Source organism: Carettochelys insculpta, chromosome 12 (assembly GCF_033958435.1).
Source record: "Carettochelys insculpta isolate YL-2023 chromosome 12, ASM3395843v1, whole genome shotgun sequence".
In the NCBI taxonomy this organism is placed as follows: Eukaryota; Metazoa; Chordata; order Testudines; family Carettochelyidae; genus Carettochelys; species Carettochelys insculpta.
In genome coordinates, this window is record NC_134148.1 from 30,422,364 (window position 1) to 30,537,704 (window position 115,341).

Genomic DNA, 115,341 nt, shown 5'->3' on the forward strand with positions numbered 1-115,341 from the left:
CAGGGGTTTTCCCAATGAAGCCACGCGCACAGTGTGGTGGCTGTAAATAGAGATTAACATGCACGTATTTCCCAGCTGGGAATTTGGGTTTTCTTCACCCCGAGACTAGAATTAGGACGAGCTCGATTCCCAGCCGGACAGGGGACAGAGAGATTTCAATTTGTTAAACGCACATTAAACGTTTTTCTTAGAAGACGTTTTAATGCAACGATGTTATATTTCGAAGGGATGCAAGCTGGCAAGAGGCACGTATTTCTCCTTAGCAGAGTCCTACCTTTTATCTGCCTAATTCGTTCAGTTTTAAAGCAAGAAACTGGATCTTTTGGAAATAAATTTGTTCAACCTGCCTCCCACAACTTTTCCAAGCTCTTCAGTAATCGAAACCTTGGCGCCGAGCAGGTTGAAAGCAGCACATGCAAGACACAATCATGAGAGAACCTCCAGTTCCCACGTAACAGATACAGAGTAGAAGGTACTGGCAGGTGTGTTTATTACGCTGGACTTCACTGGGGCTGGCAGACACTGGGGGGTTAAGGGGGGCCGGTATTCGCTGTAAGATGGCAGCTGCTTGCTGTGAAAATGTACCTGGAGATCAAATGCTGCCCACAGAACTCGCCGCTGTCAGGCGGCTGGTAACAACCCCGCGTGTGAAATTAACGAGCCCCCCAAGAAATAGGACTGGAAGTCCGAGCTCCCGCTTCCTGCGGTTTCTCTCCAGCCCTCCGGGGGCGACTCAGGCAGCCCCCCCGCGAGCCTGAAGAAAACACCATCCCAGGGCAGGGCCAGCCCGGGGGCGGCAGAGAATCTGGGGTGTCTCGGAGCCAACGAGGAGTCCCGGGGAGACGGGCGGATCTTCCGGAGCAGAAGCTTCCCCGGGCAAAGCGCCGCTTCCTCAGATGCTTCTGCTCCAAAAGATCCGTCCGGGGCCCCGGGACTCCTCGTTGGCTCCTCCCTGGTGCCCGATTCCCTTCGCTGCGGGGAGGTAACCCAGAGAAAAGCCGAGGCAGACCGGCCCCGAGGGGTGGCCCTGTTCGTCTGTCCTCCGCCAACCCACAGCAGCAGGAACTTTGCGGACTAACCCGCTGACGTATCGGGTGGGGCGGACCCCCCTCGTCAGATCAATGCCAAGGAGAAGCCACACCCCGGGGTGCCCCGCCCCAGCCTCTGCTGCAGTGCCCGGGGGCAGCGCGCTTACCGGCAGAGGTGCCTCGGGCTGACAGACGCCACCCGAGGCTCCAGGGCCTGTGGGAGGCCAGGAGGACCCAGGGTTCCAGCTGCACCCCGGGGCGGAACAGAGGCTACGCGGCTGCCGAGCTGGCAAAGTTCCCGGCTGGTTAGATCCGCCCCGAGAGAGCTGCATGAATCCCACCTACTCCCCTGTGCTGTGGCGATCCGCTCCCCGCAGCTGGCTCGCCGCTGGGCGTTGGGGTCAGTAACTCCCCAGGAGCAGCCTCCGAGGCAGGCTCCCGCCAATTGTTTCCATTTCCGGGTAGAATAAATTTTGTCATATGCACCAGCCGTGCGCCCGTGTGCACCACCAATAGACACACACGCTGCCCGCTGGGGGCGCTCTGCGAATCAGCTGGGCAGCAAATGAATCTCTCCTGGGCAGCCTCCCAAATGCTCAGCTTCCGGGGACGCCGCTCCTGGCCCTGGCAGGGAGCTGCCTCTGCTGGGTGCCTAGCAAAGCCTGCCCTTGAGGCTGGGTTTCTCTCCCGTCCCCTCTTATCTGGGAGCAGCAGCCCCTTGAACCACCCTGGGTCGGGGAAGGAGGCAGGTGCCTCCCCTAGGGATTCAGCATGGCCAGGCTCCTGTTTGTTGCTGATCTCCAGCCCTTGCCCGGATCCCCCACCGGTTTGCTGAGCTGGGTGTTTCAATAGCTGCTATACAGGAATGGGGGAGGACTCCCCTTGGAGCAAGTGCCCAGGGCAAAGAGAAGTGGAGGACCCAGGCCCGGGGCTGAGCTGTGGGGCTGAACTGGCTGTGGGCTCACAGGCACCCAAAGCAGGAAGCCAGGCAGCACCAGTGTAGTCCTGGATGAGGCTGCGAGTAACCCCAGTGCTCCTCGTCACTGTAGGGCAACGAGCCCCGGGGCAGAGGAAGTGATGGGGAAGAAGAAGACGTCCCACCCCAAGCTCAGTAAGGGCATGGTCCCAGGCTGCAGCAACTGCTAGGTAGGGGCCAGCCAGGGCTAGTCCAATACTGATGCTGAATGCCACTTCTGCTGTGCAGGGTGTCCCCTGCCATGCATACTTGTTCCGGCTTCCCCCTCTCCCATGCTTCACTGATGTGTGCCTTCCAATCCCTCGGGAAGCTGCTCCCAGGTAAGAGGGGACAGGAGAGAAACCCAGCGTTAAGTGCAGACTTTGCCAGGCATCCAGCAGAGACAGCTCCCTGCCAGGGCCAGGAGCAGCGCCCCTGGAAGCTGAACATTTGGGAGGCTGGACCTGTAGGGGTGCAGGGCCCCGCTCTGGCCTCCAGGGTGAGAGTTCTGCCCTTGCCTGGGTGTTGATCTCATCCACAGATGAGCCGAATAAGGAAGGGCTCAAGCAACACTAGCCAAGATGTGCCTGGGGAGGGAAGCTGGCCGCAGAGGCAGCACAGAGAAGAGACTGACTCCCATCTGTCCCACAAGGGGCAGGCACCACAGACCAGGCGCAAGCCCCAGAGAGAACAGGGCCCTACCCCCACTGCTGCCAGGTGCCCTTGCCAGGCACTCATCAGCCCTGAACTCTCCAGCAGAGACCCTGGCATGAGCAACCTCAGGGCAGCCAAGGGGTTTAGATACTGGCATAGAAAGTACACTTATTAAGTATGCAGATGATACCAAGTTGGGAGGGGTTGCAACTGCTTTGGAGGATAGGGTCATAATTCAAAATGATCTGGATAGATTGGAGAAATGGTCTAAGCTAAATAGGATGAAGTTTAATAAGGACAAATGCAAAGTGCTCCACTTGGGAAGGAACAATCAGTTTCACACATACAGAATGGGGACAGACTTGTCTAGGAATGACTAGAGCAGAAAGGGATCTAGGGGTCATAGTGGACCACAAGCTAAATTTGAGTCAACAGTGTGATGCTGTCGCAAACAAAGCAAACATGATTCTGGGAGGCATTAACAGGTGTGTTGTGAACAAGACACGAGAAGTCGTTCTCCCGCTCTACTCTGCGCTGGTTAGGCCTCAGCTGGAGTATTGGGTCCAGTTCTGGGCACCGCAGTTCAAGAAATATGTGGAGAAACTAGAGAGGGTCCAGAAAAGAGCAACAAGAATGATGAAAGATCTAGAGAAAGTGACCTGTGAAGAAAGGCTGAAAGAATTGGGCTTGTTTAGTTTGGAAAAGAGAAGATTGAGGGGAGACATGGTAGCGGTTTTCAGGTATCTAAAAGGGTGTCATCAGGAGGAGGGAGAAAACTAGTTCTTTTTGGCCTCTGAGGACAGAACAAGAGGCAACGGACTTAAACTGCAGCAAGGGAGGTTTAGGTTGGATGTTAGGAAAAAGTTCCGAACTGTCAGGGAGGTCAACCAGTGGAATAAATTGCCAAGGTAGGTTGTGGAATCTCCATCTCTGGAGATATTTAAGAACAGGTTAGATAGATGTCTATCAGGGATGGTCTATACAGTACTTGGTCCTGCCATTGGGGCAGGGGGCTGGACTCGATGGCCTCTCTAGGTCCCTTCCAGTCCTAGTATTCTATGATTCTAGGATTGTGCTTTGTTCCCAGTTAGCACTGCCTGCCGAGGCCTCTGAGTAGCCCTTCCCAGTGCATTGGCCAATCAGCCTGCTGCTTGTGTCCCTAGGAGCCAGAGCAGTGGGGCAGGACTGGGCATCCCAGGGGACTCATTGGAGATGCCAGGGCAGAGCCTGGACCTGCCTATTTACCCAGCGCCCAAGAACTGATGTGTGAGGTCACAGAAGCTCCGTCTGGGGGTTTCTAGCCAGCAGTTTAGCCTGAATGGAGACTGGCTCACCCTTCCCTGTTCCCTGCGACACCTCATGCCCCCCCCACAGCCAACCCAGCCCTTCCACAGCTTGAGTCCCCGACAATTCACACAGGGGCCCAGGACAGGGCCTTGCGCGTGTGAAGGCTGGTGGAGAGGCCTGGGCCCCTGTAAGGAAGGCAGCTAAGGTGCCCCCACCTTCAAAGACTCGGAGAACCTGCCCTTCCCCAAATGCAGCCACTTAGACTAATCTGTGTGTGGAAATACACCTCGGCCTGTGCTTCCTGAGCTCGCCAGCCCACAGCCAAGGCTGGGGCAGCTAGTTCCAGGCTCTGAGTCATTCCTGGAGTCCACCTCTCAAGCTGTGTTTGCTGGGCTTTCCCTTTTCCTCTGCAGGGGAGTGCCACCAGCAGGGATGTGGAAATGAGAGACCTACCAGCCTTGTAGTCAGGATCGTCCACAGCTCGAGTCAGGGGTCTTCTAACTGGTGCTTCTGTTAGGACACCCCAAGAAGAGCGTGTTCGTCACCCAACGTGCACTGCCCATCGCATGCGAACCATCCCTATGCTGCAGGAGCGACAGTGCCCTGCTCCCCAGCTGACATCCTCCCTGGGAGAGTGTAGGAGGAGCTGGGGGAAAGGATGATGGAGGGATCATCAACGAATCCATTTTGAAGCACCTGGAGGAGACGAAAGTGGTCAGGAATAGTCAACAGGGATTCACCAAGGGCAAGTCAGGCCTGACCAACCCCATTGCCTATGACTAGGTAACTGGCTTGTCAGAGTAAGCAAGTCTGTGGATTTGGGAAGACAGTAGACATAACATACCTTGACTTTAGCAAAGCTTTTGATACAATCTCCTGTGGTGTCCTTGGCAGCAAGTTAGAGACATGTGGATTGGATAAATGGACCATAAGGTGGATAGAAATCTGGCTTGAACATCGGGTTCAACAGGTAGTGATCAACAGCTGTATGTCTGGTTGGCAGTCGCAATTAAGCGGAGTACCCCGAGGATCAGTTGTAGGGCCAGTATTGTTCCGCACCTGTATTAATGATCTGGATGAGGGGAAGGATTGCACCCTCAGTAAGTTTGCAGATGACACTAAACTTGGGGGAAGAGGTTGATATGCTGGAAGGGTAGGTATAAGGTCCAGGGATACCTAGATAAATTGGAGGATTGGGCCAAAAGAAATCTGATGAGATTCAACAAGGACGTGTGCAGAGTCCCACACCTAGGATGGAGGAATCCCAAGCACTGGGAACTGACTGGCCAAGTAGCAGTTCTGCAGAAAAGGACCTGGGGATTACAGTGGATGAGAAGCTGCATATGAGCCAACAGTGTGTCCTTGTAGCCAAGGAGGCTAACAGCATACTGGGGTTCATTACAAGGAGAATTACCAGCAGATCTAGGGAAATGATTATTCCCCATTTTTTGGCACTGCTGAGGCTGCTTCTGGAGTGGTGTGTCTGATTCTGGGGCCTCCATTACAGAAAGGATGTGGACACACTGGAGAGAGTCCAGTGAAGGGTAATAAAAATGATTAAGAGGCTGGAGTACATGAGTTATGAGAAGAAGCTGAGGGATTTGGGCTTATTTAGTCTACAGAAGAGAAGACTGACGAGGGATTTAATAGCAGTCTTCAACTAGCTGAAGTGGGGCTCTAAAGAGGATGGAGAGAGGCTCTTCTCAGTGATGCCAGAATGAGAAGCAGTGATCTCAACTTGGGGTGTGAGTGGTCTAGGCAGGATGTTAGGAAAACCTATTTCAGTAGGAGAGTGCTGAAGCTCTAGACCAGTTTACCTAGGGAGGTGGTAGAATCTCCTTCCATAGAGGTCTTACAATCCCAGCTTGACAAAGCCCTGGCTGGGATGATTTAGTGGGAGTGGGTCCCTCTTTCAGCAGGGAGTTGGACTCAATGACCTCCTGAGGTCTCTTCCAACCCTATGATTCTAGTGCCATGGAAAGGGAGAACTTGTACCAGAAAGTTAAGAAACAGCAGCTATAGGCACAGGCCAGCTTTCCCACCCCAAGTTCTCCTCCCTACAGGTATCCTCACCTAGTTACACAAACAATCAGATGAGACTTGTGTGTTTTATCTGTAACACAAGTTTGCATTGCTCAACACAACTGCCAAAGCAGCTTTGAAATCAGACCTCGAGAGGAGCTCAGTGTAAGCTGGACAGCTCGTCTCGCACTCCCACAGAAGTTGATGCAATACAAGATATTATCACATCCTCCTTGGCTATCTAATAGCCTTGGACCAACTGAGCTACAACAACTCTGCATTAAAAGCAGCTTTGCCATCAGATTCCTTGCACACAAGACCCAGCTTCCCGAGGTATTCCTCCTCAGAGCTTAGGTCTCTTTAGCTGTTTCTACCCAGCTGGTGAATACTTTCTTCCCCCTTCAAAATCTAAGCCAAGTCTTCAGTTGTGTTTGAGTTAGGAGCGTAATCTACCTTCCAGCTCCAGCAAGGAGGTTGCTGTGGCAAACCCCGGCCTGCCTGCAAGAAGGGTGTCAGGAGTATTTCATATTTACCAGTAACTTCTCATTTACCATTGGAGTTATGTTCCTGAAAATGATACTTTAAGTGAAACCATGTGAAGTGAATTCAATTTCCCCATAAGAATTAATGAGCATGGTGTGATGGGGTTCAGGGGTCCCCCTGCACTGCACCCCGCCCGCTGGCAGGAGAGACTCTCACTCAGCAGGCACAACAGCAGGTTTATTAGGCAACAGATGTCCAGTTTCTCACAGAAGCAACAGCATAGCCGCCAGAGACAGTCCTTCCAACCTGTCCTGGGGGGAAGACCCCGAGGGGTGCCCCTCTGGGGTGTAGCTTTCCCCCTCCTCAGGCTGGCTGCCTTCCAGCTCTCCCTTTTCCTCGCCTCTAACTGCCGCCCCCCATTCAAAACCCAGCTCAGCTCCTCCCTGCTCTTTGTTTAGGCAGAGGTGTTATCTGCCAGTTGTAGCCCCAGGGTCATCCTTAGCCACTGGGAGCTGCTGCTTGCCTCGGACATCCAGCCTGACTCACACATGCACTCCCCCCACTCCATCACATCTCTCCCCCCTTCCAGACCGCACTGAGCGGGGTCACTTAGCCAGTGACCTGGGGAAGTTCGGGGCCCTCCCTGCGTGACAGGGCATCGGCTATGGTGTTGTTGTTCCCCTTGACATGGACCACCTCCATGTCGTAGTCCTGCAGGAGCAGACTCCACCGCAGGAGCTTGGCGTTGGCCCCTTTCATGTGATGCAGCCAGGTCAGGGGTGAGTGATCGGTGTACATGGTGAAACGCCGTCCAAACAGGTACGGCTGCAGCTTCCCCAGCGCCCACACCATGGCCAGACATTCCTTCTCTATGGCTGCGTAGTTCTGCTCCCGGGGCAGCAGCTTCTTACTCAGGTACACGATGGGGTGTTTCTCCCCTTTGTCAGTCACCTGCATTAGCACCGCCCCCAGCCCCACGTCCGAGGCATCGGTGAACACCAGGAAGGGCTTGTTGAAGTCTGGATTTGCCAGCACTGGGGCCCTGACCAGAGCCTCCTTCAGCGCGCAGAGGGCCTCTTGGCACTGCTCGGTCCAGACCACCTTGTCAGGCTTTCCCTTTTTACACAGCTCCGTGAGGGGGGCTGCGATGGAGCTAAAGTGGGGCACAAACCTCCGGTAGTACCCCGCCATCCCAATGAAGGCCTGGACCTGCTTCTTAGTCTGGGGTGTTGGCCAATCTCTGACAGCCTCCACTTTAGCTGGCTCTGGCTTTAAGCAGCCGCTGCCCACCTTGTGGCCCAGGTAGGTCACCTCAGCCATTCCCACCTTGCACTTCCCTGCCTTGATAGTCAGACCGGCCTTCTGGAGTCGGTCCAGCACCTGCTTGAGTTGGGACACATGGTCCTCCCACGTCTGGCTGAAGATGCAAATGTCGTCCATGTAAGCCAGGGCAAAGCTCTCCATCCCTTTCAGTAGCTGGTCCACCAGACGCTGGAAGGTAGCGGGTGCCCCCTTGAGGCCAAAGGGAAGGACCAAGAACTCGTAGAGCCCCACAGGAGTGATGAAAGCCGACTTCAGCCGGGCATCTTGGTCTAATGGCACTTGCCAGTACCCCTTGGTGAGGTCTATGGTGGTGAGGTAACGGGCTCCCCCCAGCTTGTCTAAAAGGTCATCAGGCCTGGGCATGGGGTAGGCGTCCGAGACAGTGATGGCGTTAAGCTTGCGATAGTCCACACAAAACCGAACAGACCCATCTTTTTTAGGGACTAACACCACGGGAGAGGCCCAGGGGCTGGACGAGGGTTGGATCACCCCCAGAGCCAGCATGTCTTCAACCTCCCGCTCTATGTCCTGAGCCGTCCTCCCTGTGGCTCTGAATGGCACACACTTGATAGGGGCGTGGGTGCCTGTCTCTATTCGGTGGACAGCCAGGTCAGTGCGTCCGGGTCTGTCCGAGAACAGCTGTTGATGCAAATGCAGCACCTCCTTGATCTCCGTCTGCTGGGCAGGGGTCAGCTGGTCTGAGAGGGGAATAGACTCCAGCAAGGAGCCGGCTCCAGTCCTTGTGAGTAAATCCACCAAGGGATCATCCCCCTGCCCCTCCCAGTGTCTGCACACGGCCAGCACCAAGTTCTGCCTGTCCCAGTAAGGTTTCATCATGTTCACATGATAGACCCGGTGGCTGTGGGCCCGGTTCGACAGTTCCACCACATAATTCACGTCATTTAGCTGTTTGACGACCTTGAAGGGCCCATCCCAGGCCGCTTGCAGCTTGTTCCGCCGCACAGGTATAAGGACCATCACTTGATCCCCGGTGGCATATGCTCGGGCCCTGGCGTTACGGTCATACCAGACCTTTTGCTTCCTTTGGGCCATGGAGAGGTTCTCCCTGGCCAGGCCCATGAGCTCGGTGAGTTTTTCCCGGAAGGTCAGTACATACTGTACCACTGACTCCCCTTCAGGAGAGGCCGTCCCCTCCCACTCTTCTCTGAGCAAGTCCAAGGGTCCCCGTACCCTCCTTCCATACAGCAGCTCAAACGGGGAGAACCCCGTGGATTCCTGGGGCACCTCCCTGTATGCAAACAGCAGGTGGGGTAAGTACTTGTCCCAGTCATGGGGGTATTGATTCATGAAGGTTCTCAGCATCTGCTTCAGAGTCCCATTGAACCTCTCCACCAGCCCATTCGTCTGCGGGTGGTAGGCTGTGGCCCAGGTGTGCCGGACCCCACACTTGTCCCACAAGCTTTGCAGTAGGGCCGACATGAAGTTGGACCCCTGATCTGTGAGGACCTCCTTGGGGAACCCCACTCTGCTGAAAATGGACAGCAGTGCATCAGCCACGGTGTCAGCGTCGATAGAGGTCAAGGCCACTGCTTCTGGGTATCGCGTGGCAAAATCTACCACTACCAAAATATATTTCTTCCCCGAACGCGTTGCCTTGCTGAAGGGGCCCACTATGTCTATAGCCACTTTCTGGAAAGGCTCCTCTATGATGGGCAGTGGCCTCAAGGCAGCTTTCCCCTTGTCCCGGCTCTTCCCCACCCTCTGGCAGGGATCGCAGGACAGGCAATACAGACGGACAGCTGCAAAGATCCCTGGCCAGAAAAAGTTCTGTAACAACCTTCTCCTGGTGCGGTGGATCCCCTGGTGTCCTGCGAGCGGGACATCATGGGCTAGGTACAGCAGCCTGCGCCGGTACTTTTGGGGAACCACCAGTTGCCTCTGGACCTTCCATGGCTCCGCTTTGCGTCTGGGAGCCCATTCCCGGTACAGGAATCCCTTTTCCCACAGGAATCTCTCCCTGCAGCCCTCCCCCAGCTGTGGAGCTGGGCTGAGACTGGCCAGTTCCCTCAGCTTCTGCAAGGAGGGGTCTCTCTGCTGCTCTGCCTGGAATTCTTCCGCTCGGGCAGGAGCGGATGCTACTTCCCCATCCCTGCCTGGCTCCAGCATCCCTGGCCTGTGAGATCTGGTTTTTGGGGGCCCCCTTTCTCTCAGGGTTGGCCCCTGTGGCTTTGGCTGGGCCTGTACCCCTGAATCTGGGGAGCGCACCCCTCGTTTTCTTTGGCTACGGGTCAGGACCAGGGCACGAGGGCGTTCACCTTGCCAGTTCTCCAGGTCAGCCCCCATCAGTACATCTGCCGGCAAATGGCTGTGCACGCCCACTTCCTTGGGGCCTTCCTTCTTCCCCCATTTCAGGTGCACCCTCGCCATGGGCACCTTGAAAGGGGTCCCATCAATTCCTGTTATCGTCAGGTGGGAATCGGGTATCATGCAGCCCGGTGCCACCACCCCGGGTCGGGCCAGCGTCACGTCAGCGCCTGTGTCCCAGAACCCCATGACCTTTTTCCCGTCTACCTCGAGGTGTTTGAGACGCTTGCTCCACAGAGGTAGTGCCGCCCCCACTCTGTAAACTGGCCTCTGAGCATTTGGTCCCCCTGAGGAGCTGGTCTGTGGGGCGGATTCGGCCCAAGCCGAGTGCCCGTTGTCAGCACCACCCGCCTTGGCCGCCAGCCCCTCTGACTTCTGGGACCCCACCCAGTTGACTCCATGACCCCCCGGCCTGCTCAACCTGTCTGGGAGCCTGGGGCACTGGGCTGCTCTATGCCCCTTTCGCCCACAGCGGTAACAGCCTGGGTCTTGTTGTGTCCCTCGGGCCGGCTGCTCTGTCCGGGTTCTGTTTGGCTCTCTGGGGGGTGGGTGGCTGGCCCCTCTTTCCTGGGCTTGCCCAAGAGGTGGTCCCCTCTGTCGTACAGTTAGGGACCGGTCTCTCTGAGATTCTCGGTTTCTCCAGGACTCCCTCTCCCTCCGGGACTCCCTCTCTCTCCGAGACTCCCTCTCTTTGTGGGGCTCACTTTCAAACCTGGCCCGGCTGTTTGTGAAGTCATCTGCCAGTTTCCCTGCATCATGTGAGTCCCCTGGCTTCCGGTCCACGAGCCACACCCTCAGGTCAGGTGCGCACATCTCGTAGAATCGCTCCACGACCGCCAGCTCGATCAGGTCCTCTACGGACTGGACTCCCATTCCGAATGCCCACTTCTGGTAGTATTGCTTCAGGCGGGCAGTTGTATCTACGTGGGTTTCCTCTGGCCTCTTCTGCGCCTCCTGGAACTTCTTCTTGTACACCTCCGGAGTCAGCCCGAACTTATGCAGCAGGGCCTGTTTGAACCGTTCATAGTCCCCAGGCTGCAGCCCCACCAGCTGGCTGAGCACCGCTGCGCCCTTCCGGCCCAGCAAGGGGGTGAGGTGCCGGAGCCACTCATCTGGGGGAACCTCATGCAACTCACAGGCTCGCTCGAAGGCGGTAAGGAACTCGTCCATGTCCCCTGGGTCCTGACACTGGGCCAGCACACGCGTCTCCAAGTGACTGGCCACCCCGAGCCGTCTGGCCCTCTCCCCGCTTACCGCAGCTGGGGCCTCTTGGCGTCTCGCCTCTGCCATGGTTCGCTCATGCTCCCGCTCTCGCTCTCTCTCCTTCCGTTCTCGTTCTTTCTCCTCCCGCTGTGTCTCTTGTAGCTGGCGCTCGTGCTCACGCTCTCTTTCTCGTTCCTGGCGCTCGTGCTCACGCTCTCTTTCCCGTTCCTGGCGCTCACGCTCTCTTTCCCGTTCCTGGTGCTCCAGTTCCTTTAATTTCACCTCGAGCTCCAGCCGTCGCAGCTCTGCGGTGGGGGACTCTGCCCGCGATGGACCACCGCTAGCTGAGCGCGACCTGGCGGGCACCGCGTCTGTCTGACGGCGTCGAGCCCCCGCTCCTGTCGGAGAATCCGAAATGCTTCCCGAGGCTGACCGGCCACTTTCTGCCGGGACAGGCTCTGCCCCCCCGGATCGGTCATTCTCTTCCAGCTGTGCAATCAGCTGGGCCTTGGTCGCCTTCCCCACGGTCAGGCCCCTCTCTCTGCACAGCCCCGCTAGCTCTGCCTTCAGGAGTCGGGTATAATCCATCTCCCCGCTATCTCCCAGGGTATCCACTCACCAGCAGCAGCTGCAGGAATGGCTCTGTTCCCCCTCTGGCTCTTGTGAGACTCCTTCCTTCTCTTGTGCTCAGTCAGCCACTGCTGGGAGCTCATCCGTGGGTGCAGTGCATCCCACTTCTGACACCAGTGTGATGGGGTTCAGGGGTCCCCCTGCACTGCACCCCGCCCGCTGGCAGGAGAGACTCTCACTCAGCAGGCACAACAGCAGGTTTATTAGGCAACAGATGTCCAGTTTCTCACAGAAGCAACAGCATAGCCGCCAGAGACAGTCCTTCCAACCTGTCCTGGGGGGAAGACCCCGAGGGGTGCCCCTCTGGGGTGTAGCTTTCCCCCTCCTCAGGCTGGCTGCCTTCCAGCTCTCCCTTTTCCTCGCCTCTAACTGCCGCCCCCGATTCAAAACCCAGCTCAGCTCCTCCCTGCTCTTTGTTTAGGCAGAGGTGTTATCTGCCAGTTGTAGCCCCAGGGTCATCCTTAGCCACTGGGAGCTGCTGCTTGCCTCGGACATCCAGCCTGACTCACACATGCACTCCCCCCACTCCATCACACATGGGGTGCCAGGAGATCAGTCCCAGGGATTTTTTTTCCAGCAGACACTATACACATAGGCAGTACATGCTTCACGCAAACAATTTAGTACTAAACATGGCACTGATGATTGTGGTACTGTACACTGCAATGACGACAGTGAAGCTTGGTTGAGGTGGTGGAGTCAGAAGAACGCCTTGCTACTAAGTGGTGAACTAGCACTGGGCTGAACCCTCAAAGGTTAAGAAGTTGTTAATTTAGCCTCACGCTAGTCGAGGGGCAGCATGGACCGACGCACGAAGCGGGAAACGCAACAGATGGGGGGCTGTGGCTGCAAACGCTTCCCTGCAGAGACTGAACACACTGATGAACCCACACTGTCTTGCTGTCCCATTCTCTCTTCCAGCTGCTGCATACATGGCTGCAAGGTACTAAGGTGAGTGTGAGAGTGAGAGACAGAGACATGCATTACCCCTTTAAGTACGCTGCCCCTGTAAGTAGACCAGGAAGTCTAGGCACAGGATTCTGTAGTTGTGGCATCTTGCTTTGCGGAGATGGGTATGAAGTGGGGGGCTAAATTGGACAGTAGGATGGGGGCAGCCTGACATAAGCACCCTTTCCCTTTCCCCTCACCCTTCCTCTTCTCCTCAGCAAACAGAAGGTTCCCCAGAGCAGTACCAAGACAGACAAGAGCAGCAGGAGGAGCTGACCTTCAGCTGCTAAGGTATGCAGCTCACAGGGAACTTAGGGGAGCTGATGGGGGGCCTATACCAGCCCATCCTGGTTCCAAACCCCCAGAGGGACAGGCTGCTTTTCCCTAAAATACCTTAAGTAGTGGGCAAAGCAGGCAGCCAAATGACATTGCAATGTAAGGGATCACTGCACAACTTTCAATGAGCACGTGCTGTAGCAGATAAGCAATGGAACAACGTTAAGGGAGAAGTACCGGTACTATGCACGGTGTCTTTCTAGAGAGCAGGACTGAACTCTTTTCTTTTTGCTCTGTTTCCACTCCTCCCATCCATTGCTTCTAGGCTTTTTCTGCCCCTCCTGATGATTCTCAGTTGTTTGAGCCTCTTCCCTCAATGGCCGATGGTTCTTCTCTTTTTACTTTCCTGTCCCCCTGGGCAGGCCACTCTGCCTTATTCACTTCTCCACTTTCACATCCCACATCACTGTCACTTCCCTGGGCCTTCCTCTCTTGTTCACAGCTGGCAGCTCCTGGGGCATTGAGGGGGGGCCTCCCTCCTCCTTCCCACAGAGAGACTCAGCCCGCGCCCTTACTCTCAAACACCTAGCATATCCTGAGGGCCAAAACTGCAGGCCCTTTCAGTCCAGTCTTACTCTATTGTTCTTTTAAAAAGACAGCTAGCGATTGCTCTTTCGTGTGGGCTGTAGCCACTGATTTAAGCTCAATAGTCATTTGCTCTGTGACATCATGATTAATTAATGTTATCATACATATCTTTGTTAACATACAAAGAATTTTGGATGTTAATTGGAGTTGATTTGTAGGATTATAAAAAATATGAATCCGATCAGTATTTAGAGGAATTATATAGCAGACGTGAGTAAGATATGTAGAAACACCATGATGTGTAGATTGATGCCTGCAAAACTTTACCTTAGCTATTTTAGGCCTTAGAGACAAGGGGTGATGGCACAAATTGATGACTGAGAAATAAGGTGAAAGATTCCAGGAAAGAGGTATTGTGTGGTAATATTGTGACAGGGTAGCTGGGAATACCAAATTTAAAATCATAAAATGCTGCAACAACAAATATTACCCCTAGCGTGCCTTAACTGCAGGATGATGGGGCTGGCAAGAAGCTACCAAGCCTATAGAATTTGGGGATCCTGATGTTTCCAGAGGACACGGACCCATAAAAGCGTGACGGAATGTTACTTTAACAAACATGCACAGAAGGTAGAAATAGACAGACTCACAATATTAAAAACTCTGTGTGTGTGTGTGTGTGTGTGTGCGTGTGTGTGTGTGTGTGTGTGTGTGTACACACACATGGGCACCAGAACAGGAAAACTGAGCTTCCTATGACAAACTCCAGCAGGAAGCATGCCTGTATTAATGATCCTTTGATGAGAGGGCCAAGAGTTTCTAACACCATGTAGGACAGTGTGAGTTATGCCTGTAGGAATAATGCACAAATTATATTCCCCAGAGACTTTAACAATCTGCACCCCACCATCAACGTATGCCTCGATTACTCCACACGAGAGGTACATTTCCTGGACACTACAGTACAAATCAAGGATTGCCTGATTGGTACCACACTCTACTGGAAACCCAGTGATCGCTACACTTACCTACATGCTTCTAGCTTCCACCCTGCACACATACCTAGATCCATTGTTTATACAGTCAAGCCCTTAGGTACAATCGCATTTGCTCTGATCCAACTGACAGAGACCAAAAACCACAAGATCTTTACCAAATATTCATAAACCTGAATTACCCAGCAGGAGAATAAAAAAACAAATTGACAGGGCCAGATGAATACCCAGATACCAGCTACCCCAAGATAGGCCCAAAAAAGCCAAGAACAGAACACCACTGGTCATTACCTACAGCCCCCAACTCAAACCACTGCAACGAATTATTAAATACCTACAACCTACCCTTAATCAGGATGCCACACTCCAGAAGGCCCTAGGTGACAGGCCTGTTCTCTCCTACAGACAACCAACCTCCCAACCTTATGAGGAATCTCACCAACAGTCACAGTCTATACCCCAGGAACACCAGTCCTGGAACTTTTCCTTGCAACAAAGCCCGCTGCCAGCTTTGTCCACATATCTATTCTGGAGATACCATCACTGGACCCAAACAGGTTATTCACAGAATCATGGGCACATTCTCATGTTCCTCAACTAACATCATATTGTGCCAACAAAGCCCAGATGCTTTGTATATTGGACAGACTTCTAACTCCCTTAGACAAAGAGTTAATGGCACAAAACAGACATAAAAACACTCCTGATCCACAAACTGGTCAGCCGACATTTTAATGGGGTGCGCCATTCTGTTAATGACTTAAAAGTCTGCTTTTTACTGAAGAGGAATTTTCACAACAGTCTTGAAAGAGAGGCTGCTGAACTCTCTTTTATATTCAAATTCAACACATTAACACGTGGTTTGAACCAGGATACAAATTTTCTGGGTCATTTTAGGGTCTCTTTTGCATACTTGGCTGAATCTAATTCTTGACCTCCTTCCCACACCCCCGCCCCTCTACTCTCTGATTTGCTCACCTTGATAATTTTTTTTCTGATTTGTCAACCTTGATTACTGTTTTTGGTTCTCTGTGCCTTAAATATTGAGTCTGTTCTGGTGTGGCTATGATTTGAAGAAGTGGGTCTGTCCCACAAAAGCTCACCTAATAAATTATTTTGTTAGTCTTTAAAGTGCTACTTTACTGCTTTTTTGTTTTCACACATTATAATTCATCTTTAGGAATAGTATATGCTGTGACTTTTATAACCTGAGTAAAATTCTTAAAAGCTAGACACTCTTGTAATTGTATGGGCTATTTGACTATGGTTTCATGTTTTCTGATGGACTGTAGATTTAGAGCCAACACATATAACTGCTGAACCTGAGACTAGTGGCTGGAGCTGAACTCATGGACGTATGATTAGCATTACTTAGAAAAATGATTCCCATGAGTTTTTTTTCCCCCCAACGATTGCACACATCAAGCTCAGCAGGCAGTCGGGAGAGAGGAGAAGGGCAAAAAATCTACCTGGACAAGCAAAATGACTCCATTGATCTGGGGCAAACTAGTCTCTGCTTCCAACTTGGTTTGAGAGGTCCATTTCAGGTGGAAAGAGAAAGAGCAAATTAAGCTTGAAAATTATGCATTGAGTTCAGTACCATACAGGTGAGCTACAGTTCTCCAGTCTCAGAAGGCTTGTGGCAGGACGGAACTGAGATATTTCTTAGTTTTTCTGGGTGAGGGTGTGTGTGTTACCTATTACTCTCCTCTCCAAACGTAGGTCAAAGAATCCCCTCACATCAGATAGCCAGTGGCTCCTCCCAACAAATATTGCATTCACCTTTAAGGCCAGGATCTCTGACAGCAAGGGCAACCCATCACGTCTAAAGAAAGATGTTTTCCACGGTCAAGGGACAAGACCATGTTGGGAACAAGGAGAAGGTAGCGTGTACCACGCAGATGGCTGCCAAATCATCCAGTTAATGTTTCTTTGGAGAAATTGTGCCTGGGACAGCCTGTAGCTGCACTGGAATGCTAGATCACCAAGCTGTGCCTTTGATGCTTCGAGGTATTAGCTGTCTCCAAGGGGCCACTGCTGTTATTTATGCTTCTCAGTACAAAACACTGAAGTGGTCCTTTCAGGACGCCAAGCACTGAAAGAGAACGGCAAGAGTCACCATTCATTGGCTGACAGCTCAGGAGCCTGAGACTTCCCCCTGTTAGCTTTGCTGAGGATGGCTTTGGCTAGGGTGCTGTTTTGGGAGGAGGGGGCAACAGCTGTGCATGGTGGGATGCTGCTCGCTCTTCTTCCCGCTCCCCTGACTATCAGGGAGTGGGGCGAAAGTGTGCAGCTTGTTTCATGCATCCCCTGGCTGGGGAGGGCAGGGGGCAGAGGAGTACTTACATATATATCGTTACACATCTCATAGAGCTAGAAGGGACCTTGGGAGGGCATTGAGTCCAGACCCCTGTCCTCACAGCAGGGCTCACCACCATCCCTGACGGATTTTATTTTTAAATCTAACCTGCCCCAGAACCTTGAAAGGCCCCATCAAGGGCTGGCCCTGTAAAGCCAGGGTTGTGAGTTCAGTGCTGTAACCACTGAGACATCCACCCCCATGTAATCTGTGCACTCTCCCCAGTAGTCAGGGGACTAGGGTGAAGGGCAAGCAGCATCCCCATATGCACAGGCGCTGTCCCTTCTTCTCTCCCCAGATGGCGCTTATGGGCTTCAGCATTAGAGCCAGCTGGTTTGTAAGCTTCCTAGAGCACAGAGCTTACAGTATGTCTACACTAAGAAATAAAGTTGAACTGATCAAAGACAGATTTGTAGCACTGGATTTTATAAAGCCGAAGTTGAGGGTCCGCACTGGCCCACAAAGTCGACTCAGTGCATGCCAACTAATCACCAAATTCAACTCTTGCAGCAGTGCATTGTGGGAACCTTTCCATCCATTCCCTGAGCCTGTTACATTCTGGGTTTTTTCACTGCTGCATTATAGGAAAAAAATCCCACAAGTGGTTGTGGGAGTGTGATGTCATCTTCCCACACCTCTTTGCCCTCAAAACAAATGGTCATTTTTCAGAAGTCTCTTTCCCCAGTGAGCTATTGTTTGAGTCACCTGCATCACAGCCCTGCTAACCAAATGTGCCATGAGAGCACCCACCGTCATCTTCCCAGACTGTACTGCCCTCATTCCCCTCCCTTTGAAACCAAATGGCCAATTCTCAGAAGGAAGTTAGGAAAAGTGGGGAATCCCGGAGGGCAGTGGTGTCCAGTGGTTAGCATCACTCAGGAGAAGAGAGGGAAAGAGAGTGCCACGCCTGCTAGTAGTTAGGCTCTCTCCCCCCATTGAAAATCACTGGTCCGCTGGGGAAAGAGCACCTTTCGCTGTGCAGGGCAGCAGGCCAGGGTGCTGTCAATCTCATACATTACGGTGTCTTTTCTGTAGGGGTGTGTCTACACTTGCATTCCTCTTTCGAAAGAGGTATGCAAATGAGGTAAGTCGAAAAAGAAATGACCTATACATTTGGTATTTGACACCTCATTTGCATATTTGAATTTCAAAAGCACTTCTTTCGAAAGAAGAAAGCCAGTGCAGACGCTGCTCTTTTAAAAGTAAACCCCATCTTCGAAAGAATCCTTCTGCCCATTAAATAAAGGGAAGAAGGATTCTTTCATAGATGGGTTTACTTTCAAAAGAGCAGCATCTACGCTGGCTTTCTTCTTTCAAAATTAGAATATGCACATGAGGTGTCATACATGAAAAGTTATAGTTCATTTGCATTTTTGATTTACCTCATTTGCATACCCCTTTCGAAAGAGGAATGTAAGTGTAGATGCACCCTGGGTGTCTTTTTCCACACCCATGAAATGCAGCAAACAGGAGGCCACAGAGACTGTGCCACTCTCCTGAGCCACATGCTTTGTGCTGCAGGCGTGTGTTTTTATTGGGTCATGGGCTGGCCAAGTGGTGTGGCTGGGTGCTGGATAGGCCGCTGACTGCATGGTGCCTGTGGGGGGAGGGGGGCTGCCCCTGTACAAATGTGACCTGCAGAAAAGAAAATTTCTCAGCCTCTCATACAAGCATGACCCCCCACAGCCTAGTCACGCATGGTGCTGGGGTGCGGGGTAGCCATATGGTGAGGGGAGGGCTAGACCCCTGACTGCAGGACACCTGTCGGGGAGAAGGGCCTCCATGTACAAATGTACAGTGCTGAAAAAAAATCTCAGTCTCTCCTGCTATATCCTGTGCAGGGAAGAAGCCGTCACCCCATGCAGGACATGACCTCCTGCTGCCTCATGTGCCGCTGTCTGGTCCTCACAGACAAGCCACCACATGCTATGTTGGGGTGGGGCCTAGCCAGCAAGACGATTTGAGACCCTGTCTCTCCTGATGGTTCCATGCTGGTGCTCTATTAAGTCACTAGATGTGATCACCACACTGATCATAAAAAAAATGAATTCAAAATGCCCGACTTCCTGATTCCTACTTCCTGCTCACCTGCAAGGACACCTTGAAGGGCATTGTGGGATAGCTTCCAGGACTAACAAAAGTCAATTTTAACCATGATTAATCTACACCGTTTTAGCTTGACATTGCAAATCCAATTTTTCGAGTAACTTCATTGGGAAGTCAGCAGTACAGAAGTCAGCATTACAGCCGCTTAGAATAGACTTACTGAGTGCTGGGGTGTAGATGGAGAGTTTTTAAAACCAACCATAGAGTCTTAAATTCAAATTTTTCTCAGAGTGTAGACCAGGGCTTAGAGTCAGCATCCAAAGAGCAGCTTCCAATGCAATGATATTTCACTGGCAGGTTGGACACCAAGGTAGGATATCAAGTGTCAATGTGGTGGGGTTACCTCCCCTGCAATCATCTCATAGGCTGGTGTAAGGATGGTTAGTGTAGAAGTATATCCTAGGTGTTCAGAATTACACACCTCTCACCATGGACCTTTGGGATTAAGGGGGTGGCTTTCATGCTACATAATGCTATGTACTTAAGGTTACAGCTTCACTTTGATGAATCTTCAGTTTTTGTTTTGAGAGTTTGGGGAAGTCCAGTCAGCACTCTGAGTAGTGGAAGTGAAGGGTTACATTTTCAGGAGTACCATGGAACGTTCATAGGACAGATGCTCTCTGATAGCTTATTTATATTATACTTAAGATTTGCAATTGGTCTTGCAGCATGGATGAAAGCCTGCTCAGTAAGGAGCTTCTGGAGATTTTAGTATTCTAGGTAGTCTGTTTCATAAGCACTGGGGCAACGTCCTTCACTCTGCACAGGGCTGCTGGGAAGAACCGTTTGTAACCCTGCAGTTTGGTGTCAGAGGGGCTCAATTCCTGCTTCCCCTCTGCAGCAAGCTGGTGCTCCTTCCCTGCAGTGGAAGGGCCCTTTCTCCTGCTGGTGTCATTTCCAGACACCCCACCCATGTGTTGCTTATTGAGATGTGGAATCCCAGCCTCTCCTGCTCAGAGATGGTTTGTACAGACTGTCTCCGGCCAGATAAGCTAAAGGAAAACATTTTGCAATTGTGAGGAGTCTCAATGGATGCTGCATATCTGGAGAGCTAAGATTACATGTTAATATAGGGTTTTACACCACTAATTTTACCTACCCTGGCAATAACAACGGAGCTGTCTCATCACATGTGGTGTGTGTTTCAGTATATAGTTTCCCAGGTTTAACCCCCGCAACCCACTAAGACCCACCCTAACATTCTCAGATGTCAGAGAGGCCACAGTTCCGCAGCCTCGACTGCCACCTGGTGGGTATCAGGCAAAGCAGTTCAATTCCGGGCCGCAGAAGAGTTCACACAGGAATTCCCTGGGGGTAGTGCACCGCTTTGTGGCACTCATGTATCTGCTCTGCTTTTGCCACAAACCCAAACCCCAGTTGCCTGTGGGAAAGCAGCATGCAGGCAGTCTTGCCCAAAGCCAATGGGCACTGCAACCAAGGGCCCCGCTGTGCACCTATGAGACAAGCTGGAAAGCACAGCGGTTGTGTCCTAATTCTCCAGACCACAAATTAGAAGGCTAAATTATGTAAAGCATTTAGGATCCCACAGCCTGTGCGCCTTTCGAAAGCTACACTGAGACAGAGCTCGAGGGTCAAGAGCTTGGAGGGGCTCGCCCATCACTTTAAGGAGCGTTGGAAATGGTTCCTAGCATTTCGGCACCAAGAGAAGATTAAGTGACTTTCGGCTCAGTGGAAAATCACCCTGCTGGGAATCCAGGTCCTGAATAGTTCCAGAGCCAGGAGGTGGAACCAGAAGAAGCAGTGGTGAAGTGACAGGGAGATGCCAAAGATACTAGTCTTTTCCTCATTCTGGAGCCTGGCCACACCACCTAGCTCTGCACTAGGCGCAGTTGAGCCTGGCGGCAACGGCGAGTTTCTGTTCAGTATGCAGATTGGGCTAAAATACGGGGACTGACTACAACGAGGTCCCCACGGTCTGTGTCCAGCACCAGCCTTCCCCCAAAATAAGAAAAATATTATGATTCCTGTCCCAAGGGGGTTATACCTGGGAGACAAAGGGTTACGAGCATTAGAAATATTATGTATAAATGCAGAGAGTTTCTCAGAGTTCATTGCAAATCTCTGACAGCAAAAAAATACAACCCGACCCCGGCCAGTCTAATCAGTTTCTGACTCTAATGCAATAGCCCAGGATGTTCTGTTTACATCAAAGAGGATTCTTAATACCAATTTAAAGCAAAACTGGGCAAGTCTGGAGAGACATTAGCAAAACCAGACCATTTAAACCCAAGTTACTCCATCCAGCTCTTTTGAGAGTTTATGTAAGGCAGAGGTGACAATCACATGCTGGAGCCTGAATGGTGAATTGTCAATAATTAACTATACACCCTTCAGGAGCTATGAACTGCTTGTTTTTGCAAGTAACAGTGAGGCAGCTTAAGTTAGTCTATGTCAGGGGCCAGCAACCCCCAGCACCGGTGCCAAGGGTGGCACGCCAGCTGATTTTCATTGACACGAGAGGCAGGAGGCTCAGCCCCACCCCTTCTCCCCATGCAGCCAGGAACTTGCTCAAAGCCAGGCCTCCTGTGGATTAACAAAAAACCAGCTAATGCTACCAACCACCACCAGCTCTGCAGCTTCATTTATTTATTAATGAAGATGTTGTAAGTAGGACTATAAGTGACGTTAAAAGCATCACCAGACTGTACATAGAGGTCAAAAGCTCAAATTTCAGCACGCCGCCTTGGAGAGGTTGCTGACCCCTAGTCTATGCCATTGAGGGGCAAGCTAAGCTAGTGAGTGGGCCACATGCATGGCCCTCCTTAATCTTGGTGAGCTGCAAGGTTGTCGTAATACAGACAGTCTCACAGGATAGGGTATTTTGCTAACTGTGCTTGCAGATTTAGAATTTGCAGAGTGCAGACTGATCCCTAGCAGCTCTTTGGCTGCAGAGGAAGCACACGGCTCTCACAATCAAGCTGCGTCTACACGTGCACACTACTTCGAAGTAGCGGCACCAACTTCGAAATAGCGCCCGTCGCGTCTACACGCGTCGGGCGCTATTTCGAAGTTAACTTCGACGTTAGGCGGCGAGACGTCGAAGTCGCTAACCTCATGAGGAGATAGGAATAGCGCCCTACTTCGACGTTCAACGTCGAAGTAGGGACTGTGTAGACGATCCGCAACGTCGAAATTGCTGGGTCCTCCATGGCGGCCATCAGCTGGGGGGTTGAGAGATGCTCTCCCTCCAGCCCCTGCGGGGCTCTATGGTCACTGTGGGCAGCAGCCCTTAGCCCAGGGCTTCTGGCTGCTTCTGCGGCAGCTGGGGATCTATGCTGCAGGCACAGGGTCTGCAACCAGTTGTCAGCTCTGTGGATCTTGTGTTGTTTAGTGCAACTGTGTCTGGGAGGGGCCCTTTAAGGGAGCGGCTGGCTGTTGAGTCCGCCCTGTGACCCTGTCTGCAGCTGTGCCTGGCATCCCTATTTCGATGTGTGCTACTTTGACGTGTAGACGTTCCCTCGCTGCGCCTATTTCGATGTTGGGCTGAGCAACGTCGAAGTTGAACATCGACGTTGCCGGCCCTGGAGGACGTGTAGACGTTATTCATCGAAATAGACTATTTCGATGTCGCAACATCGAAATAAGCTATTTCGATGTTGGCTGCACGTGTAGACGTAGCCTCAATGTTGCATGCAATCAGCACACACCTCACTTCACTTGCCCTTGGTCTATGTGCCTGTCATTTTAGTAACACCCTTGAGAAAAAAAAATGTCTCATAGGCCACACAAAGAAACACAATGGGCCACATGCGGCCCTCGGGCTGCAGGTTGCCCACCACAGGTCTATGCCAAACTAAGATGGGGAGCTTTAAGAAGTGTTTCATGAGGTTTTTCCATTGTAGCCAGAAAGCAACAGAAACCTTGTTCAGACAGCTGCAGAGTTCAAACCTCCTTCAGAATACAGCCCAGGTGGTGTCTACTTCCAGCTTCCAAGTTAGTTGCTGGCCAAGTGAGTGGAGAAACCAATCAACAATCTCTGCCGGTCTGTGTCTATAACACACTAATTTTGGATCACTGCCACCAGTCTAGAGGGGCAGGGGATGAACTGGGTAGTGGAAGAATGCCCAGGAGTCCCTGGAAGAGGGGTGCAGCGTGCCTCTCCTACAGAAGCCACTAAACATATGGGCCAATAGTGTAAGTTGCACTTTGTTTGACTGTGCTTTTACCTCAGCGAAGTGATAGGTGACAGTTCCCATTGGCAGGCCTGTTAGGTCATCACATGTACCAGCTAGCAAAACAATTATCTACTCCCCTACTCTTCAGTTTCCTCCCAAGAGCTAGACTGTAGGGACTAGCATCCTTGGTGTCCAACCAGGTCTGAAGCAGTAGCCATTAAGGTGGCTACCGCTATTGGTTATTCTGAAAATAAATTGATTGTTCAAGCCAGCTAGCTACACTCAGCCAGCCAAAGAACCACATGTGGCTAGTATGCTGGGTCCCACAGGGCTATATAATCAAGATAGGTCCAGGCTCTTATTTCTGGGTGTTCAGTACTGGGTACAACCCTCACCCTACACTTTGCCCTAGTTGTGCATTTAGGTAACTAACTAAAGGTCAGGTTGCCAAGAGCATTCAGCGCTCCCAATGTAACACTTATGGCCACATTTTAAATCTAAAAAAGAGCCAGGCTCTTTTGATATTCATGGCCAACCTGTGGAGTTCTACTACTTTGAGGTATCTCACCCTGCCCCCAGACTCTTCTGGAGTGTTGATTGTGTTTATACAAGCCATATAGCTTCACAAGCATGAAGAGAGAGTCCTAACACAGGACTTCTCATCTGATTTTTTATTGCCTGCCATCTCCCTTTAACACTCAAGATACAGCCAGCCTGCCCTGGTGGTCTCTACTTCCTGCTTTAGCAGAGGTTTGTAGCATAAGCACTAACTCTTGTGTGCACAAGCAGCAGATCCTATGCTAATATTCAGGAGGCCTCTTAATTGGCTCATTTAAGCTGAGCTGCCCCATAAAGACTCAGAGCCCCACATACTATTGTATCTAACCCAGCAGGATCAGGCCTCTCTTGTGAAGAGGTCTCTTTGGCATTTTAACAGTATCTGTTACCTTAGTAGAGAAACATTAATAATGTCTTATGACAACTTTATATACACATCTGCTCTCCCAGCCAGCACAGGTGAAATCAGCATTAAAGTGACTTACCAGCTACCACTTATCCAAAACACAGCTTTTCACAGACTACCCCATCCTACTGACATTTCCCTCACCAGGCTTCCCAAGGACAGCAAGCACCCTGCCGCATAGACTTCATAAGGGAACAAACTGACCTAAGAGGCAGAAAAGAGCTGCCAGACGAAGAACAGTATTCCTCTGATGCTTGTAATTATCTCAGACAGGACAATTAACATCCCCCAACCTCTCACCCTCTTCCTTCCATCCTATTCGATTTGTCAGTTTTTATTGCATTTTTTTTTCTTTTTGGTCCTCTGTACTTATAAATGTCAGTCTGTGCTGGAAATGAAATTGATCTGAAGAAGTGGGTCTGTCCCAGGAAAGCTCATCACCAAATAAATTAGTTTGTTACTTTTTAAAGTGCTATATTTCTGCTGCTTTGTTTTGTAGTATTACTCTGTTAACCAATTAGTTGTTGTTTCTCCCCCTTTTCTACGGCTGGGGTGATTACTAGATGGGTGATTAAGCCAGGTGTACATTCAGGTGTGGAGTTCTTACTTTAAGAGCTAGCCCTTACATGATGCTCAATTCAGGCTATAATCTGAGATAATGTAAACTCCAGTCCTGAAAGCTACTCAACACAGGCCCTGTGCCTGTTTAGTGTTTCATCAGTGTCAGTGGAGCTCTGAGTCAGGATAAGTGCCTGTCTTTGCAAAGCAAATTGCAGAATCAGGGCCTCGGGCCCAAATCCTCAAACACATGCAGGTGCCTAGCTGATAGATGTTAAGTGCCGAGATACTTCTAAGGGTCTGAGCCTTAGTGTGTGAGATTTCTAGGGGCAAGAATGGTGATCAATGTTTAACACGTTGACCACGCTCTAAATCCTTGTATGCACACATTGTACATGTAATAAAGAATAACAATACATAACGAAAGCCTAAGATTACAATTTTAAGTTTCCAGAGCAGAGCTGATGTCTGAGAACCTGAAAAGAGCGGGTTAAAGTGAGGTGCCTAATATAAGGGATTTATTTATTTATCGTATCAGAGGTGGGAATTAGTTTAGATTTTCCCAACTATAACTTTGCAACTGCTTGTTAATAAATTATATATTTCACAAGTCTGCTTCCTGGAGTCAAGTAATTTACATTTGACTTCCTACTGTGTCTACTACAAGGCTATCTGTTCCATTTGGACTTTAGCAGGTTGAGATGTATGTGCGAAAATGTTCTCCCATGATGTGATGGATCAGGAACAGCTAGATTAATTTAGAATTTTTTTTCTTGGTATAGGGTCATTCAGCATCCAAGCTGGAGCCAAGTAACTGTCTGTAATCTTTAGATAATCACATATGATTATCCCGAAATATCTCCTTTTCAAAAGATTACTAAGAAGAAATAATGCATACACTGGCAAATACCAAGACATGCCTGAGGTTGCAGGACACAAGACAGAGAATGAAAACCCAAGAGTGTTGCATTCAGCATGTGTACATGTGGGAATACTGTACAGGTTGAACACTGCTAAACCAGCACCTGTCAGACCTGACTGGTGCAGAACTAGAGAATTTGCTGAACCACGAGAGGTCAATATTGACTAGCAGCATTACCAACACTTCCACTGCTTACTGGGTTTTTACAAGACCTTGAGGGGTAAATTAGAACTAAATAACAGCACAGAACACTAAGACCCAGGACTGGTTGTAAACAAACTTTATGGGACGGTGAGGGAAACTGGGCCACACTCATAGTAGGTGGCCATCCCGCCTGGCTGTTGCCAGATGGGAGAGTGCAGGACTAGGGAGGTTTAACCTATTCTCTGATAAAAAAAAAAAAAAGGGTGAAGAATGAGTTGCAAAAAGGGTGAACAAGAATGGAGCACATGATGATCGTGCTTCTCCCGAATATTCACACATGTATTTAACAGTAAGATAGAGTATTTTATAGGTAGACATGCACTGCAATTTGGCGGAATCTGGGGTACACAGTATGATGATACTGACTTTAAAAGACACAAACACATTCCGACAAGGCATGGTGTGGACTGTCTAGCCAACAACCCAGATCCTGCAAACACTTGCAAGCATGGTTAACTTTATTACTGTGCATAATCTCATTGAAATCAATGGGGTTTCTCTAGGAAATAAAATTATGTGCATAAGTTTTTGAAGGATCAAGGCCCTATATATGCATTGCAATAGGTCTTTTTCTGGGCTATTCTGACACTCCTTCATCCAGTCAGGATATGTTGTGGCATCATTATAGGATTTGTTACAAGATAGTCTGTGCTTTGGGGTACACTCCCATTAGCTACCATTATTATTTGATTTTTGATATTATTGCAATTTCACCCAGATGGTTCAAAAATAACGTGGATCTTTTTGAAAACAAATGCATATTCAATTATAGCTCTTAAATACGAACTATAAATACATATAAACATTAATTAAATTCTTCCAGCTGCCTTTGACTGCAGCCTTCACTTGCAATATTGGCTTCCTGATTTTTGCAGCAGCACACCCCACAGGTCCTGCTCACTCCTTCGTGCTCGGATTTGCTCTACAGACGTTGTATTGGGATCGTTTCCTTTTCCTTTAAAACAATAATTTATATAAATGTATGTTTAAAATTTTAGCCCCCCTCACAGCTTGGCCAGCTGCGACCGCGGCAGGACTCGAACCTGCAATCTTCTGATCCGAAGTCAGACGCCTTATCCATTAGGCCACGCGGCCGCTCTGAGTAGGTGCGCTACCAATGATCCTAGGAAGCGGGGCAGACGGCTTTGCTGCTGTGGATGATTCCATCTCCGCCGGGGACGGGGGGGGAGAGCCCACCGGACACCCGGAAATACATCCCCGCCGTGTGTGCGATGGTCCCTTCAGGCACCGCCTCCTGCTCGCCCAGGCCTGGAGGCGCCTCGAGACCGCGCGTGCAACTGTTCTGCCGCCGTGACCGGCTCCCCTGCGGGTAAGGCCGGGCGGCCCCGTTCGGCGGAGCCAGCGCTTGAGGCGTTGAGCCCGGAATTGTGGGGGAAGGGAGCGGAACGCGGAGTCCGACAGCTTTCGGGGAGGGAGGGAGGGAGGGAGGGGGGGGGCAGAGGGAAGGAGTGAGGGATCCCTCGGGGATGGGAGGCGGGAGGCTGAGGTCGGGAGAGGGGTGGAGAGATCCACAGAGGATGGGTGGGGGGACTGAAGCAGGTTGAGAGCGGGAGGGGAGGCCGGTACCCCGAGGGAGGCCGGGCTGCAGGGAGAGAGCTGGAGGAGGAGGGGAGGGCCCCTTGCAGAAGAGGAGGCTCAGGCACTTGGGGGGGAGTGTGGGTTTGAGGGGAAGCAGTGCCCTGTGGCGGCACTGGATGAGGAGACTGGCAAGGAGCTCCCCCGAGGGCAGGGATGCTTCTGCTGAGCTCCTTGGATGGTAGAGGGAATTTCTTGAGAAAAGCTGCAGCTGAGGCTCTGTGTGATGGTACGTGTGGGGTGTGGTTGGACCATGGTAGGGTGGAGCAAGCTAGGGGAAGGTGGGATAGCCAGGTAGTTGCAGCATCACATTGTTACAGACTTGTCTGTAGTAGAAGGTTTGTTCTTGAACTGGCCCATTATTTTTCTGCTCTAGGGATGCTAGTAGTGGTTACAAGTGCTCTAGTTCCTGTTGGGGAGGGGGGGCCCAAAGTCAGTTATGCTAAATGTCACTCCTCCTGTTGCTCTTCTCTTCGCAGACCTGTCCTACGCAAAAGGATAGGCCTCTGCACAGTCTCCATGTTAGTAAAATTGGCTGAAGATGACACGTTTGTTATGGAGAAAGTCTATAGCTCGTCTGCATCCATTACCAAGAGCCAAGCATCGGCGATGCATGTCAGACTCTTCTGCCAGTCACCCAGAGCAACACGAGGTTGTGCATGATTCTGGCACCAGTCAACGGCGCATGAACCCACTAAATATCCAGATGCTATCGAAGGTCCTTCATGAGCAGATTTTCCGGGGTGCTCAGGTGCAGTATTCAGATGCTGACATCAAGAGAAGTGTGGAACATCTTCAGAAACATGACCTATGGGGCAAAGAAACATCCACGCTCCCTGATGTGGAGCTGCAGCTGCCCCGCATGTATGGAAGCAACCTTGATGAGCACTTCCAGATTCTGGCACAGAAGCAGAGTCTCCCTTATTTGGAAGCTGCTCATCAGCTGCTGCACTGCGAGGTGCCCCCAATGCCCTCACAATGGGCTTGGGAAGTTGGTTGGACACAATATGGACCCAATGGTGAGAGGATGTCTGTAGCATTCCCTGAAGAGCAAGCTTTGGTTTTTGACGTTGAAGTGTGCATGGCAGGTGGCCATTGCCCAACACTGGCAGTGGCTGTTTCTCCAAGTGCCTGGTAAGATGTAATGATTGCAATATACAAAAGAAACCACATCACTAACTGTTACCACAGTGGAGATGAATGGAGGAAGAGCAGAGCTGAGCTTCTCCATTGTGCTGATTTCTGGAAATTGCTTTGATAGGGACTAAAGGGTCCCGTGGAGCTGTATCTACTGGACATAGGCCAGTTCTAAAGCCTGCATGTGAAACTTTGATTTAATTAGTGAATTCAGTTCTGGTTTCACAACCTCGGAGTATGAACAGGTAAAGCTTGGGAGCAGCTGTGCAAACTTTACTTCACTGCTTCTCCAGCCCTGCTTGGAAAAGTCAAATCTGAGGAGGGGAGGAGGAGGGGAATTTGGTCTCCAGCTCAACTCTCCTTAGTCCTTCTACTAAGGCATCCATTTTCACAATCTTAAGTAATGCAAAATATAATGTGGCTTTTCCAGGTACTCCTGGTGCAGTAAACGGCTGCTAGAGGAACGCTACACCTGGTCCAGCCATCTGACTCTGGCTGACTTTATCCCACTAGAAACTGCTCTGAACTCAAGTTGTCTTGCCAAACAGGATTGGACAGAGCGATTGGTGGTGGGTCACAACATTGCCTTTGATCGAGCACACATTAAAGAGCAGTACTTGATCCGAGTAAGTCTCTTCCTGTTTTATGTCCATTTCGCCCACCGGCTTTCTCCTTGGCTTTGAGGAAAGATACTTAAGACTGGATTGTCAAAATGTAGTATATACAGTAAAAGCCTGGTTATCCGGCATTCAGATAACTGGCACATTCAGTTATCTTGGCATCCCTGGTTCCCAGGGATGCTGGATAATAAAGCTGGTACTGTACAATACATTAGTTAGATGCATAATTTATTTTTCAAAGTTAATCTGCTAGGGTAGGTACTGCTATATATGCCACTTCCATATATACTTACCTTATCTGCACCTTCAGTTGTAATTATGCACAAATTATACATATAATTGCACTCACCTAACTTTGAAGCTCAGGTCTTGTCTCTTAATCTAGAGCTCTGTAAAGTGGAAATAACATCATTCCACACCTCATGGTGAGGGATTGTGAGCTTTGTTTCCTTAAAGCAGCGTTTCCCAAAGTGTGGCCCATGGCCCAGTACTGGTCCTTGGGGGTGGGGGGGGCGGGAATCAGTCCTTAGAAAATACACAGATTATCGCTGTGTACTATTATTATTGTGAATAAATGATAAAGACTGAAACTTATTAATTTTTCATTTTTTATATATGTTTATAGTTTTGGGCTGCAAAAAAGAGGTTCTGAAATAAACAGGGTCCCAACTATATAAAGTGTGAGGAACCCTGCCTTAAAGGGCTGTGAACTGCTTTGAGATTCTCAGCTGTAAAATGCTACTGAGGCCAGCCATCTGCTTCTTGATGCTTTTCAGTTTCCTTGCCCTGTGATCAAAAAGTATGTCAGTGTTGTGCATAGCATCAGGAAAGTCATGAAGGCTAGAGCTGGAAGATGACAGACTTCAGTAGTCTAGGATAGGTGACAAAAATAGCCTGTAGTGGAAAGTAGCAAGTCATCTTGGAAGCATTTTGGTTTACTGCCATAACACAGACCTGGGTTCTTTCATTTCTAATTCCAGGAGCCTTTAGAACACACAAGAAACAAGCACTCCCGCGGCTGCCAGAGTTCTAGAAGGGGTTGAATCTGTGTTGTTAATTGCAGAGTAAGCTGTACACAGTGGATGTCAAATTCTGTCCACCTAGCAGCAAAGCAATCAAAATGTTGAGTCTTAAAGTCAAGTCCCAGTTGATTACTTGTCTGCATAGAACACTAGCAGCTTAGATGCTGGACCATCTCCTCACCAGCCCCTTAGCTCCATTCTTAAAAAGCCTGATTCTGTGAATTGTGAAAAAAGGTAATGGCTCCTTGACTGCCTGTTGTCAAACTGTGAATCAGCTATTGTTGAAGCCAAAGCCTGAGCCCCACTAGCTCATGCCTGATCCCAAGCTCTAGCACCCAGGGATGAAGCTAGAGCCTTGAGCCTCGCTGCATTGCACCAGTGCTGATGCCCAAAGGCTTTGACCCTCATTGGTGGGGCTCAAGTTACAGCGTTCGTCTTCCCCTGTGCCTGAGGCTGGAGGCATTGGGCTTTGGTTTTGTCCCTCTCCACCGAGGGTGGTGGAACTCAGGCTTTGGTCCCCTCTCTTAGGGTTATGCAGTAATTTTGTTGTCAGAAGAGCATTACAGCGGCAATAAAGTTTGAGAACATCTAACCTGCTTGCATTTCAGGTCTCCCGAATGCGTTTCTTAGACACTTTGAGTATGCACATGGCCATCTCAGGGCTGACAGGATTCCAGCGCAGCCTCTGGATGGCTGCGAAGCACGGCAAGAGAAAAGGTTTGCAGCAGGTCAAGGAGCACATGAAGAAAACACACAGCAAAATGGCAGGGCCTGCAGTGAGTAGGAGAATCATTAAGGAATTTTGTGCATTGCTAACTAGTGCTGCAGATCCTAACTGCTTTTTTCCCTTCATTTATTTTCCTTAGCATTTATAAGCTTGCTTTCTTCTTCCTCACCACAGAGGACCTAGCTATCGCCTCCCCAAAGGAGTGTTTTAATGGACTGCTCCATTGCAATGTGTGAAGAAGCAAAGTCTGTAATAAATCCCCCATATTATGCCTTTACATGCCATCTCTGTAAACTCCAGCTGGGGTCTGAAAACTGAGCTAGGCTCTTTCTGCCTCTTATGTCATTGCATGTAATAAAGAGATGCAGTCAGAACTCTGCTGCTACTTAGTGTATAAGGCACAGTGTGGCCCTCTTGCACTCCTGTAGCTTCAAAGGAGCTACAAGTCTAACATGAATAGGAACTGGTCAGTGACAATAAAACCAGCAGCACTGACTTGCAGACACAGGAGGAGCAAGCCTGTGGAAGAAAGGAGGGCCATTTTACCTGACAAATACAATCCTACCCCACTCATACCTGTTCAGAATACTGCTGCAAAGCTTATTGTCCTAGCCCAGTGGTTCCCAACCTTTTTACTAGTGTGGATGCACAATCACCACCCCCAAACGTTCCTGGACCCCCATCAAAGCCAGTTTTAGCCACTATGTATACGTCATTAAACGAATAAGGAAACCACAGCATAGATTTTCAGACACTAATTAATAACATAATAGTAAGTTATTTAATTTAAAAATAATTGATTGTAACTTTGCAATTTCTGTGATCATTTTTATTTCCCCACAGACCACCAGCAATACCTTCATGGACCCCCAGGGGTCCACGAACCCCAGAACCACTGCATTCGATATACTTGTTTAAACATTGTACCATGAACTGCCTCTGCAAGTCAGTCAGCTGCCAGTTCTTTTCCTGCCCTGAGCTGGCCTGCTGCCCTGTCTTTTTACAGATCACCTCATGGGACTGGGTGGACATCAGCAGCATTAACAACCTTGCAGATGTGCATGCCCTCTACGTTGGGGGTGAGCCGCTGGAGAAAGAGGCCCGTGAGCTGTTTGTCAAAGGGAGCATGAGTGATATTAGACGCAACTTCCAGGTGAGGGTGAGAAGCTTCTAGGAGAGACCACTGAAGGGGAGGTGGACTCAGGCCTAGGCTTCTTTGCTTATTCCCATTGAGAGTTTTTTATAATGTTTTCCAGCAGTATCTTTTCCATTTCCTTGTAGTGGTTTTTGCAGACCTACAAAGCATCCCAGCTACGGGCAGTGAAAGATGGAACACACGGGCAGCATTTCCATACTAATTGGTTAGGGCAGTTACAGATGGGTCCATTCCATTGCAAAGTGGGTGCAGGTTTCAGTCTTTCAGCAGCTTGCCAACGTGGCCATTGCTTGGTTACGATTTGCGTGCCTCTGGCCAGCCTTCTGCATTTTTTTCTTTGTTTGACCAGGGAGAGACCAGAAGGTAAGTTTGTGAGGATGGGAGGAAAAACTTCATTGTGGAGGCTTTCAGTAGAACTGGCTGACAGGCACCGTGACACTAGGATATGCCTCTCCCCAGTTTATTGCAGTATGGTCTACATGCACAGTCTCATCTTCCTATTGTTTGCTCGTTTCTTCTCCAAAGGAACTGATGAAGTATTGTGCCCTTGACGTGCAAGCTACCCATGAAGTGTTTCAGAAGCAACTGCCACTCTTCATGGAGAGGTGAGAAAGGGGATTGACCACGACAAACATGAAAAGCACTTGTGCAGAGCTACCACAATCTGGCCACAGGCACAGGAAAATTACCACGGTTGTTGCAGTCTTCTCCAGCCGTGCAGAGTACTGGAGTTGGATTTTTCTCAGGGCTGGAGGATAAGCTCATATTTCTAGATTTCTGGTCAGCATGTAAGCTCTTTGTGTTGTGGAAGGTTATAGTGGCAGACTGGTGTCAGAACTCTGGCACTGCACGCAGCTCCTTGCATGGTGACCCTGATCTCATTCCTTCTAACTGGGAGAAAAGGCATTGTAATGTGATATTCAGGTAAGGTGAGCAGCTGTCAGTGAGAGGGATCCTGTACTGAAGCTTTCATGGATGGGACTTGGGCATCTTGTTGATGAAGTAGACTGTCTTTTGCCTGCCCAACATGCATATTCATATTACGGTCCTCAGTAATTGCCAGTGCAGGAGGGCAGGAGTCCTTGCATGATGCAGGAGCATGAGGATTGGAAACTTTTAAGTGGAAAGGGAACTAAAGTTTACTGACTTTTTATCTTTATTTGTGGACTAATCCAGTGCTTACAAACCAAATGCCTTCTGGGCTGTGTTTAATACTGTATGTATTTGTGTTGTAGATGTCCCCATCCTGTGACATTTGCAGGGATGCTGGAGATGGGTGTTTCTTACTTGCCTGTCAATCAGAACTGGGAGAGGTACTTGGATGAGACTCAAGGCACTTATGAGGAGCTTCAGAAAGAGATGAAGAAATCCCTGATGAACCTGGCGAATGATGCCTGTCAGCTGCTTTATGAGGGGAGGTACTAGCTCGATCATGAGCCTCATGGCAGGGTGAAATGCAGAGAAGGAAAGGGCATAGATTCTGGACTTTGTGCAGAAAGAGAAAATATATTCATTTAAAAACAACAAAGGAATTTACTTAGTACTCAGATGACAGCAGTGGCTAAAGAGATTATTGATGAGACCTGCAGCCATTCATCTTTAGATCACCAAATCTGTTCCCATATTGTCAAAGTCTGACCTGCATTCCAGTCCCTGGCAGACAAGTGTTCACAATTTGAAAACTGTTTAGAATTGGCACCATCTTCTTAGCAGCTTGTGCAGAAGCTGAAGATTCAGTGTAGACTGAATTTCTGAATCCCCAAGTCTGCCTGAAGCTTGTTGGCAAAGGAAAGTATGTGGAAAGGTAGTATTGCTCTGATCTCCTGTGTTTATGCTGTACATAACCCTCAAGTTAATGCTTGATAGGGAAAATAATCAAAAATTAGGTCTGTGTGTGTCCCTCCAACTTGTTTCTGGTAAACTGGAACCAGATGTTAGAATATAGGACATCTGCAGGTTCTAGATCAGGCAGAATGCAGAAACATAAAGCCAAAGGAGGCTATGTGTACTATTGTTCTGCCATGCAGGTATAAGGATGACCCCTGGTTATGGGACTTGGAGTGGGACCTACAGGAATTTAAGCAGAAGAAGAAAACAGTAAAGAAGAAAGATGAAGATGCAGACACCAAACCAGCCAAAATGGTGGCAAACCCATCTGCCCTAGAGTGGCAGGAAGGTAGTACCGTTGGTGTGTGTGCATAGTGGGGAGGTGTGGGGGTGTTAGCCGGTGGCCGGGTAATGTGCGGTGAGGTACTCCCCTGGGTCCTAAGCAACCCAGTTTTTTACTGTTAGAGCAGGCAACTCCTAGCACACTCACCCATGGCCAGGCTGTAGTAACCAAACGGTTAAAGTTCTTTTGTTGTGCCGGCTGTGTTGCAGTGACAAAAGGGTTAACAAAATGGTTAGGCTCAGAGCTTAACTAGTTACAAGTTTATTAAGCTACAGTTATAAGCATGTGGTTACAAAAGGCTATTGTTTACTTCTTATATGCTAGCAAAGTACAGGTGTTAACAAGTTACGTTACAATCCAATACAAAGATATCTGTTATCATCTAACACAATGATATCTTGGCACAATGACATCTAGTTACAGAGCTCTAATTCTTTAGCTGTGCACAAAAAAAAGTCAGAGACCTAGCGTGGGTGTATCTTACCCTCTCTGCGTCTCTCGATACCAGCGTAGCCAAGCTGGATCGGTCACTCAATTCCGCGGAAAGACGAATACGAGGTTGGGCGTCCCCAGCTGTGGACCTCGGGAGGCAATCACCTGACCCGACCAGCAGGAAGTTGGTGGAATGCACTCAAAGTTAGAGTTCTGCTGGACCCATCTTTTATACCCCTTTTGGGTTACGTATTCTCTTTCTTATCTATGGTGCCAGATCATACTGGTCTGTCTTTGTGACACCAGTTTGTTACAAGGGCATTTCTACTTAGTTTGCACTTGTAAGACAAGAGATAAACAATTTAGGAGTACAGTTCATTCTTTTGTGCGGGCGGGGCACATCCCCTTCTGGGTGATTGTGTGTGTGCATCATATTGATCAATGCCAGCTGGGGTGATTTCTGAGGGTCCCCCCCCCCCCTCATGTTGACAGTCTGGCCTGTTAGCCTTCTAGCTGTACTTCCTGCTTCTCAGGGTCACGATAAGCCAGCATATCTGGGCCTCAATGAGGGCATCAAAGACTGTGCTGTCAGCAGCCGTTTCCGTGCCCTGTGTGCTCCTCAGTGGGGGGGGCAACGAGCAAGCTGGCTTGTAAGGGGGAGACTTTGTCTGGCTACAGGGGGGAAAACAGGTTCAGTACCAATTATCTCTAAGTTGTAATGAAGTTGCTGGAAATATGTGCAGCATAGAGTCTCAGTGATGGAAGATCTGAACCAACAGGAAAAAGCCGGCTGTTCAGTACAGGCATAGTCAGTGTAAATAGATGAGGAAGAACAGAAACAACTGGGCAAACATTGAAGCATGTGTGAATGCAGTTCATGTTGGAAAAGGCACTGTGTCTCAGCATGCTGCGTTCTCAAACAGTTGGTGTGGGAGCAGAGAGAACATCCCTTGCTGAGGTTAGGTTTATTACAAAATCAGATCCTGGTCCCCCCACTGAAGAGGAAGAGCTGAAAGTCCCCGAGAGCAGGGTCTGCCTGGAGCGTCTGAAGGAGACTGTCAGTTTGCTGCCAAAGAGAACTCAGCACCTGCCCGGCCACCCGGGGTGAGTCATTCAAAGGAGGTTTGCATAATTCGCCATCTAGTGGTGATTTTGGTTTCTAGATGGAAACATTTTGTACTGCTAATCTATGAAAATGTTACGATTCCTTCTAATGCTTCCTGCTCATGAGGTCAGAGTATTACTGGTGTCCATCCCCTTTCTAAGTGCATTTCTCCATTTTATTAAATGGCCAACGGGTGGTAGAAGGGTATATGAAGTGGAGAGCTTAGAAGCTGAATTGATGAAATATGTACTTTTTGTCTCAGGGGCTGGTGTTATACTTTGGCTGATGTGGGGTTAGTACGTTCCAGTTCAGCTTTCAGTAGACAGGAATTCATCTCTGTAAGCCACCATTGGGGAATTGGGCACATTTAGGAGTTCTGCTCAAAGTGGCTTGTGCTGAGCCAATGCGAAATTAAATGGTCTCCTAGTTCTGGGGAACATGAACCCTCCCATTTGTTGGAAGCATCAAGCTACCTTGTTGCTCCAGTGTTTAGAGCTGAAGGTGTACTAAACATACATTTGTTTTATGCCCAAAGGAAATCTGGGACTGCCTCTCAGGGCTGGCATTTCCTAGGAATGGATTCCTGAGTTGGAGCATGTGCAGTCTCAACTCTTCCATACTCCCAAGATAGCTGACCCTAAAGAAGTCCTTTGTCCCAAAGAGACAGACAAAATGTTCAAGCTTTTTAAGACAGACGGCTTTTTTATAAGAGGAGATGATTAAATCATTCCAAGTGTTGCATTAGTTAGCGACAGGGTAAGTGTGTTCTTGTACACGTAGGGAGCAGGCAGACACTTAATGTTTCCTGTAGATGGGTGAGTAGCACTCAGATGGTCTTGCATTTGCTGATGGTCACGTTGATCATTTGCTGGATAGTAAGTCAACTTAATGAGTCCTAGAAGAGGCTGCTGCCCTCACAGTTGGGAAAACCCTGTCGTAAACTAAGAGATGAAATATGATGGACCACCTAAAAAACACTCATAGTGAAGGGAATTTCTGGTTTTGCCTTGTTAACCCAAATGAAAGGAAGCAGGCGGGGAGGAAGCCTAATTGGTATTCTCTTGAGTCCCTAGGTGGTACCGTAAACTCTGCCCGCGCTTGGATGATCCAGATTGGGTGCCAGGTCCCAGTCTCATCAGCCTTCAGATGAGAGTGACACCAAAGTTAATGAGACTAACCTGGGATGGTTTCCCAGTGTATTACTCTGCGAAGCATGGCTGGGGCTACTTGGTGCCAGGGAGGAAGGACAATTTGCCAAAGGCCATCCCAGAGACAGAAGAGCCATCTTGTCCACACAGGTAGGAGGAGAGGGAGAGACGTGAGGGGCTATTTAGGGAGTTGTCAGCAGTAAAACTTTTGTTTTCGCCAAGCTGGAATTGAATCTTGCCTTGCTAGGGCTTCTGATCTTTAACGATTATTTGATGAGCAGTTTTGGGGACGGAGGTTCTGGGAAGAAGGTCTGCAAATTAATTCAGAGCAAATCAAGTATCACATTGCTTGGCAGTCAAGCAAGGCAGTAACCTGAAGGACTTAAAGATGCAAATGTTTCCATCTGAAGAGAAACCTGTGGTTTTCTCTGTTCCTGTCTGAAAAAAAATCTCTCTAGCTAACCCATGTTTGGCTGGAACAAGAAGGCGTCCTGTGGCACCTTATAGACCAACAGATGCAGACGGTTAGTCTATAAGGTGCCACAGGACTTCCTGTTCTCGAAGATACAGGTTGACACTGCTACCTCTGTGATACATGTTTGGCTGGGAATCTTGGCCCTTCCTTATTTTCATTTTCTCTGAAGAGATGTCCTTGTGAGCCTGGTAACTCTCTGCCCTGGGCTGCTGCTTGTGGTGAAAATTTTCCACTTCATACAGTTGGTAAGAAACCTGTCTCTGCTCCAGACAGCACAGTTTCTTGAGTGTCATTCATCCCTCCTTCTCCTTGTAGGGTTATTGAGCACCTGTACAAAGAGTACTGTAAGGAGAAAGGGAAGGAGCAGCCTGGCTCACTGGATGCCTCCCTTGAAGAGGAGCTCATAATAACAGACAACAGCACTATCTGGCAAAAGGTAAAGATGGGTTTGCTGGAACCAAGGAGCGAACAGAGTAGAGGCACAAAAAACTTGTCTGAATCACCTGCTTTGCCTGGAAATATGTGGTGGACAGAGAATCCACCTGCATGAATGTGAAGAGAGGGCCCACCTTGCCTTTGGCTCCTGTCCTGCATACAATAGGGCACCTTCCATCAAACCAGCTATTCACCTAGGTTCCTTGATCATGAAGTAGGGCAATCCCACGTCCTGCTTTTTCCAGTGTCTGGTTATCTCCATTAGCCTGGGCTGACTTGGGATTCACACAGGAGTTGCACTCCCATAGTCCCCCTCTTTGAGCTATTGTATGTCTGGCCAGATGGCCACTCTACTCAGAGATGTGTCAGTGCCAAATCTTAGCAGCCTGTGACTTGAAGCAATCATTTCAGAGAGGGGTGAGGGAAGAAGGGAGGGGTGAGGTGGTGAGCAGCAGGAGAATCCCTTATAGCTCAGAACAGGGAATCTTATGTGGATTCTCAGTGACATTCATGAAGTCCCCATCCTGTTCTGCTACGGTTACATCCAATAAAAGTGACCTAAGGCAGGGACTGGACAGCTTCAAAGAGCCACTCTGCCACATTCCCATCCATCTATAGTGATGACTGAAATCCAGCCCAGTCAAAAGTGACCAAGTTAGTGGCTTTTGATGGCTTGCCAGCAGGTACGTACAATCCCACGTCATTGATGAGCTGGTTAAATGGTAGGTTTCACCAGTTAGCAGTGGCAGCTGGGGAGGCTGTTGCAGCCCAGCTGGGCTAGAGCAGTCTCCTCAGCTGCCACAGATGGGAACTGCTCTCGCTGGGCTGGAGTATCCCTGACTGTGGTGGGCAGAGAGGAGAGGGCTGCTCCAGCCTCCCACCAGTTAACTAACTGGTAAGTCTCATCTCTTTAGGATGAGACTGCCTGGATAACCAGGTAAACGTTAACGTCCTTACTTGTCAGCACTGCGTGTGAAATGAACCGGCCACCTTGCTGAGAATCTGGGCGGAGAGGCCAGAGATTAATAGCTTTGAAGCATGAACTCCCCATTTGCCCACGCTTGTCTTCAGGTCATGGCAGCATGTTATTACCCTGCTGCTTCCTAGTCTGTGTCTCTTTCAAGGGTAAGTGGGTGCCTGAAGTTGTCTTGGCTATCAAGCCAACACCTCCACCAGCACACAACTGACTTTGAAAATGAGGGAAGCTGAATTGCTCTGGAGACCAGCAGGCTCACAGTGTGAGAGGTTTATGGAAGCGCTGTCCTGGCTGTCCCCGCTCTAACTGGGAAGCCAGTGCACATAGAATTATAGGACTGGAAGGGACCCTGGAGAGGTCAAATAGTCCAAACCCCACTCTCATAGCAGGATTAAGTATTGTCTAGACCTTTCCTGACAAGTGTTTGGCTACTTTGCACTTAAAAATCTCTAATGATGGACATTCCATAAGCTACCTGAGAAGGACGCTCTCTGATCCCTCTGTCATTTATTCCCAGGTAGAGGAGCTGAGCCGGTTGGAGGTGGATATAGGTATGGAAGCTGAAACAGGCAGATCAGTGAAAGGGTCCAGACAGGTAAGTGGATCATCCTGTTGGGAGTGTCAGCTAACTGGGATTTACTGCATAGATGCCGCTCCAAGCAGAGCAAGGGGGCCTAAGATCCTGCATGGCAGATGAGTAGTTGCCTCCCTAGCAGGGTTCCATTAGGATGCGCTGATCTCGGGAGCCTAATGAATGTGCATTAACAGGTGTGTTGTGAACAAGACACGAGAAGTCATTCGTCTGCTCAACTGTGCGCTGGTTAGGCCTCAGCTGGAGTATTGTGTCCAGTTCTGGGCACCGCAGTTCAAGAAAGATGTGGAGAAATTAGAGAGGGTCCAGAAAAGAGAGACAAGAATGATGAAAGGTCTAGAGAATGTGACCTCTGAAGAAAGGCTGAAAGAATTGGGCTTGTTTAGTTTGGAAAAGAGAAGATTGAGGGGAGACATGGTAGCGGTTTTTAGGTATCTAAAAGGGTGTCATCAGGAGGAGGGAGAAAACTTGTTCTTTTTGGCCCCTGAGGATAGAACAAGAGGCAGTGGATTTAAACTGCAGCAAGGGAAGTTTAAGTTGGACATTAGGAAAAAGTTCCTAATTGTCAGGGCGGTCAAACAGTGGAATAAATTGCTAAGGGAGGTTGTGGAATCTCCATCTCTGGAGATATTTAAGAACAAGTTAGATAGACGTCTATCAGGGATGGTTTAGACAGTACTTGGTCCTGCCATTGGGGCAGGGGGCTGGACTCGATGGCCTCGCTAGGTCCCTTCCAGTCCTAGTATTCTATGATTCTATGATGGTAGTTTGTGAAGGGTCAGGCTTTCATTTCCAGGTACTTCTGTAGTTGAGGCAGCACTTCATTAACTAGATGTTCCTTCTACGCTGGAGGGTTCACCTTCTTCTGGCTCTAAGTTTAGCAAGTGTCTCATGTTGGGTGGTTTCAGGGGGAGACTCCTGATGTGGAGCTGGAGTGTGCTGAGATCCAGCCTACGTATCACCATGGCAATGGCCCTTACAACGATATCAACATCCCTGGCTGCTGGTTCTTCAGGCTGCCTCATAAGGTGAGTGTAGAATCCATGGAATGTTTGTTTGCTGCTAAGCCGTCCCTGGAGTGCAGGCATGGTGTTTGAGACACTTGGTTGGCTCCAGAGGGTGAGAAACTCCTACATCTGGAGACCATTCTCCTTGCACTGGCCCAGCAATGCTCTTGCTGTCCTCATGCCAAATCTGGAGATCTGCTGAACGTTTCACTGTGGAAGTGCATGAGGATTCCAGTGTTTTAACTGCAGGACAGTCCACTTATGCCTTCCCCCAAAGTCCTCTATTGGCCTTCCCCAGCTCCTCACTTGGTCCTTCAAAGCTTTGCACAGTCTCCTCTTCATCCTCTCTGCTCTCATCTCTCTTCCTCTCCCATGGCTCTTCACTGTGACTCCTCCCTCTTAAGGTTGTGTGCCTTCACCTGAAACCAGCCACCTAGTTCCTATCTGCTCAGTGCATTTGCACATTTTTTTTCAGCCCTCACTTCTTTGACGTGGCCCCTTGCTCTGGTCAACAGCTTAGGAAGGGCTGGCATTAAGGACATGCTTATAAAGGAGCCGGGAAGTGACCAGGATTTAATTTCCATTGAATAATAAAAGCTGCCCGTTGCACCGAGCCAAGCCAACCTCCTTTTCTTTGCTGTTAAAAGGATGGGAATGCTAACAATGTTGGAAGCCCTTTTGCCAAAGATTTCTTGCCCAAGATGGAGGATGGCACCCTACAGGCTGGTACTGGGGGCGCTGATGGGACGAGGGCCCTTGAAATTAACAAAATGATCTCATTCTGGAGGAATGCTCACAAGCGAATCAGGTGAGAGACACTAATTCCTTTCCTCCTCCAGTTAAACTGCAATGTCCCCACTCTCATAAGGGGAGTCTGCCAAGTGACCAGTGAGAATGAGGCTTGCACAGGAAGTGGAGTGGAGTCCTCCTCTTTGTTGAGGCACTGACGAGCATTAGACCTAAGAAAGGAAAGAGCCCCAAAGGTCTCTGATTAGGATGATCCTTGGAACAAACTTTGCATACCTAAGGGAAAAAAGAGGGACTGAGCAAAGAAAGAAAATGAAGCTCTAATGGGTGAGTGCAGGAAGAGAGCTCCAACAACAAGAGATCGGGTCAAGCATCCTAGCGCTATGGATTTAGATCTGGCAGGGAAGTGTCTTCAACTCCCAAGAAATGCAGTAAGACAGAGGGAATCTCAAGGCCCGGCCTACCTCTGTCTGATATGAGCAATCTTTCCACTAGGATTCCTAGGCATGGAGTTGGGGATCAGGCATTCATGCTGCAGAAGGAATTTTCTGTAGATCTGTAATAGCCTTAGAGTTCACATGCTCCCACTGTTAGCACTTCCCCGAGCAGACAGGTAAATGCACACACTGGGGAGTCTAGTAGATTGGCTACTAAATCTCCTTAGCCAAGAACAGTAATCTCTGAATTGCAACATGTCCCTTGACCATTCTGTGGACAGGGAGCTCCACTTCCCGGTCAAATGATGTCGTCATCTGTTCTCTGGCAGCTTGCTGTGTGAGATTGTATCTGCCTGACCACTGTATGGGAGCTAATCTGAACTGCGGCACCAGGGAGGCCTGTTAACTGGTGATTAAAGCTGCCTTGCCCTTGGCATATGCTGGCAGGGCTGGAAACCCACTGGAGATGGCATGCTCAGTTCTAGTGTCGGGGTTTGGGGCAGCTGAGGGAAGAAACCTGAGAAAAGGGAATGCAAACTTGAGGGTATCAGAAGGAGACTGGAATCTTCTGTTTTAAGGGGTTTTCTGCCCCAGCTGCTGCTGTTCATGTCCTTTCTCTTCACAGTCTCTCTCACTAGGGCCTGGCCTCATGTGTTCTTGTTTTGACAGCTCCCAGGTGGTGGTGTGGCTGAAGAAAGGGGAGCTGCCTCGATCAGTAACTAGGTATGCGAGGAAATACTGTGTAGGTCAGTAGCCCAGTTTAGTTAAATCTGGCCTTTGACCATTAGACCTTTCTTCTCTGGGAACTTGAGACTTTGAGGTGGGGGTCAGAATTGGGGCAATACTGGGGAAGAGTCGCTTTCCAAGCCCTTCTCCTTCCCCTCCACTTCCATGCTCTGGCCTTTGTTGACTATGGAACTACATCATCAATCAGACTGCACAATGGGATGATAAAAGTGCTTCAGAAACCTGTGTGATGGGTGGTTCCTTCTCGGCGACAGCCACAGAGGAGTTCCTTTCAGTGACCAAGTTCTCAGTGTAGGAATAGCCAGAGCTAGGACATTTCATTCCTGCTTTGTTTGTCAGGGCTGAGAATGGACAATGGGAGCAAAGGGGATGAATCACTAGATGATCACCTGTTGCGTCCATTCCCTCGGGAGCACCAATGGCCATTGTCAGAATACAGGATACTGAACTGTCTGGACCTTTGGTTTCACTCAGTATGGCCGTTTACAATGTTCTGCTGCTCTCCAGTGGGCATGCAGTGACACTGTGCTTCTATTACAGACATCCAGACTATGATGAGGAGAGTAATTATGGCGCCATCCTGCCACAGGTGATAACAGCAGGGACCATCACTCGTCGGGCTGTGGAGCCCACATGGTTGACTGCCAGCAATGCCCGGGTACAGAACTCTCTTAGTACTCTGAAGGGGGATTGTTTATGCAGCACAGTAATGCAGGTTTCTTCTCCAGGGGGCAGGATCTCTCAGGCTAGTGCCAGATGCCCTGGACTGGAAGTCAGATCTCGGGGATGGGGAGTATGTCTTGGGTTGGGTGTGAACTTTATAGATCGGAGGCTGGTTTTGTAACCCTTTGACATCTCACCTCACCCACTTTAGTTATCTAGTAATCTAGGGCTGAGAAGAGATCCAGAGGCTCAAGGACTGAGAGTAGGAACTCATTGAAAAGGAAGATGGGGTCTAAAAGGTCGCCACTGATTTTCTGTGGTATGCACAGACCCTCTCAAAAGAAGGGGTAAGAGGGGAGCAAGGCAGTAGTTGGTCTCCTCACCTGTATTTCCCCTAGTCAGGAGTGTCTCTGGCTGGCCTTTCTGCACCTGAAAAGCATTACATTACATTCACATCTATGAGAGTGAAGTGATAAGAGCTGAGGTGTGCTGCTAATGCCACATGTTGTGATTTCCCAGGAAGGCGGGATGCAGAGGCCAGTCAGGGTCTGGAGAACAGTTGTGTTCAGCCTAAGAATGGTAGGAGGAGGGGAGGTGTAGGAGCATATGCTCAGTGTGGCATCAATCTTTATCCACAGGCTGACCGGGTGGGCAGTGAGCTGAAAGCCATGGTCCAAGTCCCACCGGGTTACTATCTGGTTGGAGCAGACGTGGATTCCCAAGAGCTCTGGATAGCTGCCATCCTTGGAGAGTCTCATTTTGCTGGCATGCATGGTGAGAGGTTCAGTGGGAGCAGTACAACACTGCCCTACAATTGCGACACAGACTGCAGTTAGAGTGCTGGGCCAGGATGTAGCACTGCCATGGTGGTGATGTACACTCTGGCTCGGACCCACTGCCAGTCCACATTAACCTCTTCCCTCCTGCACCCCAGGCTGTACTGCATTTGGCTGGATGACTCTGCAGGGGAAAAAGAGCAATGGCACAGACCTGCACAGCAAGATAGCTTCTACTGTGGGGATCAGCCGAGAGCATGCCAAAGTCTTCAACTACGGGCGCATCTATGGGGCCGGCCAGCCCTTTGCAGAGCGCCTGCTTATGCAGTTTAACCACAGGCTGACGCAGGAGGAGGCAGCCAAGAAGGCTCAACAGATGTATGCGGTGACCAAAGGGATCCGGCGGTGAGTGCTGCCTTTGGGTTTAACTTAGTCAAGCTTTGCCATAGAATTGAGTCGGGAATGTGATCTATTGGTGGTGGTATGTCTGCTATTGAAGAAGCTGGTTAGAAACATGCCACACTGTTAGCCCAGTCTGTCTGCAGCTGGGTCACTTCTCTTGGGATTTGGACCTTTGGGAGGTTGGCTGCCCCTGAGGAGCTGCCTGAGCAGAAGGTGTGCCTGTCTCTGACATAGACACATCCTGCCTCATGAGGTGAAAGTCGAGCATATTGCAGGGCTCTTGCATTTCTGGCTTAAGTGCTTAGATTAGGAGTACATGCTTCTTGTCAGTCGAGTTAATTAAATTGGTAGTTCTGTGCTGGCTTGCTCAGATCTATAACTATGAAGCGAGCTCCTGAGACTCCAGGAGATGCCGTTTATCCCTGTTGGTGGTTCTTTCCTAGGTATCACCTCTCTGAGGAAGGGGAGTGGCTAGTGAAAGAGCTGGGTTTACCAGTGGAGAGGGCAGAGGATGGTTCCGTGTCTTGGCAGGATGCGCAAAGGATACGGAGAGAAACCACAAAGAAGTAAGTGAGCAAAGCTTGAGAAGACAGAGAAAAGGGAGTGTGGGTGAGAAATGGGATGTGCCCTGTGCCAATAACAGTCCAGGAGCGTACACCCAGGAGTTCTCTGTTGAGGAAGGGGATGCTGGTGAAAGAAGTAAGGCAACAGCAAGAAACCATTTCCATTAGCAACATCTAGAGAATCAAACAAATCTCTTAATGAATTAAAATTAAAGGCTGAGGGCAATTGCAGCTTTTGCACAAGGAAAGGCTAGAGCAAGCCATGAAATAGGCATTGTTCAGATTTCCCCATCAGCCTCTGCCAATGGACTTTAAGCCTAATCTGTATTGTTCCCTGCTTTTTGCAGTCCTAGACTTTATTCCTCTGCCTCCACCACTCTACAGTGCACTGCAGTCCTGACCTGCAGTATTCCAGCTTTTCCAGTTCTGAACTTCCTTGTAGCTCTGCTGATGTACTTCTGCAGAATCTTCTGCTTCTTTAGGTGCAGGCTCCCTTTCCTGCCATTCTGCTGATGAGCCATAAACCTAAGGCTGCAGAAGTGAAATACTACTGTCCCTTGCTCTCCCTCCATTCCTCCAGGTGCCTTTCTCCTGAGCAGGGGGTGGACAATTGATAGTGAAGCTCTTGAAAGCTCTGACCTCAGTGCCTCTGCGGAGACTGTTCTGTGGCAGGTTCCTGGGAAAGATATAGTGATACTTGCATTCCCCACACTGCAGGTCTCGCTCGGGAAAGTGGGATGTGGTATGCCAGCGTGTATGGGCTGGAGGAACTGAGTCAGAAATGTTCAACAAGTTGGAAAGCATTGCTATGTCTGCCTCCCCGAGAACCCCTGTGCTGGGCTGCTGCATCAGCAGAGCCCTGGAGCCAGCTGCTGTCAGGAGTGAGGTAAGAGGAAATCCTGATGCAGATTTCTAACTTGGCCCAGCAGAAGTCTTTTTTTCTGTGTTTGTCCATTTGAATGATATGGCCTTGGCACTCTATGCTGGGCCTGTGCTCTGGACAGCCTAACTTTGTATTAGTTCAGTCACCACATCCTGCTCTAGTTTGTGGAAGGTAAGAGTGGCCATGGGACTGTTGGCTGGCTGCCACTGCTGCCCTGTCTGAGAAACATTTCCATCCTCCTCACTGGTGCTCCACTCCTTTAAGTGTAGCTGTAGTTCTCAGTAATGCTTCCTTATGACAGTGATGAACAGCAAAGAAAACTCAGTCTTGTGGTTAAGCCTCTTCTGTACTTAACAAGTGCTCCAGAAACAATTGTCAGAAATAGTTACAGACTGAAGCAAAGCTAGGTTCTGACAGTGCCTTCCATACCTCAAGGGTGTCTGCAGCAGCCAGTGGGGTCAGATCTGTCCTCACATGCACCACTGGCAACCATGAAGTCACACGGGTGTGTGTGCAAAATTAGGCTTTAGCAGTTTAGGGCCTATGCAGCAAAACACAATAGCAGCAGTGCAGAGTCTGCAATATTGTAGCCACTTATGGGAGAGAATGTGGTAAAGACGATGGGTTTATCCATAGTGTTTCTGGAAATGGCCACAGGCTTTTTCATTTTCACCCAGAGCAGCCACTCAGAGGCTCGGTTCAACTCTTGTGTCAAGGATGGTATCCTCAGAAGTGCAACATGCACCTAGTATTGCTCTACAGTGTCAGTCTTGGTGAAACAATTAAACTCCATGAGCATGTGACTCAGGTAGGAGTAGTGCCCTCTGAGACCCTACATGTCTGTGAGAATGGGCCAGAGCCTCAAATTAGAGACAGACAATAAAACAAGTTCAGCATACTCAGAAAGTAGACAGATGCACCAACCACTTGCAAACAGCTCTTTCGGGGATGGGGCTGCTCGCTTCTGTTGTATTTAAAGGATCAGTCGCCATGTCCCCAAGCCCCTACAGCATGGTGGGAACATGCTCCTATGAAAAGGCAATTATATAGGGATGAGGGTTGGTTAGAGATGAGGAAATAAGTTGCTGCGTCTGTGGCCTATCATTCTGTCATAATGCCCTTCTATGCTTACACTCCACTGGTATCCTGACGTCTAGCACAGGTTCTGCTAGCCAAGCTCTATTTCTCGCCCATGTAACTCTCTGGTGGTGGGAGTGTTTGTGGGGTACAGAGGGAGTAACTGGATTTTGTAACTTCAAACACTGCCCCAGCAACACAACCCTTTCAGGCTTGTTACCAAGTGTTTCATGGTGGAGTGTGATCTAATGGGAGGCTTCCCCAGGAAAACGTGGCTACTGTCAGAGCAGGTGCTGGAATCCTTCTAGCTTCTGATGTATATTTCCTCCAGTTTATAACCAGCAGAGTGAACTGGGTGGTGCAGAGTTCGGCTGTAGATTACTTGCACCTAATGCTGGTGTCTATGAAATGGCTCTTTGAAGAATTCAACATTGATGGGCGCTTCTGCATCAGCATTCATGATGAGGTGCGTTACCTGGTCCAGGGTGAAGATCGCTACCGGGCAGCGCTCGCCTTGCAGATCACCAACCTCTTAACACGGTAAAGGCTCTAAAAAGCCCACTAACATCCCAACCCTGTGGCTTTATCAGGGCAAACTTGTAAGGCATGTTCTTGCTGATGGGACAGAACAGGCTGAGCATGTTGGTATGATAGGAAAGTTGAGAAGCAGTCTGTTGCTGAAGTTTTGTCCTTAGTGAATGTGAGGCTGGCCCAGAGAGACAAGTCAGTAGCATCAGAAACTGAATTCCTTTTTATTCACCAGCCAGATTAACAGGCAATTTCAGATCAAGCTTCCCCTTTCATGTGGGCCCCACTCCTGATGTAAACAGGAGTCTAAAGAGTGACAGAGGTAATCAGGCTCTGTAGCAGGCAGTCCTTCACCACTCTGACAGAGACAAATTGGGGTGTTGGATTTTTTGATGTGAAAGCTTGTCTTTCCCCTGATTGCTAGGCTTAATAGCCATAAAGTGAGAACTGAATGGGTTATGTATGTCAAGAATCTTCCTTTACATAACCAAATCTTCATCAATGATTTAGATAATGACACAGCGAGCACCCTCATCAAGTTTACAGATGATGCACAGATGGGAGAGGTTGCACGTGCTTTGGATGATAGGGTCATAATTCAATGTGATCTGGAGAAATGGTTTGAGGAAAATAGGAGGATGTTAAATAAGGATAAATGCAAAGTACTCCACTTAGGGAGGAATACTCAGTTTTACACAGACGAAATGGGAAGTGACTTCCAAAGATGGAGTACTGCAGAGAAAGGGATCTAAGGGTCATAGTGGACTAGGACTAAGTAGGAGTCAGTAGCCTGACACTGCTGCAAAAAATGCAAATGTGATTCTGGGATGCATTAACAGGAGTGTTGTGAGCAAGACACGAGAAGTAATTCTGCTTTGCTTGCGTTGATTAGGCCTCAGTTGAAGTACTGCGTCCAATGCTGGGCACCATGTTTTAGAAAGGATGTGGGAAAATTGAAGAGGGTCCAGAGAAGAGCAACTAACATGATTAAAAGTCTAGAAAATATGACTTGAGAGAAATTTAAAGAATTAGGTTTGTTTAATTTGGAAGAGAGAAGGCTGGGAGGGGACATGCTAGCAGCTTTCAAGGGTGTTATAAAAAGGAGGCATAAAATTATTCTCCTTAGCCTCTGATAGAACAAGAAACAATGGATTTAAATTGCAGCAAGGGAGACTTAGGTTAGACATTAGGAAATAATTCCTATCTGGCAGGGTGGCTAAATAGGGGAACAAATTGCCTAGGGAGGTCTTAAATATTTCAAATTATGGAGATTCTACAAACAGGTTGACTAAATACCTAACAGTGATGATGTAGATGGTGCTTGGCCCTTCCATGAGGGCAGGGGACTGGATTTAGTGACCTCTTGATGTCCCTTCCTGTTCTAGTAGTCTATGAAAATAGTTCAGTGTTGTCACTCTCTTAGCAGGGGCAGGAATGGATGTCAGTGCTTGCAATACCACTGTGCCAGGAAGTGATCCTAGAATGTGTGCAGGTTAAAGCTCTGTACCACCACTGTAGAAATTACTCCTTTCTGGCCCAGGGCTCCTTCCAGTTGTTACCAGGGTCATAGCAATGAAACAGCTGCAGTGATTCAAACCCACCTAGTTCTTAATCTTTAGTTTAAAAAGTAGTTTTAAGGTAATTTTACATAACCCCCCCTTTTTCAGTATTTCCCATTACTGTTACAACAAAATAGGCCAAAGCAGAAATGCTTCTTTTGTATCTAGTCAAGGATGACAGTAAACAGAGCCACTCTGTACCCATTTGGTGCCAATGCCTTGGTACTTATAGTTTTGCACCATTCATTGGTAGCAGTGAGCTCCACATTAGGAAAAGCTGACACACTCCCTTTGGAGGAGGATTAACTGGAATTAAGGATGGGCTCCCTCCTTTCTTAAGAAGGGAACTGAACATACCTCCCCTTCTCTTCCTCCTACTCCATTTCAGCAAAACCAAACCCTCATGCAATTGTGTAGTTATATAGCATTTTACATCTTCAAATTATTGTGTAAATAAGATCCAAAATAGTTTTAGGGGTGGTCTTACATTTGCTGGAATTATTTGTGTTGCAGCAGGTCTGGGCTTGATCAAAGCAGGACTTCTGACAAAGGGGAGAGGACTAGCTTGTTGCTAACTGAAATCGGCATCCTTGCTGCCTTTTAAAGCTAGAGAGAGTTAGCTTTACTGAAAGTGGGAGCAGTCAGCACTGAAGGAAAACTCTTGAAAAAGAAGCTGCAGTACCCAGCAACTGCCTTTTGATGGTTGTTAGTGGAATAAGCCTGCCTCCATGAGTTCCCACCTGCCACATCAGAATATAAAGGAGATCCTGGGAAAGATTTACTCAGATACAGAGGCAGAATCCAAGTGGCTGTATTAGAGTGAAGAGCTCTGTGACAAAGTAGCAATCCACCCACTTGCTGGTTTGAGGGTATCTTTCGCCACAGAGTTGGAAATCAATTCCTACTGAGTAAAGTAGGGAGGGGGAAAAAATCTCCTAAATATTATGTATTTACAGGCAGTGACTCTTACTCTTTTAGGTGCATGTTTGCCTATAAACTAGGCCTACAAGATCTGCCTCAGTCAGTGGCTTTTTTCAGTGCTGTGGATATTGACCTGTGTTTAAGGAAGGAGGTGACCATGGATTGTGTAACTCCATCAAATCCAAGTGGACTGGAGAGGAGATGTGGCATCCCTCCAGGTAAGTATCATTGCACTCAAGCTGTGACTTAAAAGATTATAGCTCCTTGAAAAGCATGAACAGCTAATCTTCATATGTAAGAAACAGCACATGTGCCTAAATGCTCAGTCATAGAGCTATGTGTTATGAATGTTGCAGAACACCACCATCAGAGTGAGTTACTTACTGTACAAAAAATATCCCATAAAGGCAGCTGCCTAGCTCTGCACAAAGACCAGGCACTCTGAAAACGACCACATATTTGCTTGTACCGTCTATTAGGAAGTTCTTGTCTCAGCACCAAGCCCAGCCTGCATTTCCTGTCCAATGGCACTGTGTGAAACTCCTAGCCAGAGACTGTTCTAGGTGTAAAGTCCAGGGCAAGTTCTACAGGTTTGCTGTACCATTGTGCAAACTCCTCACTTGCTCTCCCCTTGTCACTGCTACATGTATGTCCACAAAGGCAGTGGGAGGTGAGGTTTCTAGGTTGAGTAGAGATATCCACACAATCTCTGATCAAGGTAGCATGCTAAAAGTAGAAGTGTAGCCAGAGCAGCATAAGAGGGTAGTTAAATATACACCCTGGTGCTCAGAAGGGATTAGCCTATCCTGTCACCAGCACCATCATTTCTACTTCTAGTGCTCTAGCTTCAGAGCACTTACGGGACTATGCATACTTGACAGGAAGATTACTCTTTCAGCTCCGGCGTAGACACATTCTGAGTTTTCTACTAGTGCTGTCTTCTTTCTCCCATTGATTATTAGCATGACAGCCATGTTTATAAAGCTACAGATAATTCAAGCTGAAATCATACTAGTAGATACCAGTACAGGGTAAAGTAATAATTAGTCTGAACATCCTCTAACTTAAGCGTTAAGTTGCAGCTATGTAAATATTTCCTGAAATGTGAGACTGTCCTTTCAAGTAAGGATCCAACAACCTAACTCTAGAAGCATAGATAAGTAGGGAATTAAGAATGTGAAATGTTCAATCCATGGCTTTTAAATAAGCCACATAATACCTCTTTTTAAGCAATCTTTATTGGTAATGCTTACGCTAAAGTGCATTTTAGGAAAGGCCCATCAAGTGAAAAAGCCCTGGTGGCATGAACCTCAGTTGACTTCTCCCCAGGAATATGGGGCAAAGCAGCAAAATGCATTAAAGCTAAAGTCAACAAAACAAGAGAACACTAAAGTCCAATCACAGGATTATAATAAACCTCCATTTTTTCTCCGCTCTTTCCTTTACAGCCTAGGACTGCAGTGATCTTGTGTTCACAGCAGGGGTGTTAGAGCTTTTAAAGCAACAAAACAGTGGAAGACGTGGTATGAGGGCATGGAGAAGGTGTCTATCACTCTTGTGCTTGTGGCTTGCAGAAAGTGTGCACACAGAAAGAAATTCACAGATTATCATTGTTTTTCAGGTGAAGCTTTGGATATATACCAGCTTATTGAAATAACCAAAGGCTCACTCGAGAAAAGAAAATAAAGCTGGAGGCAACCCGACTGTAAGACTAGCTGAACAGTTCACTTACTGGCAGGGAGTGCCAATGCTTGGGTCCTTGCAAGGGCAGGACTCCCAATAGGGAACCACTCTTCGTAAGTCATCCTGTTTTGCTGTGAGAAGAGACTTGGCTAAGGAAGAGGACTCCTTTGAAGCAGCATGTTCTAATGGCAAAGGCAGATCCCAGAATGATGTCCAAACAGCCTACTCAAGGCTTTATTTTTAGCTATAAAATACAAGGTCTTGCACAGGTTGTGCATCACTGGACCAGCATAGCTCACACAGCTGATGGGAAGGTTCAGGAATATTTTTCTTTGCCAAAAGAATTTCTTTACGGATCAACTATCCGGGACATTGCTGGGTGAGTGTTCCTCTGACAAGGAGGCACTCAGTGAAGATAAGTCAGGACTTCTATTTTTTTCTTCGTCTCTTCTTCTTGGGTTCCTGGCTCTCAGCTGGCTGTTCTGCTGCAACAGTCTAGTGGGGAACATCAATAAAGGCATGTTATGCTACTGTAGAACAGGCTCAGGTAGTTCTAATCTAATTGTTTGTCTATTTCATGAAGCCACCTCACACAGAATGAGAACTAGCTCTAATCTTTCCAGAGCAGGGCCAGTGTTCCTCACACAGATGTTGCCACTGCTAGAAGCCCCATGTTTGTTTTACCTGGAAATCAGACAATTAAGTCCTGAGGCAGGAGCCTCATTTTATTTGTATTGTTTACTGCAAAAGGCCCTGACTAGTGTTGTATCACAGTAGATCCCTAAGGGAACAAACAGATGAAGTCTGTAGGAATGTAGCAGCACTCTCACAAATGCATCAGAGGGGAGGATTTGTTTCCTGTGGAGATTAAGGCAGGCCAGTGTGCTGTTCAGCCTTCATTACTGGAAGTGAAGAAAAGGCCACTTTTGAGAAATGGAAAGCAAGATAACGCAGTGCTTCTCTGAAGGATTTTGGTCTGCAGAGCACTTTATAAAAGTTATTTACCCACCCCCACATACCCTTAGGTACAAACCCAGTAGTAGTTTACAAAATATGGTGTAAGTGCAATTGAATCGAGAGAAATTTATAAACATGGACAGTCCTAAAGCCCTGCAGCATTAAGAGTTTAAAGGCACAGGTCATACAATGCAAACCTGATTTTTTTCACCAATGTTAGAAAATCAGTGAGGTAGGGAGACTTAATATGAAGGCTTTTCTAAAGTTTTGTACACATCTGTTTTATTCTAAACTGGTTCATTCAACTTGGTACTGGCCTACTGAGTCAAAACTAGCTCTGGGCAAAGTGTTAGGCTAACACCACACTGCCATGTCACATGGACAGCAGTCAGATCTCACCCATTTCACTCATTAAAGGGGCAGATAGTAAATAAGGGGTTACCTTATAAAGATGGAGCTAGGCAGGCTCACTTTATACTAATTCAGTGCACACTGAAGGGAAGGGAAGCCCAGCCTCAGCTGGACCTTACAGAGAGCGGCCTCCAAGAGCCCTGGCACTTGCTCTTGTGAGTTCTGACCTGGTTATTATCTGGTTCATTCTCAGCATCTTCAGTGTTCTGCTCCTGCAGTGCACACTCTAGCGTGGACACATTGATGCGGAAGTCCCGGGAGGCACTCAGCTTCATGTACTGCATCAAGTTCACCTATGGCAGTCAAACGAAAATTTTAAGGCTGACTGCTAGGAGAGAATGCTACAGCATTAATACTTTCCACTGGGGCCAGGAATGGTTCTTTCACTGCATTTGAGAACAGGCAGAGCAACAGCATTAAACCTTTGGGTTTCTACTCAACAAGAATACAGAATGGCTAAGTCATCAAAAAGCCTATGCTCCCAGGTGCCTGCACTGATGCCCATTTCAATTTAGAATAGGAAGTCAGGCCACAATATGTGAGAAAGTTGCCATGATGGTTAATTCCTTCTGTGGCAAGTTGCACTAATAACAGCAGTAGTGACATTCATTTGGAAAACCAAGCAGAGGAGTGACAGCCATCCACAGTGCCATAATGTTGCCTTGTTGTGTGTATGTCATCAGTCCTTCAGCCACACAGACTGCTCAAGGGGAAAAGCAGATTACCTTGGACTTTTTGGAGAGATGGATAAGAAATTTCTCATATTGCTCTATAGCAAAAATCAGGTTTGGGATTGGCTTGGTCTCCCGCAGCACCTTAGCCTGTAATTAAAAAAAAAAAAAAAGTTGGACGTCAACATTGAAGACTCATGTAGTAAACAATGCAGAGTGAGCATAGCAGGCACATAAAAATGTACACATTCATATAATCCTCACATTGCACACACATTACACTGGATGTACATAACTGAATGGAAGAGATTTTAAAACCTATCCACAGTTGCCAATTGCTTAAGGCATTAGATAGAACTCCACTTTCTGACATCAAGGGACGATCACAAATGGATGTGACGTCGAGGAGTTATCAAATTCAGTCATGTTGACTGAGGCAGGGCCAAATAAATCTAAATCATCCCTGACAGGTGCGTCTGTCCACCTCTCTTGGAAACCTATTTTGAGCTTAACCAACTTTGGAAAGTTTTTTCCTAATATCTAATGTACATTTGCCTTATTGCAGATTACACCCATTACTTCTCATCCTGCCTTCAGTGAATATTATGCATCATTACAGTAGTTCTAGCCCATTTCTGGTTCAGACAACCCCAGACTCTCAGTGAACTATTTCAGTACTAAACCACTGACAACATCCCTTCTCCTCTTTCAAGTATCAATTCCTAACTTGCCAACTTAGGTTCAGTATTGTTTTAAACTAAGTGGATCAGAAGTACCATTGGAGCAGATACTCCATAGTACTTCTCCATGGCTTTAGAAACTCATTCTTCAGACCATTCCTGAATTGGAGTTTGTGTCAGGCAGCTCCAAGTTGTGACTCTCACTGTGTTCTGCTTCATTTATTTTCTGTTACGATCTTCACTTCTAATAACTAGCCAGGAGGCAGCATCCAGTTCCATGGAAATCTGCTCCTTTTAGCAACATCACTTTACATTCAGAGGGCGGCAAGGAAGTCAGTGCCCTTGCTAGCTTCACAAGTTTTTATCACCAGACCACTGGTTCATTTGAATTTCACAGGACCATCTGAGTAGCTGAAATCTGACCAGCTGTAAACATGATAGCTGACAGCAAACTGCTTTTAAAGGTTGTCCATCTTTAAACAATACAAGTAGCCCTCCAGTTCCCACTCACATTTTTCTGCTCAAGTCATTCCAATTGGAATTATCAGAGAGGTAGCCATATTAGTCTGTAAGATGCCACAGGACTTCTTGGCCGTGTCTACACGTGCCCCAAACTTCGAAATGGCCATGCAAATGGCCATTTCAAAGTTTACTAATGAAGTGCTGAAATGCATATTCAGCGCTTCATTAGCATGCGGGCGGCAGCGGCGCTTCGAAATTGACGAGCCTTGCCGCCGCGCGACGCGTCCAGACGGGGCTCCTTTTCGAAAGGACCCCGCCTACTTCGAAGTCCCCTTATTCCCATGAGCTCATGAGAATAAGGGGACTTTGAAGTAGGCGGGGTCCTTTCAAAAAGGAGCCCCGTCTGGACGCGCCGCGCGGCGGCAACCCATGTCAATTTCGAAGTGCCGCTGCTGCCCGCATGCTAATGAAGCGCTGAATATGCATTTCAGCGCTTCATTAGTAAACTTCGAAATGGCCATTTGCATGGCCATTTCGAAGTTTGGGGCACGTGTAGACGTAGCCCTTGTTCTCGAAGACACAGACTAACATATTTTGGAGCACTAGCTTTCATGGGCAAAGACCCACTTCTCATGCATCTGATGAAGTGGGTCTTTGCCCAGGAGAGCTTATGCTCCAAAATATCTTAGTCTATAAAGGTGCCACAGGACTTCTTGTTCTCCAATTGCAATTGTTGATCTATTTTAGTCAAAGGAAATGCTGCTTCTTTCTCCATTTAGAACTCAACTAAGGGCACTCCAACAGCACAGAACCAGTCAGCACAGTGCAAAAGAAATGTGCTAGTATTGCTAACTCCAAATGTTTCACACACAAAAAAAAAACATTTTCATTTATTACTTAAATGAAAGCTGAGTTTCTGGTGTATTTACCTGCCTTCACAAAAGCTTTAAAAGAACAACTATCACAAGCTTTGATAAGATCTGAAGAATCAGCAACACTATTTCCACTAACAGTGAGTGAGTCAAGCTCACCATGACTGTAGCAACTGCAGCAGTTTCATCCTCTCTCTTCTTTTTCTTCTCCCCTGCAAAGCTCAGGCTTTCACTGTGGATGTTCTGAAGGCAGAAAACAGGACAAGCAGGAACACCACTTAGCTAGTTCATGGCGGACAAATCTCTGTGTTGCTAGTGCAATGTTAACAGCTAGCTGAAGGACAGCAGGACATTGATTCAGGAAGTGAAAATGACAGGCTCTCCAAAACAAGACACGGGCAGAAAACTAGCCTCATTTACTTAATTTTTAGTGTGTTGGAAGTTTATAAAAGTTAGAGGCGAATAACCCTACAAAAGGCATGGATAGGTGTTTATACTAACTTCTCACCCCACAATTCTGCCAACATAACTAAACCCTGAGCTACAGCTCCCCAAGTAATGGCTGCTCTGGTCTCCGCACCTCTTCCTGAACCATATATAGATATAGTACCATGCCATCACCTTGAGCAAGACTGCCAATTATATTAATGTATGTACAGAATGGCTGTGTCATATATGGAGTCCTATCTGCTGTTACTAGTATTACCAAGCTTGCCCAAAGAAGCCACGTCAGTATCCACACATGCATATAAATAGGTGATCCAATAGATGGATTAAATACCAGCACAGCAGCCACATCCCTCTGTTTCCCAAACTGAAATTAGTATTTTTGCTTCTGTATAGAAGTTTAATCCCTTCATCATTGAAGAAGAATGTTCCTCTTGCTGTGCATACATAGGGTGAGAGCTGAAGCTTAGAATGATCAGACCCTCAAGCCACACCATGGAGTTTCAGAAACAGGCAGTGCAGTATTTCTCTTGACACTAAAGAGATAGTTGCTACAGTACTGAAGGTGGTATTTCATAGGAAACTTAGCCCTCTCACCTGTACATATGTGATGAAGGCATAACACTGTGGAGTCAAATGGGAACCTGAGAGCTTCACCTATGAAGGAACAGAGATACCAGTGCTACTCCCGACACAAGTGAATGCACTCATCCTTCAGCACAGACAATGGCACTCAGTGTGGTTTCCAATTTTTCACACACACCCGCAGAATGAATTTTGTTACGTGCACTGGTATGGAGGTGATATGTGACGTGACATAAAATTCATGTGATGGGGGTGGGGGGCTTGGAGTGTGGGAAGAGGGCTCAGGACGATGGCTGGGGATGAGGCGCTCAGGCAAAGGATTGCAATGAGGGATCCAGCTAGGGTTGCAGGCTCTTGGGCAAGGTTAGGGATGAGGGGTTTAGTGTACAGACTGCTCCAGGCTACAACAGGGAGAGGGGACACCTCCCAATTCTGTCTTCCTGCAGCAACACCTGGGGGGCTGGGGGAGGTAGAGAACCCAGGTTGTGGCTAGGGAAAGGGCTCGTCTTCCCAGGCTACAGCAAGGCTGGGGCACCACCATCCTCATCACAGCAGGTCCACGCTGGAGCTCTGGGTGGGGGGTGCCATGTCAGGTTCATGTTGGGAGAGCGGCATCTCTTCCTGCCATAGCCCTGAGACCCTGCATGGGGCTCAGTAGGCAGCTGCATGGCTGTACACCCACACAGCTTAGGGGGAACTTAGGTGGTAACTCACCAGCTTTTCTAGCCTCCCTGAAATTGTGCCCTGGCTGCTGCGGCAAACTTGGAGATACTGCAAGAAACACCCAAGAGAAGAGAGAGTGAGCTTCCTTCAGGCGCCTCCATTCATTCCCTGAAACCTGTCAGGCAATGGCCGGAGACAATTCGCTCTGACATTCCTTGGACCACTGAGCACATGGGAGAGAGTCGTGCAGAATGGACAGAGGTGCTTAAATCCCATCCTGAAAGTTCAGCACAAGAGAACTCACATGTTTGATGAGGGAAGTGAGAATGGTGTACGTCTTGCTCAGGCTTCTCAGCAGAGTGTCCACACAGCTTCCTGCAGGGAGGGCTGTTTGCACCAGCTCATGGTAAGCTGTCAGCAGTGTCCCCAGCTGTAGGATTATAGCCTTCTCGAGAGACTGGATTTGGCTTGATGCCTGAGAGGTGTCTTCTAAAAAAAAGAGAAGAGATAGGTATATTCACACTGATGCTTGGTGAAATAGTAGTAAAAAATCAGTGCAAATTTGGCTAAAAGTGGTGCTCAAATGCCCACTTCTGCCCTTCTCAGAACTAAGATGTAATCTGCCCCGGTCAGGAAGTTAGCAATAGCCCCTTATGCCCTGCCACTGGATGTACAAGGTCAGAGAAGTGACCCTTCCAACTACTCCCCACCACGGTTAGAGAGACAGCTTTCACCTGCCCAGTTCCCAGCAATCAACCAACAATGCTGAAGACGGTGAAATACAAATGTCCATCTCTGTGTGAATGAAGGGCTGGTGGAGAGAGAGGGAGACAACATGTGTGTGATGAATCAGTGTAAGGGTTGATAACTCTTACTATTCCCTCCTGGGACCTGCACAAGGAAGGTGCCTTCAACCATCTGTGTTAAGAATCAGTCTTAGTAGGCTGGTTGTTCAAAAGAGTGAAGTGTTTGCTTGCTATCTAATTCCATCTTTCTTTTGTGGAGCTCTAAGGCAGTTGCAAAGCAAAGGGCTATCACATTACCTGATGTCTCTGATGCCGAGAGGTTCTTATACTTCTTGATCAGCCAATCCACCTCTTCAAGTACCTTCTCTGCTTGAGCCAGAACCAGCAGCTAAGGAGAAAGAGAAAGCAAAACATACTAAGGTGAGCCTTGTCAACAGCTGCACAGCAGTAGCAGAGACTGGGTCTTACACACAGTGTTGCAACTCACACAGGCAGTAGGGGCTACTGTTTTGATGTTCACAATAGCAAAATGTGATTGATGCTCCACTTCCATATCCTGTGGGGAAAGAGACTCGTCGATAATCAAATCATGCTGTTCAAAGACACTCCACCTCTGCTTTAGCAGCACCATGGAGTGCTAAGCTTACATTGAGAACTGGAGGTTTGGACTGCACCTGATCTATGTCTCCAAGGTGAGCATGGATATCCTGGGCAAGGTCACGCAGGAGGCTGACAGGGCTCTTGTAGAGAACATGGAGATTGAATAGCAGAGTCAGCAAACCCTTACAGCAAGGGGCATCCTCTGCAAGAAAGGGGATGAACTGACAGTCACCACGCATGGCACTCCACCGGCTTTGTTCATCCTAGTAGGATGAGTTCACACATGCCTTGTATTTGAGGATAGATTTTCAGGAGAGAGAACCACCTCAGGCTCTATGGAGACACACTGCATCAAACCCTTCTAGAACACTTGTTCCAAAAAAAAGAGTTGGATTTCAAGAAATTCATAGTTAAGGTTCCGCACACCACTTTAGCTCTGGCCCTACACCCCTGCCCTCCATTCCATTAGCTTATTGTGAGTCAAATCAAGACATCAGAGATTTAAAGTATTCCAAATAATAGGTACTTGAGGGGGAAATGAGGTAGATTGGAAACTTCAGCTCATAGGGGGACGGTGACTAGAAGGCAAATGCTACCACACTTTATGGTAGAATGGGAGATACTGAATTTCTAGTCATCAGCAAGCAGTTGAGTAACCATAAACAAGGACACCCAAGTCCAGGAAGAGTGGTTACCTTCACAGAACAGAAGCCAATCCTCAGCATCTGACATGCTACTGGAGAAGGGGAGTGAGGTGAAATGGTAAGAATAGACACAGCCAACATTCAGCCTGCTAGAGCCACAGAAGCCAACTCTAAAGCTGCACCAGTATATTCTATACTAGCTTCTGTAAATCCATTGCATTTGATAATAGAACAAGGCTTTGAGCTTGAAGCAATCAAAGGGATGAAAGGAAGAGAACTCAGCAGCACAGTATCAAAGTCTCATATTCAGACCTAGTGTGAGCAAGTACAACTCCATTCATCCTATTGTCTCAATTCTGAATTTATTCCAAAAAAAATCTTACTCACCCAGATTGTTTTCCTTGCAAATCTTGACTGTCCAAGAGAAGAGCTGTACAAACTACAGAAGGGGAAGAAGGATTTAGATGAATGCAGTCACAAACACAACGCTAAAACTGAAAAATTGGTCCGAACTCAAGAAATATTCTGAGCACAATGGAAACCAACCATCCATGGAACCCAGCAGAGGCACTTCTGGCAGAAAGATGCTACGACAGGGGGTTTGTGGAGTTTTATATATAGTGAAGAGTGGTTGATGCTTATCTCAAGATGATGCATTGTGTGTGAGGGTCTGTGGTTTGCCCTGGATGCTGCCTCTTACTGAAGAGAAGAGTAACTTCAGTCTATTCCATTTAATCCAAAGTAGGTGAGAGTCCAGGGTTCCCTATTGGCTGTGTATTTGTGCAGCCCCTCAGGAGAGATTCAAATGCTACTCAGCTGATTAGCAGAGCACATCCAGCCAGCAGCAGGTGTTTCTACTGGTTGTGCACATGGATGGAAACAATTAGTGGGAACCTTGAGTGAGACCTTCATGTTCCTGACAAATTTGCCGTATGGCTATTGGCTGGGTAAAATGTTGTCCCTCTTACTCTAGGCCTTTAAACAATGTGTGAGTATGTGTAACAGGGCTTAAGCCCTCACCCATTCTTCCTTGAAGAGAGAGAGAGAGCAGGCTAGAGGGTCACCCATTGAATCTGTGCCCATATAGAGGAAATGCCACAGTTTGGCATGATTAGTAGCTACTAGCTAGGAGGCAACTTATCAGGAATACTATAGTCCCAGGTTGAGATGTGTGTGGGGAGGGACCAGGATTTCTTCAGGGATTGCTGCAGAGCCATGCAAGGGGTCTCAAATGCCACAGCCATAGGATGGAGGGACTATTTGTCATGACTGATGAGAGCCCAGCGCAGTGGGGATAAGCTCTAAGTGATAACCACGATACGAATAATAAAGGAGAATTAGGAATGGAATCTCAGGGAAGCAGGTGCAGCACCTGCCTACGTTATTGAGGGTCCAGCCAGTGCTACTGCTCGCTCATGAATTTACCCTTCCTAAAATGTGTTGTGGCTGAAAGGGATTCAGTGTTGTAGGCTGATGTTTGGCTGTCAGTTATCCTGGCAGCGTTTGGTTGACTTGCGAGCACCAGAGAGAACAACATTTCAAAAGTCTTCTTGTCACCATCTGGAGGTATGCAATGAGACCCAGCTGATTACCTTCTCCCCATCATGGACTTCCATACCGCACTAGTGCCAGCACCACACACACTCACCAATCAATCACTAACAATGCTGCTAACTACCTGTGGAGAAGAGGGCTCCAGTAGTTTGGACAAAGTGGAGATAATGGTCACAAGTGAAAGAGCTTCCTTGCTGTTGAAGTCATCACCAGTACTGCTGAGCTGGTTCACCAGAGACCTCTGGTCATGGGGAGGAAAGACAGAATCCAGTACACACAGATGCCTGGGCCATTTTTGGAGATGACGACCTAGAGCATCTGAAACTGGGGAGTGTAAAGAAATCAACAGTCCCCTGCCCTCCTTTCCCCCCTGACTCAGGCAGCACCACCACTAAAAGAGATAAAAATGTCTTACAAAGAGATAATCAAGATGCTTTCAGAACATATCTGGGAGCATCTGATTGTGTTACAAGCTGTTCAGTAAGAGACAGTTTCTACCTTTGTGAGGCTCTTTCAGAATTCACTGTGTGTAGACTAACTCTAGTCCCTGCAGTTGCTTTCTTTTGCATGGTACAAATTACATTAAAGGAGGGATGTGGCTTCCTATACACACCTGATCTGCACCAAATCCTACTGTGCTTCGTAACAGGTGTGAAAATCTTCTGAAGGAGCCAATTTATCACTCAGTGGGTCAGTCATAGGACATTTTCTTTTCAGTTGGTAGCAAGCTAATAGCCTAAGCAAAGCATCCAAAGGTACCCACAAGTTAGCTTGTGCTTTGAGACCACTTGCTACCCACAGTGCCATTTCTGCTACTTACCTGAAACTGTCGAATCTGGAAGGCAGCTTTCTCAGTGACGTTAATGTCTTCCTCTTCCTCTGCATCATCATTAGCAATATCTGAGAGAGAGAGAGAAACGAGTTAAGAGCTGAAGCCGGAATACAGGATTTAGCACAGACACATACATGAGCGTGTATGTATATTCCCCTGTGCTGTGGTAGTAAATGCCACAATGAGTCCAAGGAAAACAGACTGGAGAATTGTGGAGGGAAGAAAGGGTGGCATAAGGCAGGTTTTCAAACAGGAATGTATCCCGCCAGACCTCCAACCATATTCTGCCACAGATTATTTGCTTGCTCTCACATCTCCGGGATTGGCCTGAGGCAAGGAAAGCCAAATGGAGCTCGTGACTGAATGAAGTGCAGGTGGGAACGGAGTCAACTCGCTCCTTATCTGGGGTTCCAGTGCAAAGTCTCCACAGCCCATCTAGCCCCATTAATGAGGGACCAGGACTGAACAAAAGGACTGTTACAGCCCAAACGCCTACCCAAACTCCGGAGAAACTGGGGGATCTTGGGCTTGTAGAGTTGTTGCATTGTGTTAAATATCTTCAGCAAGCACTCCAAGCACAGGAGTGAGATGCTCTTGCCCTTCTTCTTCCCAGACTCTTCGACTGTAGTTGGAATTGAAGTGTATCTCCATAACAGGACCCTGTAAGGGATGAAAGGGGAGTTGGTTTTATACGCTGTGGCATAGTTGGCTGTACAGCACAAGAATGGGGATACAGCCAATCATGGACTCTACAAGATAGATCATCTTTTCAGTACAATTGAACTAGAATATCTTTTCCCCAGAAGGAAGGGTGGCAACACTGTGTGCCCCAGCATCCCTCAATTTCTGAACTGTTGTCACGGATGTCACACTTAACTACATTTATGCCATTTACCACAAGGATTTTGTCCTCCTATAGTCTGTGTTTTTGATGGGCCAATGTGAAAGGACATTTTATATGCTTTATGAAAATATGCTTATGGTATGAATGTGTCAACTCAGATATGCTTGATTCAAAATGGTTCACATAAAATATCATTTGGAAGGGTTGTAATTTACTGAATATGATTGTCCTATTTATATGCATGTATCATTTTTGTAGATTAATTTAGGAATCTGTGCAGCTGTAATTCCTTATTTGATGTTTTGGGTTGCACCTACTGCTGGTACTTAAGGTATTATAATGGAAGAAACCATAGTGGTGATGGCCCATCAGCAAGAGACAGTGAACTGTCTAAGAGCTTTATCTTCCTAGGAACAGTGGGTCAGCCTGCTGCAGAGACATGTGACCATATCACCTGATACTGGAAGCCATCTTGCTTTCTGTCATTTTCCAAGAGAAGCTGATAGGGGATCAAACTTGAAACAGAGGACACCAGCCTTATGAAAATCCTGTTTAAAGGTGCAGAGTGAGGTAATCCTGCTCATCGGTTCTACCCTGCTACCCCAGCTAAGATGACTACTGGAAACTACAAGACTGAACTGGGGAGAAGGACTGGCTCCAGATCGGAAGGGTATCTGGCACATGAGGAAGATTATTAGAAGCACATTTAGGGTGAGATCTTATATGCAACTAGTTTCTTTAGTGTAGTAAACTTAGCTTGCATGTTGATTTTGCTCTGTTACCTACTTCGTCTGCTACCTCTTACAACCACTTAAATCCTATCCTAGCCTACTCAATAAAATCACTTTTGTTTATTGATAAGCCCAGTGTAAGTAACTGTTATAGTCAGGGGAGAGGCAAAGAGCCTGTGCATCTCTCTTTACGTTGACAAAGAGAATTTCCTGAGCTTACATTGTATGGACCTCTATACAGATAAATCACTCTCCCCCTAAGGTTCAGCTCTCAGAGGCACAGTACACTTGAGCGCAAGGAAAAGGTCTCACACACTGTACCACTTTGAGTATGTGTGTACTGCCCGGTCCCTGTGTCTCTGCTGAAGCAGGCTGGAGAGTGGAGCTCAACACAACAGGGTTACTGAGCGCCCAGGCTGTCAGGGGAAGCAGGCTCAGTGGTGTCTCAGCACATCAGGTGACAGTCCCAAAGAGGTCCTGACCCATCACAGCCACGTATCTGTTTCGGGCTCTATATAAACAAGACTGTGAATGTACAGACGAGAGAAACTAAACAGAGAAGACATGAATAGTGTTTGGTCAAAAATTTTCCCCCTTACTCAAGCCCACTTCTTCCATCTCTCTCCACACAATCCTTTACCTGCCGTGGTGGCCCTTCTCCGGTGTAACTTACAGACTGATCGTGCACACCCCTTTATTCAGGGGAGTAGTTTTTAGCTAACATGAGTAATCCCATTAGCTTTAACTACTGACACGGGTAATGATTACTCACAAAAGGAAGAGTTTGCTGGATCAAACACAGACTATAAGTTCTTTAGGAACGAATGGGTTTACATTTGTGTATCTGGTGTATTTATGATACAGGGCAAAGATTTTAAACTCAAAGGGAAATAACCAATGTTTGGTGAAAGTGAACTCCTCTTTCATACCGAACTAGAGCTGGGTTCAAACTGAATTGTCCCCAAAGGTCTGAAGTATGGTCTTCAGTCATTCTAGTTTTTTTTACTGTGAGTAATAAACTAAATACCAGAAAGGGAGTGGCAAGCTGGGTTTTACGGGGAATGTCTTCCACCTCTCTCATTATACTACTCGGTCTATCACTCACTCAGAGCAGCACACAGCTTTATTTGTCCATCAGACATCTCAGGGTCACAGGAGGCAATTTTATTATAATTTGGTGCCAATTATAGCTTCAAACAATTGCCTCTGACTTCATTGTTCTGTCAGACTTTTACATACAAATTTCAGGTGTTTGAAAAGAATACTTACTTGCAAAGAGGGAGCCGTGCTAGTCTGTACACTATCAAAACAAAAAGCAGTCAAGTAGCACTTTAAAGACTAGGAAAATGGTTTATTAGGTGAGCTTTCGTGGGCTATGGTCTGAAGAAGTGGGTCTGTCCCACGAAAGCTCACCTAATAAACCATTTTGCTAGTCTTTAAAGTGCTACTTGACTGCTTTTTGTTTTACTTACTTGCAGTGCAGCATTGAAATCTCCAAGCTACATAGCAACTCACCGAGTAATTTTGCAGAGGATTTGGAACATTTTCTCTGCGTTCTGTCCATCGGGTCCATCTGTCTGACCTGTCTCCTCCAGCTGTTGTACCTTCTGCAGTGCTACACTGACAGCATAGCGCATGAATTCACTGCTGGAGCGCAGAACGGCCAGGCTTTCTTCATGGCTTTGAGCACTATCCCTGAAGAATCATATGAACATTTTAAAAACACTTCTGAGCCTAGGTTAGGAACACACCTTCAGGGCATGTGGAGGGCTAACTGATAATCATTTGGTCTTGGCACAACAGAGCACAGAGGGCCCTGTGTGGAATGTGATTGTGTATCTACCTAACTGGTCTTTTTAAATTGCCACATAAATGTGCTTACGAATCTGAACTTCTTTTAAAAGGAATATATCAAGTTTGTAGCCCAACAGCAAAACCCTACCCAAGAAGAAAACGACATACTCCCAGTTCTTCACTTAAGCCACTTGGCACTAGTATCAAAACACAGAGTTCTAATAGCCTCTTCAACCTAACTCAAATCCCCAGTTGAATACAAGTGGCAAAGTCTGGGGTGCTGCATGGCAAGACTGAAGGACACTGGTATTCTGAAGGTGGGGAATGGCCAAGAACTGGAATGGCAGAGGCTCTTCGGGTCAACATTACGGGGCATTAATACAGCTGAGGTGCAGCCTGGGAGAGGAATAGATGGTGGAGCTACACATCAAAACTGAGGCTGCATGGGACCAACTCTTACAGCTCCCGCCTACACCAGGCTGATCTGGAGAGTGCTGCAAGTGTACCATGTGCTGAAATGACACTCTACATGCCTTGTGTGTGTGTGTGCAGTGCTCCAAAAGACAGGCAGCCTCTATACCACAAGTTGGAGATAAAAAGGGTGTGACAATTTCACCTGAACAAAGCTGTGAGCAGGGTGGACACAAAGCTCATGGAAAGGAAGCTTCGGGCAGTTTTATTGGCTGAGGGTGACTTGTTCTTCCCAGCTTTTTCCTTCAGGATCTCGGCAAGCTTGCTGTAACACTTAAACAGGCCTAGAACATCCTCAAACTTGTTCTTGCTGCAGCAACACAAGAAGGTGATAAAAAGCACTGATGCTAAAGACCAAACTGATACAGTTTCTTCATGTGAATGTTTATCAGTCCAGTTAGAGAAGGTACTTTCCAGATAACACGAAGCTCCCTACCCTTCCAAGACACAGCTGAGATCCCACATAGTCCACATAGCATTTGCCACTTCCCTTGTTTCAAAATCCTAGCAAACTGTGATAATTGACAAGCACAGTGATGTTCAAAACAAAGACTCTCCCTAAGGTTAAGTGTAGATTTACACCATGAGATGCATAGAATGAGATATGAAAAATCATTCACTGTTTCCCTGTTTGAGTTCTTGTTGCTGTGCTGTATTTGCAAGGTACACTGAAGATATAGTCCAAGACACACAGAAGAGCTAAAGAATTCCTCTTAACTTCACCAGTAGCTGAGTAGTATTAAAGAATAGCATTTGACCCATTACCTGAAATTCCCTGCGTTAAAGTTGTATTCAATCAGGACTTCGCAAACTCCCATTACCAAGATGGCATAGATATTGTTCTTCACGCCAACACCAGAAGAGAGAGAAAAGTCTGCTGATTTATCCTAAAAGGCAAAACGAAGAAGTGAAAAACGTTTTTAAAGCCCCACAGGAATCAAGACTCTCCCTACTTACCTCGCCCTGCTGAGGAAATCTGAATTACCAGTTCAAAGTCCTCCAGTTCACTCTTGATCATTCGCCGTGTGATAGATTCCAGCATCTCTTCAAGATCTTGTTGGAATCCCACATAGTCATCCTCATCATCTTCTTCCTCATCTTCATGGCGTAGATGCATGGTGCTCTTGTACCAAGCTAGACAGTGCTGGATACAGCTGAGCAGATGGGCCTGGGAAAGCAGTCACACAGCACAATGAATTGTAATACCCTAACAAAGGCTTATCAAGTGGGATCATTCCAAACCTTCCAGCTGGAGACAGGTGCAATGGACCAGGATTCTCCATGACAACAAGCTGGACCACTATAGCTAGAGACAGAAAAGCTAGAACAACACGCTTCAGAAATTTATAACTTATGTGAATCTGAGTTTCTCACTCATTCCTGAGGCTTTAAAACAGAATTGCTGCGGTCCCATAACTCCACATCTGAACGTCTAACAATGCAATATACTCTGAATTCCCACAAATGATCTCTCGGTGCAAATTCTCAGCTCTCCTACCTCAATACCATCAGTCCTACTTCCTAGCTTCCACCACTATCACATGGATTGCTGTTCAACTTATATCTGAATTATTTAAGCGATATTAGGTGAGAGTACAGACAAAAGATTTTTCATTTCTGTGGCTTCTGATCTCTCCTCAGTCACATCTCCCTTAGCACGAAATAGAAGGTTATTCAGGGAAAAAAAAAAAACCCAAGGGCTGGATCTGAATTTGATCCCTTTTGAACCTTGCACAGAAGAACTGGATTCAGTTTCCTGTCCGAGTCTCCCAACTCTCCAAACCTGCATGGTCTGAGCTTAACGAGAAAGAAGGTGTTACTTGAGTCAATCAACAGCAAAACTAACAACCAATGGAATGAGTGAGCTTTAAAGGGTGGACTACACTATCTCTCTTACCAGTGGCTCTTGCAAAAAGATTTGGTCTCCTTGTGCTATGATACATCCTTCAAGTTTCAGTGGGGGAAGCAGGTCTGGTTCTGGCTCATAGTATCGCTTTATCTGCCACAAAAAGAAAATAATTAAAAAATAGTCACTTAGCGTGACGGGTTTGGTCACTGGGACCCCCTTGTGACTGTCACTTGATGTGCTGAAATATCACTAAAGTTCACCTTCCTGTCCTCCTGGGCTCCCCTCAGTTCTGACTCGACTCAGCAGGAAGGTGGGCTCAGTGACATTTCAGCACATCAAGTGACAGTCCCAAGGGGGCCTCCATGTGTAAACCTATCACACAATTTTTTGAGTCTTTCAGTTCCCCATCTGTAAAATTAAGTACAGGTTGAACGTCCCTCTTCCGGCACCCTCAGGAACTGACCACTGCCTGACAAGAGAATTTTCTGGACCATGGGACATCAATATTGTGTAGCATATTACTAAACACGTCCGCTGCTTACTGGGTTCTTAGAAGACATTTAGGGGTAAAATTACAGCTAAATAACAACACAGAACATTGAGAGCCAGGATTGATGGCTGTAAACAAACATTATGGGACCACCGGAAACTTGGCCACACCCATGATAAGTGGTCATCTAGCTAACTAAAGTCATACCAGATTATGGATGTTGCTGGAGTAGAGTAGTTCAACCTGTACAAGTATTTCCTCACCGCACATCAAAGACTGTGAGGGATTCAGTTACGTGAGATGGAACTGAGCTATTAGCATAACATACAGCTGCCATAGCATTCATTAGAGGCCCCTCCTCAACCAACTCTTACACCCCTGAATCAAGACCAATGTCAATTCCCTGAAGACACAGGCCAAATGGGGTTGTCTTACATATTCTTGTTGAAGCTATGATTAAGGGCTCTCACTGTACCCTTGGTTACCTACATCCAGCAACGCTAGCATTTTACCTCTTCAAAGCTGACAATTCATGACTGGAGAGGTTTGCAATATCACCCACTCCTGCATCAGTGAACGTAAATAATTACTCTTGTAATTCTGCACCTGTAGCAAACTACTGGCACAGTCACACATCCAGCTACCTTACTTTGGTGGTGCAGTGAGGTTAGTTGGTTAAACGCTAGCAATGGTGTCACAATTCATTACAAATGAGATATTGAGCCTAAAAATGAGAAGCAACAGCAAAAAAATCCAGTTTAATGATTTGTGATTGTTTCACACACCACAGGGGAACAGGCAAGCTAGAAGCAGTGCTGAAGTCATAAGGGAAAGGAACGGTGTTATGTTCCTGGGAGACCATACACTAAGGAAAGATTAAAAAAAAAGTTCCAGGTTTCCACTAACAAGAACCTCCTGCTTGGCAGCAGCTCAGCTTCAATTCTTGGTCATTCTCAGTCTGTGTACTGGCAGGGCTGAGTGTGCGGGAAATTGTGAGAAATGACCTCTCAAGATTATTGAAGAGAAGATGTGTAGACATGTCTCATTGAAAGTGCCGCCTGCCCAACTGGCTGGAAAGATGTGGACTGTGAAACGTGTAAAAGAGTTGAGAAGAATTAATCCAATCTACAAAGGCATAGAGAACCTTCCTGCACAGCAATGACTACTACATAAGCAGGTGTCTGAAAAGTTGTTAAAGAGAAACCACTGAGCAGTACAAAAATACAGAACCAAGCAACATGCAAATTTCTCAGGGAAAATATATCTCCCACTCTGCTGTGTACAGTCTTGGAATTCCTGGAACCCAGATTTCTTTCCCAGCTAGGTATCTTTTACTCCAAAATTTACCTGAGTCAGCAATGTCTCCATTATGGAGTTACTCAGCTGAGAGTTCCTGCGGAGGACATCATAAAAACCCTGAAAGGGAGAGAAGAGATTAGCAAGAAATAGAAACAATCTTTGGTTCTAATTTTGAGCTGTAAGACAAGAGTGCACTTAACCCTTTGACACTCAAAGTAATCAGGAGTAAATAAAATTGTATTCAGGATAAAGCATATTGGCAAAGTAAGACAGCACAGGAAAAGGTACATATGTTTTACAAAGGTCCACACCCAAGCTGTATCCCTTCGGTACTGGTGGCATCAAGCCCAGAGTCTGACTTCTCATGTTGGACTATTATGTGGGACTATCCTAAATTTTAGCCTGTAATTGTTAAATCTGCTGCAGAGACAACATATTCCAGAGGGAAATTCATAGACGGCAGTAATCTTTTCAACTGTGAAACCTCAATGGAAGAGCAAAGTCAAAAAACATCCTGTAACAAACACTGACAAAACATACACAAACTCACAAAAAATCAATCAGCCCATGCCCAGAGAAGCAAGAAAGCTCACTCTGATCTATAGACTGTTTCCAAGGAGCCCTCCTCCCTAAACCCAAGGCATCAAAGCTGCCTCTGATATCAGACTTACACTTGAAAACATTTGCTTGTACTAGGCCCATCACGCACATAGCACCAAAAGAGTCACAAGGCAAAGACGGTTGCCTCTCACACAAAGAAAGTGCCAGAGAAGCAGAAATGGATGGTAGAGTCCTCAGGACCCCCGAAGGGAATCAAACCCAGGTCTCCAACATGGCAAGCAGAGCACTCGCCAGTAGTGAGACAGGCCAGCCCCATTATACTATTACTGCCAAGAAATGCATTGAGGACAGTGATGACCAAAAGCCTTTGCAAGATTTGCATAGATTCAAACTAAAGAGGAAAAAAAGGTTAACCAAATTAGACCCTCTGGGATGTCAAATTCACAGGAGAAGGTCAGCAGAGACCAGAAATTCATTCCCCACGGGCCCCTATATATCCAACATTAAATCATCATTGACCTGGGCTAGATTAGAACCAGCTACTTAGCATTAAACTGGTGACTTATGAAGAAACTCAGTTTACCTCATATAGCATAAGTCGGACATCCGCCTGCTGATTCAGGCATCGCCTCAGGCTGCCCAAGATTTCAAGGCAAAAGGCTTCATTAGCTGCAGAGTTGTAGCAGGTGTGAATGTCCGCCTGGACCTGAAAGAGAGCACATTAGTGAAGGCGCATTGGTTATGCTTCCAATTTATCACAGTCCAAGAACTCAGCAAACATTTAGCAGCTAGTCTCACTCCCAACAGAGAAAATCACCAACGCATTATTCGTTTTCTGTACCTTTCTCACTGGGTTAATCATTACAGTGTGGACTCTCCACTTGCATGGATGGCCACTGTGGCCTGGACACTGTGTGAGGTCAGCATCTCTGGAGGGGCATGTACATCCAATCCAACCTCTCTTTTCACATTGGTTTACCAATGTTTCTTTCTAGCAGATAGCACTAGCTGGAGTGGCTTCTATGTTGGGACAAACACTCATCTCAGAATACCTATTATAAATCAGTCAGTATCTATTGATATGGAACACTGCACAGGCTTATAGGACTGTGATATGCATCTTTTCAAGAGGCTTACAGAAGCAACACTCACCTGACTTGCACTGATGGTTTGGCTGCATTGGGAAAAAGCCAAGCTGCCCAGAACCTTAAAATTCTTCAACAGTAGCAAAAAGCCAGCAACTGCAGCTTTCCGAGCATCAAGCTGCCTATGAGTTGGGACAGAATAAAGAAGCATGAGGAGGGACAGATGGAGTTCAAAAAAAAATCTGAGACTAGCTTAGCTACAAAACTCTTCTGAGCAGTGCATCCAATTTTTTTTTTTGACACACACAGAGAACATAAAGGTGAAAACACAATTTAAAGTGACGCCACATCCTGTAAAGGAGCATCTAGCGCAAAAGCAGTTAAGTTTGACAATTCAGGTTCTCCTGAGCTCTCCAGCCTCACAACATGGACTTGTCCTTTCTGTCCCACATAAGTATATAGCAAGGGAGAATGTCGGACACAGACTTGTTGCTTAAATAACTGTGGAAATTGGAAAGAGAGCCAGGCAGCAAAGAAAGCTACAGGTTAGCAGTAGAGCAAAAGTGGAGGATTTTTCCCCATCTGTTGCGTCTCCTCTTTCCCTCTGGCAGAGCTGTAGCATTCTGTGCTGGGTGAGTTCTATGGCAAGAAGGACCTTTGGTCTGCACATATCTGGGTGATACCCCAGGTGTTTCATTGGGATCAGGCTGCTTGTGAGCAGGACTTTTACATCTGTAACTAAAAAGACACTAACAAGCAATTCCACAAAGCTTCTAATGTACTGCAGACAGCAAGGCAAATCATTCAGGACTTTACAGAAAACAGATCTTTTTACAGTCTCAAAAGAAGACCAGCCATAATATAGTAGCTTGAAGTTTCTAGTCATTTGAATTCCCTATGACACTGGTGTGAAGCAATGCAGACACAAAGGTAGAGTTGATTTTCAGTTGATCTTATCTTGAACCTACAACTGATTCTCTGGATTTACAGGCTCAAGGTCTAGGCTCCCCTGGTTAGAAATCTGGAGTTCTCAAACCAGAAAGTATTACAGTACTGAGGCCCAGGTGGCTTGGGGATGAGGAATCTCCATTAGGGTTATTGTTAAACCAAGAAGAAAAAGTACCCACTACCAATCCAGAGATGAACAATAACTTAGAAATATTTCAAAGAACCCCAGCTTACCTGGAAAAGATGGCTTTTCGAAGAACAAGTATGAGAGAGTCCCTCACTGACATGCTAACTTTCAGCAGTGGCTGGAAGGGAAGGGATCTATTAGAGTGGAGCTAAGGCAAATCAAGCTCACCCGCTCTCTCTGTGTGTACACCAGCTAGTACCTGATGCTAGACTTCTACAATTTCTGTAGCCCTCAGAGTGGAGTGGTGGCAGTTCTACCACTGGGACAATACCCAGCACAAAAAATAAGAAGAGAATTGGGAAGAAGGAAACTCAATGGGCCACTCTCGGTATCCGGACACCTTCCAGATGAAAGGTCCTAGGCAAAGGACACTCATTCACTGTGCTTTCAACTAATGGGAACTAAAGAATCATTAGTTCAAAAGAGGCACCATGGAACACTGAACAATCTGACAGCAACTGCAGAGGACTTGGGGCACTTTAACTTTTATATGTGCAGATATGGAAGATTACTGGGCCTCACCTATAACTGTGGCATGCAGCTATGGCTGGAATTAAGCTCTAACATACTGATTCATAGGAAATGCATCACTTTACCTGTACAGCCTTGAGAAGACCTTGCACCATGTCAAGAGGCAGAAACGACAAATTGTCAAAGGCCTCAGTGACTCTGGAGGATGAATTCTGAAGGACAAGGGGAGCAGATATGACGATATTAGACAGCAAGTCTGAAAGACAAAATTGCAAGAGAAGCAGCTGATGCCAAGGACAAAAAAAAATTTCCACATTAAAGAGCAGGGTTTGAGAGAGATTCTGTTCCTGTCTGCAGAGCCAGTGGTTCAAGAGAAAATCCACAGCCTCCCCAATAACTGGAAAGATTCCATTTGGGATGACTAGATTGTTAATCCAGTCTCCTACCAAGATACAGCATGCCACATCCACACAGACCAAGTATAGGGGCCATCTTAGTAGGGTTTACCCAGGAGCTAGCCAGAAAGCTTTCACATAAAGGCACAGTCCAGACCAGATGGAGTCTAATTCTTGAGAATTTCACATCACACTGCAAAACTCTCTATTCACTAAACCATTCCCCGAAGAATCACAGCAGAAGAAAACTTAACAGTGAATCCAAAGACACAAATTAACCAATAATGGAACAGAAAGGCGGCGGCAGAGAACTAATGGTCTCTACATAGTGGATATGTGCTGTAGTGATAGGGGATTAACGTGCATGCTGTATAAGGCACTTGCATTGCTGTAATGATGAGCAACCATGGCACTGGGATGAACTAGTACATTACAGTGGTCTTCCTCTAGAGTGGAGTGTGTTTTGAATTGCACATACTTGAGGTATTCAGTATTCTTGACTCTTGGGCCACCTAATAAGGAAACTGCTCTACAAAAAGAAGATGTAATGTGACTTCTGAAAGCCAAACAATTACCTATGAAGTGGTTGATGGGAGAAGCTGCCTTTGTGATGACTCTGTTCAAGACCTGCTCCAAAATAGCGCTTCTGATTGGCTCATGGACCTAAAAGGGACAATGACAAAAGAAAAACACAAAATTGAGAATCTCATGTGATTTCAGGAGCTCGGTTGTTATCCTTTAACATCCGGGTTTGAAGAATAATGTTTGACAAGAATAGACCGAGCACTACCAATTGGTGGATGATAGTTTAAAGGTTAAAGTGAAGTAAGGGTCAAGAGATATAGTTCTATTCCCATCTCTGCTATTGATTTTCTCCATTGTCCTTTTAGTTCCTGGATGACAGAGATGAACTTGAGAGGCCGGGGTATAAAGAGTTTCCCCAGAAGAACAACTGATGTTATCCCAAATCTTATCCTACCTTAAAGGTTTCCAGCAAAATATCAGCTCCAAGCCTGCATGCCTGCTGGGCTGGCACCTTGGAAAAGCCATAATTGGTTTCAGCAACTTTTCCTACAACCTTTTTGGGCTCATAGGATTCCATTAAGGTGAAACCAAGATCCACCAGCCCTTCTGTAACATGGTCCCAGCCAAAAGCACTGGAAGAAAATGTTAAAACAGCAGGAAAAATGGTAATTTAATGAAGGGAAAGGCTCAAGATGCAACATTCAAATTAACATCTTCCATGGTCACCTGGGGATAAAACACGCATGCTCTGCTTTCAGGGTAGGGAACCTGTCCAGAGGACTCTTCAGTCCAGGTCCTCCAACCAGCAATGGAGAAACAGAAGAGCTACAATTCCTGGGGATCTACACATGCCACATCAGATTCAGAAATGGTGCTGACTGATGGCAGCTCCTGGAACCATATATGAGGTGTTTAAAGTGGTAATGGCAGTGTGGGGGGAAGCTAACAGAGGGTCCATCCCTTTTTCAGTGTCCAGAAAGCATTCACATTACAGCAAGCAGCATTACTATAAATGGTTAGCTAGAATTCCCAATAGGAAGTTGGTGGCCAGTGGTTAATAATTTGGCCACTTGACACCACAGCTGGCTGAAATTTAGGAGACATCAGTGTAAATGTATACTTTTTTCAAAGGTCTGTTATATAAAGCAGTGAAATGAAGTTGGTGATTTAACACCAGTTTTTGCTATATGCACATTAGCAGTAACACTTAGAAGCCCATCACATCTCCATTAGACCAAGACCTTGCTCCCTCCCCGAAGTTCTTGAGCTCTGGGTAGTATATTTCAAAAGCAAACCTGTTTTCCACCACTTCCAGGATTATGGATGCTACGTCATACTGCTGAGGAAACAAATCCTGCAGGAATTTTGAGCCCTGGAGAAACTGCAGCTCCTTGTAGCTTCTCACAATTGACATTTTTAGAAAGTCAAACACCTGAAACATAAAAATGAAGTGAGTCTGCCCACAGACACTTCCACGGGTAACCTCCAAGTGAGTGAAACAGCTGGAGCAGGCACAGCATAGGAAGTGTCAGTGCCAGCTGCTCATGCAGCTCTGCCAACATATCTCAATAGATTCCTTCACCTGGATGGTTGTTCCCACCTTCCTTGCTGATGCAGCTAGGATGAATGAGCCAAAAGGGTAACGTGTAGTCACCCAGCACTTACATTTGCACACAGCGATCTCAAAACCAAAACGAATAAGCTGCAGTCATCCTCATCCCATCGCACTCCTTTCCCTCCATTCATGTCTTGTAATAAACTATACAGGTTGAACCACTCTACTCGGGCACCCTCAGGGCCTGACCAGTGCTGCACCAGAAAATTTGCAGAACAATGGGAGGTCAATACTGTCTAGCTACATTACGAACATTGCCACTGCTTACTGGGCTCTTAGAGATTTAGGGGTAAGTTAAAGCTAAATTACAGCACAGAATTTTGAGAGCCAGGTCTAGTGGCCCTAAACAAACTTTCTGGGACTATGGACAGCTTGGCCACATGCATAAGTGGACAGCTGGCCACATAAAATCATGCCAGACCATGGATGTTGCAGGATCAAAGAGTACTGGACTAGAGAGGTTCAACTTGTATTATTAGAGGAGAGGTCTCTGTAGAAGCTACTCCATGCCAGGTTTCAATAGTCAGTGGGCTAGGCACAACAATGGGAGGATAACTCTCTCTCCTTGATGACAAGGATGCTCTGGCACTCAGAGACAGGGAACACGACTCCCAATCCATCCAAAAGTATTGGGGTTTCTCATTATTATGAAGAGTTCATTTTTGAACTTACATTGAAAAGGGAGCATAATCTGACCATTTCTACATCCTTACATTGAGTACAATGCAGAGACAAGGACGCTTTATACAGAAAGAACCCTCAGGTTATGTGTAAGTAAAATATACCTGCTCTTCAAATCTGTGTTTTATGGACACCGAGAGCACAAGAGCCACGCTGAAAGGACACAGGGTCTTGCCATGGTCCCATTGTTGTTCAGTCTAGGAAATAATCAAGAGACGTGACAATCAAAGAGATTGTTATTGATAATTTAATGAAGCTTCTTGCGGCATCAAGGAAATTACATTGCTAGTTAAGTTCAGATTGATGTTATGCTGCTGCAAAGGTGACGTAGGTTGTGGGGGCATCTCTTACCCCAAACACATAGCTATTCAATGCCCATTTTCGATGGCCATAGAGGTATTAACCTTGTCAAATCCTGAATAAAGATAACCCACTAAACCTATACTCTAGTTTAAAAACCTTTTTCATGCTCCAACAGACTTTAACAGCTGGCTCTCTATTTACTGTACCTTTAGGAGTTTGATTAGTTCCCTGCCGAGACCCTGGTCCAGGTTGATAACAGAGATAATATGAAGAATGACAGTGCCTTCTACATGACGGAGTTGATCTAGGGGCACCGTAGCAGCTTCAAGGTCCACTGACCTGGAAGATACAGTAGAAAATCTTAAGGTCCAATCCAATGATACACATCATCTCAAAGGCACTGAACAAGACACATTTGTGTAGAATTTGGTATAGTTCACACAGAAAGAGTGTCAGGTAAGACATTGAGGGTTACAAATATCGAGGCAACAAAGGAAGATAATTATGGGAAAGGACTAACTCTGGAATTCTCTGCTCTTCTTTTTGCCTTTTATCCAACTGGTTGAAAAAAGTTATGATTCCTTCCAAAACAATCTTCTTACTGCCCTGGAAGACAGGATATAGAAAAGCAACATCAATTAAATTAACCAGCTGCATATTCTGTAATACCCTGGGAACTCTCAGCCCCCAGTGAATTGTCATCTGCTTTCCTGAAATGCTAGTTTCATAATATTTTTATTTCCCATGCCATCATTCTGTGTGGGACTCCTGAGCAGTGCGTTTCTGGGTGGAGTAATTGATCACTGTAGTTTTTATAATCCTTTGTACAGCACTTCTAAAGAAAGGGATTTTTATTAGAATGGTTCATTTAGGTGACTAGTGTATTGAAAGGAGCTGAAAAGCCCTAAAATAGTAACGCTAGGCCTGAGTGAGTGAATCTAAGCAGCTTCCTACAATACAGGTAGAAACTCTCTCTTTTGAGTCATTCATGGAATAATAGCAACACGTATGTGAGAGGAACAGCTACCCCATTATAACTGAGTGGCAGGCACCTGACTGGCAACAGCTGCTTGGGACAGGGGACCCGATATGAGACCTGCTTTAAAATTGATCCAAATCACAGCCTAGAGGCAGGTCAGACTATGTGAACCATGAACACACAAGCACAGGCAACCCCCTGAGCAGAGAGATGGAGTCCACGCTGAAATATACTAGCAGGACCTTACCTATTATCTTTTTAGAACAGTATCCACTGCTTCCTTCTCCAAAGACTACGTCACAGCCACCCTCCTTTCAGCTGAGGAGTGGGCGTTACCCTCCCTCCTCAGTGAGACAAATATAAGCCTTTCCACCACCTCCTTGTCCCACAGGGAAGGGCCTGCTCCCAGCTTCCATCAACCATACAAGTGAACTGACCAGCTGAGCAGGAATTCTGATCCCCTGCATGACCCAGCCGATAGCTCACCTTATGTATTTTCTCATATGTGAATGTAGCATGTATCTACTGTAGTGGTTAGATGTAAGTGCTGGCTTGGAGAGCACCATCAACTCCCTTTGGGGTTTTACCTTTGTAGACAGCAACAGCAGCTGATAAACCAATGGAGGAATTTCTTGGAGGTCTAACTTGGAGAACATCCTCAGGACCTTTTCCACCACAAACTGCAGCTCTTCTGCACTTAGTGGAATGTCCCTAAAGAATTGCATGGTGCAGACCAGTCATTGCCAAATTTTAGAATATCATAGGTTCATTACTAGAACTAGCCAGAGTCTTAATGTACAAAGAGAAGGCTAGCATTCCCAAAGGCTCACCACAGGGACCAAAAAAGCTGCCTGAAGTCCTAGCCATAGACCCCTCAGAATCCTACAACAGGCTCAGAGATTTGGGTCCACATTCTGAATTCCAGCACAAGGTGCACATCAAAGCCTGCTTCACACTGTGCATGCAAATGAATGGAGAGTGCCAACTTTTCAAGATACATGAAATCAAAGCCATGAGCCAGCCCAAAATGCCCTGCACTCAAGGACAGTGCTCTGAATAGCCAGTCATAGACATGAAATTGACGGGCATAAAATATGCATTATGAACTATTAACACCATTGATGTTCCCCATTAAATGATGAATTTAAGCCCCCACCTATTGTGTCCTAAGATACCAGTTAAGGAAGTAAAGTGTGGTGGGTGGTAAGAAAAGGGATGTAATAGAATATCCGGTTACAACTGCTTATTGTTTAGTGCGACAAGTTATTGCAGAGTGGCAAGAGCCCGATCCCCATGGCTGGGATAGAAGCTAAGCCAGCCTGTGTGCCAGCTCAGCCTTTTAAATGCAGAGCAGCAGAGTTGTGGGGAGGGTGGTTAACGGAGTAACTGACAGAAATGTTGGCAGTTATTCAGTTACCAGATTACTTGCACTTTAACACCTCTAGGGGAGAAGACTCCTACCTATTTTCATGGTTCTTCCCCAGCCCACAGTGAACACTAGAGTCTCCAGCCTTCCTTCAAAGCATATGCCTAGCTCCCACTAAGGTTAAGGAAAGGTACCTGAAACACCAAAGGGGGACACACCCAGGATTTGCACACTCATACGTGACGTGAACAAGGGAAGAAAAGTGAAGGGTCTCTACTTCTCAGCAAGCAGCATATATTGAGCTAATGTCTCAGGGGCAAGTTTAGTAGACTGTGTACAGTCCCCCAACACAATGGATATGTTAAGCATCCACGTGATACCGAGGGTGCAGCTGGCAGGTTATTGATGCACAACCCCCAAGTTGCTTGCTAAACAGGAGACAAAAATAGACAGAAAATAAGAAAACACAGGGTGGGGGTGTGTAAATTTACCTGAACATGTTGGTGAGATGAATGACACACTGAGGATCCCACCTGGCCAAACAAAAGCACAGAGAAGCTAAGAGGAGGCAGAGTTGCTGCTTGTTTTCTCTTCCCAACCCCCGTCCTGAAACTTAGATAATTTTTACGGGTCTTCTGTTACTCTCTCAGCATAAGAACAGAAACCTGATTTAAACTAAAATTCACCCCCATTACCAGCTATTCATGAATATCTGGAATGGCTCTCAACTGCTCTTCTCCTAAGACAACAAACAGGAAAACCAAAGGAAAGACCTAAGCACTTCCTGATGTGAATTCATGTATCATTGTTGCAGGTGGTTCACCTGCACTCCCAGCTGGACAAACCACCATGCTGCCAGCTCTCAGAGAGCATAAGATTTAAAAAAAAAAAAAAAAAAAAAAAATAGAACAGGGGAAAGTGGAGGGGGTTCTCCAGCCCACCTTGGGCACTCTGCAAAGCAGAAGGCAAAGAGCATTATCTGGCGAGTTATTGGAAGGTCAGTTTGGCTGCAGACTTTATGGCTGCAGCTGAGGTTCTAGACTTGGGAGGTCAGTGCAGATGAGTGGTAAATAGATTTTTTTATACGCAGAGCCCAGATGCGGACAGCTTAATGATTCTAAAATTAGCAAACAATTAGAAATGAAAAGGAGGTGTGCACACCTGCTTGAGCATAGGGTATTGATCAACTGCTTCTTAAACTCTTCTCCACTCAGCTCACCTGGAGAAGCAAACAGCGTTTAGGAGCAGATTCCAGTGAAAGGATGCAAAAATTAAATTCATACAAATTGTAACTATTTCACTAGGTCTTGTCTTCTCCTGTACTGAATATTAAGGCACAGCTACAAGCATGTTATAGCCAGAATACTTGAAAATACATGTACTGTAAAAATTCAAGGAACAGAGATTGACAGACAATCAAATTTGCTGATTACCCTGAGGGTGAGGTGCACTGCTCGTGAGGACTGGCAGGACCGCCCTGCTGTCAATCCCAGCAGCACAGGTGGCCCCATTCCACCTGCCCCAGCCCAGGGGTAAGCACCACAGTGGTCAGCCAGCCCAGCCCTGCTTACTGGTTACTAGAATGTGCCAGTTACCCCACTTTCAGATAACATGGCTTTTACTGCATTTAAGTTAAAATATTAATGCTCATCACGCATTCCAAAAGGTTTCTACCTCTATCTCCCAAGGATGAAGAATGGCAAACATCAAGAAAAACTACTGTCAGAGGCCTAACTGCAAAAAGGAATGTAGAGCTATAAATCTAGGCTATGAAGTGTCCATACCAACTCCTTCATTTTAAAAGGAAAATCTCAGCTTGTATTTTGAAACTCCAGGAAAAACTATGTGGAGATGGAAATGTTTTAAACTTTGCTTATATCTTAAAAGTTGAAATGACAAACATCTTTGTGAAAAGGTGTACATTTGGAAATATTAGCTAAATGCAAAGCTCCTAATATCACTGCTACATAAATGGTTTAATACTTTGTGTACCAATATGGAATTGAATTATCTTGCTATAAAAATGTGAAAAGCCATTTAAAAGTATAGAATGTTTATGTTAATAGGGAATTAGCTAACTGCTGGCACTACAGAAGCAACTCCTCGCTGAACACAGGGAGGCAAGAAAAAAATCCTCCTCCAAGAACTGTTGTGTAGAATTAACAATGCAAGATAAAGAATTTGTACAAGTTACCTACCTTTAAAAAGCTGCTTTGAGAACAAAAGGTTTTATATAAAGAATGGGAAGTTTTGCACTGAGAACAGAATTTTAAATTTCCTGTCAAACTCTAATAAAACTGAAAGAATATATCAGAATGGAATGAATAAAAAGTTAAAGCTAGCTTTGAAAGTTATCTGATGCCTTTCTGCCAGTAAAAGAGGCAATTAAAAATGTTGCAGATTCACAAGATGAAGGATTCCTAAGGACTTCTCAGGAAGGCATGGAGGCAAAGAAAAAAAATGATCCCAACCCATTTGAAGCTAAACAAGCCTGAAAGAGGTGTATTTTCCTACCGTGTCATAAAAATAAGAAGGAGAAAAGCATAAAAAGACTCTGAAGTATGCATCCCACATGCATACAATGGGCTAGTTTGTTTAGACAGCAAACACTCCTTAAGTTACAGACAGAGAAGACTCAAGAATAACTCAGCCCCAGGAAAGTCTCCCCAAAAAAACTCATCAAGGATTAATGAGAGAAAGCCAACTAAAACATTGTCAAGGGATTCGATTTCAACTCATGTACTGATACTTTTGGGATAGGAAAATGATGCAGTCACTGTTCCTCTGTTAGTCTCCAGATGGTTAGACCATGTATTAATGGAAAGGAGATGGGCACTAACACTTGGTAAACAGAGAAACAGTGGAACTCAGCTCGTTTTAAGACTCTTAATATTTATAATTAGTCTGTTTAAGACAGATCCTCAAAGACCTCTTTTACATAGTTTACTGTATAAGATTTAGTTAAGATTGCTATCTTTGCCCAACTATAAACCATTAAGGTTACTAAGAACTAGAAAGGCTTCTTACCAGACCTTATATTTTCCCAACAAAATACATTGTATGTATCTAATAAGATATTAACTGAATTAACAATATACTTGGGTGTCATCCCATCAAGAGAAGAGTGACCCAGCAAAGGCAGAGTTCAATGTCAAAGGTGTAATCTGTTAAAAGCTCTCTCCAGAGACATACAGAAGAGATAATTAATATAACCAGTTTATCATTTGTGTAGTTTTGTTTAATATATTTTTTCTCTCTCTAAAAATGAAATAGACCTGGTTTAATAATTTGTGATTATTTTGCTTGGTCTTGATTATGGTATTCCCTAAGATATGCAAAAGAACCTCTGTGACTAAGTGGTAGGAGTCACTTCCCTGAATTGGCAGTAAGAAGAACCATTAGTAAGAGGTGACCTACCATTTCATGGTTTCTTTAAATACGGTTAGTAATTTTTAAAATGACGTTACTTGGCATCCAACAGTTTAAAACTACCCCTCCCATCCCATGCCACAAAGGATAAGGTAGTGAGTGGTAAATGAAGGGATTACCTTTCCCATAAGCCAGGGTTTCTTTAGAGGTAGCCAGTGCAGTGAGAACTGTGGAAAGCAACTCCAAGGATTTCCCATTAGACAGGCTTCCTCCTTTAATAACATCAACAAACAGAGTGGCTAGTTCAGCCAATGCAGTGCCTGGCAGTTGTCGAGCCTAACAAAAGATTAAAAAGAGTATGAGGAGATGCACTAGAAGACTCCAGACATTAAAACAGGAATCAGTAATATATAATAATCCAATATCACTGACTGGACTCCACACCAAAAAGGTAAAATGACACTATACCTTCTACCTAGACCCAACAGGCCCCATAGAAGCCACTCGAAATAAACACCTACCTCCAGCATCAGCAGTCCTGTGATCTCTGAAACTATGTCCAACTGCAGGTCCCCCGACTCCACCAGCTGGATACAATGTTTATAGACCTGAAGTCTCTTGAGAACACCATTCTGCTGAGAGCAAGGAGCACCTTATTGAAGGAGTGGTGCAAGGGGAAAACAAAAAGGAAAGGGAAAAATTAATCTTATTCAATTTTAGGAAATGAATCACAAGTAAAAGAAGAAGACTTTACCCCTGTCATCTACCTGATAAAACCAGACAGCTACATCTACACTTACCAAAAACTTTGAAATGGCCATATCAAAGAATGCTAATGAGGTGCTGAAATGCACATTCAGAGCTTCATTAGCATGCCACCGGCCATGGCACTTCAAAATTGCTGTGCTTCGCTCCAGCACAGCTCGGCTACAGGGGGGTCCTTCTCGAAAGGACCCCACCAACATTGAAATCCCCTTATTCCTATGCACTCATAGGAATAAGGGGATTTCAATGTTGGTGGGGTCCTTTTGAAAAGGACTCCCGTGTAGCCGAGCCACACGGGAGAAAAACGCAGCAATTTCAAAGTGCCGCAGCCAGCGACATGCTAATGAGGTGCTGAATATACATTTCCGCACCTCATTAGTATTCTTCGATCTGGCCATTAGCATAGCCATTTCAAAGATTTGGTAAGTGTAGACGCAGCCACACAGAACAGCAAAGATCTGAAATTCTCCTCTTTCCCATCAGCTTATGAGAGACAAGCAGATATTCCAGGAGCTGGTAATTCAGATTTTGAAAGAAGTCAGCTTGAGAGGTCAGACTCAACAGGCCAGCTCAGACTCCTAAATTATGGCTAATCTTCAAAATTTAGCTAATTCCTGAATGCTCTTGTGGTATCTGAGAGAAGTTAGATTTATTTCTCATTTCCCCATATATGTGTAATATTGCCATATTGAAATGATCCCAAAGTCAGGGAGCCTGACTGCTTCTATTCAGAGAGAATCGTAGTGAAAGAAAATCCACGCTTCACTTGAAAACCTACTTTTTCAACGATATCTACAAGACCTAAATCAGTTGCCCACATGCTTACTTCCCCTAGTTATCTCACGCGCAAACAGCCGGTCTACATGGGTGAAACAAGAGCCTTCTGAAAGTCATCCAGACGCCAATGAAAATCAAATTGTCTCATTACCTTTGAAGATAGCCCTCAGTAGTGCTGCAATCTCCTTTCCCTTCACAGCCTGCTTTGTTATAAGGCCAAGAAGCTGCAACCAGAAGGAACCAGCTGTAAAACATGTATTGCTTATTTCCACACTTCAACCATTTACATTTTCAGGTTCATCCCTTCTAGGGAAAGCTCTGCCTGTCCAGCCATTCCTGGATTCGCATACCTGTTATCCTTCACTTGAATGCCTTGCCCAGCTTTTATATTGCACAACATCATTCTCTAACCTTACAAAATGGATAAATCTAATTACAACCTTCCTAAGAGGCCACAGATCAACGTAATGATATCAGAGAGCAAGCCAAGGCAGTTGTAAAACAATTTCCAGCCTGGGTATACCACAGAACATACACCACAGCTTCAATCCACTCTTAATTCTTCTTTAAACTCTGGAAACTCAGCACACAGCCAGAATTATTCGTTCAGAATACCATCTCAATTATTTTTTCAATTCAAATGCTTAGTGAATTACTGTGGGCAAACTATCACAACATTTTTAAAGAAAGCAAAATTTTAGCAGCCATTCTCTCCTGCTACAGTCCAGACACTGAACCAAGTAAAGTCTCAAGCATTCACAAATATGTAACTCACCTCACTTTCCTTCAGATTTTGCAGATACTCCTGAAGTCTGTCTAGTGTTTCTTCTGCTGCTAGAGACAAGATTTTTTGGTCCATTTTATCTCATGTCAAAAGACTTTGCAGCACAGTCATGCATCAAATGCAGTCTGGAAAATGATAGTAGCATTAGCATTTAGGGAATAATATAAAAATCCACCTAGTCCTCCTCCACAATAAGCCAGTACAGACAGCCATTAGAGAAAAATATTATACTAGATGATTTTCAAGGAATAACTGTCCCCATTCATCAATTCTCCACTACAATATATTGCGGAGTTATTAACTCCATATATTGCGGAGTTATTAACAGTGGTTTGTAACCTATCCTTTAAATCCACTTTGGTACCAAATGACTGGAAGACGGCCAATATAACGCCAATATTTAAAAAAGGCTCTAGAGGAGACCCTGGCAATTATAGACCGATAAGTTTAACATCAGTACCAGGCAAATTAGTAGAAACACTAGTAAAGAATAAAATTGCAAGGCACGTAGAAGAGCACGAATTATTGGGCAAAAGTCAGCATGGTTTCTGCAGAGGGAAGTCGTGTCTAACTAATCTATTAGAATTCTTTGAAGGGGTTAATAAACATGCGGACAAGGGGCACCCAGTGGACATAATATACCTAGATTTCCAGAAAGCCTTTGACACGGTCCCACACCAAAGGCTTTTATGTAAATTAGGCGGTCATGGGATAGGAGGAAAGATCCTTTCATGGATCGGGAATTGGTTAAAAGACAGAAAACAAAGGGTGGGAATAAATGGTAAATTTTCACAATGGAGGAGGGTAACTAATGGTGTTCCCCAGGGGTCAGTCCTGGGACCGATCCTGTTCAACTTGTTCATCAATGATCGAGAAAATGAGGTAAGCAGTGAGGTGGCAAAGTTTGCAGATGACACCAAGTTGTTCAGGACAGTCAAAACCAAAACAGATTGTGAAGAACTACAAAAAGATCTCAGCAAACTGAGTGATTGGGCAGCAAAATGGCAAATGAAATTTAATGTGGGTAAGTGTAAGGTAATGCATGTTGGAAAAAATAACCCAAATTACACGTACTACATGATGGGGTCAAATTTAGCTACGACAGATCAGGAAAGGGATCTTGGAGTTATAGTGGATAGTTCTCTGAAGACATCCACGCAGTGTGCAGCGGCAGTTAGTAAGGCAAATAGGATGTTAGGAATTATTAAGAAAGGGATCGATAATAAGACAAAAGATATCATACTTCCCCTATATAAAACTATGGTACGCCCACATCTTGAGTACTGTGTGCAGATGTGGTCTCCTCACCTCAAAAAAGATATATTGGCATTAGAAAAGGTTCAGAAAAGGGCGACTAAGATGATTAGGGGCTTGGAACGGGTCCCATATGGGGAGAGGCTAGAGAGACTGGGACTTTTCAGTTTGGAAAAGAGGCGATTGAGGGGCGATATGATAGAGGTATATAAAATCATGAATGGTGTGGAGAAAGTAAATATAGAAAAATTATTTACCTTTTCCCATAATACAAGAACTAGGGGACACCAAAAGAAATTGATGGGTAGTAGGTTCACAACTAATAAAAGGAAATTTTTCTTCACACAGTGCACAGTCAACCTGTGGAACTCCTTGCCTGAGGAGGCTGTGAAGGCCAGGACTCTATTAGGGTTTAAAAAAGAGCTTGATAAATTTTTGCAGGTTAGGTCCATAAATGGCTGTTAGCCAGGGATAAAGTATGGTGCCCTAGCCTTCAGAACAAGGGCAGGAGATGGATGGCAGGAGATAAATCACTTGATCATTGTCTTCTGTTCTCCTTCTCTGGGGCACCTGGCATTGGCCACCGTCGGCAGATGGGATGCTGGGCTGGATGGACCTTTGGTCTGACCCAGTATGGCCATTCTTATGTTCTTATGTACAACAACATTTGATTTTATAATGCGTGTTTTATACAAGTGTCACCAAATGTACAAACTAAAAATGGAAACATCACACCAATGCCATGTAAGAGGAAGAGGGATGAAAAGATGGGACTCATAACTGGGTAATGGCACTGGTATACAGCTAACCAGTTACAGTCAGCATCAAAGAGGTATGCCGACAAATCACTGAAGCAGAACTATAACCAGTGGCAGAATGTTAGTCTAGTACCAAAAATGCATCATGTCAACAGAAGTCTTTCTAAAAACAGCAGCACTCTCGATTCAGACAGTCTGAACAGTGTAGAACATTCTAATAGATCTTCACTCCTTAACGATCTGTTTTTTAAACGGCTGGCCATCACATAGCTGGCCTAAAAGTTCAAAAGAATGAGGAATGACAAGCAATCAAACAGAAAAGGCAACAAAGCAGGATAGAGCTGGCCTGGCAAAAATGCAGAGATTCAGAACTTTCCTTCAGATGGAGCTCTGATCACTTCTGACACACCCAGCAGATTCACATTAGGAACTACTCATCACAAAAGGGGGAGAGGTGCCTTTCATTTTTATGATAGCTATGGGGAGAGATACTTGCCTCAGAACAAGATCTTTGCTCCACAAGCACCCAGCTGCCCAACCTCTGACAAACATCTACACCGTCAAATAGTAACACAGAGGGAGCCGTGCTAGTCTGTACACTATCAAAACAAAAAGCAGTCGAGTAGCTCTTTAAAGACTAGCAAAATAGTTTATTAGGTGAGCTTCCGTGGGCGGTCTGAAGAAGTGGGCCCGTCCCACCAAAGCTCACCGAATGAACCATTTTGCTAGTCTTTAAAGTGCTACTCGACTGCTTCTTGTTGTGATAAGCTACACTGTCAGCGAGGCGGGAAGTCACAGAAGCAGCATGAGCAGCTGGAAGTTTCTTCACACCCATGTTCTCCTGCACACTTCTTTACAGGCAATAAAAACCGCACAGCCCCTACGGTGCCCTCTTCCCAGACAGACACCCCTGAGAGTAACAAAGGGTAAAGCAACGCAGAACCCGCTGGGCGGGCGAGTCAGGCCCCTCCGCGGCCCAGGGCACCAGGCGGTGACACCCCCCGCGCATGACCTGCGGGAGACAAGGGCTGAGGGGGGAGCCCCCTACGCGGGGGTCTGTAAGGCGGTTGAAAGTGTTTTAACCGGGCCTCCGGCGCCTTCGTCACAACGAGACATGACAGCCCCTGGCCCCTGGCCATGCCACCCCTGGGCCGCTCCCTCCTGCGGTCAGCCCCACAGGCCACCCCTGTCAGCAGCAACTGCGGCCCCGGCACTTCCCGTCCCGGTCATCCCTCTCCCCGCTCTTGTCCCAGGCACATCCCGCTTCTCACCGCTCGCTGCCGGCCCCGAGTCGCTCTCCCTCCGCGGCCCGCTTCCCGCCGCTCTGGCCCGCCCCGATTCCGAAACTCCCGCCCGGAACTCCGTGTCTGTTACCAAGGGCAACAGATCCCACCTTCTCACGCCTGTTTCCGTCGCCCCGGCCAACAAAGCCCGCCCTCTCCAGGAGCCGCACCCCGCCCCTCCCCGACCGCAAAGGCCCGGATGGGCGCGCGCAGGCAGGCAGGCAGGCAGGCGGGCGATTACCTCGCGGAGAGCTGGGAGGTCGCTGTTCGAATCCCCGCGCCGCTCGGGGGCCGGGATAGGGCCTCTCCCGCGAGGGCTGAGCCGCGACTGAAGGGGGACATAGGGTCTGAGCATCCCTCTTAGACTAGGGGGTGCAGCCCCTCTTCAGTGGCTCGCCGGAGGAGCCAGCACCTTTCCCAGCAAGGAATTTGACTGGAAAAGATGGGGGGACCCTTCAGTGCTGTCTCCACCCCCTGGGGCAGGAGGGGGTCACACACATGCACCTCCTTGGGTGCATTAAGGTGCCCGCTGCCTTAAGGAGGACTGAAAGCTCCTGCTCTGAGTCACCCCAGGAAGACCCTCAGCTCTGCTCATTGCTGGGGTCTGCCTTAGTGTGACTGTCCTCCGGCAGACTCAAACCTGAGACCCCAGGAGCTTTGTGCAGGCACAACTACAACTTAAGCTAGAGGCCAGGTGGCACTCAGCTTTAGGTGTAGAAGCCACTTACTATTTTGCTGTGAAGTGCTTTAAGTACCCCTACCTGGGACAGTTAGCCACACCTGACATAAGCAGGGTCTCAGCCTGGGAAAGTCAGGCTCCCAAAAGTTTCTTCCCCCTTCCCTATCTGCCTGCCCCTTTCAAGCATCTGCTCCCACTTGGGTTTTCTTATGACTCTCACATAAATCACCTCTCTTACACTGTGGGCACAATAGAGCACACACATTTCAGAAACAACCACTGTGAATCCAGTTAGATTTGAAATATGTTAGGATTCTTATCCCAAGATTTCTTGGCACCATTAGTTCATTTCACATTATTCAATGTTTACTAGCCTGCAGAAGTGATGAAATAACTGGCTGGAGTTATGGGCAGTGTTGCTGTAGCCAGAATAGTAGAAAAACAGGGTGAATGAGGTAACATCTTTAATTCGACCAACTTCTGTAAGTAGGAGAAAAAAAAGCTTCTTTTTGAATGGTCTCTGAGAAGCAAAGTCTGTCTATTTTTGAGGAACTGTATGATTTTGTAATTTAGTTGTGACATTCTAAGCGCTTTTCCCAGACCTGAAAAAGAGCTCCATGTAAATCAAAAGCTTGTTTCTCTCACCCATAGAAGCCGTTCCAGTAAAAGATATTACCTAGCTCACCTTGTCTCAAATATTCTGGGAATGACAGCACTACAACATTGCTAGAGTTAAATGTACTGTAAGTAGCAGCATGCTGTAGGACCAAAGCAGTAACACAACAACAATAGAAGTGTATGGGCTGGTACTGTCCAATAGTGTATTGTTTTTTGATTAGGCTATTTCTGGGAGTGCTTTCAGCATCCACAAGGAAACATGTCTCCTACAATATCCTTGTAAAGCTTTTGCAAGCACATCACAAACCACTAAGCAAGAAGAAATGACTTTTACAGACATTTCAATGGAGCTTTTAAGAGATGCTCTATGGAGCCCATGAGATAAGAGGAAAGAAGAAGATATGGTCTGAAGAGAGAAAGCAATTACTAGGAAATGCATCTGATACAAAGAAGTCCTGAACGTTTCCAGCTTCTCCTCCAACTGGCAGCCAGGATAGGAGGTGAAGGAACCAGCAAACTGGCCAAAATGGAGTCTGAATGGTTAAAAGATGTGGTTGATGGGTGGAACCCTCCTTTCAGGGAGCTAGCCCATGGTTCTCCTACCCCTTCCCACACACCCCACATTTAGAGCCAAAATCCCCTGCTATCTCCCCCTGAAGAAGCTCTGAGCACCAAAGTACCAGGCTAGTTACCAAGGGAACATTCGGGAGAAGGAATAGCACCGAGGAATGTGTTTCTAAATGGAAGCTGCATACCCTTCCATTCAGTAGGCTCTCCATTCTATCCTCCATATAAGCCCATTAAGTCACACAGCCCAAACCATATATTTCCAATGAAAAGCCCACTGGAGGCTTGTCTGCCAGGGAATGTCTAACCTTTCGTATTTTCTCAAGCCCTTGTACCATCTGAGAAGCATTAGCCCTGTCCCACAAAAAACAAAGAAGGTAAATGCAATCTGAAAATACCATTCTCCTGCTCTTTTTGCTGGGCATGGTCCTAAAATCAGCTGAGACCTGGTGCATGGAACTTACCTCCATCCTTGCATGTTATTGTGGGATCTGCAAGAGAGAGGGCAGTGTGCGCAGATTCTGAAAGCAGCTGAGGGCCTGGCCCTGCCTTGTCTGATGAGATGGCAGCCTGCAGAATGTGGTGGGCTTCTGCTAAGGACAGGGAACTTGTGCTTATTTTTCTTTCTGGTAACTTCTGCTTTTGTGTCCCAAGATTCAACTGAAGTTCTCTCTGCTTTGTCAGGTCAACTCCTGGAGGCAACACTAACAGGACACTGATGCTACTAAATAAGTGTCACAGAGTGTGGGGGTGACCAGGCCCTGCATCCCATCTGCAGTCAGATGAGACTCATTCAGCAGGGAGAAGAGAAGGTTTAGTCAATAGGGACATGTCATAGAACAGACTTATCAGCACAGAAACCAGCAGCAGTCAGTACAATCCACTTTAGGGAGATGGGGGTGCCCCGGGGCCAGGCCCTCATTCCTCCCTTTCCAGCCAGATGAGACTGCCCCACTCAACAGCCCAGTTCCAATTCAAACCAGCCAGGCCCCCTCCTCCGACCTTTATCCTGTTTCCTGGGGAAGAAAGGTAGTACCTGGTTGCCTAGGTTACAAAGAACAGGGAGTGCCTGGCTTACCTGTGAGAAGTCATCACACCAGTATGCACTGATGCTGTGCCAAGGCAATCTGAGGCACCCACCTTGGGATACTGCAGGACAGTAGGAAACACATGCAACCTAACCAGAGGAATGAAATCTTTACACACCCCGCTTTGTCACAAGTCACTTCTGTTATGACAACCCAGACACTAGCCTCTTTCCTTCCAGGGAAGAATAGGTTGCCTCAAGTGTCCTGTGGAGAAGATGCAGCACATATTGTTCCTGGGGGCTGGAGAGAGGGATGGCATTTGCAATAATTTTGGCCCCACATATTAGGCCCTGTTCATACATGATTCCACAAGGTCAGTGCTCAAAGTGCTCTGAATCAAAGTCAGGCAGGACCTTCAGTATGACATGTCCAGGCATGCGCTCACTAGGATAAGCCTTCTTGGCTCAGCACCTCCTGGGATTGACCTCAGAGCCTTCAGCTACCCCATTCTATGCCATGAATCCACCTGAATGGGACACCTGGTGACACTTTACACATCCCCAAAGGGACCATGCATCCCCAAATTCTGCAGTCAGCACTGACTCTCAGCCAGCATTGTGAAACAGAAGGGTTTATTAGTTGTCTGTTACACAATGCAGGAAAGTTATCTGTTAGCACAAGAAGCAGAAAATTACATCTAAGTCCATCTTGGACAGATCTAGACGTCAGAGCCTGGGTCCTCCCCTGTACCTCCAAAACAGTACAGTGTCCTGTTTCCAATAGCCCAACTTCAGTCACATCCCATTGCCCTTCCTCTACCTTTTATCATGTTTCCTGAGCCAAACTGGTCACCTGGCTTCCACTCTCTCTCTCTTTGTTCTCCAACTGGTTGCAGCCAATTAGCTTGTTGCAAGGCTGGGTCCCTGGTCATCAGCTGCTAATTTGCAAAATGTCCGGTCATTGTCTGGCTACAGGAAGCTAAAAAACAGACACATCTCGTCCCTTGGGTTCCCTGTAAAGATCTAACACACACCATTGTCCCACCAACTAGGTAATCATATGACACAGAGGGGAAAGTAAGGCAAACAGCGTTCATACAAAACTTTAAGAAACCCCCCTTACTTCATCACACCTCCTACCTCTGTTTTGTTCTGAAGCAGATTTCTCAAGCAGGGAGATACCGACAATGAGAAACCACAGGGTCTGCATCATAATTTCTTTGCAGTGAATTGCTAGGCAACCGTACCAGTTTACTTTAAGCATTACAGGGAGGTAAAAGCTATTGTACTTCTATGATCTCTGTGGCCCAGGGAAAACAAATCATCACAAGAGAGTTTGTTGATGACCTTTTACTTTATTTTACGTGTCTTGAAATCTTTTACAGTTCTAAACTGAACAACACTACTCTTAGGGTGTGTCTGCACTAGGAACTAACTTTGAAGTTAACTTCGAAGTTAGGTGCTACTTCGAAGTAACTACTTCGAAGTAGCCAGCAGGGAGTCTACACAAGTTCTCCCTTGCCTCGAAGTCCTTACTCCGTTCCCAGGAATGGAGTAGTGCCCTACTTTGAAGTTTAACTTTGAAGTAGGGTGTGTGTAGCTGTTCAACTTCGAAGTCTGTTACTTTGAAGTTGTACTTCAAAGTAAGCATCTTCAAAGTTATTTTTGTAGCGTTGACACAGCCACAGTGTAGGCCCTGCAGCAAACAAAGCTGTAGTGATATGCGCATTCTGATTCAGTTTTGAATAAGAATAATTTAAACAAATGTGAAATGTGCATTAATGGTCAGGATGTCACAGAATGGAGTATGTTGAGTCACCCTAAGAGAGCATGTTAATCCCGGTTTAGGCTGAACAGACATGCATGTGTTTTCCAATCCACTCCGCTCCTCAGCGGCCCCAAACTGGATGCAAGACAAACATATACGCCACAACATGCATTGCCTGGAGGTCACAGTGTATCATTGTGTGCTCATGCAACATGCTAGTGCAACATCCAGCCTCCAGTAACTGTGAAGGCTCTGTAAAGGCCCCACAAGCTGGTGTTTTCAATGAAGAGAAGGACCCTGCGGGTCCATGACAGCTCCACTGCCCCCAATCTTTGGACCAGAGCCCAATCTACATAAGCCTGATTAATAACATTAGGTTCATCGTGGCTGCTATCCTGATATGCAGAAGTGACCTGTTCTCTTAATAAGTGGTGTTTGTGTCAGCTAACAGATGATTACAGTGCAGCATAACAGAGGCTGGTTCCTTCTCCAAAGTGACTCCTGTATAACATGCAGTTCTCATCACTAAAGCTGAGCAGATCTGGTGTCAGGAAGGAACTATACTGGTGGCACTATAAGGTCTTAAGGTGGGCCTGGTGGCAAGGCAATAGAGGTCCTCTTTTCTCTGGTGCTTCTCTGCTTCAGGATCAGGTGGGTGTCTCCATCACAATCCTTTTCCTGCCATAAAAAGTCCTGGGACTGAACCCTTCGAATGGAGGAGGAGCAGTAGGTGGGAAGGCTCGATTTGGTGAAAAACTACTCATAAAAACCTCCCTTTTCCCTCTATCCTGCTTCTCCCTGCTTGGCTCCTCTCAGCTGTTTCATGGCAGCTGCAGTCGGAAGAGGGCACTGTGACACTGAGCTACTGTTCTGAAACTGAACTCGTAAAGAGAGCACTGGTAAAAGCATTTGGTTGCAGTGGTGCCAGGTCTTCTGCCTTTCCCTGACTCAATCTGCCAGCGACCCCCACCTCCACCCCCAACACACGAGCCCAAAGCCAGGGAAGGTACCATTGTAAGTGAGTCATGTATTTAATCCTCTGACTCCCTAAGTCTTGTGTGTACCATACAGACTCTCCCCAAACCCCTGCTGTTTGCAGTGCCTTTGACGACTCCCCTACATTTTGTGGACAGCAGTCAAACCTGGGAAGGTCCTTCCTTATCTATCATGGGCAGGGTGTCACCTTACCCAGGCATTATCTCTCTTCCTGATGAGCTTCAAGTCCCTTTGAGATGAACTGCAAGGTAGAGCCTGGAGTGAATAAGGGGAGGAGAAGCTCGTCCAAACCCTCCATCCTGCCCCAGAACAGACAGGTCCCATTGGGTGTAAGGTGGTAATTAGTCAGGGATCCTTATGAGCCATAAAATATTGTAAGGCTGGGCTCCAGTGACCTGTGTGAGACAACCCAGCATCTTTGCCCCCTATACACCCATGTGCTGTGGGAACAGAGCACTCCAGGGTTAGGTGATGGGCCTGGCTGGACCTAGACCACAGCGAGATATTACAGACCCACAAGCCCCCCAAAAGGAGTCAGCAGTGTGGTTTTAGTGAGTGAGGACCTGATTCTCCCATACCTTACTGCTAGTGTCACCGTTCATACTTGTGCAAAGTGTAATACACTCTCAGTGGAGCAATCAAGGAGAGAATCATGACCAGGAGCACATGACCCCTGACTTTGGCACAAGTCAAAATGGTGACACCAAGGGGAGAAGTAGGTCCCAGTTCCCATCAAAGGTTTTAGACATCTACATGCAAGCAAGGAATGGAAGGGCAGTGAAATTACTCTGGCCCAGATGTGGCTTTGGCCGCCCAGGGACACCTAGATTTTGTACTGTACCAGAATGTAGCAAACTTTGGCTAAAGTGAAAACCTCAGTTCAGCCCCCTGTGATTAGATACATATTACTCTAATACCTTTACATATATGGGACTTGCATGAGCCATTGGCATCTCTCCACCAACAGCCAGGTGACAAGAAACAACCCACAGTTATTCTTTCATATTAACTTAAAGACTCATGGTCCTTTAAGTTCAAATGTGACTGACCTTAAAAAGGATCTGATCCAATGGGAAATCCTCTCTAGCTTTGGGGGATCACACAGAAATAAAAAAACTGTTGTTCTTGTAGGGCCTGTGTGAAAGCCAGGTTTGGTGCTCCTCTGTGGTGGGGTCCTCTTAGGTTGTCACCTCTTCCAGGTTTCTTGAGACTGGTCTGGTTGTTAAAGGTCTCTCTTACACGCTGCAGGATATTTCTTTAAAAAATAAAATAAAAAGCCCTCTGTTTAAATGTGGTTTAATAACAAATCAATATCGGTCTACAAGGGAAAAAGCTCTTGCATGTGCCAGGCAGTATTGTCACAACACTGCAGTGTGATGGCATCAGAATGTGACACACAAGATAAATCTCCCACCTGAAAGCAGCAGGATAGCTCTAACAGACATCTTCCCTACAGCTGTGTCTGGACTCATTTGTCCAGGTCCTTGGGGCAGACTGCTCAAGCATACAGGCTGGAAGCCCCTGCTGGTTATATGCTGACATTGGGCCTGACCTTGTGCTATTGAAATTCACTGTGGTGTTTTAACATCAATCTCAGTGAGCACAGAATCAAGCCCAGTGGCACTGATGATGATTTACAAATGTTGCAGCAAACAGGTGGTGGTGTGTCCATTCCATGACGCCCAGGTAAAAGCCAAGAGGAAAACTGAAAATAGGCAGGGAAAGAAATGTCATGTCTGTAGAATCAGGGACCTAGACTGACTCAGACCATGTGCACCAACACAAAGGAGTAAGAAACAATCCACCACCCCACAGCCGAAAAAAAGGGAATCCTGGAGGGTTTTCTCCCTAATGAGACATTACAGGGAATCCTGGGGGCTCTTCCAATTAAGGGAAGCATTTCTAAAGCCTGTTCCTCAACTGTAAGCCAGGTTCTGTACAGAGCTAAATTCTCCAAGGGAGGAGAACCGCCTGCAAAGAGCAGAGTCCCAGCTGGGGACAGCAAAGCCACACAAACACCAGTATTACCTTCACAGCACAGTATTATATACAGTAAACCCTTGAGTTACACAGGGGTTTTGTTCCTGCAACCCACACGTAACCCCCACAAGGGCCGCTCAGTTTTCTAGCTCCCAGAGTGGCTGGGAGCTGGGAACCAGGAGGAAGCTTGGTTCGAGTCTCCCTGCCACTTGTGGCACCCAGGAACTGACCAGCTCATGACTGGTCAATTTCTCAGGTCCTGCCTGTGCAGGGGAGCTGGGAACCAGAGGGCCACTTGGTTCCCGGCTCCTCAGCCTTTGTGGGAACCAGGAAGCTGACCAACAACGAGCTGGTCGGTTTCCTGGGTGCTGCAAGAGGGGAGACAGGAACCAGGCTGCCGCTTGGTTCCTGTCTCCCACTGCTTGCAGACCCCAGAAACTGACCAGCTCATGGCTGGTCAGCTTCCCGGGTCCCACAAGCAGTGGGGAGCTTCCACCCCCTGCACAGGGCCCTCGCGGCTGGCTCTGGTGTCAGACGGCAGAACAAGGAGTAATGGTCTGAAGTTACAGAGGGAGAGGTGTAGGTTAGATATTACGAAAAAACTACTTCACCAGGCAGGTGGTGAAGCATTGGAATACGTTGCCTAGAGAGGTGATGAATTCTCCATCCCTTGAGGTTTTTAAGTCCCGGCTAGACAAGGTCCTGGCTGGGATGACTTCCTGGGGGTTGATCCTGCTTGAAGCAGGGGGCTGGACTAGATGACCTCCTGAGGTCCCTTCCAGCCCTGTGATTCTGTGGGTACTGCCCAACTGGCTTCCAGCTGTGGGGTCTCCCTGCTCGTCTTACAGCACTGCCCCCCTACTCTTCTTTCACATAAATGTGATATGTGCATTTCAAATGTGCATATATTGGGGGACCACTGTATAGACAAGAGGCCAGGTCCAGGGGTAGTAGGGCTCTATGGGGCCAGTCAAACTGCTATGGAAACTCCCTGTATGGATCAGTGATGGGCCTGACTGTTACCCATGTGGGGAAGGCCCACAAGCTGCCCCCAAGAAGGTGCTTTGAAGGGGCTGGGCAGTTCCCACACCGAGAAAGAAGTGCCCCTGGCTTGTCCTCGGTGGGTGTCATGCAGGCACCTTCTGCTATGGTTGAATGGAGGATGCAGACACACGGGGACGCCAGAGGGAGGGAGTGTGGAGCTGAGGTGCTGACCCTGCACAAAGTGCCCATTCATAATTCAGGGATTCTAGAAGCCCTCTTGAGCCCCACTGCTCCCTGCTGCACCAGCTGCACGTTCTTTCCTGAGTCTCCTCTCACGTGTGGCTGGGATCAGAGTTTGTGTAAACTCCTTAAGCTCTGGGTGACAAGGGGCAGCTTTTGTTGCGTGAGGGGGTTTAACCTGTGTAAGAATGGGGATTTAGCTGAATGATCTGTACACAGAGCAAGCACAGAGTTAGGGCTTGTGTAAACCTAGCGTTAATCAGGGACGGAGCCACTGAAAAGAGCAGTGTTGAATGGGGGCTGATTTCTTACCAGCTCACGTAATTCAGGGGTCCTCACCAAGCAGGGAGACAGATGGGTAACACTCAGGACTCCTATCTGGGCCTGCTTCACACAACAGGTGGCCTTCCACCTCTTATCCCAAATAATTCCAGGCAAAATGTGGCTGAGAGCAGTTGACTGTTGCCTTCTGGGTCTGATAGCTCCCCAACACCTCTTCCGCTGAGGTAATTACCTGCATCAAACCTGGAGGAACAGCTTCTTTTCTTCGGTGCTCAGCAGCATCCTGTTGATGTCACCGAGGGTCCAGGATTTCAAATGAGATGCACACCTGGGACTTCCTGGCTGTCCTTGGGCTGCACTCCTGGGCCACTCAAAACTTCACTCTGACTGTAGAGATAACATTCAGATTTTCCTGTGGGAAAGCACAGGCCCCTTCCATTTGAACTGAAGGAGAATCTCCATTACTTAATATAGGACCTATGACTCACAGAGCAGTTCTGACTCCATTCAGGAACAGGCAGGGGTGCAACTTACCAGGCAGCCTGCTACAATGGATTCAAAATCTCCAGCATCTTCGTCTGAAGATCACACTGCATTCTAGAAGCATTCATTAAAGCCCCAGTAATGATCCTGTAAAGGTGACTATGGGTCTTACTGTTCACATTTGCAGAGGGGGAAACCGAGGCACAGAGCAGGGACATGACTTGTCCAAGGTCACACCAAGTCATTGGCAGAGACAAGAGGAGAATCCTGGAGTGTGAAACTCATATTACCCCAGTGCTGGCTGGCTACACAATGTGCCCTCTCCTATAAAAAGCTTCATAACTCCCCCCCCCCACCCCTCGACCACACACACACACTTCCCCACACACAGATGTGTACATTATTGTGGGCCAAATCTGGGTCACAAACGGGCACTCCCATACCTGACACATTGACAGCGACTGGCTGAAAGTATTCATGTCCCCTGCACACCTGGATGAGGTGGAGGGGCCAAACAAAGCTGCTTTTGGCTCCAGGAAGGCGAACCTCAAGCTTCTATTTAAAACAATCCTTTTCCTTGAGACAAGCCTTGGAAATGTAACAAGAAATAAACTAAGAGTGATTGGAACATGGAACTTGGCTTCGTGGAATAGCAGAAGCTGGGGCAGTCACTGGTTCACATGCATACACACTTCTCAGGGGAAATGAGTCGTGAAGTCTGACGTGCAACCCCGAACTCTTCTCCCTGTCCATCCCACAATTCTCCACCCCTAATCCTGTGGTCATCATGGGTGGAAACTGGTTCTGTTTGGAGGCAGGCATCCAAGCATGGTTCCTAACTAGCCCCAAAATGCCTCTGCTCATGTTCAGCCCCCTGAGTGCCACAAGGAGAACTCTCCTCTTGTATCCCCATCTGTGGCAGGAAGAACACAAGGGTGAGGCATGTTAGGACCAGATGGTCTCTCTTCTCTGCTGGTCCAGGCAGACCAGAGCCCTTCCCGCGCTCTCCCTCTATGGCTATACACAGTGGCAGATTGTTTTCTCTTTTTCCCTTCGTTTCCCCCACTGCCCTTCTCTTCCACTCAGCACAGTCTTAAAGCCCTTAAGAGCCCAGGTCTCAGGGCATTGCCAAGAGGAGGGAAGGTTGTGTGGGAGTGAGGAAAAGAGCTGGGTGGGGGCTCCTGTGGCCCTCTCTGTTTTGCTGCTTCTCAGAGATTCCCAGAGAGGCTTCCCAGACACCCCAGCTGTAGGAAGGAGCCCAGTGTTCCTCTTGCAGCCCCTAGTGATAACTGCTCTTGATGCCAAGCAAAACAACGAGCCTAATATCATCATCTTCTCCATTCCACCAACCTACCTGTGAGGGGCACAGACGAGGCAGCTGTCAGCACCCAACCAGCCACAGTGGGGCCATTTGCTGGAGAGGCGCATCACTCCACGGGCAGAGCCGCGCGTTTGGAAAGTGCTTTTCAAGGGTCCTGGTACAGACAGGAGGGAAACGTATTCGCCTTTTAAAGCGGGAGAGATTCTCCAGGGTCCGGAGCCTTCCTAGCCAACCTCTGTTGTGACTGGATCTGGGGAAGCCAGCACCTTAGGGAACCCTGCCTGAAGAGGCTCACACATACATATCCTTAGGCAGGGCTTCTCAGAGCAGGCGTCATGCCCAGCACTAGCAATACCCCTTAGCCTCAGGCATTGCCCTGCCAGCTGGCCTGAGCTGTGGGTGGAGCAGAGTGGGGGATGCTCCAGACCCTGGGCGTCCAACCTTTTGGCTTGCCTGGGCCGCGTACAAAGTATATGATATAATTAATGTATATAAATCACATAATAATGTTAAAAGTTTACGATCTTGTGGGGCCACATTACTAGCTGTCCAGGGCCACGTGCGGCCCGTGGGCCGCAGGTTGGACACGCCTGCTCCAGACCTTTTGCTGTGGGCAGTGGGTAGCATTAGAGCCTACGGTGGGAATCATGCACCAGGACATGCCAGAGTTTCAAATCCCTGGAGGGTGACGTGTCGAAGTGTAGTGATTTTCACACAAGCCCATTCCTCCCTACCTTTCCCCAGACCTGCCCCCCTCCTGAGTCATGTGTCTCCTTCCGTCCTTCCTCCCACCCAGCAGTGTCTCAGCTCGGTTTGCCTTGCAACAGTGTGGAATTCAAATCCTTAAATCCTAGCAGTGTTGCAAAACCTGCGTTGTATAAAACTCTTCATTCCCGCACCAGCCACTGAGCCGCAGCTCCCGTCAGAAGCCTCCTTCAGAATAAGAGCCTGGCTAGGATTAAGTGGTACTCAGTGGACCCTTGTGTTCACTGCCCTTGTTCCAGGGATGAAGTGCCTTCAGGCAGAAGTTAGACCCTCCTCTTATGAACGAGAGAAGTGATTTTGTCCACAGCAGCACCAGCTGTGAAAGGACCTGCAGAAACAGAGCCCTTAAGCATGAGTTAGTACAAAAGCTAACGAGCAACCCAAGAAGAGGGCTTCCAGCTTAGCTACCACTCACTCACTAATACAGCCCTCTGTGGGCTAGGCCTCTGAGTTCAGCGTCCATGTGATATTATACCCTTCTCACTTCACTAGCAGGGTGGAGGGGAAAGGAGATCGTGAGAGATACCCAGGAATCACTGAAATCAAGCCAGCCATATAAAAGGCTGATTTGGCAAGAGTGTTTAAGCTCAGCTCTGAGAATTACTTTGGAAAGAGAGGTCCAGCGGGCATAGGAGATTTCAGGGCCCTATCGGAATACCTCAGAAATTCCCTGGCTATGAACCGGAGATTGAGGAGCTGACAATGAGACATGCCCATAGCAGGCTGGAATTTAGCCAAATGCATGATGTACGCTGCTGCTTTTGATATGGGACAGAAACACAATGGGCATGTTCGAGAACGGTTCTTGGAACAGGCCCGGGGGCAGCCATTTGGGAGTGATGGTCAAACCAAGCAGGTGTCGTTTTACAGCAAGATCTTGAAGGGACTTGGCATTTTTGGCCAAGGCAGCTTGCTGGCAAGTCTGACAACGTAGGAAAAAGGAGGGCTCACCCCATCAAAGCTAAAAACTGAAGTTGGGTGCACAGGAGAAGGTACTCACTGCAGCCCAACTGCACCGGAATCCAGGAAGCCCTTTTAGAAGTGAACAAGCCCCAGATGGTTACCTCTGTCCAACTGAACAAAGTGGAAGAGCCACTGTTCAATCTACTCTGGGACCAAACCCTCCCTGAAATCAGTTGAGTTATCCTAGCAAGGAACTTGGGCCCTTCCCACTTCATAGTTCTACACATTTAAAAGAGGTTCCAAAGTCCTCTTTTAGTGGGTTGATGTCAGGTACCAAGAACCTTCACCTGAGATCCCCAGGTACACTCTGATCTCTGGGGCAGAGTGTATTCACTTGGGCAATCTCTTTGTCCAGCAGGAGTTAGATTGCCTCCTGCGGGGAATGTTACTGTCTTGCCTTTGGCAGTGAACATCATAAAAGGCTGCCTCTGCTTCAAGTCCATAGCATATCACAGAGGCATTTTGCACCGGGGCTCAGATACTTGGTAGTTAGTAACATGGTGCGTGCACAGCAAGAGGGAAGGGCTGCCCCCTTAGTTCGCTCTCTACATTCACATCAGGGTCATTTACAAATGCTAAACACATTTTAATTTAACAAAGAAACAAGCCATAGAGCCATTGTTCATCCGCACTGGCAGCCACATGGTGGCCCCGCCAACACCTCCGGTTGCAATAGCAGGGGCATGTGGGGGGTGATGGTGTTGCCGATGAAGTTTGTTGGCAGAGCTGTGCATGTGGGGACCCGGTGTTGGACCAGTAAGGGGTGTGCAGGTTGGGCTAGAGGAGTGGCAGAGCTGGGGTGAGGTGGGCCATCCAGCATCTCCATCTACTCTGCTCAGTTCTGCTCCCTGGGGCCAGCTGCTCAGGCTTTCCTGACAACGTTCACTGCCAAATTCTCACAGCCAACGCCGTTGTGAGCCCGGGGGCGGGCTTTGCCAGCGACCTGGCCTTCACCACCAAGTACCTGGGAGGGAGTAGGGATGAGGCAGAGCATGGAGAACACATCCCCATGGCCCTCTCTCCATCCCTCCCACCTTGCTGGAGCCTCCATTCGGAAAGGGCTGCTTGGAGCTGCATCCCTCTGCCTTTGGCAACAGAGGAAGCTTTTCCAGAAGCAGGCAGTGGCATTCTGCCCGTTCCCTCTGCCCCCCACTTTCCCCTCCACGCTGCCCAGCGCTAATGAGCACGGCCCACTTACACAGTAAGAAGCTTTTATACTTCACTAATCATCCCACGATCCAATGGCTGGTTCCTCCTCTCTCTGCCCTCCTCTGCTAGCCAAGAGCCCCTTGCTTCCTCCCTCCCACTCGTCGTCTGCCTTTTGTGTTTTTAATGGGGGCTCTTGCCTGTTTTGAGCTGACTTAATTAAAAAGCTGCTGTGAGTGATGCCTTGTGACGGCCTAATCCCAACCCGGTGACTCTACAAAGCTCTCGCCTGGTTTTCCCCCGACTCCACTCCAGCCCGGCTTGCTCCTTTACTGCCTCTGTCAGGTCTTCGTTCCAGTGGCCCCCAGCTGCAGACGCTGACCCCCTCCAGGACGGTTTGGTTTCTGGCACCTCTCCGGTAAGTACCCAGGACTCTGAGGCTCAGGCACATAGTAACAGGCAAGTTCAACGAGGCCAGCTGCTTGCTCCAGGGCAAGAACAAAGGATCGTGCCCTGCCGCTCATTCTCCAGGGTCTAGTTCAGTCGTAGTTTGAAATTCTCCATGAAGGACACCTCCCCTTCCCAGCCTGATAGACAACAAGCAGGAAGAAACAGCTGCGATGGATGCAGCGGGTTTGACCTGAATGGCTCTAGAGAGATTGGCTTCACTGACAGGAAGGGCTGGGAGTCCACGGATAGAAAGTTCCATGCGGTGTTGCTACTAGCCCCCCAGTCCCCCCGCTGCAGCAGAAGCTGCTTGGAGGAGCTTGGTGAAGAGTTTTGTGTTTGCAGCTCATCCTCCTTGTGATGAGTTAACTCTGCTCGCCCTGTGCTAGGGTCTCTGGGACACTGTTCATCTGAAAAATTGCCTACATTACTAGAAACAATGCGACGACTCAGCATCTTACTATGTTTAAGATCTAGCTGTGTACATTAGAGTACTGAACCAAAGGAAGAGGGAAACAGCTCTAACCCCCCCGCCCCCGTCCTGTAGTATCAGCTTGGAAAAGGCTAGAATGTCATACGCTCTAAGGCTGGGTCTACACGCGCACCTTCCTTTCGGAAGTGGCATGTTAATGAGCAGGTTCAAAAGATGCTAATGAGGCACTGCCATGAATATGCAGCACCTCATTAACATAATGGCAGCTGCAGCGATTTGAAAGTGAGGCTTTTGAATCGCGCGCCACCCATGGAGATGGGGACCTTGTGAAAGGACCCCCCCCAGTTTTCGAAAGCCCCTTCTTCCTATCTGGAGTTAGGAAGAAGGGGCTTTCAAAAACTAACCCCAGATAGGAAGATGGGGCTTTTGAAAATTGGGGGGTCCTTTTGCAAGGTCCTCATCTCCATGGGCGGCGCATGATTCAAAAGCCGCACTTTCGAATCGCCGTGGCCACCATTATGCTAATGAGGCGCTGCATATTCATGGAAGTGCCTCATTAGCATCTTTCAAACCCGCTCATTAACATGCCCCTTCCGAAAGGAAGGGGCTCGTGTAGAGACAGAGTTAGAGAGAAAGGTTAGTACCACTGGTGTCCAGCGAGGCAGGGGAATAAATAGCTTGCAAACACAAAGAAACGACAACCTAAACATAAGACAAGAGACAACAATTGTGGCTTACATCACTGGCTGTGCAGGCAGGAGCTGATGTCTCCAAACTGTAGGTCCCTGCTGTTTGAAGAGCCCTCCCAGACAGTTCTTTGAACAGCAGAGCAACGTATGGGAGAGTTTGCCCATTTAGAAAAAAGCCAGGATGCCTTTCAAGAAGAAGAAATAAGGGACCGTCCCATTAAAAATGGGACAGATGGTGACCCTTGTATTAACTAACAGCTGCATTTTGTGACTGCCCATGTGGGCTGCTCTTTAGACCTTGAGTTACGTGCAGCTGCAGCTTTGGGAAGAGGGCTTTGGATTCTGAGCTATGTTTGCCCGCTCAGCCCATTGGATGGCCCCAGTCACACCTCCTCTGGTCCCTCTGTGGAAATGGAGCTGACTTTTCCAAGAGGGATTGAACAACACATCAGGCAGAGACATCAAACCATCTCCAGGAAGGAACAGGGGACTGGGCAACCAGAGAAATAAAAGGAGTCCTAGGGTCTGTGGGTGAGAGTTGACCAAGGAGAATTATTTGCTCTTTCATTCATTCAGACAGGATCCTTCACAGATAGGATTTGGGCAATAAGGTGAAACAGGGGCCTCTGCCTGTCAAAATGGAGGACCCTCTACCTGAAAGAGTGGATCATGTGCAGAAGAGACACTGTGTTGTTTTGCTGTCTAGTGATTTGAGGTCCAAGCACACAGCTGAGTGCAGGGATCAGGACAGGAATATGGGGTTCTGCAGTTCGAGATCCAAATGCACTGGCATAGGGTACCCCAGGACTGACATCCGTCCCCTCCTGCCCACTCGTCCATAGGAGATGAAATGATCTCTAGACAGAGGGGCAAGATCTTCTCCCAGTTATACTTGTGCAGCAGACCCAGGGAAAATCAGTAAGTAGGTCCATGGATTGGAAAGCACGCGGGGTCCTTTGGGATTAAGAGGTTTATAGAAGTAGAACATGTTGTTGCTCTTAATAAAAGTTCCAGCAGTTCTGGGGAGCTGCTCTCACATGAAGAGTGTCAACTCAAGATACTGCTTCAGACTGCAATAGCGTGTTCTGTACATTCCCTCTTCATGTCCCTGAAAAGACTCTTGTGGACTAGCTGTAACCCTTGTATTGAAGAATGAAGAGCCCTGGAATCAAGAAGAGAATTAGATGTAGGAAGGGGTCTTCTTGGAAGTTGACCAACCCTACTGGGCAACACTGGCAGCACAAGACATTAGACTGGACAGCCTGAAAAGACTCTTCTAGCTTTCCGGAGGCACCATAGAACTGTGTGATGTCTCCACCAGAAACCTCTCTGGGACTGGGACTAGATGACCTTCTTGGAATATGCACAAGGTACATCATGTGGCGCATGATCAGGATTCATCACGGAATATGGTCAGCTGGTTGGATCACTAGCTTCTCCTGCACAGGCCAGACACTATAGGGAGTAAGACGTGAATGACAATCAATGCATCTTATTTGAGACTTCACTGGGTGCCCCTGGCTTAGTGTATTCCACAGCCAAGGTGACTCTCCACTCGCTCCTTTATGAACTGGTTGCCAGACGGAATTCTCAGGTGGCTCCAGGCACTGGTACCAGCTGTGCTGCCTGGAATCCTTCCATCTGCTTCCTGACCACAGCGCATTTCTGTCTTTCATGAACGAACAAGATGGAACCTGACTGACTGAGCTCTCAGAGCCAGGGGTGATGCCCACCAGGAAACCTCTTAGTGCTCAGAATACAGTTTGCCAAAACCCCAGAGGGGAACTCAGCATCTCCGAAAAAAATCAAGCCCAGGGAATCTGAAGAAAGACACCCAAATTCGAAAGCTATTTTGGCAAACATTAACGTTAAGTTCTGTCCTTCAAAGACAGAGGGTGGCATTGTTATCCGAATTAAGTGAAGAGGGGAGATGGGCATATTATGGTGAATCTTACTTACATCCCATCTCCAGTCAAATGCTCTGCCTCTTCTCCTGACTCCTGTAGGACTGGATAGGAGCTGGTGTGAGGTCAGGCCAGGGCATAGCTTTTTGGCTGTTATCCAGGGCAGGCGTTGGGGCTGGGGAACACTCTGGAAATGCTTCTCCAGCTATTGCTCATGTGGGATTCTTCCTGATCTCTTTCAGTGTCCTGTGGACGATAAGGAAGCAGCATGTCTGCAATAGTGAGTATTCCTTTGTTCAGCTTTGCATGGCCCCTCCCCAGCTGCACTAACAGGAAACTCCACTGAGAATGGCCATTACTCTCTGTTCTTTCACAGAGCTGGGGAAAGGGGCTGGGAACATTCCGTATGCACAATGCCATGTCTGGGTGATGTGCACAGTATCCTGACTCCCCAGGTCCTCAGCTAGCTAGGTGGGGGTCTCAGGATGGCAGTCAGGTTGGATTAGCATTGACGTTCATGGGCACACGTGCGGACTGATGATGCTCTGAAGTGTATGTGGGGGGGACGACTGGTAATCAAGGGGCTTGCCATGCAGGCTGACATGATGTGCAGTGCACCAGCTAGGGCTGAAGCCCAAGCTCTCCTGCCGTGGAAATCTCTGTGCGAGTGGAGCGCACATCGAGTGGGCTGGACCAGTCCTACTGGCTGCATCCTGCCGCAGTGACCGAATTAGATCCACTGTGTGAAAAATGCAGCTTGGGAGCCTTTCAGGCCCATTTCTGTTCCAGCTTACAGCTGTGACCAGCAGGAAACAACTCCCCATCCCCATCACTTCACCCATCCTCCTGCCTCTCTCCCCCCCGGGTGTCTCCTGCACCTTCTGTTTGTCAGGAACGCCCCCCCTCACTCTCCAGAGAGCTCTGCAGGACAGCTGGGAACACTCTTGGCAGCAGCACTACCAGGTCTCTCACACCTGCCCAGGCACATTCTCTGAGTAGCTTCCATTGCTGAGAGTACTCCTGTGGCCTACAGACAGACAGCAAGGACCATGTTTCCTCAGGGTTTCCTCAAAGGCACCCACAAAACGGAGCCATGCCTCTTGCCCCAGATCATCACCCCATGTACCTGGGGGTGGCGTTCACAGATGAAAAGGCACTTGCCAGTCTCACAGGCTTACTTTTCAGTCCGTGCAAAGTACAGGAGCCTAAACACAGTGGCAGAGGGAACTGTCTCCCTGACCAACCCAGACACAGGTCCCATTGCAGCCTCTTCCCCATATAAACTAGAACAGAGTCCTGCCACTTCTCAGTCTGAGGGAGCCCTTCCCCTCCTCGCCCCAACACTCCCCATCACTTCTCCCAGCCCAGAGAGGCCTTCCCCCTCCTGAGCCCAATACAGACACCTTTCCCTCCCCTAGGCCAAGGGAGCCCCCCTGCCCGACTCCCATGGCGACCCTGTTACCTTTGCTGGATAAGTGCAGGGACCTGGCCTCTCAGGATGCTGCTGTGGACAAAATAGGCATCTCAGGGCTCACTGCATGTACTGACCCACCATGGGCCTGGACCAGGCAGGCCCAGGGCACTCTGTCGGGTGAACCTTGCCATGCGTTCTTGTCTAGTTGTGATTTTGCTCCCAGACTGGAACGTTCAGAATCGTCTCCGAGGAGGAGCAAGCCCTGCGCACCAAACTCGAGCGACTCACCACCAAGGACCACGGCCCCATCTTTGGAAAGTGTGACAAAGTCCCCCCGCACACCATGCAGAAGGTGAGACCCCCGGCGTGGGAGGAGGCCGGGGGCGTCAGGCCTGCGGGTAGGACACGTACCAGGGGATGGGGAGCAGCAGAGGGGGCAGCAGGTACTAAGGAGGTGGGAACAGACACATTCTCCTTTGAGCTGTCTGAGGCTGAGCCTCAAACCCTCCTCACCCTCCCCTATTACCTATCAATGTTCCCAGCCTCACTTTGCTCCTGTTACTCAGAAAAGACCTGGTCATTCCCCACCTCCCTGGCAGTGCTGACCATGCTGATCCCAGCTGCGGCAGAGCGCCTTCCTCTGGCTGCACACAATACGTTCGCATGATGGGGCCTATACCCTACCACTTGGCTGCCTGCTAAGGAGGCTCCTTGGGCCCTTTGCCAGCAGCCCCTGGTGTCTAACAGAAGGCAAGGAAAGGTGGCAGTCTGGAGAGGCGCTTTAACCCCCATCCCTGCCAGGGCACACAGGTAATCCCTTTGTGGTGTTTTTGGGGGCGTTGCCCCCACAAATGAACCAATCAGGTAGTGAGAGAGGAAACAGCCAGACAAGTGTATGGGGGAGGCAGGTGGCTTATTCTCAGCCACCGGGAAGCAGCGGAGAGGTGGGACAGAGGAGGAGAGGGTTTAGTTGTGGGGTTTGTCCCCTCCATCAGAGTGAGGAAAGGGACTAATATGCTCTGCTGTCAGAGGAAACCCCTCCAGTGGATCCTCTGCGTGAGGAAGCTGCTCTGCAGGGTTTCTCCCAGGAGCCCCATTTAAGGATGAGTGACAGGACGCTGAGCCCACAGTGACACCAGCACAGCTGCCGCTCTCCAGGTCACAGGCCAGCTCAGAGAAAACCAGCCAGGCCAAGCAAGGCAGAGGCACTCCCATATCCTCCACCCCAGAGTAGAGCCAAGGTTTGCAGGACTGGAGAGCGACACTGCTCTCACCAGGAAGGGAGGGGTAACGCAGGCAGAGGGGGAGCAGGCATCTTCGCACCAGTGTCCCCGCTAAGCTGGGCACTTGTGCGGTCACTAAGCAGAGTCCGATGCCGCCCAGCTGCTTAGCAAAGCACCCCCAGCTCGGCTGCTCTTTCTAGGGGTGGGGCACGTTTGCATGTGCCTCAGTGCACATAGATGTTATTCCACACAGGATGGAAAAATCCATAGAAGATGAAAAAGATGAGCTGGAACGTTCCTTTTCACACATCCCCAGCTCCTGGGGCTCCGACAATATTTAAGAACAGTGAGGAGCAAGAGGAGGGGGGGCTGGCTACACAGCAGGCTGAAAGGGCAGAGCAGGATGTAGCCCCAAGACTGGGATAGCAGTGATATGGGGCTGCAAGGGTGCTTTAAGGAAGAACTGAGCTGCCATAAGCCCCTTGGCTAGATTAATGAGAAGGGCATGCAAAGAGCAGGCAGGTGGGTCTGCGCAGGCTGACTCTGCTCTCCCTATCTGCAGCCAGCTTCCCCATTTCATGAGCAGTAACTTAGCCCCTCGCTAATGTCAAAGCTGAAAGTGCCCCTGGTGCTCAGGAATCCTAAGCCAGTTCCTCCTGCGGCTGCTGCTAGCGCAGGTGAAGATAGGGTCAGTCCTGATGGGAGGAGACCAGGGCACCAAGTCCCTGGGCCTAGGATGACTGCACAAGCCAGCTGGCCTTGTCTCTCCTGCAGTTGAAGTGGGTGAGCCTGGTGGCCAGTAAAGCAGCAAAAAAAAGGGGTGGGGGGCACATGAAGTTGCCAGCTGGTGCCTGCACCTTGGGGGGACAGGAGGGCCCGTGTTCCGGCCATGCAGTCATGGGATCAGGCACCTCACTCTCCCACAGTACTGCTACATCAGCCCCATGTGTCCTGCCACCCCGGCCTAGGCAAAGGACGAGCTGAACGAGACTGAGGAGAAGCGGGCATCCGCCGTGAAGGAGCTCCAGGAGCTGGTGCAAGAGGGAGCCAGTGGAGGCGAGGAGGTGGGCAAGGCCGTGGCAGAGAAGGTGAAGGGAAAGGACGACAACTTCTTCCTTCGCTTCATCCGGGCCCGCAAGTTCGATGTCAACAGAGCGTACGAGTTACTGAAAGGTGGAGCTCTTTTCTCTCACCACAGCTCCCCTAGCCCCCACACTGGGGGAAGGGCACCCTGGTCCTCTGGACAGATCCATAGTCTCTTGGCATCAACAGTAGCTCATATCCCACACCCAGGCGTGCTGCCAGAGGGCTCCATGCAGCGTCCATCCCTGCTGCCTCACACCTTGCGGAACAGAACCCATGTCCTGCAACTCTCTCAGTGGCAGAGACCCTATGGCCATTTCCCCACCATGTATCCAGCTGCCATAGGGCAGGGAGTACAGGGAGCGAGTAAGAGGTGGGAGAGAGGCCTGGAGGTGGTATGGGGCAAGCAGCTGATGCCAGAAGGCCAGGCAGAGACCGTGCAGAGCAGAGGGGTGCTCAGCTCCTCCTCTGGACGCTCTTGGCCTGGGATTCCAACAGGCAATGGCCACTGAAGCATCTGTGTGTCCTGAGCTGGCAGAGGCACATGGGGGTGGGGGAGATGAGGTGGTGGAAAGGGGGCCCCAGACTGAGGTGGTCAGGTCCATAAACTGGTGGACTCTGCTTGGCTCTTGCTCCAGGCTCCTTTGTTTGTGTGTCTGGGATAACGAGACAGTAATTAGTGGTGCTGGATGGGAAGATAAGCAGAAGCTGCTGGCAGGGGAGGCACTGGCATTTTCCCTAGGGCGAGTTTCCTCATTTCGTGGCTGAGAGCCTTTAATGGCTACAGGATGCCAGGGAAAGTGGGGGTGAGCCTGGCTATAGGAGAGTGCAGCAAGGCACCCGGCAGAGGAGAAACAAAACCTATACCCTCAAAATCCCCGGCGAGGCTCCTGAGGCAGAAGGGGGGCAGCTGGAGGAGAGTCAGCTGGGGCTCTTGAGATGAGAAGGATTAGTACGGGGCTGGGGAAGGATAACTGGGGCTGCCAGCAGAGCAGGATTTTAGCTGCACGTGTCTCAGACCAGGTACCTTCGAACTCTTGGTAGCAAGGAGGAAAGAGAGAAAACGTTCTGTGCCAGGTAGAGCACAGCACTGCCCTGACCACAGCTGGGAGAGTCCCCTCAGGACGGGGCTTTAACCTGGGGGGTGCCATTCCATTGTGCGGTGTTTAGGGTGCTCCACCCTTGTGGCTCACATGAACCAGGCCTGGTTGGAGCTTCGGGGGTGGGCCTTTGTGCAGTCCAAATTTGCACCTTATTCTGCATCAGGAAAACACAAGGCAGCCCCTAGAGTCGGATTCCCTGGCCTCTCGTACATTGCAGTGCAAGCTCCTTGGGATCAGGCTTGTTCCTGGGGCTGACGCTGGGGAAGGGAAGTTATTCTTGTCTCAGGCCTTGGCACTCTCTTTCTCTCTCCCCGATTCCAGGCTATGTAAACTTCCGCCAGCAGTACCCAGAGCTCTTTGACAACCTGACGCCCGAGGCCGTGCGCAGCACCATAGAGGCTGGCTACCCTGGCATACTTTCCAACAGGGACAAATACGGCCGCGTGGTGATGCTCTTCAACATTGAGAACTGGGACTATGAGGAGATCACCTTTGATGAGGTCAGCTCAGCTGTGCTGCTCCCACATGTCGGAGCCCCACTCCCCATGGTGCCAGATCCCAGGCTCCTCTTTCACACAATATATGAGCAGGGCATCCCACTTTGGGGATCAATATCTGAGCAAAGCTCTTTTCCATTGAGCATGTTCCAGCCCAAGGGAGCCCTGAACACACACTATGGGCCACAAAAAGCAGGTGTCGCAATACCAACAGCACTGGGAATTCAGCTAGCATGGTTCCGCAGCAGAGCTCGGGTCTTTACAAAGCAAGGTCACTACTCTTATCCCTGTTACACAGAAAAGGGAAGGGACCTCCCCAAACCCACTGAGCCTGTGAGACAGGTCTGCACTGGTGCAACTTCACATGTTCTCTTGACCTGTCACAAGAGGATTGATGTGGTCCCTCATCTTAAGACTTATCTCTGCATTTGGCCCACTATATGGGAAACACTCAGGTGGCATTGAAATGCTCCAGTCTTGAGTGTGGAACAGGGCAGCTGTTTAACAGCACACAGCAACACTGCACAATGTAGATAAGTGAAGGGGGGAAAAAACCCCACAGAACTCAGGCAGGCATAATGTAATTGGCAGAGCTGGAACTTGAACAGGAAGCTGGGGATAACTCTGACTCTGGGGAAATAGGCCAGGGGATACATAGTGGCTGGACCTGGCCCGGCCTTTGCACTTACGTGTTGTGATGTCCTCTGTCTCTCTCATTCTGGCTCAGATTCTCCGTGCATACTGTGTTATCTTAGAGAAGCTGCTGGAGAACGAAGAGACCCAGATCAATGGACTCTGCATTATTGAGAACTTCAAGGGCTTCACTATGCAGCAGGCATCCGGCATCAAGCCCTCAGAACTCAAGAAGATGGTGGATATGCTGCAGGTGAAGTTGTCTGCTGCCCCCCAAGTAGTAACAAGAGGGGGATATAGGTTTAAGCTACCATAGGAGATTGGACACAAAGCAGTGGCTGGCAAACCCTGAGGAAGCTTTAGAGCCAGGTGTTGTTCAGCTGGGATCAGGCTGGCCCAGAAAGGGCACAAGTCTGGGAGAGTAGCAGTAATGTAGTCTCATTTAGAACACGCCTCTATGTAGACAGCCACTACTGTATTAGTCAGATCCATACTGGAGAGCCCTTCATTCTGTTCCGTCTCCCTCCAGGGAGTATACTGGGCAGCCAAGATTTGTTGGTTGGTGCAAACCACCTTGCTGAAATCAGCACCTCTCAAGAGAGAGGCTGAAACTAGAAATGGTATCCTAGTCATCACGGGGTCAACAGACATTCATAATTCCTGCAAAGATGCAGCTTTGCCTAGCAGGTGTGGCATTCCCTGGGCTGCTCTTTGCCCTGCTTGGCAGTGCAAGTTTAGTTGGCATCATTCTGTAAGATCATCTTCTCACACCCTCAGCCCCAACAAAAGTCACTATCACCCGTAGGGCTCACTGGCTGATTTCACATCACATACAGAGGGCCCATCCCCACCATTCTCCCCAGTCAGACAGTATTTGGGCTGGACAAAGATTCATACTCAGAATGTGGCTGATCCTGGGGTTTTGGAACAAGACCAAAGACTTAGGGTTTCAGCAGCTCCTGCCTGGCGAATCAGATAGTACAGGATTCTCCTGTGGACTGGGGGCTGTGAATTGCCACGGCTGCACTGGCAGTGCCTTAAAACACAATGGGCTGTGCACATTGTCAGACGAGGAGGCACATTCTGCAGTAGTAGGATAATACAAAAGGGCCCTCCAGATGAACGCGAAAAGTAGAGTTTTAACAGGGAATGGAGTGATGGGTGAAAGAGAAGACACAAGAAAGAGCACATCTCTGGATAATTTTTCCATGTATGCCACAGCTGTTTTGCTGCCCCTGCCCCCATACTGCTTTCTTGCAATGTCCACGTAACACACTGTGTATGGGTTTGGGATCTGCAGGACTCCTTCCCAGCTCGATTCAAAGCTGTTCACTTCATCCACCAGCCTTGGTACTTCACCACCACCTACAACGTGGTCAAGCCTTTCCTGAAGAGCAAACTCCTGGAGAGGGTGAGTGCAGGGGAAGGGCCAGCATGAGCTGTCCTTGCAGAAGCAGAGAGAGGTGGGACCAGGGAACAGAGGCTCTGGCCCAAATCAGGACAAAGCAAAGAACGACCAAAGGGATAAATTGATGTCTTTAGCTTTTCTGGTCAATGGCTTCCCTGCTCTTGGGCAGACTCTGCTGGTGCCAGTCTGCAGTCACTGGTTAAATGGAGAAACCTTCACAAACCTGGCTTATTGGCCTCCCATTGAGCTTCAGTGTTGCCTGCAGTCAGGGTTGCACTGAGCTCTTCCTGGCAACGGCTGGGTGAAGACGCTAGCTCCTATGCATGGAGTCAGGACCTTGTAAGAAAATGGGTTGAACATGGAGGGGTGCATGAAGTGGTGGGGGCACCTGCTCACAGCATCTGGCTCACCATGCTTAGGTGGACCACAGGGCTAAGATCACCCACACAGCAGTTTCATCTGGGGACCAGCTGGAAAGCTGAATTCGCAGCACTCCACAAGGAAGATCTGTTTGGAGAGCACATGGTTAGTCTGATGAGGGCCTACACCAGTCCCTCACTGGTTGAGACAGCATCTAGCTTCCTCAGGGCTGCACATGCTGTCTAGGATGATGTGCTCCCATTCGTGGGTCTGCAAAGCCCCTGTTCATGTTACTGTGCTCAGCTCTGTCTCCCTCCTTCCCATCCCAATCCAGGTCTTTGTGCACGGGGAGGAGCTGGATTCCTTCTACAAGGAGATTGACGCTGACATCCTGCCAGCAGATTTTGGTGGCAACCTGCCCAAATATGACGGCAAAGACATTGCTGAGAAGCTTTTTGGGCCCCGGACTGAAGCTGAAGACACTGCTCTATAAAACAGATCCTCTCCCTGCCTCCCTTCGTGATAGGACTAGAGGTGGTTCTCTAACCAATCTTGACCCTCCATCCCTGCCTTACTGTAGCATTGATTGCACAGCCGCTTGTGATGATGACCACTGGGTGTGTACCTCTACATAGGCTTCTCACCCATCCAAACTCCAGTGAAGATCTTCTTTCTCTGGCTGTCCATCAGGGAAAGCAAACCACAATCAATCTGTTCTATCGTGGCATGTCCTGAACTTGCTGAGAGAAGGATGGGCCAGCAACTGAATGGGGAAGAGACGGTCAAGGCTTGTTGGAAGAGGCAGTAGAACTACCACCACTTCACTCAACCCCTTACACAAAACCTGGACCTTGGCTGTTTCCCTACTTGCCTCCACCCTGGGCTGTGTAGTAGCTGCAAAGTGCCTTTCCCCGTGTTTGCTGGCTGGCTTGTCAGGGTGCAAGGCAAGGGGAAAGCAGATCTCCAAGGCCAGTGTGTGCTCATCCACAGTCACCTACGTGGCAGCCTCCTTACTGCCAGGTGGCTACAGCTGAGGAAGGAGAGCAGCATGGTGGGAAAGCAATAGGACAGCCTCCTGGTGTGGAAAGAAAACTCCCAGCATTGCATGTAACTATGTGGACGACACAGCCAGAGTCCATCACCACAGGAGACTCCCAAGATGCACTGTTTGCTATATGTACCCAGAGAAATAAAGTGCTCAACAGCAGGGATGCTTTGGGTCCCTTTGTGTTGGAGAGGCAGGCGCTGTACGTAAGTCCCCAGGCAGGAAGAGGCTAGCTGCATTGGCATTGCTAAGAGTGGTGCCCAGGAGGATGGAGGTAGCACTCCTTTCTCCAGAAAGGCCAGGCGAGCTGGTGCAGCAGCAGGGACACAGGCTGCCTCAGGAACAGCCGGGGGAAGGCTCTTGATGCCAACACCCACATCAGTGGTGGTGCTGACAGCCCTCATTGGAGAAGCCAAGGATGGAATGTGCTGTGGGGAGCTCAGGCTCCCTACTCCCAGAGTCAGGCTCTCTTCTGGCTCTGCCCATGCTGGGAATTCCCAGCCCCTTTCACTAGCACCAGCACAAAAAGCTTGGCTTGGGCTGAGCGCAAACCCAGAAGGCCTAGCAGGACTTGGGGAGTGAGGCTTCCTTCCTCTGTTCCAGGGCACGTTGGGGGAGGCAGGTGGTGGAACAGCGTCTACAAAGCAGGTGGTTGCTGCATGGTAAAGGCAAGTGACGCTGCACTCAATGGTCCTGTGGAGTCCCCACACCATGGAGTAGCAATGTCAGCAAAGCAGGAGAAAGGGTTAAATACAAGAGGATGGAAAGAAATGAGCTTCTCACTCTGAAGATGCCTCTCCCCTTGCAGCACTGCAGCAGAACAATCTGTGCAAACCAGGAAGTGGCTGTGGCTGGGTAAACAGCAACCAATGCAGGGGGTGACCCCTTACTCCCCAGTGCTAGCCTGTTCCTCGACTGGAGGGAAGCAACTGTCTGGAGAGACGACAGTTGCAAAGTGGGTAATGCTGTAGCTTCTGCCTTCAGCAGGAGGCACTTTGAGCCAAGTAAGGGAGGCTGGTAGGTTTGTTTTATAAGCAGAGCAGCTCAGACCCCCATCACATTAAATAAGCTCATTCAATGAGGACAGGAGACTCCTGAGTGTCATGGACCCTTTGACTTCATTGGCCTCCAGGCAACAGGCACAAGTGGTGCCCAAAGAGACTCCTGGCTTGGAAAAAACTAGCTTGGCTAGTTTCCCTCTGCTCCAAGCCTTCAGTCAACACCTACCAGGGTTAAGTTGTGGCTGTAGTCCACTCCCTCCCTACTTCCCTCCTCCCAGTCTCAGCTCTCTGGCTACACACAGTGCCCTTAATTTGCAAAGCAAGCTAGCAGGGGTTCCTCTGAACGGGTGGTAGATGGAGGATGCGGACAAGAGGCGCATTCATCAGGGCACTGGCTCAGATTCAAACTAAACAGGATGTCTGTGCTGAAGCTGCAGGGAAGTTGGGGCCTGTCTAAGCAGAAGGGGCAAGGCTACATCAGCCTTCCCCAGCAGCAGCACCCATTGGCCCTGCACAACAGTGCAAGTAAGCCCCAGAAGCAGCTGCAGGCAGGATCCTGGAGGGGGTGATGGGACAGTGATTAGCTCTCTTGGGTCTGTTACTTGACCAGTGACCGTTTTCCACTGCAGGATCATGACTGCCGGGGTTTCACGCAGCCCGAAGCCCTGCTGGTTCAGCCAGGAGCAGGCAGGCAAGAAGCCACTACTCCCATTTCAGTTTGCAGCAGCCAGCTCATTGTGGGGGGTGGTATCTGCAGCTCTCAGTGATGGGCCACATGGTCATGCAGCCAGCAACCTGTGGCAGAGCACCGGCTAGTCTGGGGCAGTAAACCTGCAGCCTGGGCCCCTTGGAGGGGTAGGCAGATCCCGAGCTCACAACATGCCCAGTGGCTGAAGACTCAAGGCCCTGAAGGAAACAGGTCCTCTGGCACTTAGTTAGGGTGCCGACCCCCCTGCAACGTGCATTTGGGAAGCTGACTAAGGCTGGTCACCTCTACTTTCAGCTGACCACCTTGTAAGCCTCT

The 115,341-nt window shown here is 48.0% G+C and overlaps 3 protein-coding genes and 1 non-coding gene across 5 annotated transcripts; 2 read left to right on the forward strand and 2 right to left on the reverse strand.

Moving 5' to 3' along the window:
* Positions 1 to 26,988: 26,988 nt before the first annotated feature.
* TRNAR-UCG (transfer RNA arginine (anticodon UCG)) lies at positions 26,989 to 27,061 on the reverse strand. The gene has a single exon. It is a non-coding gene; the product is annotated as a tRNA-Arg (tRNA).
* Positions 27,062 to 27,132: 71 nt separating this feature from the next.
* POLG (DNA polymerase gamma, catalytic subunit) lies at positions 27,133 to 51,625 on the forward strand. Of its 2 annotated transcripts, none has more exons than XM_075006783.1 (23): positions 27,133 to 27,296; positions 28,042 to 28,696; positions 29,130 to 29,325; positions 30,950 to 31,117; positions 32,075 to 32,221; positions 32,750 to 32,829; positions 33,460 to 33,642; positions 34,252 to 34,400; positions 35,807 to 35,930; positions 37,005 to 37,229; positions 37,870 to 37,990; positions 39,483 to 39,560; positions 40,466 to 40,585; positions 41,212 to 41,372; positions 42,418 to 42,471; positions 43,036 to 43,153; positions 43,797 to 43,932; positions 44,093 to 44,339; positions 44,780 to 44,902; positions 45,617 to 45,785; positions 47,191 to 47,399; positions 49,925 to 50,085; positions 51,489 to 51,625. In XM_075006783.1, the coding sequence occupies exons 2-23, from the start codon at positions 28,104 to 28,106 to the stop codon at positions 51,551 to 51,553; spliced, it is 3,627 nt and encodes a 1,208-aa protein (XP_074862884.1). In that variant the 5' UTR covers positions 27,133 to 27,296; positions 28,042 to 28,103; the 3' UTR covers positions 51,554 to 51,625. The 2 variants fall into 2 exon arrangements, with proteins under 2 accessions (XP_074862884.1, XP_074862885.1); XM_075006784.1 differs by lacking the exon at positions 27,133 to 27,296 and adding an exon at positions 27,655 to 27,791.
* A 346-nt stretch (positions 51,626 to 51,971) lies between these two features.
* FANCI (FA complementation group I) lies at positions 51,972 to 84,074 on the reverse strand. The gene is made up of 37 exons (XM_075006782.1): positions 83,955 to 84,074; positions 83,331 to 83,403; positions 82,159 to 82,289; positions 81,817 to 81,973; positions 79,430 to 79,487; positions 78,760 to 78,801; positions 77,490 to 77,613; positions 76,444 to 76,529; positions 76,130 to 76,262; positions 75,725 to 75,817; positions 74,620 to 74,756; positions 73,779 to 73,956; positions 73,375 to 73,462; positions 72,530 to 72,660; positions 71,981 to 72,051; positions 70,866 to 70,980; positions 70,297 to 70,419; positions 69,201 to 69,269; positions 67,412 to 67,513; positions 66,500 to 66,682; positions 66,280 to 66,401; positions 65,660 to 65,824; positions 64,765 to 64,944; positions 62,171 to 62,334; positions 61,663 to 61,742; positions 60,967 to 61,083; positions 59,676 to 59,727; positions 58,719 to 58,846; positions 58,532 to 58,600; positions 58,342 to 58,432; positions 57,603 to 57,787; positions 57,350 to 57,406; positions 56,648 to 56,707; positions 55,763 to 55,846; positions 53,644 to 53,739; positions 53,086 to 53,211; positions 51,972 to 52,045 (listed from the first exon to the last, which is right to left on the reverse strand). Exons 1-37 carry the CDS (start codon positions 84,036 to 84,038, stop codon positions 51,980 to 51,982), a joined length of 4,020 nt encoding a protein of 1,339 aa, XP_074862883.1. The 5' UTR covers positions 84,039 to 84,074; the 3' UTR covers positions 51,972 to 51,979.
* Positions 84,075 to 104,818: 20,744 nt separating this feature from the next.
* On the forward strand, positions 104,819 to 112,764 carry RLBP1 (retinaldehyde binding protein 1). Its single transcript, XM_075007132.1, has 7 exons — positions 104,819 to 104,830; positions 106,188 to 106,316; positions 108,156 to 108,360; positions 109,695 to 109,873; positions 110,598 to 110,756; positions 111,804 to 111,914; positions 112,606 to 112,764. The coding sequence occupies exons 1-7, from the start codon at positions 104,819 to 104,821 to the stop codon at positions 112,762 to 112,764; spliced, it is 954 nt and encodes a 317-aa protein (XP_074863233.1).
* Positions 112,765 to 115,341: the final 2,577 nt, after the last annotated feature.

Coding starts and splice junctions, on each gene's coding strand:
- POLG (XM_075006783.1), top strand. CDS start 28,104: ATGACACGTTTGTTATGGAGAAAGTCTATAGCTCGTCTGCATCCATTA. Junction 32,222..32,749: donor ATATTAGACGCAACTTCCAG/GTGAGGGTGAGA, acceptor TCTTCTCCAAAG/GAACTGATGAAGTATTGTGC. Junction 44,903..45,616: donor CGGAGAGAAACCACAAAGAA/GTAAGTGAGCAA, acceptor CCCACACTGCAG/GTCTCGCTCGGGAAAGTGGG.
- FANCI (XM_075006782.1), bottom strand. CDS start 84,038: ATGGACCAAAAAATCTTGTCTCTAGCAGCAGAAGAAACACTAGACAGA. Junction 64,945..65,659: donor CTGCTCACAGCTTTGTTCAG/GTGAAATTGTCA, acceptor ATGATTCTTCAG/GGATAGTGCTCAAAGCCATG. Junction 52,046..53,085: donor ATGAACCAGATAATAACCAG/GTCAGAACTCAC, acceptor GTTCCCCACTAG/ACTGTTGCAGCAGAACAGCC.
- RLBP1 (XM_075007132.1), top strand. Junction 106,317..108,155: donor CCCCGCACACCATGCAGAAG/GTGAGACCCCCG, acceptor ACCCCGGCCTAG/GCAAAGGACGAGCTGAACGA. Junction 110,757..111,803: donor AGATGGTGGATATGCTGCAG/GTGAAGTTGTCT, acceptor TGGGATCTGCAG/GACTCCTTCCCAGCTCGATT.